The sequence below is a fragment of the Tetrao urogallus genome, assembly GCF_951394365.1.
Source record: "Tetrao urogallus genome assembly, chromosome: 4".
NCBI lineage: Eukaryota > Metazoa > Chordata > Aves > Galliformes > Phasianidae > Tetrao > Tetrao urogallus.
In genome coordinates, this window is record NC_136817.1 from 2,311,514 (window position 1) to 2,455,692 (window position 144,179).

A 144,179-nucleotide genomic window follows, 5' to 3' on the forward strand; every position below is an offset into this window, starting at 1 on the left:
TATAACATCTCCAATTCATCGCGTTACCAGCTATTGAAATGTTAGCTTTGACTCTTATCTCATTAATTTTATCCACCTTCAGAAGTGAAATACTAGACGCAATTTTGTTGCCAAGTTGTTATCAGTATTACAAAATGCTCCTGAGTGTTTTGAGCTTCTAAAATCTTAGTTGATGATGAATATTTTCATTTCAAGAGATAAATTTCTAATATCTTGCAACTCACTTGATGAGTTTTTGCATAATTCTGAAATACTGTTCTGAAATGTTTCTGAAGAAATTTTGACATGTTTTGTTCTAAGAGTTGACATTTTTTCTCTGACAGCTGAAACATGAAAGGAGGCTGAGGACATGTTGTGAAAAATACCGTGGCAAAGATGTGCTCTGTTTTTTGTTGTCGATGATGATTTTTTTTTTTCTTTTCTCAAAGCATTTGTTCTAATGGAGTTCTAATTTTGGGAGCTTGATTAACCAGGTTGAAACTGTGACGTTCTTCCAAAGAACTTAAAGAAATATCATAATTCAGAAGGTAGTAATTAGATTAAGCTAATTGGGTCACACAGTCTGGTAATTTATAGGGCCACTCTGTTTCAGATTTAAGATCATCTGATAATATAAAGTAATTGAATTCATTATAAACAGTGAGATTCTGGATATTTTCATGCTAAACTATTGACATCACAGAGGACAAAAAAACATTTTTTTTCATTGAAGATTTGTATCAGTATATTCCTCGTTATAATGCTTCATGTGTGTGAACTGTCTCATTTAAAAAACAAAAAACATTTTACCACTTCTATCCATCTTGCACTATATATACTCTCACATTTTCTTTCATAAATAAATACCTCTTCCTATGTTAATATTTATGTAGCAAAGGGTATTTTAATAGACAGATTTTAAAAAAGCTGAAATCTTTTTAAAGAGAAAACACAGACAACCATCATGGCTTCACCAAGGGCAAATCATGCCTGACCAATCTGCTGGCCTTCTGTGACAGTGACAGCTTTGATGGATGGGGGAAGGGTGATGGATGTCCAGAGGAGGGCCACTAAGATGATCAGAGGGTTGGAGCACCTCTCCCATGAAGAAAGGAACTGGGATTGTTTAGCTTGGAGAAGAGAAGGCTGCAGGGAGACCTCATTGTGGCCTTCCAGTGCTTGAAGGGAGCATACAAAATAGAAGGGGAACAACTGTTTACGAGGATGGGAAGTGATACAAGAGAAAATGGATTTAAACTGAGGCACGGGAGGGTTAGGTTAGATATTAGGAGACAGTGGTGAGGTACTGAACCAGGTTGCCCAAGGAGGCTGTGGATGCCCCATCCCTACAGGCATTCAAGGCCAAGCTGGATGTGGCTGTGGGCAGCCTGGTCTGCTGGTTAGTGACCCTGCACATAGCAGGGGGTGGAACTGGATGAGCGTTGTGGTCCTTTTCAACATATGACATTCCGTGATTCTATGATTCTATGATTTCACTCTTTACAAGTGAATCAGCTGAGGTTGAGTTGGTTGAGGTGTTCTTGAGTGTTTACTATCTTTTCCATTTAATTTCAGTTAGCTTGTAGAAGAAATCACTTGAGTTATTCACCCAATGGTTTATTTATTCAAATATGTTAGAAATTGTATGGGAACTGCTGAGTCACGGCCTGAACCTCTGATTAATCACCTGAGGCGAGCCATGAGTCAGCCAGAGGAGCACAGGTGAAGGCAATTCACCTGTGCTGCCGGAAGGGGTGGAGCCAGGCTGCACCCCTCCTAGACCTATTTAAGAGCTGGCTACCAGAGGGGAAGGATCTCTTCTGGAGATCCCCTCTCTTGGTGTCTTCTGGTGAGCTCAGCCGAAGGGTAAGCTCTTCCGCTTATTCTCTTTGTGATCATTGTCTACCTTGCTTGATTCTCTCGATTATATTGTGATTACAACATCTTGATATCTGTTGATTAAACAACTATATTGCAATTATAGCATCTTGATTATACAGAAATTATATTTAAAAAATAGTTTCAAGTTAGCTTTTAAGATGTCTTCAATTTGAGCAGTTCACTGGATGAGTAGACATCTAGAAGTTGTCTGCAAATATAATACTACAATTCCCTTCCCTTGTAGGAAGGAAAATCAGAAAAAGACTGGGATTGAGAGGTTTTGCTCTGCTTGGTAGTCGAAAACATAAGATCTGGCACAAAAGAGACTTGAAAGACCACCTACAGAAGAAAAAAAAAAAAACACAGAAGAAGAATGTTAAAAGGTTGTTCTTCTCTTTGCAAACAAAAAAACAACTGTATAAAAATAAAGTGTTTGCTGTAGAGACAGGAACATCCAGCTAGGTAATGTGATTCTAGCAGCAGCCATTTTCTAAATCAGCCTCAGAGAAGTCCTAAACATAGCTATTTAAGTGTATGTTATGTTTTATTAAACCACTTGCTCCTTCTCAGTTGTTAAGACCTCGGAGAGCTGATGGAGAATAGATTTTGTCCTACAGAAATATTGTCCTGAATTAAAAAAAGAATAAACAGAAACTCATATCTGTTAGCTTTTCTCTCTCACTCCAGATGGAAACTAAGTGCTTTCTCTTTTTCTCCATCCACAATCAGACCTTAAATTAAAAGAGCAATGGTTTAGAAGTGTGTATTATTCTGTTAACGTCAGTGTCTCAAAGCTTGCTGGGGACACAGGTGGACTTGTTCAAGTCCAGGCAAGTCCTGGGCAGGGCTTGAGAAATCCTTTCTCTGGAGAACTTTGATGGACGAGTCCCGGGCAAGGGTTGTGAGATCCTTTGTGTGGGGGACGCAGATGGACAAGGCCAGGGGCAACGAAAGAGAGATGAGCTGCAGCTAAATAGCTGTGAAGCGCTCCTTTGTGTGGCCTTACCTCAGGACGATGGCCATCTCAGGGGGTGCTCGATGACTCTTGCTCAAGGCCCATCCTTGTCACGTGGGCAGGAGAACAAGGAGGATAAAAGAGGAACCGAAAACCATGAGGAGAGCTGTTCTGGCAACAGATTCCTCATGAAGCAGAACAGAGGATTTCTCACACCAGGCTCCTCATGGAGTAAGGCCTGCATGCTGTCGAACTCTGCTGGGCTGCTGCGTGAGCGCTGCTGCTTCCTCCCGGATCGGCTCGGCGCCTGCCTCCGCTGCCTGCTTGCTGCCCAAGGCCGCCACGCTGCTGCTCCCCGCCCCCCGCTGCTTCTGCCTCGGACCTTCAAACGCCGTGCAGCGGGACGCTGCTGGATCCTGTGGTGACTCTCCCCGCTTTACGCAATTCTTACATCTTTCCCATCTTTTCTATCGCCCTCCTTCCCTTCCCCGTCTCCCTGATTAGGATTTGTAATAAACTGGTCGGACTAACGTATGAACCGTTGTTTCTTAATCTCCCGCCGGGTATACAGATGTTAAAAGAACCTCATCTCCCTCCTGTAAATTGGAGCGAGACAAAGCTATTCCAAAGCCAGTCTTTCGGTAGAATGGGATTATGATGGGATTAAGACAAACACTGGCTGCAGATGTGTATGTCTGGAAAATATAGTGCCTTGCTGTATGACATCCATGCACTGTTATTTGAAGGAGACATGCTGCAAGGCCACGGCTGGGCAGCTGTGAGAAAATCTATCACTTATGGCAGAGACTTTCAGACCTGGGTTGGCATCGCCAGCAGCTGAAATTCCTGGAGGTGTGAACACTGTTGATATTGTCTAAGGAAAAAAGCCAGGCAGCTCAGGAAGACCTGACAAATGTGTTCTTGCTCCTGCATCAGCATGCTAGGGATGGATACACACATAGCTGGTTGTTCGCTAGTAAGGTACCAATGGAAAAAAAAAGACGGTTTAAAGACAGTTAATTCTGCTTACCATTGGGGAATCATACAGGGGATTCACTAGCCTGGCCACTGGGGGAAAACAACAGGTGTTTCTACTTCCAAGGGGCTCAAACAGGTCAGTACCCACCTGCACCCTGCCTGTGGACACCCGGCACACATTGCAAATTGCATAGAGAAGAGCTGAGGTAAAATATCCTCCCTTAAATCAAGCTCATTTGTTTATATTTACTTGAACAGTGGCTCGCTTAAATTCTTGAGCAAGGAGTCGTCAGGATATGAGGAGAAGATTCTGCTTTGTGGGCTGTTGTGGAAGTTTTTTGTGTCAGTGTGGTTCTTATTTTCTAGGTGAAAGCTGTAGTTCAGGAGCAATGACTCAGGTGGTTTCTCTTGTGTCTGAGAACAGCAATTACATTCCCTGTTCAGTTACGGTTAGTCTTCAGTGTGGGGAAAAACGTATATGGGTGCTTTAGGAGGCTGGCTGTGTTCCAGAGCAGGAGACACGATAGGTTACCATTCCTACAGTAAGTGTATAAGCAAAATTGAAATCTCCATATTGTTAGCATTTATTTTCCGTAATAGCTTCAGTTATCTTAAATATAGTATTGTCTTTGAATTTATCTTCTAAGAGATAACAGTGGCTGATTATGTGAATGTTTACTTGAAGTTTCTCATTTATATGCTGTTGTGTTGGGTGTTTCTTAATTGATCTACGTAGTGAGAAAAGTAACTTACTCAGTATGTATTTCACATATTCATTTTTCTGAAGTTAAATCCTCATGAGTTTGTAACTTAGAAACATGTTGATCTTGAGAAAGGAGAACTCTTCCATAACTTCTTCTTTGGAAAACTTTTTCTGTCACTGCTTTGTTGGGAGGACAGTAAAACAATTGTTACTGGAATCTTGGATTCAGAAGTAAATGGATGCTTTAATCTCCGTACATCTTTAGCACTGTGCGTTTCCTGAGCCTCTGCTAAGAGGTGGTGATGGTGTTTCCTGAACTTCTTACAAAATTTGATGTTGTTTTTAACACTTAAAAGCTACCATGTGGAAACTTCAAAGAAAGTAACATTTTTTAACAAAGGAATCTGAAATTTTATCTTGAATGATTTCAACTTTTTTCTCAGTGCAGGGGCAGACTACAGTTTGAAATAGATGGGTGATAACCTTTCTAAATATAATTCTGTGTTATGAAGTCCGTGTATGGTTCTAGCATCCAATTCATGCGAGAGTAATTAATGTGCTTCCAATTGTTCATTCCATCTGTTTCAAAAGAATAGTGGAGGTTCTACTTAAAGCAGTGCAGAGCTGTATAAAAGCATTATTAGTGATTTAAAAACTAGGGGGAAAAAAAAGAATCCAATGACAAAAAATGAATATTTTGAAGTGTCTGGCGTAAGGGAGAAAATGCACTATTATACAGACTTGTTTCCCAGAACAGAAAATGAGTTGAGGAAAATAGCATCGAGTTAATTGAAGTTGAGCTACAGCTGAAAATTGAGTGGTTTTATAGAGCAGTTACCGAATGAAGTAGTGCATTAAAACTGCAGAGCAGCCATTTGTCTTAATGTTAGTGTGGCGTAATGAGTCTGTTCATTTGTATATCGGTGTATATCTACCTGACAGTGGTAAATATAATCAAACAGGTGCTTTGTTTGCGTTACCTTCTGAAGGCAACTTGATATATTCTGCAGGAAAGCTGTTGGCAGAGGAGTTAGCTGTGCATCTCAAAGCATTTTTACTCAGGCCTTTCAGCTGTAGCATTAGCTCCTCAGACCCGAACTACATTTCTGAGCAATGTATAAGGAGTTGCATGGTAAACAACATTGAGCAATAAAGAGATGTTTATTGTAGCACAGCTTCTTAGATTTGGAGATGTGGCTAAGCTATAACGATAACTAGTCCTTTTTCTGGTAGGCGAATCAGTAGCCGCAGCATATGACTGGTAGGAGATTGATTGGGTTGCTTCACAAATGTATTGGTAAAATACTGTTAGTGACACTGAACTTCGTTAATAACAAGGCAGTTGTTCTGTTATGTCTAGTTTAAGTGCAGTGCAAAAAGATTTCTCAAGTATTCTTTTGTGATCAGTATTTCACAGTAGTACATAGTTAAAATACCCTCAACAGCTACACAAACATGTAAGTTTTGTCGAGCTGGTATCATTCCATGGGAAAATCAGAAGAGAGAAACCAGCAGTACTAATTAGTTGATAAGTAGTCTGGATGCTGGCAAGTTCTTTTCCAGTTAATCTTCGTTTCCTGAAGGGAGAGGTTAGAGAGTGCTAGTGCTGTAGTCTGTTCTCCAAATCCCTTGGTATTAGAGCATTGGAGCGATAACAAAATATAGGTTCAGTGTGGTATGTTAAAGAACATTAGGACCTAAGGTCAAGGAGCTGCAAAATTCATTAGTCATGTTTTCTAGCAGAAAACCAAGGCTTTTTATTAAAGCACTTAATGGTACGTGAAGAAATAATTGCAGAATCCTTCTCTTGATTCACCAGGGGAAGTGTTTGCTGTTTTAAATGCGTATTCCATAAAAGACACCCCACAATTAAGTGTTTCCCCTATTCAAATTAGCGGATCAAACCCATGAAAAGGCTCTCCCCGTGCAAACAATGACAAAAGCTGCTGCATTGTGTGCGTTTATTTTCAAATGAAAAACACTGTTGTCTTCTTAGCTAATAATCTCTGCCAATTTGGCCTGATTGATTTACTGCGCATCATTTGCCATTGCTGTCCAAATAATCTGTATTCATGCCAATAAAAGGCAGTGTCAACAAGTGCAACAATAGTGCACTTGTTTTTTTCACTGCTCCAGAAAGAAAAGACATCCTGGGTTCAGAGGGATCCTGAAAGAAATGCTGTTAATGAATGGCCTTCCCAGCTGTGCATGCTATGGCGAATGAAAAGTCTCCCGACGGGTATTGCGTAACAGTGTGTCAAATGTCCCTTTCTTCCCTCCTTGTTGGGTGTTGTTGACTTCAGTGCCGTGGTGCAGGATGCAGGCAGAGAATCAGCCCCGATAGGTCTAGTGAAGCCGAAAGGTTTTATCCCTGTAGGCAAAGTGACGCTAAAGAAACGCAGGATAATTTTCATCTTTTCTCAGCTCTAGTTCATCCAATCTAATGGGAGTAAGTCGTTATGCAAACTCCAGAGAGCAAAGAGAAAATTAAGTGCTGCGACCCTTCACTGGTGCTGTCTTTTTCCAACCTGGAATAGTAACTCCCTGAAATAGTAACCATGCTCCGAGTCCTACTCAAGGGCGTTCCACATTTCAGAGAAATCTGATTTTTCTTTCCCTTTTTCCTCAGCCCTGGACCCCCCACAACAGGATCTGATTTGGCATCAGTCTCCAGTAGGCTATCCACGCCATCTGGAGAAGAGGCTTTCTGCAGAGTGAATGAAACAGCTGCAAGTGTTTTTTAGGGAGAGAAGTTAAAAATGTGGCATTAGAGGACTTGCAACCATTGGAGAGTTTCTCCAAGTATTAGGGGACTGATTTCACTCCCTCTCAAATGGAGGCAACGCCACTCATTGCACAAACATCTTCTTTATAACATGGATTATTGGAGTCACTGGACTTCTCAACTAAGTCCAGAGACTTCATCCCAGAGCTACTGTATTTCTATAGCTTTGTAACTTCTACAGAGTGTTATTTAAAACCTCCTTTGCAGTGGAGACCCTAATCAAGATCAGAGCAGTACTGAGATGCATCAGAGGTGACGTTATTTAGATTCAAGAGCATGTATTGTAAGAAGCAAAGATGAGGATGTGCCAAATGGCATGTGGATGCAGGAACATTTTCTCAGTTACTGGGAGACATTCATTTAAAAAAGGAAAAAAAGAAAAAGAATTCATTAGAAGTTTCTGGGTTTTTATTACAAAGAATCAAGAAGTAATACTTTGATGCTTAGCAAGATGAACACTAAGTTTTATTTTTTGGATGTCTTGATGTTTCAGAGAGAAAAATGTCTGTTCAGGTTGTTGTAAAGACAAAAATGGAAAACGTAGAGACAGAAATCTGAATGGATTTGCAGGTTTTATGTCTGCAGCTCAGAGGTTAGTTCAATTTGGTCGATATTAGATCATTTATTCTGCAATCTAAAGAGGGGTAACTAACTTCTGTTTGTTGGTTTGGTTGTTATATTCATTTGGGAAAGTTTATCCTTTTGTTCTTGCTTCCCATTATGTCTTTTTCTTTCAAAGACTTTACTTTCTAAAAAAAAAAAAAAAGAGGAAAAAAAACCAAAACACTTGTATATTTTCTGTTCAGAAAAATAGCATGTTGGTTGCTGTTGCTGGGTTTTATTTATTTATTTTTTAATGAATAAAATATGACTTTGGAAATTCAAATTAAGTCACTCTTATGTTTCTACTCTTTGAAGAAATTTATGTGGTATTTGAGGAATTAATGATGTTTAGAAAGTAATAGAAGTAATCAGTATAAGTGAATCACAATTAGGTAAGAAAATTAAGTCAATAAAAATTCACGGTTGATTCCGCTCTAATAGTAATCTTGATCTTGACTATGACTTTTTTTGATGATATTTGGCTTCAGTTAAAATTATCATATTAGTTATTTAGTTTGCTAGCAAGGTTTTGGTTCAGGAAGATTATCCACAGACCACTGATTGATTACATGATCATAAGCTGTTCTTAATCTGTCACAGTTTTCATCAGAAAACAAGTAGTGCAGTCCTTTGGTTCTTCATCAAAATCATTCATGCATATTGTTTTCTCATTCTGTTTCAAATGCACTATCTTATGAAGAGCTTTGAAATTTGAGAATGTTAAGTAGAGTTTATTCAAGCAGAGTTCTACCACTCACAAGAACTGGAAATCCTAAGAATACTTCAGACCCTGCTGCTATAGCAGCATGGATGGGTTTAGTAAGATAAACAAATGTAACACCTTGCGTGTAAAAGCAAAGCATTTACCTTTGATTGTTTATCTGAATGATGCATTGATCCTTTTTCAGTAATGTAGTGGAGATGAAATAAAACCTGGATGTTCCTTGTGTATTTAGACAAAGGCTAAAATTAAGTTATCTCCAAAATATTTGTTTTTTTTTTTTCTTTCTGGTCCAAAAGCTTTGTCAGTTCCCTGCCTCCCTCTTTGAGCCATCTCTTCAAAATTCTTTGTGTTTTTTTTTTTTTTCTCCTTGGCCCTTGGTTTCAGTTGCAGAAGTTTATAGTCACGTGCGTTGTACAGTCCATATCCTCCATCTGAAAATTTTACTCTAAGAGCAAATGTGCTGTGTCCTTGGATTTATATATTTGTTGTATTAAAAAAAGTTGTATAAGGCTATTCCAGCATGCGTTGTATCACAAACTTCATTTTGCACTGTGCAATTTAGCCAATGCAAAAACAGTGTGTTTTTTCTTCTCGCATAATAGAATCACTGGTACTCCCATAGCCACCTGCAACCTTACTTGCATTGCTGTCTGTGTGCAGCTCCTCTCCTCCTTGCTCTTCTTTCCTTGAAGCTAAGCAACCCTTTTGATCGTTTCTCAGAAGGATGAACTTGGGCCCTTCTCATAGCAGCAGATTACTTATTTTGCACATTGTATTCTCTGCATGTGTCTCGAAATTTGGCCTAAGCCAGGAAATGAGACCTCAGGAAGCAGTGGAATGTTGCTAATTGTTGCATGGACTCCTTGCCTTGTGCACAGCTATTTCAGCTTTTGTTTGCTAGGGCAGAAGTGATGAGATGTTTCTTGATATGGAGTATGGATGGCTACACCTCTCACTAGCACACTCTCCCATTGTCATGGGTACCTTAAGGTGCACGTGGCAGCCGTATCTGTTTCTAAAGCCATGTGTCTGATGGATTTTAAGGATGGTCTTTCAAGTCCCTTCCAACCCAAACCACTCTATAAGTAAGGGCTACTTTCTAAGACTTAACTACAAAGATTACTACAAAATGAGAGCTTCCGGTTTCTCTAAAACAAAAATCAGCAAAGTCTTCCTATGGTGCTCACAACCTTCTAATGGGATCCACAAAATATTGAGTCTTTTGTTTTTCATGTCCTGTGCAAATCTTATGGGGAGCAGCTGAGGGAACTGGGATTGTGTAGTCTGGAGAAAAGGAGGCTCTGGTAGATCTTATTGCTCTCTATGGTGACCGTGGAAGGATGTGGCAAGGTTGGGGCTGGCCTCTTCTCCCAAGCAACAGCAATAGGATGAGAGGTAGTGGCCTCAAGTTATTCCAAGGGTGGTTCTGGTTGGATAGTTGGAAAAACTTCTCTAAAACAGTGATAATGCACTAGAACAGGTGTAATGGAGTTACCATCCTTGGAGTTGTTCCAGAAAAGTGTAGATGTGGCACCTGGGGACATGGTTTGGTGGGTTATATTGGTAGTAGGTGGGCCGTTGGACTTGATGATCTTAGAGATCGTTTCCAACCTGAATGATTCTATATCGGTTTCCAATTTAACTATTATTTCTGTCTGTTTTCTGTGATGCAAGTATGGTTCTTTGCTTTCAAGGAATTTCAAAGTCTGTCCCCTTCCAGTCATCTTCAGTGATGTTGTGTTGATTCTTGCCTCTGGCCATGCTTAGTTCTGGCCTCTACCCACTTGTTATTTTCCTTCTGCACTAGAACCTTTTCTTCCACTCCTTGTACAGTAATATACTGATACATTCAGTAATTAGGTATGGAAGGAAATGTTGTATGACAAGTTGCTACCTTTACTTCTCCTGTCAAAGATCTTTGCCTAGAGGACTTAGCAAAACAGAAAGTGCTAAAACAACTGGCTACTAAAAATGGATATGTTTTTAATTTCTTCGTTCCATTCAGTTCTATCTCTGAAGCTACTCCTTTTGTTTCATATTAACAAAAATAGTTATGAGGAGAAGGATGTTTTCACTGAAGTTTTCATCTGTGGCTATGCTGTTACAATGGCATAGGTGCTTGTGCTGTTGTGCTACTGCTAATAGTAACAGTCGTATAGAAGTGAGCATAATTTCCAAAAGGCATCACATGCAAAAGCATCATCTGAGTCTCTAAAAGAGAAATGCAGTAAAGCTCTACTGGATGTGCTCTTTTATTGCATAACTTGACAAAATTCATTTTTAGCATTTTTATCCTAGCATTTGGTTAAAATTTGGGTGCTGACTTACAAAAGCTCAAAGGTTTATTTCAAGGTAATTTTCACAATTCAGTGAAAATAACTTGACATTCTTTTCTGATATTTCCTTGTTTAGAGCCACAAAAGAAACTGAAAACAATTTTAAGATTGCTTGCTTTAAAAAAAAAAAAAAAAAGTCAAGGTTTGGAGCAATGCTATTTTAGTGAAAACTGGATATTGGTCAATTCTTTCATGATATGTGGTTGAATTGTGAAGCTCGTAGTATCCTTAAACTCAGTTATATGCTGGCTGGGAGTGCAAATCTCTGAACTCTGCCTTTAAGTATAGTCTGTGGTGATTGGTTATTTTTAACTGTTACTTTCTGCCTATGTCTGTAGAGAAAACTCTCAAATATATAAGGGATAATTCAAGATCTTTTCATACGGCCCTGTGTCTACACTTTGTTCCAAGCATAAGCTTGTTAAAACAGCAGTCTTTCATTCTTCACATCCCATAAATCATTTTGTTTCCTCATTACATCGACTGTAGTGTGGCAGTCCTTCTGAGTTATGTTGTTTATATGATGCTGACAGCAGGAGCTTGTTTGAAAACAGACGACTTTTCTTTAAATAGCAACCAAACTATAAAAGGAAGGGAGCAAAGATCATTACTCTAAGAGCACTTGAAACACCAGATTTTCAGTTTTATTTGCTTTGGATTAAAAAAAAAATAAAAATCAGGTTTTCATCAACACAATGCTGTAAAATTTCCAGAAACTCATACAGGTCATCATCTGTGAAATGCTTAGCATTCAGTAGATTCAACCTGTGTTTGAATGAGGGCTCTTCAAGAAGGGGAGTCATTGCATTATTCTAATATGTCTCTGTATTCTTGGGTTGCAAGCTAAATATATGCAGTATGGGAGTGCTGCTGTGGAGGCATTCATGTGTCACAAGTGAATAGTGTAGTATGAGCCACATGTAGTTGTACGTATGTGTTACACACTGCTCCATACGTGCTAACATCCCTAGCCATAAATTTCTGTAGCCTTTACTTGTTTTGAAGGACAGATAGGAATTGTATTCTCATCTACGCTTACATTTGCATTCCACCTAAACTTCAGGGTTCTGCTAAGCGCTGGCAGAGTAATACAGAGATTCCTTGCTTCCCCTCACCACCTCCCCCCCCAGTATGTGCTCCACTGCTTCTTAGCCACCTTAATGGCATGCTTTTTCTTTCACTACTATCCAATTCACTTCCTAGTTGTTAATTTTCCCTAAGGCTATATACAGGTCTGTTTTTCTTTTTCCCAAATGGAAAAGGACATATGATTTGTTATTTAATTACTATTATTGATGTTTGAAACGAAGCTGGGCAATCTGTTACACCAGTTCTTTTAGCTCGGCTTCCCTCTATCACTCTTTTTCTTCTGTATAATAAGGACGTAAAACACAAAGCTATGAATTGGTCTCTGAAGAGCTATGTTAGAGGAAACATGGGAGAGGAAAAATAAAATGTGCCAATAAACTAAAAGCCTGGTATTTCCCATTTTGCACATCACTAAATTGTGGAGTAAATTTATCTAATAATTGTCATACGGTATATTATAAAGTATTTGGATCAATATATTTCAAGGTGATTACCAGGCTTCATTAAGAAAATATCCTGAAATTATAAGCATTACTGAGTGTCTGAATGTCAGGTTCCCTAGAATTTTGATGACTTCAAAGTTAAAAAGTTCAGTAAATAATAGAAGTTTTGATTGAACATTTATTCCAACGCTATGCTGTGAAGTTGAGTAGTCCCTTTTGAAAGGAACCGATGGGTTTGTCAGTGATGTTCCCTTTAAAATTACATCTTGCTTTTAAAACAAATTACAAAAAAAAAAAAAAAAAAAAGCAAGAGTGTTCTATATGTCTACTCTCTGGTGTTTTTCTTAAATAACAAACAGTTCAATATGTAATAGATGCCATATTACGGTGCAGGACATTGACTCTCACTACCGCAGCCAAACATAAATTGAACTTGTGTGTATTTATACACATGTGTATATATTCTGTCTGTCATGGCTGCAAATGTGCAAAAAACAAACAAACAAACAAAAAACAAACACCATCTAGGAATTAAACAGTAAAAAATTCAGGGAATGTAACACAACATTCGTTTAGTAATAACTTGCCATCTAATAGGTATTAAATGTGTGATGTCTAACTATGACTTCCAGCTACAGCTTTCTGAATAGAGTGTAAGATGGGATTCCTTTGTCTTTTTTTTTTCCCTAGAGCATTTCCAAACAAATTCCAAGTTTGAGCACATAGTTCTTGATTTAATTAACGTTTCATCTACGGCAGATCACATTCTTAATTTAATGTGATGTGTTATTCAGTCAGAATAGACCAGCCTTTTCATTTGCGTGTATTTGTGTTGAGGGACATGGTTTAGTGGGAGCTATTGGGAATAGGTGAACGGTTGGACTGGATGATCTTTTAGGTCTTTTCCAACCTTGGTGATTCTATGATTCACCCAAGTCAGTCAAATACAGTGCACAAACGAGTAAGTACAAGTGAGAAGTAAGAGTATTCTATAAATTTACGTAGAAAAGCCAACTTGTTCTTCAATTGATAACTGTAGCATATATTTATGCATGCTGTCCTGCTTTTTATTCCTGTAAGATGCAATTTCTTAGGTAAATGATTGAAGGCATAATACGTTCATGGCACAAAATCAAATAATATCAATGATGACATGCTGTTTGAATACCAAATTGTTGTTGCTAGTTCTTCAGGGTTATAAAAGTGCATTATAGTCCTTTAATCGAAGGAAAAAGGAAAGAAGATAAGAAAAACTGTTAGATATGAGATGAACAAAAACAATTTCTGTCTTTGCCGTTTCAGTCAGGGCTATTCAAACGTGTCAGGAAGACTCTTGCAGTGCATTTTGCTTTCCTACTGCAAAAGGTTTTGTATTTCATATTGAAAGTACAGTGTCTTGCCGAAATAGAAGGGTGTGGAAGTAGGCAGAGAGCTGGGTTTGAGTTCTCCCAAGCAAATGCCAAAAGCAACACTGAAATGAAACTCTTGGCTCTATTTAACAGCTTTGTGGGAGCAGAGCTCGTGGTTGAATGGGAAGATACATAGCTTAAAAATATTTTACAGCAGTAAAAACTATTTTCTTCATCCAAGGACAGGGTTGTTTAAGCCTTTTTTCCCCACAACAACTTCTCACCAACCAAATTAAAAACTCCACAAACTTTTTCTCACTGTGACACTGTGACTTGTCCCAGGGTTTTCATCTGCATTTGTTTAGTTAGAAGAGAGGCTCGTTTCTTTGTGTAAAAGAAGGACAAGATATAAAGTGCTGAATGAGTGTGTTTCAACTGGCATCCAGCTGTGGGGAGTAAGTACTTTAGAAGGCCTACTATGCATCTCATCCCGCTGTAGCTGACAGCAGTTCCTGAGACCATTTCCTCATCAAGATGGAAATCAGATAACAGTCGATCCTGTTAGTAGAAAGAGATTCATGCGAATGTCCCAAAGCTCTGGTGCCTGAACTGCTGTGGGAAGATCCAGGTCAGTATCAAATGATTTCTTCCACAAGGTGTGCAAAGATGTTACGTGGTCTTAAATGCAGAAATCTAGTGGGTGTGGATGAGGAATATTCTCACAGCACGTTGGTTTACTTACGACAACTATTTGTGCTATGAAGAGCTATTTAAAAGTATGAGTTATCACCTACGCTTTGACGCAGTATAAAACAAGAGGCTATTTCTAGCTATTTATAATAGAGCTATAAAATTTTGCTCTTAGTAGCTTCTAAATATATATTTATACATAATCCATATTAGATGGTCAACCTTGAATGGGTATTTGAAGTATTTTCAGTTTAACACTTTCAGCGTTTGCTATGCTTGATTGTATTTCCTCTTGCTGCTGATGTGGTTACTCTTGTCCTCATCACCATTGCCTTATGTCTGGACAAAACACTTGTCTATCTTGCCTGGACAAGATTTTTCTAATAACATGGACCAAGAGTGCCAGCTATGATTATCTCCCTAATCAGCTTGTCACCTCAGTACAGAATTAGGTAGGATGTCTGGAAATTGTACCTGATGGGATTTGGTGTCCACTGTAGTCTTTTATCTCATATCTGTAGTTCAAACTGTGCAGTCACCTGGGCCAGATGACACATCCTAAGCCCTGAATATTATTATTTTTATTATAGAAATACTACAGTCTTTTTACTATATTATATAAAGGATATAAATATTTGCTGTCTGGATTGGGTGGGATAAATTCCAAGTAGCTGTATTGTTTTAACTGATGATTATGTAACTTAGATGGTTTCTTAGTCAGGTTCTGCATTTTGGCCAAGAAAGGTACAGTTTTCTGAATTACTTTCTCTGATAAAATTAGGAAAGGGATTTGAGCATTATTAGGGAATCAAATTTGAGTTGGCCTGAGTATGCAGTTCTCCACCACGGTCACGGAGGTGGGAAGCTAAAAATCAGAAGCGTTTCCTTGAACGTGCATTTTTCAACGTGCTGTGAGAAACTATAAGCAGAGTCTCATCCACTTTGACTCTGACCGTATGAATCCTTTGAAATCCTGGGGACCTTTATAGGTACGAGCAAGGGCAGACTTAGCTTTGTACTATGGTCAGAAGTTCTGTTTTCATTCATCTTAATCCTACCTTCTCCTTTACCAACACTAGCCTTTGCAAGGAGCTCCAGGGCATTCACAGAGCCAACTGACTCCCTCATCAAGTATTAATCAAACCTTGTGTGCAGAGATATCCTTGAAAACCATTTTGTCCTCTGCTTAGATTCTGTACTTAACAATGAAGTACATCTTAGATCATTTTTTCATACAGATCATGTGTCTTGTGTGATGGATCATGAAATCTTCTATATTCTCCACAAAAGTAGGAGGCATGGTTTGAATTCTGTCCTGCTTTATTGTTTTTACAAAGTAGACCTGGCATTGCCATCATTGTGGTGCTTTTATTTCCTTTAGTATTTGTATAATGGTGCCACAAGTAGATTTTAGATATTACATATTAAAATATATGCTATTTATCATCTGCTTGAAGACATGAAAAGAACTGTCAAGATTTTAGTGATGACTTATGTGCCTAGCTGTGCGTGCTCTGTTTCACTTCATGTTATTGTTTATTGTCCTGTAAATTACTATTAGGTGAATAGGTGAACGGTTGGACTGGATGATCTTTTAGGTCTTTTCCAACCTTGGTGATTCTATGATTCTATTCCTTTATTTTCTGATAAATCCACTCCCTGCTCTGTCTTCCACTAAAAACTATCCAAGTTAAAGGCTTTGCATATTCTTCATGTACAAATCCACTTGTGTGACTGCCATACAGAGAGCATCCTGTCTTAACAGAGAGATATATTTCTTATTTTATTGTACCTACCAGAGTGCAAGAAGCATTAGAAGAAACAAATACATATTTTGCTCTTGTTTGTAAAGAACGTGCATATTAACTCTTTCATTCCATAGGCAGAAACCACATATCTTTAATCACTGAGAGTACTTCATGTAGAAATGTTTTTTCCTGGAGTACAGTGACACTTGTAGTGCTTTATGCTTTGATGCTCATCTAAATTATTTCTTGTAGTAGCTTGAAGTTAAAATGTTGACAGATACAAGCTGTCATTGAGACTAACATTACTGAAGTTGTTAGTGCTTATTCCAGCTGAGCCCCTGACTTATGCTTGTATCTGCCTTAACAAATTTACTTTCCTAATGAGATTTAGGGCACTACTAGGAGTCCTCTACCCAGTCTGTTTTCATACTGAGCAGAATCTGTAAGAATGAGGATGGAGAAAAACAAAACCTCTCCTTTTTCGATTCCCTTCAGTCTTCCTTTCCATTGCACTTTATTTCATTTTTCCTTCGTCTATGCACGTGCATAGTAAGTGGCTGGATGAGCTGGTGGAGTTTCCAATTTACTCTGCTACTTCTGTCAGAAAGGTGAATGACAGCTATTTTTGTACACGTTGCCAAAAACTTGCCAGAAATTTGCGGAGGGCTCAATCCACATGAAGCATGGATCAGCTCATAGGTACAGGACTGATCCCTGCCCTGTTTCCACTGCCCTCCAACACAAACCTCCAAAGCTGCAGTCTGACTCACCTCTGTTCACAAGCAAGGGTTAGTTGAGGTTGCCCTTGCATAGTTAAAAAAAAAAAAGGCTAGTCTGAAACTCATCTGGACCTGTGTGTGTTACTGCTGCTTCAAAAACCAAGGGATTGTATGCCTACCTCATTCTAAAGCTCATATGAGTAAAAATCCTTCCTCTCCACGTTATTCTGTTAGATTCAAATATTCAAAGTCATGCCTTCAGCTTTGCTTTCATAATCTAGACGAATGGAGGTTTTTCATCCTTTTGCAGAGGAAACAAATATGCTTGTGGTGAACGAAGTGAGGCTTGCTCCCTGCCTGTCAGAGCCCTGGGGACCGTATTTGGTTACAGCAGACTCCCTAGGTAGCAGACAGAGCTGTAACGAATCCCACTGGATGGGAGGAGAGGCTGAATCAGTTCAAGCTGGAAATCAAGTGTGGATTTTTGACAGTGAGGGTAATTGCCTTTGGAAGTACTTAGCAAATGATACAGGTGCTTCCAAATTGTTAATGCTTCAACAATCAGTACTTGGTGGTTTTTTATTACATTTTAATTCAACAGTAATTAAGGAAAGATCTATGGCTTAGTGTGCAGACCTAAAAGTTCCATCTGGGTTCAAAGTCTCTAACATACGAAGAGTGAACTGTTTTATTTTTTAAGTCTGTTCACATAACAGCATTTGTTTGCTCTTTTTTGCTGTTGCTCTTGAGAAGATGCACAGGAGACAGCCTAATGCCATGTAGTCACAAAGCAATTTCCCTCCTGGTGGAAGAAAACGTCTTTCTTCTCTGAAATGCAACTAGAAATACAAAGGAAAGAAAATCATTTTCTCTTGCTTAGGTTTATCTCCTTTCTTGTATTGTTAACCATTTCAAAAAGCTTCAAGCCGCTTCACTTGGCTTTCATGGAGTATTACAGGGACAGAAGCTAACAGCACGAGGCTACGGTCGTATGACTGAAAGCAGAGAACAAAATCCTGCTCTTTTATACCAAGGTGAATCCAGAGCAACTATATCAGAATCAATACGCTTTTCTGTAGGTATTTTGGAAAAGAAGCAAGAAGTGGGAAAAAGATCATTAGCATTTAAAAACAGAAACAAAACCCGTCAACCAGCCAAGTAAACAAGTTTTTTAAAAATAACATTCAGGAATGCTCTCACATGTTTTTATTTCCCAGTCTCTTCCTTCAAAACAGCCCTGAGAAGTCAATTGTAGATTTACAGAATCCTGAAATTCTTTTGTGTCATGCATCTGCTTTTGTCTTCTATCACACTGCCAGCTAACTCTGCGTGTCAAAAGAAGCCTATTACTTTGCAGTGTCACTTACAGCTCTCATTATAATTTCTTTTGTTCTTGCTCTGGCATTTAATTTCTTTATAAAAAGCTGTCAGCAATTTTGAAGTGTTGTTCTACAGACTTGAAAAACCTGCTGTAAGGAGCAGATTGTGGGGTTTCCTACTCTACATGCAGCTGAAGTGGTAACAGACTTCCTCATGGCCAATTTTGCGATGGTTTCTGTTTGTAAACTTCCATCTATTCTGGAAGTTCAGAATGCCAAAAAGTAAAGGATAAGATTATAAGGTCAGTAGTATTCTGCACCTTGGAACCTGTGAAAGCTGTATCAATCACTCTTAATTTATATAACCTCTTCCCTAATTTATATAACCTCTTCCCACTTCTTATTCAAGGATCCTAATCAAGGGAATAGACATTAGCTTCTACAAATCAGTATTAATTTGTATGAAATTTGCTTCATCATTCTTCCTTTCTTTTTTATTCCATAGTTGCTATTTAATAACAACTGGCACGAGTCTAATTATGCTGTAAATTAACATATGACGTTACCTCTTAAAAACTATATGCAAATCATAGTAAACTCTATGGTATTTTGCAGCATGTCAGCTTGACGCAGCAACTTCCGAATGCTGTTCCGTGAGCGCCTGTGGCTGAAAAAGAGAGGATGGTGAAAATGAGGCTAAAGCAATTACACTGTGTACTTCAGCACAGTAACGAGTCCAGCTGATTTAAGGGCATGCTTTGTACAACTCGTTGTACCTGCGATAATCAGGAAACTGATGTTGTAAAATCATGTGCCCTTTCTTTCCTTGGCATTTTCTTTGAAGAATTTAAACATTGCTGTGCTTTCTGACTTTTCACGTCATGCCTGAATTTTGGGCTTTTTATTTTACCCTGTAGAAGACTTCTTGCTCTCCCCAAATGATCGACTCACCATGATTCATGAAGAGAGACAGAGAGCCCTACCAGCACACCTCTATTTGTGACTGTAGGGATTTCTTGAGCTCTTTGAAGTGAATCTGGTGACGCAAACTTCTGTGACACCACTGTTTCCTCATTCCAATGTGGTGAAAGAAGCCTGCCTTGGGCAGTTCGTATTGTAATCCCATCTTCGGCAGAAAAATAGTGTCAGAAACATAGGATAGTAATTGTTTAAAGTTAAATGAGGAAAAAAAAGTGCAGTTGAGAAAAGATTTATATAAGAGCTTGACATGATGAAAGCAGTTCTCTGAGGATTAAAGGTGTGGGTGTTGTGTGGGAATAGAAAACCTTTATTTTAAAATTGGTGATGCAGCGAACTATGAAGTCTGGGATAATTTTAGATAAACTCTGAAATTTCATCCGATCTTAAAAAGCTTGCCTCCCCAGATAAATGTGTAGCAATGCCCTTTCTTTACAGCTGCTGGAAGAAATTGGGAAGTATTGATGCTTTTATGCTTGCAATACAGTGTGATCATCACTGAGAATATACTGCTATTATTTTATTATTAAGGAATTTCTTGCAAAGTTACTGTTGTGTGAAAATCTGTCTTGCATTGCCTTTTTTTCTTTTTTTTTTTCCTCCAAAATACTGAGCATACATTTGGAATGAATATGCTAAAATATGGGAAGATGGAATTTGTAATATTTGACTTCTGGTATTGAAAGGCTGCATCAGGATTTGCAGCTTGGTTACAAAGGTGCTCTTCTGTCATTATCTAGATGAAGAAACTGAAATACAGTTTTCTAATACTGTAACTAATTATTTCTAATGGCAGCATAAATGTTTCTATTTGTCAATGCTACCTCGTCCAATCAAGCTAATATTTTATGTATAGGTTGTTAAACACCATATATATTAATGATCCATGTTAGAAATTTCCTAATGAATTGAGCAAATCAGGTTTCAATTTGAATAGATTTTTCAAGATAAATTAAGAAATCCTCTGACGGCTGTCAGCCAATGCTTTTATGAGTAACTCCAGCATTTCATTTTTCTAGTAATCTATTAATGATAAGACATATGAAAATATGTTCATGGGAAATCTATTTTCCTACCAAGGGAGCAGATCAGTGGGGGAAAGGTGAATGTGGTTGGAGTTGCAAACATCACAGCTGCAGGGCAACTCAGGGGTTTGGTGTGTAACTTGGGTGTACTCCAAGTGGCAACATGCATGGACCAAAGCATACCCTTTTTGGGCTACTCTCTGATTTGACAATTAGTTGAGGTCTGCAGGTGGAGGAAGGTATCCTGACGTAGCCCTGGCATTTTTAGATTTGTATTAAAGTGGGCACCATTTGTTTCTTGACTGGTTGCCAGGATAACTTTTTTTTTTGCAGTGCAGGATGAAGGTTGATTAGAGGGAGAAAATATTCTGGAAAGGTTCCCTCAGTCCCAGCCACTTGGTTTTTTTACACAGCGTTGAAAAATGAGGACAGAATAAAGGCCTTACCCTCTTCCACCTGTAGAACCAGTGCAATAAGTACCAGGTGTGATTCTGAGGGCATAGGTCTGAGAAAGTTGCATGGTGAGATGTGATATCTGAGACTTTCTATGAAAGCAAACCCTATCAGAGCAGCAGTAGCTGGCCATTCTCTGTACTGGTTGTATGCTGAACTTTGCATCCACGTTTTTCCAACCTTAGTGATTCTGTGATACACATAATGAAAATTATTTACCTGGGGATGGGTTATTGTATTGAGGTCTACCTCTTGTTTCACCTACCACAGTTCTTTGTCGTTGTTTTATTTGCATGACTAAATCAGTTTTCACTGCATGCTTTATGAATGATTTAATCTCAGTATGGGCATAGAGAGCAGCAGAATTTGAAAAACACGTTCATCAGTTGAATAAAAATTTCCCCATCCATACTCCACATTTACATGTGTTTGTTTCCAGAGAAAACATGGCTACCACCATAGATGCTTACTTTAAAATGAAGGAAATGGAAATGCTGCTATTGCTCATTTTCTTCCGAGCTCTACTTCAAAGCTCTCTGAAATATTTCCTTAAAGACATGTTCAGCAGGAGAACACACAGAGGTTAAAATATGTAGAAAAATTTATCTGTAGAAAAATCTGTCTTAAGAGAAGAAATATTTGCATAAAAACGAAAACAGCTTAGATGTTACCAATTGATGGTGGATCACTTCATTATGCAACGTACTTTATTGGATAGATGATACCAGTAAATCAATGGTAATTTATCCCTCCTGTTTATTTCCCCCTTATAAATTTGTTGGTTGTTGGTTGCTTGGTTTTATTTGGGGGGGAGGGGGAGGAGTTGTAGCTTGTCTTTCTCATGCAGCAGACTTTTAATTTCCAAATGTGATTCTGTTGGAACATAAGTAATATTTGTAGCTTTTGTGCCTTGATGCTGCACTGAATGGAAATTATTTCACAGAATGGCTTTTATGAAAGTAAATGTATTGTTCAAATGCCATAGCTAGCTGATAGGTGATATTTTTATATTTCCCTCAATGGTTCATTTACCAGAAGTGAACAGGGTGGATGATAATAGCAAATGCCAATGCCTGCTAAAATTCCTTGAAACTTGATCTGCACTTTCAGAGGGCTTTCCCTCTTCACCAGACACTGAAGTATTGGAGCAACATTTGCAATCCCTCAGCATCCTCTTTCTGGAGAAGCACCAGCTGGAATAAAAAATGGATAATAGTTTCACAGCTGCATTTTTAAAAGTGCAAATTGTGGGCTGTTGCCCTCTGCCTTCATGAATACACTCAGTCTTTCAGCATATGGTGTAAAATAATATTTTCCTTGTTCCTTTTGTTCCCCAGTATTTTAACAAAGTTGGTCTACCTGGTGGTATGCAGGTTATCAAGAAACCTTCACTGAGCAGTTAAATTTGTGAAGCTTGCAATACTTAAAATAAAAAGCTGTAAGTAATTCTTTACAAGTAAATCTTCTGTTTGCATGGTACAGATAAACAGGCAGGTTTTCTGACTGGCTAGGAGCACACCTTCCACAAAACCCTGCATACTGAATTACCTGGTGTCCTAGGACTTACAGAATACAGAAAAACAACCCATTGCTGCCATCCAGCCCAGAGTGATCCTAGCTGCTGCCTCATGGTACTGAGATGAATGGCTATGGCAATGTGAGATGCTCAAATTACATGTAGACTCTTCTTCATCTTGCCAAAAGAGGAGCAACCCCATTCTTCAAGGACCAGCACCTGGCAATATCAGTTCTCTGCCTTGAGACTTCCAGGTTTGTAGGTGTCATTGAGAGACTACTTGCCTGCACAGTCTTCCTGAGGTTTTATCTATAGGAGAATGAAAGGAAGATTGCATTTTTCAGCTTTTATTTCTCTCTTTGTACCAGGAAAACCTAAAAATCTACTAATTCCTGCATTTCTGTGCCACAGACATCAGCCCTAGGCATAGGCCATATTTGGGTCCTTTCCATTTTCAAGCTGATGCTGCCTCATTTCCATCATCAAACTTTGAAACATGTTGCCCACCCTGAGACAGTAGGGGTACACATAAAAGACAAGTTATGTGTTTATACTATGCTGAACAACCTTTATATTTTTTGGTAGAGAAATAATACTAAAGAACTGAAAAGGGGTGTTTGGTCACTGTCAGGGAAATTTCTGCTTCAGTAGGCTTATTCAATCATCTTTATCACCAAAAGAGACAGGGGAGAGTCTTCAGCTTTCTTTATTTGAATAGAGTCCATTGGAACATACCCCTGTGGGGTCTCTGAAAGTATTGAGGGACACAGCCCCTCTCTTATCCCTGTACTCTGATGTTAGGGAGCCCTTTCCCCATTGACTGAGGTACTTAAGGTTCAGATTCTTCTCAACATGCCTGTCAGCCATCCCCCTTCCCCCCCCTTCATTTCCTTTATGTATACTTTGTAAGCTGGGTGCAGAGTTTGTTGTTCTGTCCAACTAGAACTATCTTTGTATAGTTTTTGTTCTGCCCAGCAAACAAGATCTGCATGCAGGTGCCAAGCTAGCATCTCCTGCTAGATACTTGCAAGATAAGTTTATTTAACCACATACTTGTGACTGAAACTCTTTTTCTCAGCTTTGTCTTGTTTGGCATGGACAAAATCCCCTATCCTTTGTTCTTCCCAAATTTTATTTTTCAAGGACACCTTCTCCATGTTTTTCCTTCAGTGACTGATGCAGAAGTTTCTTCATGTTTCACTGAAGGCCATGGACTTTGCATAGCACTGAAAATAGACTTACAAGATTATATACTGTAACTGTGACGATAACATCTTCTTGTCCAACTTCGCGTATTAAGGCCTATCAGACAATGTTTAGTACTGCTCAGCTGAAGTATTTCCCCACCTGTTTGTCTCAGGAACCTTTTCGATTTGGTCCCTATGCCTTTGTAAGAACTCCTGGTTTGAGGAGAGAGCCAGTGTCCTGTTCTGCAGCCAGTTGTCCAGCTCTGCAATGGGCATCTCCCAGTGCTGCCCTCTGTAGCGCCTGTCTCCTTCTCCCCTCTTCTGAACATCTCTCTGAACCTGATGATCATTCACACTCAGTGTTTATTTTGTCCCAGAAGTTCTTTAGGACTATTAATTCTTGCTGTTAAATTTAGTGCCCCTATAAAGCTTCCTCCCATTTCTACTGTCTTACACATTTTCTTCTTTCTACAGTCAATCTCCTAATGCTTGTTGCTACATATTTTTGTTTGGCCTTCTTCTGTCCCATTCACTTTCTCTCTCTCCTTTTTCACATTCAAACTGCACCATAATGGAGCTAACAACTTAATTTCTCTGCGTTCAAGCTTGGTAACATAAAACTGAAATAACAAACAGGCATTGACTTCTCTCAATGTGTATAATAAAACTTTTCATCCAGAGAGATTGAATATGGAACAAGACAAAGCCAGTATTCACTGAAACATGAAGCTGTAGTTACAGCAGCCATTACAACCCTTTTAAGCTCTGTTTAAAGAAAAATTACAGTAAATGAATATTTTAAAGAGGTGGAGTTGGATGCTTAGGAAAAGCTGTTTGTTTTTCATTGGGAAGAAAAGTCTTTCAGTTACCATAAGACTGAGGCATCCTAAAAAGACCAAGTTTTCTTTGCTCTCATCACCTGGGACCACTTGCAACCTGCTGGAGAAGGTCATCTGAACTGTTACCCATGGGAAGGTTGTTTTGAGGTAGAAACAGAATCAGGAGTGATTCAAAACATCTGTGTTTTTCTCAGCTACTGAAGACAGAAGTCTGGGGTGTAGTTATTTACCCTATTCCTAGCTACCAAATTGTGATCATGCTTGTGTTTCCCATTAAATCTGGAGTTGTGGATTAATTTGCTGCTATTCAAGCTGTTCAGCCCCCTTGATGGAATCTTTGTATGCAGTGCTTGATCTGGGGGCAAGGAAGTGCTTCCAGTGGCTCTGCAGTTCTCAGGTAGGAGGAAATGAGCAGTTCCTGTGCTAGGATGCTCCATGTTTTTGTGTTTAATAATGCATTTCCTTTATTATTATTTAAAAGCGCACCAACTGCTTTTAAAATGAATATTGCCACATTTTTATTGGGATGAAGACGTGTTGCTGGACCTTAAGAAAAAGCACACGTGCAGAACATGTTTGGCAATAAGCCTGTAAGTTCAAAATCCCAAATATAAAATCTCTTGCTTGGGTTGCTGTGGTCAACCATTTATTTATAATACTGTGATGAGGATGAAAGAGACTGCAAGGTTGAGTCACTTTATTTGCAGATGAGAAGCATAAAAACAAACATTGTTTATGGGGAAGCACAATCTTGGTTATCTAGTTGTCTCATGGAAATATTCCTTCTGAAGATTCCTCCTCTAGAAGCTGACCTATACAAATAGATGTGTAGTTGCATAAGTTATTTGTATCTTCACCTAATCTGCGTATTTATTTAGCCTATAGGGGAAAAAGAAAAAGATAAATCTGTTGTTTTTCCTCCACCTTAGTGTTCTTGCAACCTTTGCCATGGTATGAGTACTGCTGCAATGTACTTTTCTGGGCTTTAAATATGGGACTGCCAGAGAAAACTTAAGCTGTTGTATGATGTAGCTGCATGTGCACAGAGCAATAACTCTTCCTAGTAGATGATGATGGTAATTTGTCATTTGTACTGGCCTCTAACTTATTTTTGAATGTAGCAAAAAAATTTTCCCCAATTCTCATTAGTGTGGGAAAAGCGTGGCTAAAAAGGTATTTTTCAGAAAGCTTTCACAAAGCTTTGTTTTTCTCTATTTCCTTGTTTCCTTGTAGATTAGATTGAGGTTTTTATATGAATAAACAAACTCCAAATTTAAACTGAATTCAGAATTAAGCAAAAGCCATGAATTGAGAATTTATTCCATAAAGCGGTATGATAGTGTCTGATTTTGAGCTCTAGAATGTGCCCTGAGGCACTGTGCAGGGGCTTTTGCTTAAACATGATAAATTAAAGGGACTCTGATTTTTACCTTGTGTAAAAGTTTATTGGCCACTTAAGCTGATACTTTCTGAATTTACTAAATACTTTTTTTTTTCTTTTTGATTTTGCAAATGTTTCACACACATTCCACAGATACAAGTATTTGTTGATGTCAAAGGCTTTTTTTTTTTTTTGTCTAATTTCAAATTTAATCTCAGTAAGAAAAGAAATTTTGGGTGGCGCAGGCTTTGATCACTTGATGTCTCTTATAGGGACAGAAACCAAAACCCCTGATCCTTCTCTCACAAAACACGAGATTGAATATTTTAATACAGACTTAATTTAGCATAACTTTTCTCCCAAGCCAAATCCATTGTTGAGACTGCCACTGAATTAAGTGTGTTAGGACTTATTCAGCTGTGTGTGAAAGCCAGCTGAATGAGAAGGCTGCCAGCAGATCAGCACACTGTTGGGTTCTCCTAGACAAAGCCTTTGGTGATGTTAGCTCATAATTTGTACTTCCACAGCACCTTCCCAAAAGGGAATATTGAGAATGAACTCAGTGAGGAAACCTAATCCATGATAAGGAAAAATATTGTTGCTTGTTGATACTCTATGTGGAGAGAGAGTACTGTGGGGCTAAGAGAATTTTTACGTCTTTCTCCCAGGTATTTATATGTTGAGTCTGAAAGTTGGCTATGATCTAAAAGCTGTGATCTCCTTAAGCGTTCTTTAGAGTGTTGACTCGGGAGAGAGAAGATGAACAGCATAATCTGAAATGTTTTTATTGAATATATTGTCTCAAATCTGTGTGACTTTACGTGGAGTTGTCATTGAAATAATAACCCAACACATCTGTAAAAAGAAGTGGAAAAAAACATTGACATATAGCAGATCTGGAAGGAAGAATAATAGATTAAATTATGAATTTAGGAGAAGTTTAGGCAGGAAATAGCAATCTTGCAATGCTCCCAAGATGAAAAATACTAGTCATCTCCCATTCTTTTGAAATAAGAACTGGTTATAGATATTCTACTAAGAGAATGCCGTTATGCAAAGAGGAGTCAATACAATTAGAAAATAATTTAGACAAAATAGCCACCAATTGTAAATGTGATGTTTGTTCCTTATGATGGTGAATTAATCATTTCAGTACCTATTGCATGAGTTTCCCTCAGTCTAGCACAAAAGAGGTACGGATGTGGCTGGCAATTTGCATTTTGGTAGAGGTAATGTGATTTTATTTATCTGTTTGGACTCTGCATTTTGAAGTACACTTTTATCAGCTTTTTTTTTTTTTTTTTTTTTTTTAACTTTACACAGCCAAATGTTGTGGGCAAATCTGATATGGATTAGAATTCTATAAACATACTATTGGTTTTTATCCTAACGACTAAGTAAACAATAAAGTCAAGGAAAAAGCTAGGAAAGTAATAAGGCTGCTTAAACCAGAGGTTTCATTAGAGATTGTTTGTGTATAAATAATGCGTACATTTTTATACCAGCTTTGTCTAGCATACTATGGTATTTTTTTCCACTGAGGCAAAAATGAGCAAAGGTGACCTCAGAGGAGGATCAGCAAAATAAACAACAGATCAGAGAGTCGTGCTATCTTGCTTATTTTTTGACTTAGTGTTTTTGAAAGCTGCTCTGTTAGAGGAAATTCTTTCCACTCAGTTTGCTGCGTGAGGACGTTTAGTGGAGATGAAGTGGTCCGTGCAGAGTGTTAGCCCCTCTGAGGGCTCTTCAGCATCTGCTCTTCAAACAGTGTTACAATCAAATTAATTATATTGCCATATTTCTCTTCCCACAGACGGTAACAACTTGATCCCTTCCCCGTGGACCATCATGGCTATTGGGGCTATCTATCTCAGCAAGGTCCTTCCAGTGCTGTCTCCCTAACACTAACTGCAATGTGTGTACTGGGCACCATCTCCCCCAGCGTGACTCTGCTGTGGGGCCCATGTTTTAAGGCACCTGCCTGCCTCACAGCACTGCCTCTTTGGTCCTTGCAGGACAAAGATGGGGGATATGGAGGCAAATCAGATCAGAGAGGATCTCTAGGTTTTCCAGACTCTAAGGTATAATGGGTTGTCCATAAACTACCTGCCAAGTATACATTGAAAGTGAGGGCTTTACGTGAGACCCAAGCGGAGTGTAACAGCACGGAGCTGGGGAAGGGAGGTCAAACCAGAAGGATGGAAGGACGTGTGCTTATTTATAGCCAACATCTACTTGTCTGTTTTTTTCTTGGCCAGCCATCTAGTTCTGACTAATACATTCGAAAAATACGTTGCCAGACAAGAGCAGCTTGAAGATGTGCCTGAGCTGTCACAGGTTAAATTCTCTTATGGTGGCTGTTGAGAGAATATTATGAGCTTCTCCTGAATGCAATTTCTGGTCATCCAGGCATGTTATAATAGAATGTTAAGATCTCATGTTTTAATGCCAAGTTGCTAAGCTGGCTTTAATCATGTGGAAACACCAGAATCAGTATTTCACTTTCTTGCATATTTGCAACTCCATTTTCAGTCAACGTAAATACATGCCCTGCAATTTTTAAATGGAGTGTATGCAATTGCAATCAGATATTCAACTCAAAAATCTGATCATGTCTCTCTACTGGACTTTTATAAGCCCTGTCTTAGCAGAGAGAATATCCCTTATTTCACAAGTTCATGACATTCCTTTTGGCAGTCCGCACCTTTGTGAATTACTGTTTTCAAGGGTGAAACAGAAGAAAAATAAAATTTCATGCAAAATCTCTGATGAACACCTTGAGAGATCACTAAGATCTGCAGCCACTGTCATTTGAACAGGACCGATGCCTTCATTTCATAAAAACAAGGTCAGAGGTCCCACTAATTTTTATGGTTTTGTTGCTGCTCTTGTTTTTATTCTTAAAAAAAAAAACCTAAAAATTATTATTTTTTTAATCTATGTATATTAACCATACTATGTATTTTAAGAGGGCTGCTCCAAAAGTAACGTCTCCTATTTTATTAAGTTGCCTCATGACATCAGAGGCACGTGCTGGCACATGTAGCAGTAGAAGTTGAACCTTCCCACCAGTATTCAATGAAATGTTGTTGCTGTGTGACAGATGGCAGCAGAGGGGCAGTCTGACTAAGGGGTGGCTGAGATAGACGTGTGTGTGAAGTAAGGCTGCGCCGCTGACTTCCTCCACGTGGAAATAAATGGTACCCATTGATATTGCTTGACTCTTGCTGGACGTTGATGGAGATCAAACAGTGTGTGTGAGCTCAGTGTGGTGCTGGGTGGTGCGTTTCAACAGTGGAGTCAGTGATGTGGAAGACAAGCCCCGTTTCAGACAGCCAGGCAGATTTTTGAATGCAGCATGCAGAATGTCATTCGTTGTTGGCAAAAATGTGTAGCTAATGGTGTGACTGCTGAAAAATAGTAGCTGAGAATTTACTCTATCAAATAGTGTCGTTGTGCTCTTTGTAGCTGTTGTAGCTTCCATGGAAATAAATAGGAAGCGTTACTTTCAGAGCAACCTGTGTACCCTCAAAAGAAATGAAGAATGTAGTCCTCTTTCTGCGCTATCATTATGATGAAGCACAAGTGGAATATGAGGAATTTCTGGAGTTCTTAAATGGGGAGTTAAATCCATGGTCAGACACATGCATAGGCTTGAAAGACCATTTTTCAGGCCATTTGCATTACCAAATATTTTGACTTCATTTTAATCTTGCAAACATATTATTTCACTAATGACCAAAAGTTTTTTCTTTCTGACTCTGTATGCGAAATAGCTTTATTTTTTAAAAAAAGAAACAAACAAACCCCCTATTTTGTAGACTGTAAAAATTCATAAAGCCAGTGAGTTTATGGCAGAAGGCATACCAGTACAAAGTGAATGATCTGTATCTGCCAGCATAATTTGAAAACATCACAACAAGAACTTGCCAATCTCTCCCTTTCTCATTCCTTCTTGAAACAGTGACTGGACGAGAGTAATAAACACAGTGTTCTATTCATAAAAGTGATTTAACTTCATCCTGAGGTCTGAACTGCTTCACTGTTCATTAGAGGAAAAAAAAAATCAATCATTGGTTAGCCAAGCTGTGGTATTTCGGAGGCAAGTTAAATTTTGCATATCAGAGTAAGACCTTTCCAGTTATTGATCTTTCATTTTAAAAATCAGTTATTTCCTTCAAACTATAAAATATGTATTTTCTTCTTAGATTGGACGCAGACCTCAAAAGAAACTTGTTAAAGCATATTTGCTTTCATTAAAGTGTGGCCTGAGTGGGAATGGTCAGAATATACTCATTCTTGTTCCTGGAGAAGTCAGAAAGAAATATTTTGTGTCCAAGCATAAAGGCACATGAAATCTTATGAACTTAGGATTTAAGAAGAAAAATAGGGTGAAAGGTCCTTTTGAAATCAGTGGTCAAATCTTGTTAAAATAAAAGCTTGCAGCTGCTCAGATTAGTTAGCAGAGCAGTGTCTAAAACATGAGTTTTATTGAATAAAAGACTGTTTTATATTCTCCAAATAAACCTAGAAGTGGAGCAGTAGTTAAAAGAAATTTCGCTTTTCATGTCCCAGTGCAAGCAGCTATGATTGAACATGTAAGACTGCACCAAGTTTTAGCTGCAGATTGTGAGAATTAGTTTTAACCACAGTTTTACTGCTTGACAAACCATATGAGTCGTTCTGTTTTGCTCTTCCATCCTGTAAAGTGGGGATATGGGGATGTTAGTCAACTCACATTTACTGTCTGGAAATACTATGATGAATAGCGAATGTGTGAGTGGTTTGCAAACGTTACTGCTACTTAAGTGCTGTTATGTGTGATTACAGTATGATTCATTGAACCTCTAATAGGTAACTTGCTTCCCACTTGCATGCTCTGTAACCTACTAACAGGATATATCATAACCAAATGGAAATTTATACTTTTAAAGCTCTGTCTTGGGTGTTAAAACAATTTGTTGTAAAAGCATCTTGTAAGTCAGTAAATGCTTCTGGGTACCAGTTCAGCTGTAGTTCTCAAATAAAGCTTCATCCATGTCAGTGAATCAGCTGGATGAGATTTTAGTCCAAAACTGAATGAAATTAACTCAACTGTCTTAAAAACACTTGGACTTGATTTCAAACAGCTATATTTTTACCTTATATGACAGGTAGCTAAACCGTTTTTAAGGAGAGACCTCATTGATGATTATAATTTTGGTTTCCCAAAGATCCCTATCAAGCTCTGCATCATAGATAAAAATATACGAGGAGATAGCTGCAGGCATTGTTTCAGGGGATACAGAGATGAATTATAAGAAGAAAAGACTTAACTTGAGACTTGTCATTTTTTCTCCCAGTTTCTCTGAGCATCTGCATACATGGTTGGACATGAGGAAGAACTTTATCTCTCAGATGGTGGTGAGGCATGGAATGGCTGCACAGGGAGGTGGTGGAGTCGCCGTCCCTGGCAGTGTTCAAGAGGCGTCTGGATGAGGAGCTGTGAGATCTGGGTTAGTGCTTGTGATAGCAGTGGTGATGGGAGGGCGGTTGGACTGGATGATCTTGCAGGTCCTTTCCGACCTTGTGATTCTATGATTCATACACAGCAGGCTGCAGTGGCAGAAGAAAGATGCCTAGGCTCATGGCGCCCTTGAACCTCACGTGGCTTCATCTATCCTTCTCCATTTGGTGCGAGCGGGCTGTCCCAACTCAGGGTGACTTCACAGATCTGCAGAGCAATCCCTTCTTGAAAATGGGTATCCTGGTGCAGTCAGAGGGATTGTATTGTTCTGTAGGACCAAGGTTTTCAGACTTTTCAATGCCCCATCTCTAAAACAACCTATTCTCATGCCAGACCTGGAGGTTGGTGGCCCTGCCTTTGGCGTTTTGGAACTTGAGGATCCTTGTGGTGCCTTTCAACTCAAGCCATTCTATGATTCTGTTCTATTTTTGATGTGGAAATGCAAAATATGACTCTTGTTACTAGTGAGATGATGATCAGGGCTACCAGTAGATCCATTAGTGACAATAGTAATGTAACTACATTACTAACGTTTCAGGCCTTCAACTTAAAATGCAGATCTCTAACAGTGAAAAATAATTTTAAAAAAGCTTGTCAATGCAGGCTGGCATGAAATTGCTCCTTTTCACTGCTAAAAAGCATTTGCATTTCAGTGCTCACTAACTCTTTTTTTTTCTTTTCCAATGCCCTCTAGTGTTAATTGAAGATCTTGTTACTAACTATAAATATGCAGGAAATGCCTACCAGGAGCCCAGAGCTTTTGAAATGAATGAAATTTCTTCCTAACTAGTTACTGATAACATTTGGGCTGCATTAGTAAGAACAAGTCCTCCTGAAGTTAGTTGAAATTAATCCCACTTAGATGTAAAGATGACTCAGGAAGAGTGGGAGTAATTCTACATGTCAGGATTGAGAAAAAGGAACTGATGAGAGAAAACTGTGTGCTGTAGATACAAATCTGTAGGAAAGATTTTGCAAAGATATAGAAGTGAATATCAGAACCTAAATTTTTATTTATTTATTTATTTATTTTTTGGCTGGCTTTCTGCTCCTGTCATTTCTGGCAATTTTATTCACAAAATTGGCTTATTTTGTCTCTATCTATTTTTTTCAACAATATATAACATTGACATTGCATTGGGAAAAAATTAAATAAAATATCCAACTTATGCAATGTTTTGTATTGACGGTGAAGCTTTTATTACTTGAATAGCTGCTATTCAGGCTAATAGGACCTAAAAAGCACGTTAATTCCCTCTCAGAATAAGAGCACACGCATCTCACTATCATCAACAATAAATTCCTTGCATGACACGTTTTGTGGCCAAATACACGGCCTAGTTAGGAAACAAAAAAGAAATGGAGCTGATTAGGTGGTAGGTTGGACTTGATGATCTTAAAGGTCTTTTTCAACCTTTATGATGTCATCATTCTGTGATTTTCCTTTTAAAGTTCAAAACCAAGAAGTTTTTATTAAAAATGTTTCATTCAGGGTTTCAGTATCAAAACATCTCTGGAATATAGAAAAGGTACGTGGGAGAAAAATTATGGCGATACAGATCTAGAGAAATTTGTACAGGTGAAGGATAAGAGAATCACCGCTGGGATGGGAAGAGATTTGGGGGAAAGAAAGTATTCACTAAACACTTGTATGCAGTAAGACACGGAGAGCTCTGCTCTGTATTGCTGGTGGCAGTTGTGGCAGCAGAATGAGGTTGGATATTCGCTGAGTAGCACTTTGCCTTTTGCGTTATTCTCCCACATCCTCCAGCCACGCGGAGGTGCTGACAAACAAAGCTTCCCAACACCGTTCTCCTAAGTGCTGTTATCCTGGTTTTATGAAGGAGGGGAAAAAAAAAAAGGTATGAAAACTGAGATGCCTTGTGTCTATGGCAATGCTGGAAACAATTTAGGTCTCTTCCCTCCCTGCTAGCTGGGAAAAGCACAGTACTGATGTATTTCCATGTATTGACAGTTAGAAACTGGCTCTGAAATCCGTTCCTTAAGAGAAGTGGCAGAAGGCAGAAGAACAGTGGATTTCTCTTAGCTTCTTTTCACTAGTCACCAGACTGCTTTATCTGAATTGCGTCGCCATTTTTGATCAAGAAAATGAATTCTGACTGCAGGGTAGCATTCCTCATTACTGGAAAGCAAAAGACTGCACTACATCAGTGCTCCCTGTCTTACTGTTACACACGTTGGTGTGAAATTGGATTGATCAATGTGATCGTACAGATTTTCAAAGGTCATTTAAAGCTTCTGTGCTCAGCATCTTAATAATTTCTCTGCTGCTGGCACCCAATAGGCTGTGTCTGTTTCTTCTGAATTTCTTATGTTCTGTTACTTCTATGTGACTGCAGCCCGCTGTCATGAAACAGCAAATTGATTTTGCTCTTCTAAAACAAGAGTATTAAATAGTGACAGTCATCAAGTATTTACATAAAGGCTTTTCAGACTTTATTAATTTAAAATCACATTAGAGGTCTTCAGGGCAGGCTCAGTAGTTATTTTTTTTTTCAATTGTTTTTGTGTTGGTTTTTTCACTGTGCTTATTTCCACTAAAAATTCCCCAAGGGCGAGACTGTGTTCATGATGCATTTCAGACTTCGGCTCTTAAGCTCTGGTCTCCTTTCCTGTAAATATCCTGCCAGTGTCCCTGTTTGCTGTTGCTTTGCATGTAAACCAGATTGAACACAGGATATCCCCATGAAAATCATTGGCTCTTGGCATTTGAGGGTGGAGGAAACAGGCTGTGAGTGAGGAAAGAGGCTGGTATCACCTGGCCAGAGAGCTTCTACAAGTGCTTCCCTACTTGGAGCAGCATCTCTTCAATTCAGCGTGGTATTTAATCAAACTAAGTATTTGTGCATTTAGGGCCACATTTCTTGTGTGCAGCACTCAATATAAATGGTATTGTTAAAAGTAGAAGTGAAGAAAGAGACATTGGTTGCCATCCTTCAGCAGATGAATCCAGTTTTATAACGAGAAAAAAAAAAAGCAATTTAAACAGTACTGAAATTACCTAAAACATCTGAATAGATGGTGCTCAGGCTTTTTCTCCTGCTAGAAATCATCATTAGACAAATAATAGGCATGGATGTTCTGATGGAACAACTGACTATTAAAATCCCTAATTGAAAATGGAGCTGCAATTGAAACATTTCTGTCTGAAGTCCAAGTACAAGTGAAGATGACAGGGCACTGAGTAGATGATGCTGTTCATGTTCATTCAGCTTCTGAATGGAAGTGATATATCTGCATTTTCCACGTAAATCCTTTTCTTGGATCAGTAAGATGTTCTAGTGTGGCAGCTTAATAATTAGACAGAACAGCACTGATTTTGCTGTGCAGCGTTATGTAGTGGTTTGACATTTCCTTGTAACTTTTTCTCCCTTTTGATATGAATTTTATTGTGAATATACCCAGCATCTTCCTGGAAACTTTCCTGTAATGCTGAAGAGTAAAGCACAGATTCAACTTCCTTGACCGACAGGTATCATTTGCAAGGTCTGTCTGAGTGCATTCTGAAGTATGGTCAAGCTCTATAGAGTGTCTGCCTCTATACTTTGCTTATGAATTACTGTCCTTCAGAATATCATGTCTTGTAAACAGTGGAGTGCTTTGTATAGGATGATAGACAGACAAATGGATGGCTTGCTATTAATAGGCTGATCACTGAGACAGAAAAATTTACTTATGCAAATGATCAATCTTTTCCTCTCTGTGGAATTAATTATTAAGGAAGAAAACAGAGACTGAGACGTGAACTTTCAGCTAACGTGTGCCTCAAGGAGCCCTGGCGGACTCTGCCTGTCCTCCTGCAGCAGTTTCTCTCCATCCTGACTCCCCGCTGTGCACTTCTCCCCCACACCAAGTGGGGCTTCCATCATGTTTCTCACTGTTGCACCGTATCCTGAAAAGCATCCTGTGGGTTTTCTTTGAAACCAAATCCCACAGATTCCATGAAGTGAATGTTTTGGTCAGCCAAGGGGTGGTGAGGACCTGCCTGCAATGGCTAGGGAAACCTTTGAGCGCTTCGCTCCAGCTTGGCCAGCACCACACCGGAAGGTGATGAGGGAGAAGAATCCAGCAGCAATGGTTCATTTGGGGTTAAGTGAATTAAAAGTCGAGCCTTGGTTTGCTGGGCTGCTGCTAGGCAACTAGTAACTTTCTGCATTCGGAACTTCCCCACTAATTGATTCTTGACACAATTCTCGGTTGGTTTGTATAAATAGAGAGCTGTTGCTGGGAGGGGGAGGGGGAAGGTGGGAGGTGGGGTGGAAGGAGCTGAGGGTTGGAGGTACAGAGCATCCCTTCCCATCACAGGAGGGATGCAGTCCTCACAGGGGATGGCAACTACATTGATACAGGATTGACGAAGCAGTACTGATGCAGAGAAACAAAGAAATCTGCTGGAGACGCATGAGATATTGTCAGCCTTTCAATATATCCACCAAACGCACACTTCTGGCATCCATTTATTCCTCAGTTATTTGAAAGCAATCCACAGCAGGATAGGAACCATCCTTGTTACAGGACTAGTGTTTTGCTGACTGGCAGAATGCAGCACTAATGACATGCACTGTGTGAGGCACTGGCAGCATGGGGAGCGGGGAGCTGGAGCAGGGGCACGCAGGGGCTTGAGACACTGAGAGAGCCAGGCTAATGGCAAGAAAAGGGAAGCCTGTCTGAAGGAAAACAGTGAGCCCAGCAAGTGTCTGTGTCAAAACCCCCTTTTCTAGATATTTTTTAACTGAAAAAGGAGGTCTTTATTATATTGGCTTTGTCCCCAGCCCTGGTAAGATTTCAGCCTGACTACTGGCTGCAAGACTGAGATGTTTTAAGGACTGCTTCATGAATTAAACTATTGTTCCTTATAAATAAACTCTGATTTTCTTTTCCTCATAAATTATTTATTTCCTCTCTCTTTCTTCTGCTGTAGAGAAATGAAAGGCAGACGAGGAGCAGAGAAAGAGTGAAAATGGGATGTTTCAAAAATGATAGGAAATTCCTGATTATTTTTTTACAGGAGTGAAAATGTGCCTTCATGATGCAGAGGTAATTGGCAGATGTTACATGTCTGTATCTAGCATGCACTTGCATGCATCTTGTATCACTGGTACTCCCAGTAAACTTCCTTTTCAGTACATTAAAAAAAAAACCAACAGCATCTATATATATTATTTCTGAATCTTTCTACAAGCTCCTGAAGATGTTGAGAGAGATTTCTTTTTTCCTTCTTCATCATTCTCTCAAAAACGTTGTGTTGCAGTATTGTTGGCTTTGTGCTGCTGGGGTCAGGTGCTTCTCTGAGCACTTGGGGGTGTGGAAGAGAATATTTCTTTGTATAAATACATCAATTCTTGAGCATTTCAAGTGCTTTTCAAATATGCTACTGCTGCATTTTTTTTTTTTTTGTATTTATTACATCAGTTAGTAGTGGCTAAATCTCTTTAAAGAATAAATCAGACTGGATATTAGGAAAGAAATTCTAAAGAGTTTCCGATCACTGGAGACAGTGTTGAGGCTCTGGATCAGGCTGCCCAGGGAGGTGGTTAAATCACTGTCCCTGGAGGAGTTCAAGAAACATTTAGATGTTATACTGTGGGACATGGTTTAGTGGGAAATATTGGTGGTAGTTGGGTGGTTGCACTGGATGACCTTGGAGGTCTTTTCCAACCTGAGTGATCCTATGATTCTATAATTGATCCAACATTTTCATTTTTCATTAGAATTGCAGATTGTCTATGTAAGGCATAAGCCAGAAGAGATGTGACTAGCATACGTTTATTTTTAAGTAAGCGTACTGTGGTTCTCTTACTTTTTTTAAAATAGAAAAGCATTCGGGATGTACTTAGGCAAATTTAAGTCTTGAACTCTGCTGTTTGCAATTCCTTCTGGTGCAGCAAAAGTGAAATGCACTGGCCAAGAGAGTGAGATAGAGCTGAGAGAAAAATCAAAGTTATTCACCCCTTTTTCTTTTTAAATTACATCCAGCTCTCTCTTGATTACTCTTGGAAAATAGGTGTGATCCCTATACATGGTTACAAGAAAAGTAGAATAAGTTTGTTTGTTTTCAGATACAGACCCGTTTTTTATCTCAGTAATTACTTGCACACAACATACTTTACATTACCTAGGTGCTAGCAATTGGATCAGTACACAAACTAGCCTCATGCACATACCAACACTGCTAGGTTTGCTCTAAGCTCTTCATATCTTCTCAATATTTAGGATTCATTTTATATTACAGAGTTACTTTTGCAGGGATAGAGCACATGAGTGAAAGCCATGCTGACTGTTTCCCAGGAAGCCTCAGAAGCCCTTCAGGGAGGTGAATGGAAATGAACTGAGCATTTGGTAAAAACAAATTAGAACTCATACAGGATGTATATGAATACCTTGATCATGCCAGAAAATTTACACATGCTTTAAAAGGAAATTTTAATCTTGGACAAAAATAAGTTTTTGCCTAGTCAAAATAAAGAGGAGACTGCTGCAGTCGCCCATGATGTCTTTGGGGAAAAAAACACAATTGCTATATCAATTTTCTCTAATCATTCTTGTTGTTAGCAGTATCGTTAAATATCATTTCTGTTAGAGGAGCAACTATTCCCTTTATTGTTATTATTAAAGTATGTGTGCTTGGCAATGGAAAGTTAAATGATTGCTTCAATGCACCGGAGAAGTTTTACGTACACTTTTATATTAAATAGGAAATAACTATAATGATGGCATGGAGTAACTTCTGCTTAATGAAGGAATTGTGATTGTCTGCCTTTGAAACCCTTACAAGGCAATCTTGTAATAGACAATAACATCTACTGGGTTCTAACCTCCCTGTATAACATTATCTATGACTGCTGCTGGCAAAGCAGTTATTTCACTTTGCAAGCCAAATTGCAGTGAAAATTCTGGCAGCAATCAAAGAAGAGCCTCCAAAAAGATCCATGTGAAATAAATAACATTTTCTGTCTTTTAGATAGTACCAACAAGAAATAGACTTTCAAACTGTTATTTTATTAATATTTTACACTGTCACTTGTTCTTTTACATTTTGTCACTAAGGCAAAGAAATATATATGCTCCTTCTGCTTTAGGCCTGCATGGTCTAGAATAATACTTTTTAAACCCTAGAATGAAAAAAAAATTCATTGCCATTGGAGAGGCTTTTTTTAATACATAAACATAAAATCCATATCTTTGAATGTAGCTCTTCAAATATCTTTCAAATATTTTGTCTGATCTGCGTCAGAGATTTTGAAAAACAGCTAGAAAAACAAGCAGTTCAAACTATGAAGAAGTCCTCTATGGGGTTAAAAATCACCTACTAACTACATAGTGTCAATGTTTTCCAAAGCCTGTGGTGATGTGGATGCATTTTTGCCAGGCTGAGCTCTAACCACGTATCTGATCTCAGCTGCAGCTCAGCATCTTCTGGAAACTGGGCCAACAGTGTCTCAAGCTTGGGTGGTAAAGATGAGATGTCTAAAAAATGAGCACTTATTTTTAAAAGGTGGCCCAAATGTCAGGTTTTGTTCCAAGAGTGGAGTAAAAATATGATCCTAACAGATGTTACATGTTTTCCATACATCAGTGGTTTTAAAACATTGTGAGATTTTTCAGAAGGCTCTAAATCAGCAGTAAGTAGGACTATAAGCTAACCATATTTATTATATTACAGTTTTTACATTATGTTTTTCCCACTGTACAGCACAATAGAGTGAACACAGAACAGTAAAGAAACACAGAAAGTGTTGGCTGGTGTTCAATATTGCTTTAAAACTGGCAGCAACATCTCTCTTGCCATGCCACCCATGAGGAGCAGCTTTCAGAGAATTGTAGAATTGCTCAGGTTGGAAAAGACATTCAAGTCTTCATCAAGTCCAACCACAACCTGACCATGCTACCCTAACTCTAACAGCCCTCTGCTAAATCGTGTCCCTGGGCACCACCTCCAAACACGTCAGGGATGGGGACTCAACCACCTCCCTGGGCAGCCCATTCCAGTGCTTAACAACCCTTTCTGTAAGGAAGTGTTTCCTCATATCCAACCTAAACCTCTCCTGGTGCAACTTGAGGCCATTTGGCCTCATTTTTGGCCACACTTGAGGCCAAAAATGTTATCCTTACCTTTTTTTTCCTACTCCTCATGTTCCTCTTCCAATGCTGTTACGCAAGTTGTGATTGAGGTAAGACAAGGCCTACTGTTTGACTTGAAGAGAAACTCCCAGCCAGCTGCTGCCCAAAAATTAATGGAAGGGTTCTCTCTCTTGCAATTGTTCCCTTTAGGCCACTTTATTCTTTTTATCCCCATAGAACTACAGAAAGGAAACAGTATTATCATTTCTCCTAACAGAATCCCAATGCAAATACCACTGAAAACTGATACCATAGGAGGACTATTCCCAAGACAATAATTACAGCAATATTACTAGAAAATATTGCCTCCTAGTTTGGCAGGGATGCTGAATAGTATTGCCTTTGGCTGAGGATACCATGAAGACAGAAAAGGAGTGTGTTCACAGAATGGCTGACTGACTTCAGATATCCAAAGGATGGCTGAAAGGAAGTAAGAGGTAATTAATCCCTTCTCTGTCTCAAGAGAGGGTAAAAAAAAAAAAAAAAAGTAGTGCAGTAAGGGAGATTTAGATTAGACATTTAGCAAAAAACTCCAAAGGAAAATATATAATAACATCAGAACAAAGTGCCTGGGGATGTTGTAGAGTCACTGTCACTGGGGGATTAAAAGGAAGAGAGAAACAGTTGTCATGCATGACATGGGGTATAGCTGCTCTTGCTTTGGGATAAAGGGGGTGGACCTGAGGGCTTCCTGAAGGTCCAGTCATGATACGGTATTCAGTGATGCTTAAATGAAAGCAAAAAAAATGTGATGGGTTTAAAATCTATTTCAAGGTATTCGAACCGAGGTCAAATGAAGTCTGGGTTTCTTACTTCAGTTTGGACTTCAAACGTCCCTAAGTCATAAAACAAACCGTTGATGCAAACACAGCACCTCCTGTCATCTACAGAGATTTAAAACATTAAATTCAGTATCTGTTTTGGTGGATTGTGATTTTAATACAAGTTTTCTACATCTTAACAAATGAGACAAAACTTTTTAAGTTAAATACATGTGCTATACAGAGTGAATTCCTAACTATAAGTCAATAGGGCAGCTTGGTATAGTAGTTGGCAACCCTATAAGAGGGTTGAAACTAAGTGATCTTTGAGCTCCTTTTCAACGCAGACCGTTCTTTGATTCTATGATTCTATGATTCTGATTCTATGATTCTGTATCTGTCTGTGTTATAGGCACAGTAAACTGGTGTGGATATAATGATGTACAAAGACTGACCTATAAAACCTGGAGAAATCTGAAGATTGTTTTACATTCTGTCAGTTACAGTCTCTCTCCAGTTACATTCTGCCTGGTTACCCTTTAAAGCTTTCTTAATTCCTTTGCATGGGGGACAAGGTGTGGCAGCATCTCTGTGAAGAGCCAGGTCCACTTTGGGGATCTTGCTGATACCTGCAGGTATCAGGTGTGTAGGACAGCTGAGGTGTGGCAAGCAGGGCAGGTGACTCTGGAGGCTCGTGTTTGTCTGCATGTAGTCTATCAGTGACAGTCAAGTATCAGCTCACACCCCTCAAAACAAGCATGTCATCAGAGGCAGCATGTGCTTCTAGAGGTCAGTCTCCAGCTGTTAGGTAAGGTCTGAATTTTCTTCTCCGTGAGAAGAGGTGACTTCTGCACAGAGCATATTTTCTTCAAAATCCATGCAGTAAGCAGTAAATAAAATTATTTGCTAGCATTCTCTCAAACAGGAGGATGTTCACTATGTTTTTCATTTCCCTTGGTAACAAGGGAGTACATGACAGCTCTCAGCTCTCTCTCTCCTTTTTTTTTTTTTTTGAATACTCTGTGCACAAAAGCTATCTCTGACCTTTGGTGTTTTATGGTAATTACACTACAATTATTGCTTTTCCATTTACATACTCAAGAAAATTTCCTATGACCTCACCAAGACAGTCTTGGGGATAAGGAAAGGCCACAAAACTACTAGAAAACATACATGAACTGTTACAGATATCTGTTATCTGTCTCCTATCTTGGGTACACGTATAAAGAAAAATAGCTTTTTTCACGTCACTGAAAAAATATTTAGAGTCTCCCTCAGTCTCTTTCTTAACAAATATCTGAAAAAAACCTTCATAAGCAGTGCCAGACTTGATATCTTAATTACAGCAGTAGTAGAACAATTCGAAGGGTCTCTAACTGATAGAGTCTTTCTTTTGCCAAGAGGATAATGAGACAAATGGGGATTATTCAATTACGCTAACTTCATCCAAGCCTTGGCTTCTTTTTTCCTCAGTGAGGAACACTGAAAAAGAAACAAGTAGCAGAATAAATAGAAGACAGAAAGAAGGATGAAGAGAAAGAAAAAAGCAAAGAAATAAGCTGAAGGAAGGAAGGGAGGGAATGATGGAGGAAGGGAGGAAGAAAAGGAGAGAGGGAGGGAGTGAGAGAGGGAGGGAAGAATGGAGAAAGGGAGGGAGAGAAGAAAGAAGGAAGGAAGGAAGGAAGGAAGGAAAAAGAAAGAAAAGGCATGGTAGGAGAAAAGAAAGAGAAAATGCATAACAGGGAGATAAGAAGGTAGGAAGAGAAGAACAAGAAAAGAACAGGATGTAAAGGAAGGCCAAGGGAAAGACGTATAGAAGGAACTCATTTCTAGATCTTCCCTGGTGAGAAACAGAAAACATTTTTTATGCCATATATAACACAGGAGGTAAAACAGAAGCTAATTCTTGAAGGCATTCAAAGTAGCAGTAGATTCTTTCATACATGAGCAAGGAAGTGTGTGTCGTAGTATCTTTTAAGAATACTCCTGAGAGTATTTGAGTTTGTTTGAGTTTTTAGCAGCTGAAAGTTGTGCTGTCGGTGTGTAAAAGGAATGTTTTCTCAGGTGGTAAATCAGAGTATCAGCAACCATTTCAGCAAAGCTCTGCTCAGTAACATTAGCTATGTACAAGCTTTTAGTGTGTAGTAATCGTTTTTCGAGGAGGTGTGGCAGAAAAAATTTCTGCCATGACTATAAATGACTAATTTCCAGCCTCAAATCTGGTTTAGATCATTCTCACAACAGACACACACACACTAGCTCAAGGACATTTCCAGTTATACTGCATCATTGCAGAAGAGAATGAACACCAGCAAAGGGCTTCTTCAGAATAAATGCATTCCAAATATGAGACCATGAATATACATGATTTCAGAAGGAATTTTTTAGATTTGTCTAGTGCTGGAAGGTTATCTCTGGTATCTGGCACTTCCTTTGTGTCAGCTTTGCTCAAATTATTATTCCTAGCATCCATCTCCTCTGCATCATTTGAGCCTTTCCCAAACGTGTTTCTGCAAGCTGATATACTATGAAGACATCTCGATTTTACTATTTTTCTAGAAAGCTACCTCACTGAATATTTGTGGTGCATAGAATATATTGTGTTTTGGTAGATTCTAATGCTCGAGTCATTTCCAGGGTGATAGTTCCTTAGCACACAAATCTCAGAAATAATTCAAGATACCTGGTAGCACCTGAACTTTATGAAATCCTGAAGTTATTTGGATAGAAAAAGCACAGATGCTCATAAAATAACTGCAGAACAGCTTCTGTCCTGACAGTAATGCATAATGGTGAAAAAAGTCTTTTTCTCATCATATATAAAGCAAAATATTATCACTACAGGGAATACTGTTGCCGCATGCGAATTTTATGTTGTTATATGTCTGTATTTCAATGAGGATATGTTTCTAGGTCATTTATAAAAAAGGGCAGTTCTTTGTGTATGTTTATCTTTTTTACAGTAGATAAATAACAAACTTCTTTATGTTTTCGTAGTCATTAATTAGCTCAGAAATGTAGCCTTGGCTTGGAAATTAGGTAATATAACAGTGCTCATTTAAGCACTGCCAATGCTCAATGAAGCAAAACTTTCCAAGAGTCAATTGCTTTCAATGTAGCAGTTGTACTACTTTGAACATACAGTTCATTATCTTTTCAGGATGATTTCAGAAATTGTTATTGCATCAAAATAAAGTGCTGATGCTAACATTATGCTTTGATGCATGAAGCAGGCCTCAGATGACACATGAAGTTGGCCCTCAGGTTACTGTCTCCTATTGTTGTTTCAGGTAGGCAGAAACGGTATGGGAAGAACTTCCCTAAGGACTGTGAAAAAGGACTTCAGAGCCTTGGAGTGACAGGTCAAGGGTTCAGGAGCACAAGTCGTGTTATCCTCTATCCCTGCAGTTACAGGGAATGATGAGGGGCTAAACATGATGGGCTGACGGATTAATACCTGGCTCCAAGCCTGATGTGCTTAGCAGAGGTTTGGGTTTTTTGACCTTTGCTCAATTTACGTGAGACCAGGCCTGTTGGCAAAGAGTAGGAGCAGTTTATCCCACCACTGGAAAGGGGTCTTACCATGGGAGTTGGGAAAGTTCATCGATAGAGCTTTAAATTAGGTACAAAGGAGTGGGGGTGTAACTGGGGTCATTAGAACGGAGCCTGTATGTAATGTGTCAGTGCTTGTAGGAAAGGGATGTGCTAGTGAGATCCCTGTCTGGTGCCCTGGTGAAGGGGGAGGACTGCTCAACTTTTTGTAGGAAGAACACAAGGGTTGGTATGACAACAACAAACACACAGTATTAGCAAATAGCATGCTGAGATAGCAAAGTGGTCCATGTGATAGCTATAAACCCCTTTACTACCCTTCTAGTTTTTTACTCTGTGCCTGTTTCCACAGAGAGAAAGAGTTGCTAGTGTTAGTAAACAGTGATTTTATCTGTTCATTTTTGGAATTAATACAGCAGCACATTACATAACTATCTAGAAGAAAGAACTGAAAAATAAAGAAATGCATTATTCTGCTATTTTACTTTAAAATGTTGATATTTTTTCTCCTTCTATTAGCTGCAAGAGATATCTTTCAGTAATTTAGTACTGCTGTTCAGCTGGTTTTTCCATTTGCAAGGTTTTCTTATTTCAAGGTGAACATGGCACACACTGTGCTTGCTGCAGACTCAGAGCAATCCTTTCCATCTGTACACCTCCTTCCAAAACCATCCTCATCATTTTTTCACGTGGAGGAAAAGCAGAAAAGGTGATTTTGCCTGCTAGAATATAAACATCTGTTTCCTTCAGACTTCCATAAATACTGAAATTAGAGGAAAACAGCACTTTGGTGGATCAGAGAGGTAAGATCTATAAACAGACATTAGATTGAGCTGTTGGATCAATCTAGTAAAAAAATGAGGTGAGGAACCTATTAAAAGTGTCTTCAAGCAGTCAAACAAATCCACCTGAGCTCACAGTGTGATGTGAATATGAAACAGGGATCAGCTTAATTGTACAGAGAGGCTTTTTTTGATCCACAGATGTCTTCTGAGCTTCTTTTCCTGCAGGCCATAAAAGAGGAGTAAGTAGTAGCATTCTCTCTGTAAGCATTCTCTCTATGCATAGCTCCTTGGGTACCAGTGTGACAGCAGGTGTAATCTTCAGTCTAAAGAGCTGACTTGCCTCCAGCACAGCATTTGCATTATAAGAAATATTTTAGGATTAGGGGTAGGGTTAGCATTTTAGTTCAATGTTTTGCTCCCTATGAGAGATATTTCTGCAGTAATGATGGGAATACAAAATAATGTCAATGACAGTTTTTGAATTATGTTAAATTGACATGTCTAGCTATAAAATGTACCTTTTTAATTATTCCATGGCATGAATATTTTATAAAGCACAACTGGCTCTTGATAAACAGAAATATCTATTACTCAGTGGGAATACTTTAGGCTACGTGAATGGCTTCTCTGAGCTCAATTCCAACTGTTTCGATAAACATGTTTACAATATTTGAGGAATAAAATACCACTTTTGAGATAAGCTGACCCTAAAAAGGGAAAGCGCTTCACTGTCATGTTTGTGAATCATCGTATCCTGCAAGTGCACTGTTTTTTTTAATTTGTCCTCAGGCATCACTGTGGTCACTGCTGGAGACAAGATATTGGATTAGAAGGGCATTGAATCTGATTCAACATTGCCTTACGTACTTAAGACATTTTAACATCCCTCGCTTTGAAAGTCTGAAATGTAAAAAATGAAAAGAACATTTTTGAAAGAATGTAAATTGTTTTTCCATTGCTTTTGAAACTTTGTCAAGAACTTTTTTTTTTTTTAAAATTCTTGAGTATGCACATAATAAGAGATGATTATTCCCAGCTATTTTATGTCACAACTAGAATTCTTACATCTTAATGGAATATAGAAAAAAAAAATCTGTTTTATTACTTTCTCATTAAGACAAGTTACTGTAGGACGGACTGCTTGATGGATTAAGAACTGGTTGGCTGGTTGCAGCCCCAGGGCTGTGATCAATGGTTCTGTGTCAGGTGGAGGCCGGTCACAAGCGGTGTCCCTCAGGGGTCGGTCTTGGGACCGGTGCTCTTCAGCATCTTCATCAATGACAGATGATGGCATCGAGTGCAGCCTCAGCAAGTTTGCAGATGGCCCCAAGCTGAGGGGTGCAGTCGATGCATTGGAGGGAAGGGAAGCATCCAGAGGGACCTGGGCAGGATGGAGAAGTGGCCATGTGAACCTAATGAGGTTCAACGAGGCCACGTGCAGGGTGCTGCATTGGGTCGGGGCAACCCCAGGTATTGATACAGACTGGGGGAAGATCTCCTTGAGAGCAGCCCTGCGCAGAAGGACTTGGGGTCCTGGTGGACGAGAAGCTGGCCATGAGGCAGCAGTGTGCGCCTGCAGCCCGGAAGGCCGGCTGTGTTGTGGGCTGCATGAAAAAGGGGCGGCCAGCAGGAGAGGGAGGTGATCGTCCCCCTCTGCTGGGCTCTTGTGAGGCCCCATCTGCAGCGCTGCGTCCAGGCCTGGGGCCCCCAGCACAGGAAGGACGTGGAGCTCTGGGAGCGGGGCCAGAGGAGGTGAGGCACTGGCACAGGTTGCCCAAGGAGGCTGTGGATGCCCCATCCCTGCAGGCATTCAAGGCCAGGCTGGATGTGACTCTGGGCAGCCTGGGCTGCTGGTTGGTGACCTGCACACAGCAGGGGCTGGAACTGGATGAGCATTGTGGTCCTTTTTAACCCAGGCCATTCTATGATTTGTTCCTAAAATATTTCTTTATTATTTAACTCAATAATTACTCTTCTTTGAACCATTCTACATCATTGTAGTTTCACAGACTTCATTATGTCTGGTAGAAATTAGCTGAGAATAAGGCCTTCCAGTTTAGTCTCGTCTTCAGGATTAGATTAATTTATGCAGTTTGTTGGTAGATGCAGTTCTAAATAAAAAATAGACATACTATGATCTTCTTCCATAAAAATAACATTTTGCACATTCTCCCAGCTCGAAAGACGTTTTCTCCTGAAGTCCTTAGGTATCTCTTAGTGTTGAAGCCTCAGTTACCATCAAATCACAATATCGTATAAATGGAACAATTCCAATGCAAACTCCTTTTTGGCAGATGATTTCGGTGCCAGGCAAATGCAATTTTGTCCATCGCAGGGATAATGTCACTGAAGGTACTTCATGTCCAACACAATATAGTAGGAAACTTTTTACAGTTGCACTGTGACAGTAAAAACAAGTGATAATGACTTTTTAATAGAATGGAAATCCTGCTCCAAATACAGAAGCAGTGGAAAAGATTTGGGGTAAGAACACAGGGAACTGTGGGACCTGTAAGAGAAAGACAAGTTACATTTTGGGGCTGACTTATCTTTTTTTGTAGGACAGGGACACTAGTTGTTTGAACTGAGCTCATGACCTTGGGATCACCTGTTTTCATTTATGTGGGGCTGTCAATCTGCAAGGCAGAAGGGAAGCAAAGGAGGAGCAGCCTCCTGCTCCTCTTCCCCGTGCTGCTCTCCCCTGCACAGCCCTGCTCACCGGGTTGCTGGTCTGGAATTGGTTTCCCTGGCCATTGGGGTCTCATTCTGCCAGAGAAGCCCCTTTGACGGATGGGTGTTGAGATGCCAGCACCTGCAGTGGGGTGAGGAGTCAGCAAAGCAGTGGAAAAGCTTTGGGGTAAGAACAGGGTGATCTTGGTGGGGATTCCCTGGACTTGTAGGAGCAAACAGGCTCAGTTTAGGGGCTGACTTATCTTATTCTGTAGGACATGAACACCAGATGTTCAGTTTGAGCCCAGTGCCATGGGATCACTTCTTACCATTGGTATTTGGCTTCCACCTGCAAGGCAGAAGGGAAGCACAGGAGGAGCAGCCTCCTGCTCCTCTTCCCCGTGCTGCTCTCCCCTGCACAGCCCTGCTCACCGGGTTGCTGGTCTGGAATTGGTTTCCATGGCCATTGGGGTCTCATTCTGCCAGCAACATCTCGATGAGCAAGGGACTGCAATCACGTGGTGAGATGCCAGCACCTGTTGTGGAGTCAGAAGTCAGCAAAGCAGTGGAAAAGCTTGGTGTAAAAACAGGGTGATCTTGGGGGGATTCCTTGGATCTGAAGGAGCAAGACAGGTTCCATTTTGGGCCTGACTTATCTTTTTTTGTAGGACACGAACACCAGTTGTTGAATCTGATATGAGGCCCTAGGGATCACCTGTTTCCATTCATGTTGGGCTGTCCATCTGGGCATGGCAGAAGGGAAGCAAAGGAGGAGCAGGCTCCTGCTCCTCTTCCCCGTGCTGCTCCCTCCTGCTCAGCCCTGCTCACCGGGTTGCTGGTGTGGAATTGGTTTCCATGGCCATTGGGGTCTCCTTCTGCCAGAGAAGCCCCTTTGACGAATGGGTGGTGAGATGCCAGCACCTGCAGTGGGGACAGGTATCAGCAAAGCATAGGCAAAGCTTTGGGGTAGGCTTTTGGATCGTGGGGTGATTCCCTGGATCTGTATGAGCTAGATAAGATCATTTTTGGGGCTGACTTATCTTTTTTCGTAGGACACGAACACGAGTTGTTGAATTTGAGCCCAGGATCTTGGGTTCCCTTGTTGTCATTGGTATTGGGCTTCCATCTGCAAGGCAGAAGGGAAGCACAGGAGGAGCAGGCTCCTGCTCCTCTTCCCTGTGCTGCTCTCCCCTGCACAGCCCTGCTCACCGGGTTGCTGGTCTGGAATTGGTTTCCATGGCCATTGGGATCTCATTCTGCCAGCAACGCCTCCATGACCAAGGGACTGCAATCAGGTGGTGAGATGCCAGTGGGGTGAGGAGTCAGCCAAGCAGTGGAAAAGTTTTGGGGTAAGAACAGGGTGATGTTGAGGGGATTCCCTGGACCTGTAGGAGTAAACAGGCTCCATTTTGGGGCTGACTTATCTTTTTATGTAGGACAAGGACACTAGTTGTTTGAACTGAGCTCATGACCTTGGGATCACTTGTTTCCATTTATGTGGGGCTGTCCATCTGCAAGGCAGAAGGGAAGCAAAGGAGGAGCAGCCTCCTGCTCCTCTTCCCCGTGCTGCTCTCCCCTGCACAGCCCTGCTCACCGGGTTGCTGGTCTGGAATTGGTTTCCATGGCCATTGGGGTCTCATTCTGCCAGCAACAACTCATTGCCCAAGAGACTGCAATCAGGAGGTGAGATGCCAGCAGCTGCAGTGGGGTGAGGTGTTCAGCAAAGCAGTGGAAAAGTTTGGGGTAAGAACAGGAGGATCTTGGTGGGGATTCCCTGGACTTGTAGGAGCAAACAGGCTCAGTTTTGGGGCTGACTTATCTTTTTCTGTAGGACATGAACACCAGATGTTCAGTTTGAGCCCAGTGCCATGGGATCACTTCTTACCATTGGTATTTGGCTTCCACCTACAAGGCAGGAGAGAAGCACAGGAGGAGCGGAGCCTCCTGCTCCTCTTCCCTGTGCTGCTCTCCCCTGCACAGCCCTGCTCACCGGGTTGCTGGTCTGGAATTGGTTTCCATGGCCATTGGGGTCTCCTTCTGCCAGAGAAGCCCCTTTGACGAATGGGTGGTGAGATGCCAGCACCTGCAGTGGGGAGAGGTATCAGCAAAGCATAGGCAAAGCTTTGGGGTAGGCGTTTGGATCGTGGGGTGATTCCCTGGATTCTGCCAGCAACGCCTCCATGACCAAGGGACTGCAATCAGGTGGTGAGATGCCAGCACCTGCAGTGGGGTGAGGAGTCAGCAAAGCAGTGGAAAAGTTTGGGGTAAGAACAGGGTGATCTTGGGGGGATTCCTTGGACCTGAAGGAGCAAGACAGGTTCCATTTTGGGGCTGACTTATCTTTTTTTGTAGGACATGAACAACAGTTGTTGAATCTGTTATGAGGCCCTTGGGGGTCACTTGTTTCCATTCATGTTGGGCTGCCCATCTGCAAGGCAGAAGGGAAGCAAAGGGGGAGCAGGCTCCTGCTCCTCTTCCCCGTGCTGCTCTCCCCTGCACAGCCCTGCTCACCGGGTTGCTGGTCTGGAATTGGTTTCCATGGCCATTGGGGTCTCCTTCTGCCAGAGAAGCCCCTTTGACGAATGGGTGGTGAGATGCCAGCACCTGCAGTGGGGTGAGGAGTCAGCGAAGCAGTGGAAAAGCTTTGGGATAAGAACAGGGTGATCTTGAGGGGATTCCCTGGACCTGTAGGAGTAAACAGGCTCCATTTTGGGGCTGACTTATCTTTTTATGTAGGACAAGGACACTAGATGTTTGAACTGAGCTCATGACCCTGGGATCCCCTGTTTCCATTTATGTGGGGCTGTCCATCTGCAAGGCAGAGGGGAAGCAAAGTGGGAGCAGCCTCCTGCTCCTCTTCCCCGTGCTGCTCTCCCCTGCACAGCCCTGCTCACCGGGTTGCTGGTCTGGAATTGGTTTCCATGGCCATTGGGGACTCCTTCTGCCAGCAACACCTCGATGACCAAGGGACTGCGATCAAGTGGTGAGATGCCAGCACCTGCAGTGGGAACAGGTATCAGCAAAGCATAGGAAAAGCTTTGGGGTAGGCATCTGGATCGTGGGGGGATTCCCTGGATCTGTATGAGTTATAAAAGTTCATTTTTGGGGCTGACTTATCTTTTTTTGTAGGACACAAACACCAGCTGTTGAATTTGAGCCCAGGATCTTGGGTTCCTAAGTTGTCATTGGTGTTGGGCTTCCATCTGCAAGGCAGAAGGGAAGCACAGGAGGAGCAGGCTCCTGCTCCTCTTCCCGGTGCTGCTCTCCCCTTATCAGCCCTGCTCACCGGGTTGCTGGTCTGGAATTGGTTTCCATGGCCATTGGGATCTCATTCTGCCAGCAACGCCTCGATGACCAAGGGACTGCAATCAGGTGGTGAGATGCCAGCACCTGCAGTGGGGTGAGGAGTCAGCAAAGCAGTGGAAAAGTTTGGGGTAAGAACAGGGTGATCTTGGGGGGATTCCTTGGACCTGAAGGAGCAAGACAGGTTCCATTTTGGGGCTGACTTATCTTTTTTTGTAGGACACGAACACCAGTTGTTGAATCTGATATGAGGCCCTTGGGGGTCACTTGTTTCCATTCATGTTGGGCTGCCCATCTGCAAGGCAGAAGGGAAGCAAAGGGGGAGCAGCCTCCTGCTCCTCTTCCCCGTGCTGCTCTCCCCTGCACAGCCCTGCTCACCGGGTTGCTGGTCTGGAATTGGTTTCCATGGCCATTGGGGTCTCATTCTGCCAGCAACGCCTCGATGTCCAAGGGACTGGAATCAGGTGGTGAGGTGCCAGCACCTGTTGTGGAGTCAGAAGTCAGCAAAGCAGTGGAAAAGCTTGGGGTAAGAACAGGAGGATCTTGGGGGGAATTCCCTGGACTTGTAGGAGCAAACAGGCTCAGTTTTGGGACTGACTTATCTTTTTCTGTAGGGCATTAACACCAGTTGTTCAATTTGAGCCCAGTGCCATGGGATCACTTCTTACCATTGGTATTTGGCTTCCACCTGCAAGGCAGAAGGGAAGCACAGGAGGAGCGGAGCCTCCTGCTCCTCTTCCCCGTGCTGCTCTCCCCTGCACAGCCCTGCTCACCGGGTTGCTGGTCTGGAATTGGTTTCCATGGCCCTTTGGGTCTCCTTCTGCCAGAGAAGCCCCTTTGACGAATGGATGGTGAGATGCCAGCAGCTGCAGTGGGGTGAGGAGTCAGCAAAGCAGTGGAAAAGCTTTGGGGTAAGAACCGGACGATTGTGGGGGGATTCTGTGGACCTGAAGGTGCAGGACTGGCTCCATTTTGGGGCTGACTTGACTTTTTTTATAGGACACGAATACAGGTTGTTGGATACGTCCTCAGGCCCTTGCGATCACTTTTTTATATTGGTGTTGAGCTTACCATCTGCAAGGTAGAAGGGAAGCAAAGGAGGAGCAGGCTCCTGCTCCTCTTCCCCGTGCTGCTCCCTCCTGCTCAGCCCTGCTCACCGGGTTGCTGGTGTGGAATTGGTTTCCATGGCCATTGGGGTCTCCTTCTGCCAGAGAAGCCCCTTTGACGAATGGGTGGTGAGATGCCAGCACCTGCAGTGGGGACAGGTATCAGCAAAGCATAGGCAAAGCTTTGGGGTAGGCGTTTGGATCCTGGGGTGATTCCCTGGATTCTGCCAGCAACGCCTCCATGACCAAGGGACTGCAATCAGGTGGTGAGATGCCAGCACCTGCAGTGGGGTGAGGAGTCAGCAAAGCGGTGGAAAAGCTTTGGCATAAGAACAGGGTGATCTTGGGGGGATTCCTTGGACCTGAAGGAGCAAGACAGGTTCCATTTTGGGGCTGACTTATCTTTTTTTGTAGGACATGAACAACAGTTGTTGAATCTGTTATGAGGCCCTTGGGGGTCACTTGTTTCCATTCATGTTGGGCTGCCCATCTGCAAGGCAGAAGGGAAGCAAAGGGGGAGCAGGCTCCTGCTCCTCTTCCCCGTGCTGCTCTCCCCTGCACAGCCCTGCTCACCGGGTTGCTGGTCTGGAATTGGTTTCCATGGCCATTGGGGTCTCCTTCTGCCAGAGAAGCCCCTTTGACGAATGGGTGGTGAGATGCCAGCACCTGCAGTGGGGAGAGGTATCAGCAAAGCATAGGCAAAGCTTTGGGGTAGGCGTTTGGATCGTGGGGTGATTCCCTGGATCTGTATGAGCTAGAAGTGTTCATTTTTGGGGCTGACGTATCTTTTTTCATAAGACATGAACTCCAGTTGTTCGATCTGACCTCAGGCCCTTGGAATCACCTGTTTCCATTCATGTTGGGCTGCCCATCTGCAAGGCAGAAGGGAAGCAAAGGAGGAGCAGGCTCCTGCTCCTCTTCCGTGTGCTGCCCTCCCCTGATCATCCCTGCACAGCCCTGCTCACCGGGTTGCTGGTCTGGAATTGGTTTCTGTGGCCATTGGGTCTCATTCTGCCTCCAAAGCCCCTTTGTCAGAGACTGCAATCAGGTTGGTGTGGTGCCAGCACCTGCAGTGGGGTGAGGAGTCAGCAAAGCAGTGGAAAAGCTTTGGGGTAAGAACAGGGTGATGTTGAGGGGATTCCCTGGACCTGTATGAGCAAACAGGCTCCATTTTGGGGCTGACTTATCTTTTTTTGTAGAACATGAACAACAGTTGTTCGATATGAGTTGTGGCCCCTGGGATCACCTTTTTATATTGGTGTTGGGCTTTCCATCTGCAAGGCAGAAGGGAAGCAAAGGAGGAGCAGCCTCCTGCTCCTCTTCCCCGTGCTGCTCTCCCCTGCACAGCCCTGCTCACCGGGTTGCTGGTCTGGAATTGGTTTCCATGGCCTTTGGGGTCTCATTCTGCCAGCAACGCCTCGATGACCAAGGGACTGGAATCAGGTGGTGAGATGCCAGCACCTGTTGTGGAGTCAGAAGTCAGCAAAGCAGTGGAAAAGCTTGGGGTAAGAACAGGAGGATCTTGGGGGGAATTCCCTGGACTTGTAGGAGCAAACAGGCTCAGTTTTGGGACTGACTTATCTTTTTCTGTAGGGCATTAACACCAGTTGTTCAATTTGAGCCCAGTGCCATGGGATCACTTCTTACCATTGGTATTTGGCTTCCACCTGCAAGGCAGAAGGGAAGCAAAGGAGGAGCAGCCTCCTGCTCCTCTTCCCCGTGCTGCTCTCCCCTGCACAGCCCTGCTCACCGGGTTGCTGGTCTGGAATTGGTTTCCATGGCCATTGGGGTCTCATTCTGCCAGCAACGCCTCGATGACCAAGGGACTGCAATCAGGTGGTGAGATGCCAGCACCTGCAGTGGGGACAGGTATCAGCAAAGCATAGGAAATGCTTTGGGGTAGGCTTCTGGATCGTGGGGGGATTCCCTGGATCTGTATGAGTTAGAAAAGTTCCATTTTGGGGCTGACTTATCTTTTTTTGTAGGACACGAACACCAGCTGTTGAATTTGAACCCAGGATCTTGGGTTCCTAAGTTGTCATTGGTGTTGGGCTTCCATCTGCAAGGCAGAAGGGAAGCAAAGTGGGAGCAGCCTCCTGCTCCTCTTCCCTGTGCTGCTCTCCCCTGCACAGCCCTGCTCACCGGGTTGCTGGTCTGGAATTGGTTTCCATGGCCATTGGGATCTCATTCTGCCAGCAACACCTCGATGTCCAAGGGACTGCAATCAGGTGGTGAGATGCCAGCACCTGTTGTGGAGTCAGAAGTCAGCAAAGCAGTGGAAAAGTTTTGGGGTAAGAACAGGGTGATCTTGGGGGGATTCCTTGGACCTGAAGAAGCAAGACAGGTTCCATTTTGGGGCTAACTTATCTTTTTTTGTAGGACACGAACACCAGTTGTTCAATTTGAACCCAGGATCCTATGATCCCCTGTTGTCATTGGTGTTGGGCTATCCATCTGCAAGGCAGAAGGGAAGCACAGGAGGAGCAGCCTCCTGCTCCTCTTCCCCGTGCTGCTCTCCCCTGCACAGCCCTGCTCACCGGGTTGCTGGTCTGGAATTGGTTTCCATGGCCATTGGGGTCTCCTTCTGCCAGAGAAGCCCCTTTGACGAATGGGTGTTGAGATGCCAACACCTGCAGTGGGGAGAGGTATCAGCAAAGCATAGGCAAAGCTTTGGGGTAGGTGTTTGGATCGTGGGGTGATTCCCTGGATCTGTATGAGCTAGAAGTGTTCATTTTTGGGGCTGACGTATCTTTTTTCATAAGACATGAACTCCAGTTGTTCGATCTGACCTCAGGCCCTTGGAATCACCTGTTTCCATTCATGTTGGGCTGCCCATCTGCAAGGCAGAAGGGAAGCAAAGGAGGAGCAGGCTCCTGCTCCTCTTCCCTGTGCTGCCCTCCCTGATCATCCCTGCACAGCCCTGCTCACCGGGTTGCTGGTCTGGTATTGGTTTCCCTGGCCATTGGGTCTCATATCTTTTTTCATAAGACATGAACTCCAGTTGTTCGATCTGACCTGAGGCCCTTGGGATCCCCTGTTTCCATTTATGTGGGGCTGTCCATCTGCAAGGCAGAAGGGAAGCAAAGGAGGAGCAGCCTCCTGCTCCTCTTCCCCGTGCTGCTCTCCCCTGCACAGCCCTGCTCACCGGGTTGCTGGTCTGGAATTGGTTTCCATGGCCATTGGGGTCTCATTCTGCCAGCAACGCCTCCATGACCAAGGGACTGCAATCAGGTGGTGAGATGCCAGCACCTGCAGTGGGGTGAGGAGTCAGCAAAGCAATAGAAAAGTTTTGGGGTAAGAACAGGGTTGTTCTTCTTGAGGGGATTCCTTGGACCTGTAGGAGTAAACAGGCTCCATTTTGGGACCGACTTAACTTTTTTGTAGGACACGAAGACTAGGTTTTTCGATGTCATATCAGGCCCGTGGGATCACCTGTTTCTATTTGTTTTCAGCTGTCCATCTGTAAGGCAGAATGGAGGCACAGGAGGAGCAGCCTCATGCTTTTCTTCCCTGTGCTGCCCTCCCTTGCACAGCCCTGCTCACCGGGTTTCTTTTCTTAAATGTTTTCCTTCCTTGTCATGAATTGTGTCATCATTTAGTTTCCAGACTTGTTTAGTTTCATGGTGGAATGTAGTTTTCGCATGTCTTTTGTCCTGTGGAGCACTGACCTGCTGTTCGTAGCCTTCGCTCCCTTGGTTGCTGGGCACAGAACTCTGGTTTGTTCTGCCCCTGTGATCAGCATTCTGTGCTGCTATGGCAACTTGCTTACTCATTAGCCCATCCACCACCAGTACTGATCTCTTTAGACATGTCTGTTTTAGCTGCATTTTGGAGCTGCATCTCTGGAGCTGTAGGGTGCCCCTCTTAACATGGCCATGATGTAGCAGGGCTGGTTCTGGCCTGGGATGGGGCTGCTGCCTTCCACCATCCATGTAATACACAAAGCAATGAGTTGTTCTTACTTTTGTGCCCCTTGCTATTTGGGCCATGTGATCATGAAGATCACAGTCATTGCCTTTGCCATCTCCACCTGGATCCAGACAGGACGTGTTGAGAGGGAGGAAGTACAGTGCCCTATAGTACAGCAGGAGGAGGAGTTGGTAGCAAGGGGGAACACAATAGGCACCGAATTATCCATGATGAGATGACTTTGGACCTGCTCCTAAAGCTGGACACTCACAAGTCCGTGGGGCCAGATGGATTGCACCCTAGAGTGCTGAGGGAGTTGGCAGATGTGGTTGCCAAGCCACTCTCCATCATTCTTTGGCAGTTCTGGCTAGCCGGGGATGTCCCAGTGGATTGGAGACTGGCAAAAGTGATGCCCATCTTCAAAAAGGACATAACGATGGTGCTGGTGCTGGGGAAGGTTATGAAACAGATAGTCTCAGGAGCCATCATGAACAAATTAGAGGTCAACCCAGATCAGATCAGGCCCAGTCAGCATGTGTTTATGAATGGTAGATACTGTCTGACAAATCTGATTTCATTCCATGACATGGTGACTGCATGTCATAGTAATCCTTTGGAGTAACCAAAGGATCTGGGGCTGCTCAGTCTGGGGAAGGGAAGGCTGAGGGGAGACCTTATTGCTCTCTTCAAATACCTGAAAGGTGCCTCTAGCGAGAGCGGGGTTGGTCTCACTGGTGACAGGATGAGGGGAAATGGCCTGAAGTTGTGCCAGGAGAGGTTTAGATTGGATATGAGGAAACACTTCTTTACAGAAAGGGTTATTAAGCACTGAAACAGGCTCCCCAGGGAGGTGGTTGAGTCCCCATCCCTGGATGTGTTTAAGAACCGTTTGGATGTGGTGCTCAGGGCATGATTTAGCAGAGGGCTGTTAGAGTTAGGGTAGGATGGTCAGGCTGTGGTTGGACTTGATGATCTTAAATGTCTTTTCCAACCTGAGCAATTCTATGATTCTATGATATGACACACATGTTCAAGTTATTCATTGTAGGATGTCAAAATTCCTCTGTCAGTCTGGTGAGGGAGAGACTCTTAGAAGAACACCTGAGCTCATGCTGTCTATGAAGCTCAAGAAACTTGACTTTCATATTTATTTCTCAAGATATTTTGCAAGGATCTCTCCTCATGTTTAAGAGCTCAGTCTTCACGTTTCTACAACTTTAGATCCAGATATAAGCTTCTTTTGAAGTTGAGTCAGCGAGTCTTAACAACCTTACCTTATCTAATCTACAGTTGTTATTACTTAATGGTCTTGAAAGTAGTGAAATTAAAATGATAATAAACAGCATACAGAGATGTAACTGAGATACTCAATATAATGTTTTAGCAATGTCACAGTACAGAATATTCATATTCATATTCACATAATCCTTTCTGATATACAAATACCACAGCTGCATTTTGGCACTTCCAGCACATTTTAGAATAAATTGTACTTAATAATTGTACTACAATTAAGGAGCTGATGCAGAGGGATGCTGGCTGGAGTTTATAACTTACTTTGAAAGCAGGACATGGTCTGCTGGGACCTTAGCTAACACGAACTTGAATAACAGAACCATATTTTAGACACCTGTCTCTCCTTTTCCTTTACAGGGACAATCAAGCCACTATTAAGTCTGTGTGGGAATTACATGTCTCAAAGGAAAATGGCAAAACTTGCGCATAGAAGCCATGTGGAAGAAAAACTTGGCAGAAATTCATTCCAAAATCAATTGATCTTTGATTTCAATGCCCAGATCCACATTTCATAGGCACCAAGAGTACCAAATCTTTATTTTCTTTCCTGCTTTTTCTTCCCCTTCCCTTCCCTTGCTTTCTTCTCCCCCTCCCCCCTTATTTAATAATAAGGCACAGACTTACGAGGGCTTTCAGTCATTACTGCTCTCAGCACCATCTCCTCATGTGCTCTCAACAGAGAACTGAAACTTCTTCCTAATTCTAAGATGCAGAGAGCTCAGCAGAGGCTTTACAACTGCTCAGAATTCATGCAATTACTAGAGAATCAGCTTTTCACTTGGATAGATGATGACAGGACAAGGGGGAATGGTATTAAGCTTCAGGAGAGGTTTAGATTGGATGTCCAGTTTCCTAGGTCCAGTTTCTTCCAGTTGAGAGATTAATTCCTTAGCCACATTTGAGAGTAAGCAGGAGATCACTGGCAAGGTATGAAAATTATGAAAAGAACAGCAGCCATGTGATTCCCCTGTACTTTTTCAAGGTGAGGGGGGGCATAGTAAGGAAGCCTATCTTCCCAAATCAGGATATTATCCTGAGAGCTCTACAGAAAGGATGAGCTAGAGTGAGATCTTTTCCTTTTTAAAGTCTTTTTGGCTCTGACCTTCTGAAGAAGAAGTGCCTCTGTGCTTGAAATTCTAGTTAAAAGTTTATTTATGTCTGTGTTGATTTGTCTTGTGTTCTTCTGAGGAAGATAAACTGTTGCTAGAATGTGCATAGGTGTTCAGAGTGCTGGAGAGCACTGAGGGGCTGCATCTACTGCAAGACTTAAATAACTAGCCTTTGATGTGACTTATAGTAGAACCAAGCATCAGACTACACGTGGGAATCAGAGTCTTTATGGTGAACTGCCTCAGTCTTGAGACTTAAATAGGTGAACATCCTCACACCGCTTCTAATGGGCCCATGGGGTGTGAGATGTCAAGCTACCAGCTGAGTTTCTCATTCTGGGGGGTGATAGGCACATCCACAGTGGGATATTGCAAAGTGTTTGGATTAGGTGGCCTCACATGCTGAAAAACAGGTCAGAATTAAATGGTTGTATTTGTTTACGCTTAGTGCAGTTCAGTGTTCGGCTTTGACTTTTGCACTTGTCTTCTCACATACTATCTTCTAATCTTTGCGAGCTTCTCCGTTTGCCCCTGTTTTATCTTAGAACAAAAGTCATTGCAGCATCAAAGTCAGTTGCCACAATAATCTAGTAAACATCAGAAGATACAATTATGCATAATTCTCAACCCTCAGCTCTCTGTGTTAGCTATTCTTTTTAGAGCCACTTACTATAGAGAGGTCTGTATGGGTGCCTGCGTCCTGCTGCAATTTGTAACTATGGAGAGGTTTGTACTTGGCAGCCCTTGGAGGCTACCTGATGAAATCGTTCTAATTTAAAATTATTTTTCACCCACTTTCAACCCATTGTTCAGAATGCCAATTTTTGTTTGGAGCTGAGATTTCTCATAGAGCCCACGATAACCGCGCTTGGCTGTGCTGCTTTATGTACGGGTGTAAAATGGTATCCTAGCCAGGGTATTACAGTTAATCTGTCACGGTAATTATGAAATTTATTTACCTCACCATAGTATGTTTGAAACTATATTTAAAGATTCATGTGGTGTTTATTCAGTTCCAGTAGCAATTTAGCTTTCCACACAGCAGCAAGTCATACTCATAAAAATAAGACACATTTTAAACTATTGCCAGTGCACCAGATGAAGTTTATGAGCTTGGAAACGTGTTTATAGTCTGGCTGATTCTTATTTCTCTTAACCAAACAAAATGAAAAAACACTTTAACAAGTGCAGTCTGCCGTTTCAAGACCTCAAAGATGAAGGCCTTCTTCAAAACTCAGCTGTTTTAATAAGGACTGAAAGAAGTAACCAGTCTAACATTTGACACTTTTGTTTCTTTTTTTTTTGTTGTTGTTATTGTTTTGATTATCTTTGTAAGGACCAAATATTCAAAATGGGAAAGTCAAATTGCTGGCTATGATTCTATGATCATTCTATAATTCTGTCCCATTGTTAGCAGCCTCTCTACTTTTCTGCTGGAAGAAGTGATGCTTTTCAAGGCAGCAGCCTAAGAAAAGCAGGTCAGCTACAAGACCACACTAAAGTCAGTGATCACTCCTGGCAGACTTTGAGACTCATATTGAAGTTCAGTTATAGATTTGAAATGCAGAAATAAGCAGCAATCTGTCGTGTTGGTCCAAAAAGCTCCAATTTGGGATTTGACCTTTTCTGTTCTTCTGCTACAATTTTTTGGGGTGCTCAAGTCAGAAAGTAAAGATCAAGCATAACTTGCGGAAGACAGCTGCTTTCAGCCCAAGTTTATGTAATGACTAAGACATGTACCAAATGTTTTGTTCTTCTTTCCTGTATTGCTTAAATATCTAAATGGAGACAAAGGCCAAAGAGAATAACATTATATTTTTTAGCTCTGCTTCTTGCTGACTCAAAAATTCTCATTTCCCTCTTTCCTTGAAATGAAGTAGGTGAGAGCATACTCAGTACTGTTCTGAACTAATGTTCATATTTGGTACTTATTATATTACCTGTCAACCAGTCAAGAAGGAAAAAAAGCCTCTTTTTTCAGTCATGAGCCTAACCCTTGTTATATGAGAATTATATTTGATTTCAGTATCTTTCTGAAGCTACACGCAGCTTCTATTCCCCTTGTTCTCTTTCTATATCTCCAAATTCCCATGGAATCTGCTGTAATTGTGCACCAGACTTACCAAAGCTACATTAAATGTACAACGGTTCAGTTAAATATCACTCCTCTATTGGAAATGAATCTATTATATGCAATCCCTGCATAATGCATGGCTGAATCTAAATAGCTCTTTCCATGAACAGCAATAACATTTCTTGTAATTAGTTTCTGTACATAATACACAGCATTTACTATTGTATCACACCCATGCAACTGATCACATGAGCAATAAAAAGATCTCTAAACCTAAATTCTTGTAGATAACTGCTCACTGCCAGGGGTGGGCTTTTGGAAATAAGAAGAACTGGACTTTATTTCAAGTCAGCTTCTGAATTTTTTATGGTTTGAGGCAAGTCTTTAATATCTGTGCTATAATTTTCTAATATGTAAAAGGGGATAATGATGCCCGATGACCTCTGCGAAAGTGCTTTGGGCTTTTATTGTACAGAAAGTGTTGTTATTACTGTTCTTCATGAAACAGATCTGTGCCATGGATCTGAGGCAAAGCTTTAAACGACATGAAAAAGTGAGTAAATTTTTAAGAATCCCAGACAGGAGAGAAATTAAACCTACAAAGCTTTGCAACCTGGCTAGTGCTTATATACCAAGTATGAGAAGTGAAATCACAAAAGGTCTTCCCTGTGTCCCCCAGCTGCAAAAGTAAATGGGGTAAAGATCTTTCCTTACAAAGGGCTGAAAGTTGAGAGGATACTGAACCATTTCAGATGTCTGAGCACTGTTAGAGAACTTTCTTGTGGTTTGTCTGCTGTCGTTAACAGCAGGAGAGCTAAAACTGACTGCGTTTTACAGACAGCATCCACTGTGCAATTACATCTTATACAAGAGCAAATGCAATCCGGATACCCAAAGACAAAGAAAGAGAGACAAAGAAGAAAACTACATGAAATACAGAAAGATAAATCTCCTAAAATCAAGATCTGAAATTTTAAATAAAGCTGGACACAGTTCAGAGGTGCACCATACCCCTGGATTAGCAGTAGCTTATCACTCAGACTTGCAGAAAATTGGCAAAATGAGGTACTTTTAATCCAGGTAGGCTTTTAGCTTCCTTTCATTCCTTTTGTTACTTATGCCTACAAAAGATGAAAGGAAGTATAGAAGCGTGTCTGAAAATTATATTTCTTCTTACGCATTACTAGGCTTCTGAACAATAAAGGTCTATGAAATTATGGAAAAACAATGGAGTGGGAGACATTAGAAAGGAAAAACAACACAAAAAACATTGAATGAGATATTAAAAAAAAAAAGGAAAGATAATTCTGCAGATATGACTATAGTTGATTTTTGTTATCTGTAAAGAAATGATGCAGATATGCGCTGTTCCGGGCAGACATAATGGGGCAATTAATTCCAAATATAAACAAATTAGTTAAAGTAGGGTTTGGGTTTTTTTCATTTACTTTCTTTTTTTTTAACTAGTTTTTAGATTTCAAACTTTCCTGAGAAAATTGTAGATTATCCTGTCCTAATAACTACTCAATAATTTATGGAATATAATGAAGTCTTTCAGTCTTCCCACCAGCTTCTGTTCCCATTTTGAAAAACATCTGCATTACTGATATTAAAAATGCACTCTTATTAGATTTCTTCCTTCTTCTGTTTCCATATTCTTAACACTATCAAAAGCAAGGAAATAGTAGCAAATTTCTTTAGCCTTGAGTGCAGTGAACTGATAAAACAGGCTCAAATCAAAACCTTTGAGACTCTCCTCATTTATTTCGGCAGATTCTGTTTGAAGCACTGTATCCAGAAGGATCTGTGTAACTCTGAGAGACAATTTTTGCCACAACAGGGTTGCAGCAGATAACTGACTGCGATTCTTATTTGCAATGAGTCAGAGAATCAGGATTTGTCATTCTGAGTCTTGCCATCCATCTTTATAGGGAAAGAAACTAATAGGAAGGAGGCTTATCATGGATGTACAAAAAATGCATGTATTAGTACAGCTGCACAAATGAGTAGCACTATCAATTCCCTTGCATTTTCAGCACAAGCTAATCAGTCTCAATAAAATTATCTTCGTGCAGCTACATTTCAGGAAAGGGCAATTTTTCAATACTTAATTGAAATTTTATTGTTAACTGTGATGAGAAGACTCAAAAGTCGTTTCATAGAAAACAAGCTGTTTTGTAAGCAGGAGAACTAATGGAGCTGGGTTTCTAGTGGATTTGTGACTTGTTACTTTCCTCCATTTAAAAATAAATCTCTAGTTGACTTCTGATGCCTTTTGACACTTTCTCTACAATTCCTAGGAGTCTCCACTTCCTCTTACGTTGTTTATTTTTCTTTGCCCTGGCTTTGCCAGTTTTGAGTTAGAGTCATGTGTGGTGGAAATACATGCAGGTTTTAATCATCTGACTGATATCTGAATGGAAATATATGACTGTATTTTTTTCCAGTCTCTCGGTAGACCAGGAATAGTATCCTGCTGTGACTTCCATCCCCAAGTCAGATTTGGCTGCAATTAGCTAATATATTCCAAAGAAATTAGAAGAGGACAGATGTTCACATAAAATGATACAGAAAATTGCACTATTCCCCTCTCTACCCTAAAATTTGAACGCGAATGCCATAACCACAAAATGCATTGCTCTGTTAGCTCACGTAACTTAGGTCAGTGAACTGAATGCCATGCTAGCCAAATGGATTACAATGTGGTTGCAAAGCTAGTGCCCTTCAGCCAGATGAAATTTTGATTGACACGTACTATAGCTGAATACATGCTTCTGTGAATCTAAAATAAACCTGGATAAATTGGTTTTGTACCGGAAGAGGGGGAGTGTTTTTCCTTGGAACTGGAGAGTATTGACTGTATTAATTATTTTTTTAGTGTTCACCTGAGTACAGGGCTGAAGCAGAAGTTAATGTTGTCGAGTAGCTTCTGCTGCAGTATTTTCTTTGTTCTTAATCCAACAGTTGTCATGAGTAGTTCTTCCAGTTTCTAGGAATATATCAGCACACATATGCATAGATGGTACATTACAGATAAAGTATGTAGTAAATCCAAGGACTTGATGACCCTTCAGATTACAGGCATGAATTTGACAGAATTTTACCACAATAAACAAGTCTGCATTGGTAAGGGTGTGCAAAGAGTGTCATGCTTCCCAGTTTCTAGAAAACAAACGTGCACCGATGGCATTAAGCAGTCATACTTGATAACACTGAAAGTTAGAAGAGTAAATTTGCATGAAAAATTAACCACCTTTCTCCATCTCCTCTCTCTTAGGCACAGCTCTTGTAGCTCAGAGATCAGTTGCATGGTGGGAGGTGTGAGAGGTGATGCCTGCCGTGTGGCTCTGGCAGAGCTTGGCTGTGTGGAGAGCTTTGAAGCTCTGCACCTGTCAGTTCTCTTTCTCAAAGATAATTTCCTCTGAAAATACAAATTCAGGATGACCAAAATAGAGCCCAAGAAAGGAAGGAGGTGGAAAAAAAGGATGAAAATCTTTGCTGTATGAGTACTGCTCAGTTCAAGTCTTCAGCTGAGGATTGAGAATCATGACTTGTCATCAGCTGAGCAAGCCTATCTAACTTTAAATGTATGCAACTTTAAATGTGCATAACTTTAAACATATCTTTAAACTTGCTCAACAGAGACAAGCGTGCACCAGCTCTGTTCTTCACCTGCAGTGAGAGCTTTCAGCTATCACCGTTATTAGAAAGGTGTGTCTTAGAAAAAGTAGATGTTTAAATTTGTTTGCAGGGATTTCAGATATTTTTCAAGCTGTATACCCCCAACATTCTTTCTGTGGTGAAAATCATCACTGTGTTCTTGTAGGCTTACTGCTACTCACCACCTATTTGCAGACAATTTCTAGTACCACTGCCACATACGCCTCTTGACCAGAAAGAAGAAAAGACAACTCCTGCACAATGCACACTATTCATGGGGAAAAGAAATATCTGGGACAAGTTCTTACTTTTATGGAAAGTGCTCTGGGAACTTTATTGTCCAGACAGGTCTAGATTGCTGCTGCATTAAATGATCAGAAAGCCGTTACAGCACAAGATCTACTGTTTGGGTTTAAGTTCAATGCTGTGTCTTGAATGTAAGGTCAATGCTCAGTGTCTTGGGAAGAGAAATTAGGACTTTCAAAGGCGTTTGGTAAATGTGCAAATACACCGGAGAATTTCTTTCTGAAGAGACTTTTAAAACGCTGTCTGGAAGGTTCCTCTTGTTAAACACATAGGTGATGGTGTAAGATAACATGGCATGTTGGTCAGAAGTCAAGTCAGACTACAAACAATCCACTCATTACCCTCTGTACAGTTTATCCTCCTCTGTAACGTCTGAAAATTAGACTTAAACCAGCTGTGACTTGCATTCTGCCTTCTTTTTGAGTGTCTTTACGTCAAGCTTTGCTATTCAAAAACTGTCACGACCACTGTTGTTGCACTGTGTAGATGCAACATACGGAGGTTTGGACCAGTAAGAAAACTTCATCCCCTCACACTCTCCTTACTATTACATCACTTCATCAGTGAGAAATTTCACAGCCCGAAAATGTAACAGCTCACTTTCAAACCTAAAAATCACAGTAATATCACAAATAGAAAAGTGAATTGGTATTTAAGTAAATTGGTGTTTTCTTTCATAAAGAGAGCTGAAAAAAAGAACTTCCATTGCAGCTGTAAGCTTCAGAGTTGAATCGGAAGATAAAATGTGCAAGTGATATGTATATATTAAAAGTAGGAGCAGCATCTAAAACTTTTCTTGCAAAAGGAAGATGTGAAAATGCCACAGACTGATCAATTCTCTATAGTCTCTGAAGAGTGGTGAATAAAGACAGATACACTTTTAAATGTCTATCTTCCTTTCACAAGTAATCTTTAATGTTACCTCATAAAAATGATAGTCTTTAATGCCTAAGTAATTAAGGTAGGTTATGCATTGCCAGGAACCTGTTAGGAAATCTTAATTGCTTTATAGGCCACTCAGTCAGGGTTTGCAAAGCAGCCTACCAAGTTAAAACTAAAATAGCTGTAAATAATTTATATCAATAAGTCATGTATGTTTCCTGTTAAAGGTTTCATTTAAATATAGATGGAAGAACTGAAGCAGAGCATACTCACGAAGAGAAGCTATGTGTTAAGTAGTTATACAGAACAAATGAATGCCAATTTCCTCTATAGTGTTTTGTTACCTATAGTTATGACCAGCTAAGAGAGGATGGTGAGCAACAAAGGACATGGTATTATATAGCTGGATAACATTGTCAATCTTGAAGAAAAATGAAGAACTTAATTAATCATATATCTTTATATATGACTTCAGCTCCAGTATATAATAATCCACCGTTAGGAGGTTAGAAACTGAGATGGTAGCAAATACACATAACAGTGAACTGATAATCCTGAGCCTTCCGTTTTTTTTCCACAGCAAAATTCTCAATATCAAAATCCTTTCAGGTCAGTTTTGTTTCCAAGTCTGTTTTATGTACCCTAGAAAGATTTTTTAATTCTTTGTTACATCCGAGGGGGAGATGGGTTGCGCTTGCTGAACAAATGCCATACTGAATTGCTGACTTGACAGGAAAAAAAAGAGTAAGGAACATCTTTGATGTTAAGCCAGGAAGCATTTCACAGCCATTCCCTTAGCTCAGCCTCCAGCTCTATCTGTGACCCTGTCCCTGCAGCCTCTGCTAGTCCTATCGGTTGGTATGATGGGTACGCATATTTGCCGGCTTCTCTGTCCTCAGTCCTGATTTTCCTTCCCATAACCCTCGAATAGGAAAGCTTAATTATATGTCAGAGAACATAGAAAGGATTCTAGGAGGGCAGAGCCTTCTTTGCTTGGTGCTTCAAAGATACAACTCGTTATACAGCTGAATTCAGATCACTGTCAACACTGAAGGCAGCTAGGGCCACAACAAAGTGCACACATTTTTGGTTACCAAATAGGTATTACCTTGCCTTTACTACTGAAAGTAAGCACTGTTTTCTTATAATGTTACAAATTATCAGCACACTATCAAAAGTTTTACCAATAAGGCTATTTAGCATTAATTTCAAAAGCTAGGGTTGAAAAGTCAGGAATTCTAAGTTTTGTGTAGATTTTCTGAGGACCTTCTCAGGAAGTTTTACTGTTTTGGGTTTCAGCGTAGAGCCAGCATCTCGTGGATGGAAGTCAACATGTGAGTTCATAAGCTCTTTTTAGATGATTATCATAGTTAAGACAGTTGTTAGCTCACTTCATTGAATGAATCTACTGAACCTACAGATGGTCAACAGTGGGAGTGGCAAGACATTGAGTAGATACTGTTATCTCAGGCAAACAAAAGGCTTCAAAGGTTTTCTCCAATAATCAGTCATGACCATTAAAAGGAAATTTGATTCAACCTATTCAGGGATATCAAATCACCCTCCAAATGAGAGATTATTCTGGTTTGTATGTTGTTCCTACAGCACATTTTTGCTCTATGAGAGTTAATTCTCAATGCAGTGCATTTTGAGTGTTGCCTTCAGCAGAATAGGTCTATTTTTATGTACAGAAAACTAATTGAGTGTTCTCAAGCAATAAACTCAATCTTCAAAAATGCTATGATAAAAACAGTGTGCAAAAGGGAAAAAAGTACTTGGCAATGCATATCTAAGCTATCACAAAGGGCTAAAACTATTTTCCCTAGCTAAAACTTGTGCCAGGATTAAATTCTCAGAAGTTAAATTGTGCTCCTGATGAAGATATTGGGCTAATGAGCTTTTTCTTTGAGATGTTGTGGACAATATCCTATAGTATATTAATCAGCTTGGAGCTACTTTTTGGCAGAAAAACTCCTGGAAGCTGTTGAAAAAGCCAGAACAGGAATGGAGTGATAACTTCTACGCAGTAATTCCCTATTAATAATCACAATTTGAAGAATCAGGGTGTGTGCTGGCGGCATCTCTTTCTATTACTTCAGTTTTGACTCTTTTAGAAAGTGTAGCTGTTAATGTAAAACCATCTGTGATGTGTGATGGGTCACATATGTCAGGCAGCACTTATTGGTAGTTTTTATGTCACTGTCATTTATCTTAATTGCCAACTGACTGCTTGACACTGACTTTTAATGCACCGTCTAAGAAATTCAAGTATATTCTTTCACTGAATCCTCCTGCACCATTCACTTTGGATTTTTTTTCACAGGAAAACCATTTTGCAGAGATATATGGTTCTCGTGGGGAAGAATTTTCAATTGCAGGGTGCCAGCTGGTGAAATACCTGTAGGGAGTGTGGGGCACCACGGCAAATGTTCTGGCACAATTCCCTTGCAGCCTGGCATATGTTCCCATGGCTAAGCAAACTTACAGGACAGGTGTTAAATGACAACATTTTTAGCACACATAGAAAGAAAATATGTGGTTTATTCACTGGTGTTTCTCTCTTTTATCATTATCGTGGCCAAACACTTCCCTCCTATCCCATTATTCATTACCTCTGTGATTCCCCAATGGCATGCTGGGGGCTGCACCTCAGCAAGAGAAAAGACACTAGTGAGAATGTATCTCTTTCCCTTCCACACAAACATCTGCATGTATAGGTACACTTGCTATTCATTTCCAAAATGCTTAATTCAAGTTTTTAAATAATGACCTATTCTCATTTTTTTTCAGTTGTTGCAATAGAGAATTTAACCTTCTTCAAGTAGAATTCTATCAGTGAAAACACTCAGAAGGATGCAAAGACTGCTATGAGAAGATGAAGGAGCACTTGAACATTTACATTGGTTACTCTGATGACAGTAATTAGGACTGTAGCAGAAATGCTAAGTCATGGTCTGAACCAGTGATTGAGCACCTGGTGGGAAGGCAGGGCCAACCCATGGGAGCTCAGGTGCAAGAAGTGCACCTTTCTGATAGGAGGGGTGGAGACAAGACCCACCCCTTCCCAGACCTCATTTAAGGGTTGGCAGTGGAGCTAAGGCTTTCTTGCTGGAGATCCCTGCTTACCTGTGACCTTCTGAAGGTAAGCAGCTTTTCTTTTTTTCCTTTATTTCTGTGCTCAAGGTTTTTGCATTTGAGCAAGCTTTCTCTTGCTGCAGCCTAGGACTTTGGTACTGTGCTGTAATTGCTGTGCTTTCTATGGTGTTACAGTGTTACAATAGCACATTTTTCCTATTATCCTATATATACAAACACATCTCGCAGAATTCAAACTACAGCACAATGGAGAAAGATAAAGAAAGTTTTTTGGGCTTAAATAACTGTTTTCCAGTAATGGTTTCTCCTAACTGGTTAGTTCTCATTATTCGTGTGACAGTATTACATACATATTAAGTAAATTTATTTAATAGGTTCTCATTTATCACCTATGTCTTCTCAAAGATTACTGCCTTTTTGGTGAAATATGGCTTATGTTGAAGGTCCATACCCAGATCCAAATACAATGTTCACAATGATTCCCGCTGATACACCCTCCCCTGTAATATCAGTGTAGGTATTAGTTTTAGTTTTTTCCTACCTAGCTGTATTTTGCTGCAAGTATTATAGCATGGTATGAGAAATGTGAAGGATAAGTGATTTCTATGTTCGTATATCCGTGTTTCTTCTATTTGTATGCTAGAGTATATTAATATACTGGGTTACTGGGCAGCACTTGAAGAACTGGGAGATTCTCTGATAGAAAATATTATGGAACTGCCTTTAAGTAGATGTAATTTATGGCAGGAATACTGAGATTAAAGAGTTAATCTAAGCTAATCCAAGCTGAGCGGTGCAGTCGATGCATTGGAGGGAAGGGAAGCATCCAGAGGGACCTGGGCAGGATGGAGAAGTGGCCATGTGAACCTAATGAGGTTCAACGAGGCCAAGTGCAGGGTGCTGCATTGGGTCGGGGCAACCCCAGGTATGGATACAGACTGGGGGAAGATCTGCTTGAGAGCAGCCCTGTGCAGAAGGACTTGGGGTCCTGGTGGACGAGAAGCTGGCCATGAGGCAGCAGTGTGCGCCTGCAGCCCGGAAGGCCGGCTGTGTTGTGGGCTGCATGAAAAAGGGGCGGCCAGCAGGAGAGGGAGGTGATCGTCCCCCTCTGCTGGGCTCTTGTGAGGCCCCATCTGCAGCGCTGCGTCCAGGCCTGGGGCCCCCAGCACAGGAAGGACGTGGAGCTCTGGGAGCAGGGCCAGAGGAGGTGAGGCACTGGCACAGGTTGCCCAAGGAGGCTGTGGATGCCCCATCCCTGCAGGCATTCAAGGCCAGGCTGGATGTGGCTCTGGGCAGCCTGGTCTGCTGGTTGGTGACTTGCACACAGCAGGGGCTGGAACTGGATGACCACTGTGGTCCTTTTTAACCCAGGCCATTCTGTGATTATAACATTTTCCATATAAGTTTTCTCTGCAGATAAATAAAGTAAAATATATGTATCGTTGATATCAAAACACTGAAGGTATTAATTTTCTAATTTCTTCTTTAAACAGCAGAATTTCTGATATGAGAACTGGTGTGGTTTATTCATCATGAAGGTACTTCTTAGAAGAGATAAGTTAGTTGTTGTATTATGGTAAATGGAAGAAATGAAAAATGTCTTTATCCTGAACAAGTTCTCGTACGTTCCTTTCCTGGTAAAGTTCTTTTCAAGCTTAAGCTGAGATGCCAAGTGCCATCCTCTAAGAGTGTAGAACAGTCAGTGAAACCCTAAGAAGGTGCATGTAAATGCCTCCTGACTGAAGACTCATAGCAGTTGAGAGGTGGGAGGATGGCAAGTTGTTGTTTTGTTTTGTTTTTTTTGCAGTAAGAAATTATTAGGCTTGGTTGTAATGTTTGTAGACATATTGTAAGACTTTGGTTGTGTTGCATCACCTGTGATCTAAGGCCAGGGCAAAAACTTAAAAGTGATATTTGATGGAGAGGATGAATCTTCTGGTCCTGTTGGAAGAACTGCCTCTGATTTCAGGGATCCACCTGTTCATTTAAGTGTAAACATATATAAATCCACTCCGAGAAATTCAAGACTGTCTTGGTGGTTCTCTGTCTTTTCCTTGAGTTTAATCAGCATTGATGTCAAAGACCAAACAGAGAACAGAAGCAGACTCTTGTATGAGGTACTAGCACTATTAATAAGAGGAAAAAACCTGGCTGTTTTATAGCAATTGAATGCTTGCTATCTTGATTAATTACCAGCTTCAGAATAGCATATCTGACCAAGCTGTTAAAGGAAAGGAGCCTGATACCATTCTTACCATTATTAAAAAATATAGCTCATTTTTCTCACTTTTAAAACACACATGGGATTTAAAAGGGTTAAAGCGTACGATGTTCCCTCCAGGCAATAGCGTAACCATTTCGCTACAGAAAATCGCAACTATTAATGCTTCCAGTTCTTGAAATTGCTTGCAAATGCATATTGCTGCAGAGTCTGCCAAAGTGGTAAGAATTTCCATGTCTAAAGACATGGCAGGCAGGGGGAAGGTAGTTTGGTGGGACAAGGTTCTCCCAGGTAGCCTAGCAGAACGTGATGTATTACATCCTGCTCTCTTGAGCCTATTACTGGAACAGGGTTGAGTATTACTCCCCATAGGTAGCAGCCTAGTCAAAGCAATATTTTTCTTCTGAAAGGGCATATTAATACTCAGGGGACATTTGGGAGGTCTCCCAGTTTGATGTGATTTTTCTTTCTTGTTTATTGTGTGTTTGAAGCTCCTCCATCAGACATCTTGAATGCTAAAATAAACTGTGAAGAGGTGGGTTAGTGGTGAAAGAACAAACAGTAGGGAATATGTACACAAGAAAGGCAGTTAGAGATCTCTGTCACTTATCACAAAAAATAATAAGGTACAAATTGGCTTTGAAAAGTCTGCTCTTTTCAAACGTTCTCCTATTTTTGGTGTATTATGCTAAGAGCAAGATTTCGGTGAAGAAAAGAAATCTTACAAAAGGGAACATATTTTCAGTTATTTTTTTCAAGCTTTCCCTTAAACATGTTTATCCATATATAATTAATGTCAGAATTTCATGGAGAGAGTGTATGAATTGAGAGATATTCTAACGCTGCCCTAATATTTTCCAGAAATTACAAGCATGGAATCATAGGTCACAAATGATGTATGTTCTCTGTGACCCATTAGCACGAAAGAGATTTAGAGTAGTATTATTTATCAGCTCTGCCTGAGTGCAGTCCTTCACAAATTAGAAAAACAGAGAATATTACTGGCTCATTCAAGAACTTAGCTAGCTCTCTTCAGTTTCTACCAAATACAAGTAAATTAAATACAGGCTGAGTCAGTGAAACAACTTCTAATTTTGTTTGAACTCAGAAAACACATTACTTGAAGTAGTCTATGCTACTGCATGTGCATCACGGATCCAGTCTTTATCACTGGCATGTACATTTCTATCTCAGACATTCAAAATCTAATGGTGGAGAAGCTTGCAAAAAAGTGTTTGCACAGCAGGGTGGAGTGCCATGAATGTGCCTTTTGTCTGTGGGTACTGTGGTGCTTGAGGGGAATGGTGAGATTTTGACAATTTATGACTAACAAATACCTTAATTAGAAAATTAGGTAGCTAAAGGGGATCAGTGCACAAGACAAGTATTGCCATAAAAAGTTATGAGAAAGGAAAAAAAGCTGAAACCTTAACGTTGGCCTTAGTGGTGCAGTGTCAGCAAGAAAACACCACCACAAAACTTCCTTACAGAGGACACAAAAGCCATCCAATAACTGCAGTGGTTTATCACAGAATGGCCCAGGTTGGAAGGAACTTCAAGGATCATGAATCTCCAACCCCCCTGCCACAGGCTAGGGGGTTATTATCAGTAGGCTAATGATTTGGGAAATTACATATTCAGTGCCCTTATCCCCTGTATTGTCTGCAAATAAACCCCTCTGGGAGGTGATACAGGCAGAGAAGAGGAGGTGCTCTCCTCTCTCTCTTGAATTTGAAGGAATCAGCGCAGGACTGCTTGGCAGCACTGTGTTAGGTGCACTAACAGTAGATCTTATCACCATACCTGCTTGGATTTCTTTAATTCTTCCTTTGCAGGACAGGGTACAGCTTCTCTAGGCCCTCCATCACTGCATGCAAAGCCAGATAGGTGCTCTAAAACTCCACTTGCACTTCAGAGTACCTTGAACCATCACCTGTGTGCCCTCATCTCAAATAGTTCTAGAAATACTTCACAGCATTGTATGATCCAGTTCCTTGATGAGAATCGTGAAGGGAGGCACGGAATATGAAGGGATAAAAGAGAAGCTGTCTTCAGTGAGCGCACATGGCTCTCTGTCATAACAAATTACCCTGTGATGCTCGTGATTAATTGTGCTGCCTCTTGTATCACAGTGCAGTAATGCAAGCCAAATAAGCACAATGCAAGACTGTCTGCAGAGTTAGTAAGCTTTTTGCAATGCATATTTATCACTGTCTGCCAGCTGTGACAGTCTTTCAACATGTATGTGATCTTGCCTGTGGTGTCCTGAATTAAAATAGATCATGTAGAGCCTTGGTTCAGCAAAGGTCCAGTGAGCCTATGCAAGCTGACAAGCCAGAAGGTACTACAAATTAAAATGAATTTGTGCCAATCGCTCTGGAGCTAGTTGTGACTTTGTCCCACTCTGCCTTTTCTTTAAGATATTCTGTCATCAGGCTTCCCTATGTATGCGGTCATTTTTTATTCTTGGCAGACATTTTAGAACAGAATAATATAGTTCTGTTGGAAGGGACCTTCGAAGATCACCAAGCCCAATTGCTTGAGACCTTCAGAGCTGCCCAAAAGATAAAGCATGCTACTGAGGGCATTTTCCAAATGCCTCCTGAACACTGACAGGCATGAGGTATCAATCACTTCTCTAGGAAGCCTCTTCCAGTGTTTGACCATCCTCATGGCACAGAAATGTTTCCATTGGCCAGTACCTTGATTCTCTTGTAATTGAGAGACTCTCTTCTTGCTTGTACTTAAATTATGCATGTGCTTCTACGTTACTAATGTGTCACCAAGCCTGAGTTATAACAGCACAGCAGAAATCCTAATCCAAACAGGTTGCAAAGTGCTTGTTCATGTCAAAATATGAATTGCAATTTAAGGCACCAAATGAACCACAAGCTTTCTGTTACCAGGATTTGTAGAATAATCCTTCTGCTTCAGACAAAAAGCTAGTTAGATATACATTGAGGAAAGCACATAATCTGAACAAAAGTGTTCCTAAAATACCATGTTGTGACATTTATTACTAGTTTATCTTCTGGTGTTTTGATTGTGCTGCTTTTTATTATTTTTTTTTTTTTTTGAAGGCAAAAGGAAATCTGTCAAAATTTTCTGAGACTGAAATTTGGAGGCAAACTTGGAAATTACATCCCTCTCGTGGCAGATAAAATTTCTGGAGTGTTATTAGGAATTTAGATAACCTTTGAAGATTTAAACTTTAATATTTACTGAGCTTTGCCCTCCCTTGGGGTGCTACTATGGGAAGGACAATTCTGCCAAACTGAGTGCTTTAGAGAAATTCTTTTTCTCACATCAGGGAAGGCTGTAACTTTGGCTTCAGTAGTAGGGGCAAATATTATTTGATCTCCAACTCCAGATTGAAAGCATCATCAATAGAAACTGGAATCACTATGCATTTTTTTTCCCCACTTTTTGAAGAGTAGGTCAGTTTCTGAGTGGAGTAGGTATACATCAGCACTGTACGTGCTGCACTGCAGCCACTCCACCTGTTTCTCTACAATTAGTGCACAGGCTTAGTTTGTTATGAGGAATCCCTTATATTCCCATGTGACAAACCACTGGCTGCAGAATGTTTCACTAGAGTCCTTGCTGTTACCTTCAGTACAAGATTTCAGTTTGCCATGCGTTGTTCAGTAGAGGTAAGAGCTTTGATTTTCTGCTCAGCAGGGGACTATGATTCTTCTGTTGGAACAATCATACACTGAGCTACAAGTGGTCGGGACACAATGATCTGCAGAGTGATATGACAGCTAACTAGGAGCATGTTACATGAGCCAGAGGCTGTATCTAGAAGAGACAGGGCACGTAATTCAGCTTCCAGTCAAAATTAAGTGAATGTGTTTTTTCTGCTCAAGATAGTTATGCAGAAATGCAGACAGATCTTTAGAAGAATTATTACAGTTCCCCTGAGGAAAAAAAAGTGGGGTTTTTGGAAGAAAAACAGAAGCATGAAGCTCTGCTCCTGGAAAGACATGCATTACTTAGCTTGTTAATGGAGGGCGTAAAAGCAACAACTAAAGCTAGTAGAGAGGAAATTCAGGATAAATAGATGAAAAAGTGGTGACTTCAGTCCTTTTCTGTAAATTTTTTTCAATTAAATTGAGAAACCACTAGTAAAGGTACAGTAGCAACTGACATAAAGACATGCAAGGATTCATTAGGATTTTCTGATGAATTTCTTTGCTTTTTTAATACTTGAAAAGAAACTTCTCGCTTTCTGGGAACCTTAATTTTACCTCTTATTTTTTTTTTTTTCTCTGTAATGAATCTCTGAATTATTCACTGGATAGGTGTGGACTGTGATAGAGGATGTGGAAATATACCAGGGTTAACTTCAATCCATGTTATTTTTTCTGTAGCTCTGAGCAGTCAGGGGCTGGGGGGGGGGGAAAGGTGAGTTCTAGAGGCATGATAAATTTGCTGAATTAGAAGAGAATCCACTGATGCCAGTGCTCTATTAACAGGAAAATAAATAAAATGTGGTTAATAAATGGTAGCTCTTTCTTAGGCTTAAATACCTTGCTGGGTGTAGCCTTCTGTGTTTTCTCTCAGGTTGCTTTGGGCAGGAGCAGCATATCAGAATATCATGCTGCTGGCAGGATATTCATTGGATATTCATGGGCTCCAGGAACTGTACTTGTTCATTCGTCTCACCCAGTCACTGTTTGATCCTAAATACTAAAAGGGCAAAGTCTGTATGGGAGAGCCTGAAGAAGCCTGAATCCTGGCTGCACTGTGGCTATGACAAGGGGAAGACACAGCCTCATCAAAACAGAGATGCTTCTGGACAGTTAGGGAAGCAGCCTTTAAGAGCACATCACAGAATCACAAGGTTGGAAACAACCTGCAAGATCACCTAGTCCAACCACCCTCCCATTCCTATCAGTGCCACAAGCTACTAAACCATCTCTCGTAGCTCCTCATCCAGGCGCCTCTTGAGCACCACCAGGGACGGCGACTCCACCACCTCCCTGGGCAGCCATTCCAGTGCCTGACCACCCTTTGAGAGAAAAAAGTTTCTCCTAATATCCAACCTAAACCTCCTCTGGTATAACTTCTGGCCATTTCCTCGGGTCCTACTATTTGCCTGGGAGAAGAGGCCAGACCCTTTTGCACCACAACCTCCCTTCAGGGAGAGGTATTTGCTGTGTGCTGCAGGGGGAGCTGACGGAGGATTTTGTGAATAATCAATACAAGGCTCATTGGTTTTGTACCTGTATGGCATTTCTATGACTTAATCATAACCTAGTTGTGCCCTTTGTAGAAGCTGAGAGCAAGTGCAAATAGATGACATAATTTAGAAGGTGTTTTTAATCAAATTATTTCTTAGAAGCATTTATAGAGTGATGTCTTGGACGGTAGCATCCAATTACTCGCTGAAATTATCAGTGTTAGTTTACCCTTAAATATCCTTTTCCGAAGATAACTAGATCCCAATGAACACAATTATTATCCTGAAATACTGTGTGCTCTTTCACAACTCCTACACGCGCTTTGCTGGAACTGGTATGCATTACTCTTGGGCTATCTTCAAGGAGCAAACCTTGTCAACCCTGCTCGGATTTGCGACAACTCACAGCAACTAGCTGCAATAATTTCTGAGCACTTCCTCTTCTCAGCTCTTTGCCAAGTTACAAAATCACACAGTCCTTCTGCAACATAATTGACACTGACAGCAGTTAAAACCGAGAAGTTCTTCCCATAATCTTTCACTCCAGAAAGGGTAGTGACCTTGCTGAAAGGCAGTCAATACTGTCAGAATAGGAGACATCCCTCTGGTCACTCCTCTGCTGCAGTCCATCAGTCCTTCAGTGGCTCAGTTCACTAGTTTGAGTTATTAATTTCTTGCCTTGCATGTGAAAGCTAATTGCTCCATGTGACAAACTACATTCAGCTACTGCATGAAACACACGAAGGGAACACAAGATGGAGAAAAAATATGAATAGTAAAGCATAGTAGCTGTTGCCAGGCCATGTCTCGAGATCCAGTTTTTGCTGCTACTTCAGGGAAGCGTTGCAGAAGGTCCCGTTACGCAACACAGTGCCTTAGGAGATGTAAAGCAGATGTAGTAAAACCTGGCACCAAGCAAAGCACAAATATGACCCTGTCCCAAATTGATTATTAAACACTGCATTAATTTTCCCTATAGCTTTGAAGTCAGAATCAATCCAAATCCTGACCTCTCTTACCCTCATGGGACTCTACTGATTTAGCACAATTTTACACCAGCAGGTTTTTCTTTACTGTGATGTCCAGCAATGGTTTTGGTTTGTAGTGATTGTGACCAATACATCTAAATCTTTTTAGTGAAAGAGAGGGTTCTTTGGAGTTCGCAAGCACAAGGAGCTAAATGATATTTCATGCTACAACATTAAGATCCTGTATTTGGAACAACCCCTAAGATATTCATTGTATTCATTTTATTGTGCAGTCTTCTGCTTCATACCTAATCTGAAGCAACAAAAATGTCAGAGCTCATCCTTACATCTTTCTACTTCTTTACAATTATTTTCTGTCAAATTACTTGTGATTGTGTTGATTAAAGTTTTCCTTCAGTTTTGCCTGTAGCTGAGAAGCATTTCTCATTTATAGAGTTTGACTTCCTTCTGTCATTTCATAATGTCATTAAGCACATATTTAATGTTTGTTTATAGGGATGAAAGCGAATTCTATTACATCTACAGAGCTATTAAAAACTGCGTTCTCTCAGCAGCCCCTGTCATTGCTGAGTTCTGGTTCTCTGAACACAAGAGAGCTTTATTTCTGATCTTTTCTCACGTTTTCTTTTCCATGCATGAGAGTGTGCTGGAACATATATATATATTGGCTATGATTTTGAAATGTCATGCTCAAGAACTGAAAATAATCTTTGATGGGCAGCAAATGTAGAAGCTATGCATGGTTGTTGGCTTCCTTCTGGTGAGAAGTAAGTTACAAATCATTTCCTTATTTAGAGAGGGCAGGGGAAAGACAGAAAGGAAAAGAAAGAAAAGCAGCAATACTTGGTAGTCTTCACTATGAAAGCAAACCTCTGAGTGTGCATCCCATTGTGGCTGTGAGAATACAAGGTAAGAAGGAGGACAGCAAATGAAGGCTGAAAACTGGAGATAAAGCATTGATTTCTCCTTGTTTCAGGCTGACAGATCCTTAGCTACACCAAAGACAGCACGTTACCTGGTGGTGACAAGATTTTCTAGTAGATTTGCCCCTGGCAGAGCAACTGCAAAAGTTACGCCTGCTCTTGGTATCAGCAGAAGCCTTCCTTCCAGAGCCCTGTGGCCAACTCTCTGTTTTGCTGAGTAGTCGAGTCCCTTACCTTTACCTTCCATTATTTTAATTACCATTCATTCATTTAATTTTTGGCTTAAAATTAAAATATAAAAGAGTTGTGTTAGTAAACATTGGTGCGATAGGAAAATCTATGAAACTGAAGAGCTGTTACTTCCATTTGACTAAAAAACATGCTGCTCTCTGTTCCTTCTGGCTGAGGACCAAGGCACCATGGCTTGCAGTCTGTCCACTCCAAGATGTGTCGCTGCAGACTCTTCCCTCCCACCGATGCAGGGAACAGAACACGTCGCATCGATTCTGCACACACATCCTGACGATCCATCGCCTACCAGATCCTTTTTCAGGTCTCCTTATTCAATCTGTCAGTTCTTTAAAAGGCTCTGCTTGATATATTTCCCCCTGCTGTTCCAGAAGTTTTCTGCTATTGGCCAATATAACCATTAGGAAAGGTAAAAATTGGTCTTTAAAACAAACAAAAAAAAATTTGCTTTAATTCATATGTAGGGTTCAAAAGGAAAAAATGTAGAAAAAACTCAAAGATATTAGTAATGGTGTTATTGTTGCTATTTAGTCCTCCAACATCCTTTTCTGGAAATAATGAGAACAGGAAATAGAAGTGCTTAATTTCATAAATTTGCACTCGTAGCAAGTTACAATCCTTATATTAGTTTCTCTAGTTGTCCAGTTCATTATTCCAATCCTTATCTTGTTCATTCTTCCATCTTACTAACATCTTATATTCTGTACTTGAATTGTTGGGTGCATGTTTGCATCTAAATTCTGAGACATACAGAGAAAAAACCCTTGTATTTACAAAACTCAACAATTCCGGTGTTGCATTTCCAGCCATTTCATTTTCTCTTTAAGTTAGAGAAATGCAATTGGTTAATACATATTCATACGTATTTCCTATGCTGAATATCTCTAATAGCAACTAGATTTGTTGTTACTGAAAAGCAAAGGATCTGTGCTTGCTTCATAAATATTAGAAACCTTTTCTGTGTGATACCTAACACTGTCTAATTATATATAAAGCAGAATTGTGTAAGTTTAAAACATTTTTCCAGCTCCCAATGTAATTTTGTTTACTTCTAACAAGTAATCCATTCCTGCAGTTATTTTACTTTCACAGCAGATTTGTTTTTTTAGGTAAGAAATAGGGAGGGCAGTTTGCTTTTTATACAACCCATAATTTCAAGCTACTTTGTCAGTGAAAAAACTGTTGATGAAACAGTCCTGAGGAAAGGAATGCCCCTTAAGGGAGCCACAGGGAAAAGGGAAGAAAGAGCTAAACTTTCCTACAAATAGCTGAGCTTTCCTCTTAATAAATCAGGGTTTCTAGAAGGATCCCAATGTCTCCATCCTAATGATGTCACAGCTGTTGGCAAGGAGTGATCAGGGAACTATCTATGGAGACTTCCTCTGATGATCTTTTCCCATCAGCTTCCTTGAAAAAGCCCGTATCATTCCTTGAATGCTGAATTCAGAGTAGAAGTTCTGTTATTCAGTTCTGTGCTTCTTTCCCCTCTCAGAAGAGAAAGGGAGGAAGATGAAATAATGAAGTGGGAAGGTACTGAAAAAATAATGCTGAATACTGAAAACTGACAATCCACGTCAAGAAATTTGATCATGAACTTAGCTGCCATTGCCACTTAGCAGTCTGGGGATGCCTTGTCAGTTCAATTACTATTCTTGCCTCTCTAGTCCTTCTTGCGCCTAGGCGCCTTGTAATTGGGCCTGCAAGAGCTGGTTGGCATTTAAACAGCTCTTCTTCCAAGCTCAGGATCAGTGCATCCCTGTGAGCGAGAAATCAGGAAAGGGTGGCAGGAGATCTGTGTGGATGAGCAAGGAGCTCGTGCACAAACTCAAAGGGAAGAAGAAGGTCCATGAAATGTGGAAAAAGGGTCTGGCCACTTGGGAAGAGTATAGAAATGTTGTCAGGGCCTGCAGGGATGTGATGAGGAAGGCTGAAGCCCACCTGGAATTGAATCTGGCGAAAGCGATAAAGGATAATAAAAAAGGCTTTTTTAAGTATGTTAACAGTAAAAGGAAGACTAGGGAGAATGTGGCTCCCCTGCTAAGTGACGGGGGTGTGCTGGTAACGGGGGATGCTGAGAAGGCGGAGATACTGAATGCCTTCTTCGCTTCTGTCTTCAGTGAAAATCTCTCCCTCAGGAATTGATTTCAGCAAGGCATTTGATACTGTCCCTCACGACATCCTTATAACCAACCTGAGGAAGTGTGGGATGGATGAGTGGACAGTGAGGTGGGTTGAGAACTGGCTGACTGGCAGAGCGCAGAGGGTCGTTGTTGGTGGTGCAGAGTCCGGTTGGAGGCCTGTAACCAGCGGTGTTCCTCAGGGGTCTGTGCTGGGTCCGGTCTTGTTCAACATCTTCATCAATGACCTTGATGAGGGGATGGTGGCCACCCTCAGCAAGTTTGCGTATGATACGAGGTTGGGAGGATTGGCTGACACGCCTGAAGGCTGTGCTGCCATTCAGCAATGGGAATGGTGTACACAATGTGATTTTTGTGCATTGTTCAACATAGTGCTTAAAGAATTGTTAACAAAATGAGCATGCCAAGATTAGTAGTCACAAACATTGACAGTGGTGACTGCAGCCAAAGAAAGGAAGGATCTTCGAAGGGAAAGTTGAAGGTTACCAACCTCAGGAAGAAAATCAGTCTCTTAAATGTGACTTGGTAAGAGAGGAGATTCAGGTGTGCTGCTGCACTTCAGTTGAACATGTGCAAGTGTCATATTCCAACAGTTTCCATAATATTGAGAGACTTTTGCCAGTTTTGATGCTTGTACTTAATGCCACATAGCAAGAGAAGTAAGGCACATTAACACCTGATTCTGTTTCTAATAGGAACTAGTTGGTATTCATAATTGTTTTTAAATACTGTCACTAGAAATCACACAAAATATTTATACCAACATGTAAATTGGGCTATAAAAATTGTACACGCAAGTACTGATGTCAATTAGAAAAGGTAAAAAATATCTTGAACTCCTCAGATTTTTTATTTTAAATCACTCAGTCATGCTTTATGACAAAAAACTGTGCAGTCTGAACCTTCAAGCAGGTCCACTCAGCTCTGTTTACATGGGGTGCCTTTGTAGCATAACAGATTAAATTCTGAAATTATAGCTCTTGTTATAGGTTAGCAACAATTTTTAGAAATGTAACTTTTGTGTTTTCTCCTGCTAGGGTGTGCGTTGTTTTTTTTTTCTTTTCTTGTATTTTTTTTGTTGGTTTTTTCTTTTTAAAGTTTACCTTAACTTCACTGGTACTCAAAGTAACATGATGTGAGGCGGGGGATTCACTTTTAAGTTAACATACTATCTTGCCTTTAAGGGAGTCAATGAGACTTTGTTCGCCCACGATTATTTTAGGTAGATGTTATGCAAGATTTTTTTCTAAGCTCTTAGTGCCCTGGAGAAGTTCATGCCCAAAGGATGTTCTCTGTTTTAATAATGTTAGGTTGCATTTAGAAGATACCACAAGTATTGATCTTAATGAGAAGGTGATGTTCTGTATTGGTCAGGTCAGCTGTGATAGATATTACATTTTTGGCAAGGCTTGGTAATTTTTATGTTTTTATTGATCTTCCTTCTGGTCTAAATTGCTGTTCAATAGCTGAATTACCAGCCCTGTTATAATGAAATAACAAGTGACAAATAATACCGCTTTTAGATCTACAGTGCCCTGTATTAGATTTTGGGATCCTAACAGAGATTCTGCTAATGCTGGTTCAAGCCAAAGGCTATTCCTTTTTCACAAGGAATCAGTTTCTTTGGGTACAGGGTAACATGTCGCACGTATTCATAGCTTGTGGTTGGCCACAAAGGTCAAAATTCAAGTATTAGCATTCAAGGACATTATGTTAGTTTGGATGTTGCCTGGGGGATATGTCTAGCAACTTGAGACTGAAAATTATCTTCCATCTGTCTCCTGTCAAAGAATAGTAAAATACGCCCATGTGCTTTACAGTATCATCCAGGAATGTCAAGAGTGTCTCCTCTCAGCATAAATCAGGAAGAGTCACTGCTGGAAAGAAGCTGAGTGACCTTCCCCTGAGAATAAAGGTCTTTACCATGAGAAAAACGTGCAAATTTCTTGAATCTAGTCACCTATCAATATAGCTAGAAACTGGTTAGACCTCAGGTGGAGACGACTTACTTTGTCTATCTCAGTCAAGACCCTGTTGTACCACTGTTGAAAGTAGACCCTAGTGTTGGTTATTCCTAGAACGGAAAGCATTGTCAATGTACTTAATTCTTCTGATACAGTACTCAGCAAACACATACAGAACTACGTGTGATCTTGTGAACTGAGAGATCTTGATGTTTTTAATGTAAGGCGGTGAAGCTGCATGAAATACCAATGACATCTCTGGCCCCTGGTGATGTTCTGATGTTGCCAGATTGGCATTGTATGCGCTGAAGACTACAGCTGCTATTCAGAGTCTTCTCAACTCTATCAAGTAGGCAAGAACAAACAATAAAGACCATTCCTTTATCAGAATTTTAGGCGGCTGTAAAAAAATCTGTAGCTATTGAGGCCCTTAGAGACAGAAATACTTATTTTTGCCCTTTCAGTTGCTGAAGAATTGAAGTTAAGAACTGGTAAGCTCCCCTGCAATTTCTGTGCTCAGCAGAATTGTTCCTTAAGCAGCAAAGTAGACTTAGAGCTGAAAGGTATCCTGATTTTTCTGATCAAGTCTGCAACAGACAAAAAAGTCTACTTATTGTTCTTATCTTTCTGCCACCTCTAGTGCCCTAAACTTTGCATTGTTTTACTTATTTTTAACACAGTTGCATTCAGTATATCTATTTTTCGAACACTGACAGGAGAAGAATAGTTTTTTTCTGACCTACATAGATCACAGGAGACAAACTTTCTGTCCACAGATGCTATCTTTTTAACAGCCAGATTTACCACTTGCATCGCTTAAGAGGTATATATTGGTGTCACGTACTTGCACAAGGAAATCTGAGTGAAAGACACAGATGGGACCACATATGCTGGCATTTTCCTGCGTCATCATCCAATCAATCTCAGTTAAGCACGCAAAATGAAGAATCTCATTCTTAATGAGGATTATGCTGTATTAATTAACTACACGTTTACAAGAAAGGATTGATTACCTGTCAAGATCTTCAGCTCCCGTGATCTTTTTTTTTTTTTTTTTTTTTTTTTAATTTTAAAGTAAATTCAGTGCATATGATGCTAAGTATCTCATTCAGAAAACTTGGCTATTGTTTTAGTAATGTTTTGTTTGGCTGCTTATGCCTCCATGAGAACTTCAGGAAATTTTCTCTAGGTTCCATCTCCTCAGTACACATCCAACAGAATCATTCAGCCCTTTTGACATCCTAATGGTCTGAAGCTGATTTTGTAGAACAATTTTTCTCTCCACTGCAGACCATACCCAAACAACAATTTTTCTTAGCCTTTTAGGCAGGATCGCTCATAGCTTTGAGCATAATGTAGAGTTATCCAAGTAAATGCTGACCTTTCAGGAAACAGATAAAGTGATTTTGAGCTTTGGTCATTTGTGTTTTGTCTGGACCACAGCTCGTTAGAATTTATTAGCTCTACACTGCAGTTTGCCATTCGGAGGTACTTTAAGAAAGAGAGCCAATAGAGTAAGCAAATTCAATTACTTTAGGATTCAAGGAAATATTTAGACCACATCTGCCATTATCACCATATATTGGAACAGCAGTTCTGTAAGTGGCCTTCCCATAATAATACGTTTGGTGCAAGATGCAGAATCAATTACAGCAACAGAACTGAAAATCTCTATATTGATAACATTAAATTAACTAAAAGAAAACATAGCTGTGCCTACTAGAGATAACACAAAATAAGGTTAAGATTTAGTAGCAGAAATATACTATCTGAATATTGACTGTGGAAGATGATTTGGCTCCAGGGATAATTTGTCTTGATTGCTTCTGTGATGAAATTTGTGGACATTTGTGCAGTTTCACAGAAAGGAAATTACCTTTGCAGTATTTAGAGACAAGGAAAGGAATTATTCTTTCAGTTTTAATGCACGTGGGTTAACAATTGGTTTAATGTATTGATCTAATCTGAATGTCCATGTCATATGTATGTGGCTTATTAATTGCGTCAAGAAACCATTGGTAGAGATCACTATAGCCTTGCTATATAGAGAGGAAAGAGAGAGAAAGAGTCCTGTTTTTCAGTGCTAATTCCTCTCCATTTGCATTTTGTCTTTCAGTGTTTCATTAAAATAAAAATTACAGTGCTTCAGAGATTCTTTTATTTACCACATAACCAAGGCATTATTACCTAACTGATTGAGTTACCCAATGATCTCTGACCACAAGTGATTGCTAACACTTGTAGCTGTTCACGATGACAAATCATTACTTATCTGTCACTAATTATTAGTTAATGGTAAATGCCTATCAGCACAAACTCTGTACCTGTGCTCTTTCTAATTTTATGATTTCAGCCCAATTATTGTTTAGTGAAGTTTTAATATTTTGTTCCCTGAAATCTATTTACTGCTATGTTTTCTGTTAAACGTAATAGTACTTATTTAAAGTAACCAAGGTTAGAGAATCTCCCTTGTAAACTCATGATGGGGGGGAAAAAAATGGATGGGGGGAATACAAATGTCTATTATTTTTAATTAGCAGTTGTATACTAAAACTGAATTAGCAAATACTTCTATTTGGGAGAGAGTTAAATATACTTACAGTTGTTCAGGAACTGTGGCTTTCTGGAATGGCTACCAGGCTGATGTAGTGATTGTGAATTGTTGCTCTCCTTGGTCTACTACTATACGTACTGGACTCAGAGGTCAGGGCATTGTAATAAGATGTGACAATCAAAATTCCTTGTGTTTAATGTGTTGCTAATCAATATAACGTGATATGATGGTAGAGGTTTTGAGTAAGTATAGCTCTACTTTCATGGTGTGTTTCTTCTCCACTAATTAACCCATTTTGTATGTAGCTTTGGTCATTCATAAAAGAATATTTTTAAGCAGCTACTTACTATGTCTAAATGTGAAAGTGCTAAAATTAATTATACAAATTTGCTCCTAAAATATAAATGGCAGTATCCTACTTTTAATTGCTGATTAGATTTACTACTTCAGAGTTAATAAAAGCAAAGAAGTAGATAATTTAGTGGTAATGAATAATAATAATAATAAAAAAGCCCAGCCTGGATAATAGTTCACATAAATTAACAGGAGCAAAAAAGTGAATCTTTAACAGGGCTGTTGAAATTGTAGGTGTGTGGAGAATATGTGATCATGAGACCAAGGAAAAACAGGATTAGATGTTTCACTGACTTAGTTCATTTGGGAAGCTGCCCAATTTTGTAAGGAGTTGAACATGTTTCTGCTACCACTGCTATGCGACAACATGGCTGAAACTATTTTTAACCATCCACATCTTTCAAAAAGGAAGAGTAGCCAGTTTTTTTTTTCAGCTTATCAAATCTTACTGCTTATTTATGCTAATATGCAAATGTTATTAGTGATCATTGACTGGCTGGGTACAAAATAAGCATGATGCTGCAATTAGTAGTTTAGCCTCCTAATTCACACACAGGTGCTGAAAATTAGGTAAAATATTCTCTGACTGCAACTCACTTGAGAAGAAGGGATGGAAGAACATCAGTGGCCATTGATTAACGTCAGTTGTGTTCTTTAGGAGTAGAAAGGAAGGAAAGAAAAAAAAAAAAAAAAAGGAATAAAGGGACTGAATATGAACAGACATTAAAATGGAAAGAAATTACAATGAGTTGAGTTGGTCTAAAAAGCACATCAACCACAGGGCAAGAGCAATGCATTCAAAAGTGATCTTCCCATGGGATATTCTAGATGAGTAGTTCACCTATTTGTGACTGGCTCCTCAGTGCAGTCTTGCAGTATAGGAGAGACATATGGATATACTGACTGGATCCTGTTGTCCTTCTGCCACAGGATCTCCTTCTGAGTTTTAAGTTCTCACATCAAATTGCCATTTTATGAGCATTTTGCTCCTTCGCACTCAGTTACACGGCACAAACACCTGATGGAGGGTACGCCATTAAGCATTAGTGTGCTCACTGTATTTGTGTCCATACTTGAGTGTTTTTACTTAACTTGGCAATGAAAGTGCTGTGTTGTTAGGATACACATACCTCTGTGCTGTCTGAGGAAAGAGTAGAAAGGATTAATGAAAACAAAATACTGTATGATAATACAGAAACCTGCCTAGGCAACCATTTGAAAATGGAGAAAGAGATTCTGAAAGCTCTACCCTCTATGATCTTCATTATGCAGTTATTACAGTGCCTTCCAGGCGTATTTGCTGCTAAGTTGCTACTGAGGCATGAAACAACTTGCACAACAAGAAAGCTTCAACAAGAAGATGAAACTCCAGTTATTCAAAAAGTCTGAACTTGTGGAGTGTTCATCAGACTTCCCGGAATGAGTTACACCGTGCCCTTTTTGCCCTCAAAAACTGTTGCTTAAGGATTTGGCTAATAAGTTGTAAAAGGGAATATAAGCTATGGAGAAGTAGCCTGGGATTTAAAGGCGGTGTGTTCTGTCAGCTTTGATCATAAATGTGTAGTATAAACAAATCACCTCTCTGTGTATTTGATACCTTAATTGATAAGCTCATTAATCCTATTCCTCTGTCAATTTCTGAGGGGCTTTCTAACTGGTTTGGTAGTGCTATAGTCACCTATGAAGGTATGTAATAATATTTAAGGTAAGTATTAATTGTTATCAGTGCCAGTTAGAGGAGCTCTCAGGATCTCTTATTTCCTAACCTCAGGCATGATCCTGAGCCAAAAAGTTGTTGGTAGACATTCAGAAGAGCAGGATGATCTTATAGCTCTTTTTTAATGACATCCTTTTAAATGACACTACTTTCCTAAAACAACCATAAAGGCATTGTGCTTGACTGGAAGACATTCACAGTGCTTTAGAATTCTACATTAAGTGTAGTACACAGCCAGCACATGCATTGAGGGCATTCACAAGGAAAACACTGAATAAGTACATGAGAAACTTGTATAGGACTGTTATTTTGTGCCAGACATTAAAGCAGTTTCACACATAACTGAAAGAGAAGAAAAATATCTATTTAAATTTATGTTTTTAAAAGGAAACATTTTCAAATATACACTTCTCTGCAAAGAAATAGATCACTCTGTTACAAAGTAAGACAGCCATGTAAAATGAGTGTTCAAACCAGAAAGAAATGACTATGTATAAAAGAATTGCTTAGTATTTTTCTGCAGTGATCCTACTGAAAAACAGGGACAGTGAACCCATCTGTTACTGCCTCTTTGAAAATATGCTACTTTCTGTCAATATTGTTATTAACCTTCATGAATTCTCCTGGGACTTAATCTGAAAATTAAGCTCAAAGAATCCCAAAGGCATCAATGTTTGGGAACAGGACCGTATCATGTAAATTTCTCTTTAGCCTTGCAGAATTTCTCTCATTGTCATCCCAAGTAGACAGAAATTAAGGGTAAACACATCCAGCAACATATGTTATTGCAAATAAAATATGTCACAAGGTGTTCTTTTATTCTTAAAAGGAATATTGATCTCAGAGTAACATATATGCCCATGCAGAGCTTGAACCTCTCAATTTTTCTCAGCTTTTTAATTGTAAGAACTCTTTCACTATCCATCTTAGAGGGACTGATTGCATTCAGAGAAAGGTTGAAAGCATACATTCTGTTCTTAACAAAGCTTCCAGCTACAGAGAATGCACATCAGGAGTTAATCATGCACAGTGCTGAAAGCAGTTAGTAAGTAATCCCAAAACACATAGGTCCTCTGCTCTTAATTTCAAGGCTGAGATAATCACGTTTCGGTCTTTACATCAGCCTCTTTCCTTGATCTGTCAGGAAGCTCTAATTACTTGCTTTGCTGGATACCTTGCTTTCATTCTTAGCAAAACTCCCTTGGGAAGATGCACCACAGCTTTAAGAATGACATAAAATCATCAGATTTTTAGAGCTTTCCTCTCTAATTTGTTTTCTCTCTCCTACTTTTTCAGCATAAGATTGATGATCTAGGGCAGATACACTGAAACGTAGATCTGCAAAAAGTGGCCTGCCCGTGTAGTTGGGAGCAATGTGTTGTTTTCAGAAGTTTTTAATGTAGAACAGGGAAAATATGCACCAAAGGTGACTGTCATATGTCCTTCATCCTGTCATCTCCTACCCACTTGTTCTTTCATCCTCTATTCAATTTACTAAGGTATGAAGTCCTGTAGAGCGCATACTGGCTCTAGACCACTATTGAAAGATTCATTTCTGTCACCTGTGAAAAGCAGTCTGTGACAGTCTATCATGTTGACAGCTGAATATATATATCAGCTCTCTAAAGAATGTAAGACTTTACTTGTGTTGAAGTATTAGTCCTTCAAATAAGCGTTTCCAAGGCTAAGTTAGTGCTTTTAACTCTCTTCACAGATTCCTTCTATTTTCAGTTTTAAAGACTGTTTTCTATCACAGAAGATCTTTGACACAACCGCTTTTATTTTTCCAATACGATTCCAGAAGCAAAACTACTTTTGACTCTTTGGATGTCGAGAAAGCTAAATAAGAACATTGCAGAGGCTGCAGAAAATGCTGAAGGGCTGATTCCATTATATCAGATAGAATTCTCACAGACTGCCTCAGCTCCTTGTTGTGGTGCAGCGAGGTGTCATCTGTTCTTAGTTCACCCCTCTTCCTCAAAGGTAGGGAAGTACGTGTGACAAAGGTTTGTCTACGCCTGGTGCGTTAAAAATAGATGGTTGCAAAATGTAGGTCAAACTTCTAACAGGAATCCTGATTAAAAGAAAATTGTAAAAAAGAACAAATCAGAGCCAAAAAAATACTCAGTGCCATCATACTTCTTTGGCTACATCTTAATCGGTGGTAAGAAAAAACACAACACAAACACATAAGAATTCATTGTATGATGGGAAAATAAAGAGGAAATAAATCTAGAGACGCATCAAAAGGTATTTCCATAAATCAGAAAGCTAAAGGCATATAAAGCATACAAACAAAATTTTGAAAATACAGCAGGCGTTATATTCCTTTTAGAATAAAATAATCCATGTGCTTTTTTTTTTTTTTTTGTTTTGCTATCTTTGTCTACCAGGACTTGACCTACATCTGTTGAGAATAAGGATGGACAAAGCACACTGAGATAAAACAGTGGAGGATTCCATCCCCTTTAAGGTGCGTTCAGGTACGCAAGGTTCATCAGGTGTATGGATGTGGGTGGTGCTTCTGAAGTAAGCAGATAGAAAAGAATTGCAGAATAAGGACGTTTGATTACATAAAAATGTTTAGCTGGATGCAAATTCCTTCATTCAAGTCTCTGTTTTATGATGTTTGCATTTTTGAACTGTTTTTAGATTGTTGCTTTCCTTACAAATATAATCTTGGCATCAACTGAACATGTGGAACTGCTACTGAGTTTAAAAAAATGTTTATTTAGCAGACATAATCTAAGAAAAATAAGTTAATAACACGTGATTGCTGTTAAAAGAGGTATTTTAGGTAGCTGAAGCATACTGGGGGGCACATACGTGAATAAAAGTTACAATTTTCAGTGAGTGTGCATAAAAGTTTTTCCTCACTGGTTCTGTAAACTGGTTACACTGCAATCACTGAAATCTTCTCCTCAGTATTCATTTTGGCAACATAAATGATACCTGTTTTAGTATGTCTGGAGTTCACTGAATATAGTTATCCTTAGTGACAACATAGGATGCTGGTTTCCAGCTTTGTCAGCTGGTTGTCCTAGTTTGGTCTTTATCCCTGTGAACCTGTCTGTTGATGAGCAGGCTGTGTCTGAGCCTAATTACCCTTACTGCCCTGATCCTGAGCAGCAGATGGATTGAAGATCCATATCTTCACCACCACCGTGCCTGATGCCCCTGGCTGCTACTACAGGGATTCCCCACTGCACCCTACTCCTGAGGCAGCAGCTTGCCTTTGCTGTTCCCAAACACTCCCATGGCTTTCAGATACCTCCTCCATCACCTCAGATGAAGAGGCTCAAACTGCCCAGCTTGACTGACATCTATGAGAATTGTGCACTGGCCTTGTAGTTGCTGTAATGCCCATCTTCCCAGTCTTCAAGCCAGTAGGGTTGGTTTCTTCCCAACCTGACTGACAGCCAGGGAGATTGAATGGGCGATGTAGCTGAAGACAAAGTCTAGGGCTGACAGCTTTGAAATGGCTCCATGTGATAATGTAGCAACTTGGACATGTTTGACAGTAACTCTGATCGTAAGCAGAAAGGGCAGAAATTTCTCAAAGCTATCTTAGAGGAAATGTAAAAGAAATGTCCTGTTCTGAAAAGATGATTTGGTAAAAACTGGATCAGGAAAAAAACAAACAAACAAAAACAACCTGTCTCTATGCATATTTTGAATATGCTGAGTCTGGAAATAAAAATAGCTGTTTGATGCTTTGTGTTCCCATTTGCCCCGCAACAGCATCACAGCTATAAGAATGAACTAGATTTTATTCCTTATGTGCATCTTCAAGAGTTTTTTCCTGCACCTAGCTGCTTACATCAGCTGACAGGGCATGACTGCATAGCAAAGTTTGTTGCACAGCTGTCAGTGATGCTCTAATTTGGCTTCTAGTAATGATGAGGATGAACAAGATAGAAAGAAGTCAGCTTGATTCCTAGAGCTCATGCTGGGTCACTAAGGCTAAATGTTGTAAGAAGAAAATTATGCATGGCAGCTTTGATCCAATTAAGAGCTTAGCCTTATAGTTAACATTAAATATGCACAGAATTTCCTCGCCTTGTGACTTTGTATGTTTGATATATCAACTGAGAGGGAAATAAATACAATAGAGATTTTATATTTTCTCCATAGTAGGATTTCAAAAATAAATGCGCTCCTAGAAAACGCAGAGGTAAACTGATGAATCTTGTTGCCTATTTATTTGAAATTATCTTACGGGCTATACAGCAGCTTTGAAAGTTTGGCTGCATTTCCATCTCTTCTGTTTAAATGGGATGTCAAACAAGTTCAGCCTTCTAGATAAGTCTACTTTGAGGGTTTTTTTTGCCTCCAGGACAGAAAGTAGTACGTGTTTTTTCAAAACTACCTTAAAGATCATCTGCATTTTTTAATTTTCAAATCACTTATCTTAGTAGTTGAAAAATAGTAATGGTAGGGAAAAAATGCCATTAAAAAACATTTTCCCAATCGTATTACTGACTTTCAGTTACCAGTGATGCCAATTTGCCATCAATCAAATACTGGCTTGCCTGCTGACCATTTAAAGCATCTTTTTCTTCCTCCCCTGTTTTTTGTGTTTTTTTTTTTTTCTCAGCCATTGCAAAAGAAATATAAATATTCCTTAGCACCAGCCAGGAGGAAAAGGTGAGTACTGCCAAGATGCTATGGTGATAGTGCCTTGCTGAAAACTGTTCTCCCTGGGCACTCTGTAGGATATTCCAAAAGGCCAGACAGTATCAGAGTATTCTAGATTTAATGAAGTAAATGAGTCATATTCCAGAGTTATGGGGATGATGATGAAACTGATAAGATGTAATAGAAATAAACCAGTGTTGAAAGCTGCAACAGAAGATGCTATCTGTAGATGACATCTTTTAGGTAGGTGTTTTTCCTTTCTCCTGTAATCAGCTAGGACTGTAGAACAACCAAGTATCTGAACATTTTTCTCTTCCAAACAGCTGGTAGTGAATGGGAGTGATGAGTGGGATGGAATAGTGGTATTCAGAAACATGGTTCAGCATCACCTTATTTGAAGTTTACTTAGCTGATAGTCTGTGTGATGTCCCAACACTATGCAGTAATTGTTTGTAAGCCACTCCTTGTGCCCTGCCAAGAGAATCGTGTTGCCTGGGTCTAGAGCTTCACAGTACAGCAGAAAAACAGAAAGCTTTGTGTTGGAGGTGTGGGGTAGTCAGCTCTCTTAAATTTGGCTGCCCTGTTTTCAAAGCAGCTGGGACAAAACTGCAGTAATCTAGAGCATCCCCTTCAGAAGCTTGAAATCTGGGGTATCACTTCTTGCCTTTAGACACACTGTAGACAATTTCTGGTTTTCATTCAATTCTATTTAAGTTAAGATGTAAAAATTTGATTTGCTGATTATTTAAATTGTTTTCAGAAAGGCATCAGAAGTCTTATTTGGTCAGTGAGAAACAAGTTCTGTGAAAAACACGTTATCATTAGTGACAAAGAGGACACTGTGAGGAAACCTATGTCACTCAGCAAATATTCTAAATTGTTAAATTAACCTCAGAGGAAAAAACAATCCTGTTGGGAGACATTCTTACACTGTTGTTCTATGAGTTACGGTGAGCTGTTACCATTAATTGTGAGGAACATAATCATTAGCAAAGCATATAAATGATGCATATTTTTGTTGTTTAGATCAGAAGCTGACTACTCTCAAAGCTGCTGAGCAATGTACTGAAGGACTGAGGACATTCATATCGCTTATAAACTGGAGGGGAACAAAAACAACAAAAAGCAGAAACAACAACCAAAAACTGCCTTGCAAGATGTCATCTTTCCTCTGGACTCAGAGTTTGACACGTTGGTTCTGCTTAAGTTGAAGTTTCTATTTTAAGCAAATTCAAGTACATGTTCCAACTATATTCTCAAATCCTTTGACAGCCAATTGTGTGTACTAAGTATTACTAGAAACGATGGATAATTACAAACACTGGAATGTTGCAAGAATTTTTACTTCAATTCCTAGGTGTCTTTCCCAGCAAGATTCTGCTCCTCATCAGGAAGATTTGGGAGTACATGGTCAGAGTAAGTTTCTTCATGTCTTTAAGGTTTTCCCACACTGTCTACTTTGTTTTCTGTTCCATCTGTGGCTCTACAGCGGCATATGCCAGAAAGATAAAAGAATAAAGTTTCCATGGACCCATTGTTTCTAATAGGATCTTACCTCTGGTTTAGCTCTTGATTCTTCATGCTTAGCATTTTGCTAGGCACTAGAAGCCAAATTCCTTAAGTATAAATGACATCACAAGAAAACTGGTACATTATAATGCAAATTATTTTGTGCATTTAAGGAAATGTATCTATAGGCGTAGTTTGTTTTAATAGTAAATTTCCTGTAAATTCTGCTATTAAAAAAAATTATTTTAACCCTTTAAGTTATTGGAAAATAATGTTTGACATATCCTAATTAAATGCAGTTCAGAAGCTGCAAAATATGTTCTCGATAAGTGAAATCTCAAGTTCACATCCTAAGCTTCAATTAGACATTTGAGATGAAGGTAGAGTTCTTAAAATTTGAGATTCTTGCTGTGTTCACACAGAATCAGGAACTGACAATCTGTAAGAGATTTCCACTGGATTAATGTCATGAATCTGCTGCTACAGTGAAGAATCCTGGGAGTAATTACATATATATATATAATATAATAAATGTGGAGCCATTTGGCATGCCATCACTGCAAAGGAGATATGCATTTTTAACAGGTAAGACTAAAATTTTCAATTCAATAAAGCCATCTATATCGATGGGCTGGACTTTTAAACCAAACCACTCCATCTCACCAATATGATAGACTAATGTCTCTCGCAGCTTAAGTGGTATATTGACATTTTTTACTGATATTTTTATTATTTTATTATTTATATATTAACATTGATAATTTTGATGTTTTGTGCTTTGTGTTTTCCTTTTTTTCTAGTTGCAGTGTAGCAGTAAGGAGAGAGTGCTGCATACATCAGAACAGTGAAGGGCTTTGCTATATTCTCTTAAGTGCTCAGTTTCTAAAATCTGTTACATAGACACTTTTTCCTCCTTTTCTGAAGATTAAAAAAGAATTCATGTTGTTCTACATCAAAGGAGATTGAAAGTGTGAACTTGGATTTTTCTCCTCTAATTGGAAAGTATAAATGCTGCTGTCTTATTAAATAATTCATGTCTAAGACGGTGATAATCACAGTGTGAAACAACCTAATACCTGTTACTCATAGTCTTGATTACACATAGGTATTATTTTCTTATTGAAAATTTATTTATTTATTGGAGAAAACCTTTAATGTAACCTGTTTGATTTTTCTGTAATACCATTTTTGCTATCTGTTTCCTCTCTTAGAGATTTTTAGGTCTCAGTTCATGTATTTATAAATCCCATGCGAGTTCTTTGTTCGCATGAGGAAACAGTACTAAAAGTACTGGATGATTTTGGAGCACCAAAACTACCAAAGTAGAAATGACAGTAGAAACTGCCTTCTTAAGACAGATTGGACTGGATGGCTTCTATTTTCCCATTTATTTCCCTTGATTTTAGCATTTGGACAGAAGGAGCACAGATCAGATCGTATCAGTGTGGTCTTGAAGACAGAATGGCCTCTATCCATAGGAAGTGTAGTCTCAAAGAATTTTCTGATGAAAATGATCTTCAAATGCAGGTATTTGCTAATCCTTTCAAATCTTTTGTTGAAATGCAGGGGAAAAAAAAGCCATGCCAGTAGGAGCCATCATCAGAAGGGTGCACACGTAATGCCTTTATTGTGGAGCTGAAAGGTAGCTGCTGAAAACTGCTTTTACTATGTATAGAAGTTCTGGGAAATCATATAAATATGCATAGCTTTTAATCTAACATTTGCTTGCAACTGTAAAAACATGTCCAAACTTTTAGAGGAACTCATAGTCTGTAAAATACAATTTCAAAGTAATAAAAGTGCAGAAATATATAAACATCAATGTAATTAAAATAAGCTTTCCTACCCTCAGAATGATAGGAATAGAGGGAGAAGGTATTTTCAGGCAGTTACATAAATTTGAAAAGATGACTGCAATAAATACATTCACTTAACAATACCATGCAGAGAGAAAGCTTTCATGGTGCGCCTGCATAAACATGCATTAAAAGTAAAGTAAAATCTGGAGAAAATAATCATCCATGATCTGTTCATTGTAGTGCTAACAGAAGCAAAACAGCCCTTTCACGAGCGCGTTTTTAAACAGACTGCAGTGACAGAAGGTGCTCTGCAGCCCTCTCCTTCCTTTCTGAATTCATGCTAGGCTCCCATCAGCATCCTTTGCATTCAAATGACACAACTGCGGGTCTTGCTCACTCCTCACTGAACACTCAGCCTAATTTCCTTTTCCTTTCCAGCAGTCACTGCGCTGGCAGCATAAGAGAAAAACAGAAATCTGAAAGACCATTTTGTTTCTTTGCTATGCAGATTGTTGCAGTTTACTTAGCACAAGGTTCTGCAGTTCAGGTGGCTGGATAAACAGGAATGGCCCGCAGCAAGACCTACAAATAGGATCAAGATACATTTTTATGATTTCTGGGCTCATGTCATTGTCACAGTTATAGATTTGAGAGGCTGTTCTATGTGTATTTTCAACATCGATTTTTTACATTGAAGCCTTTGGAAATGCAGCTTAAGCAACCCTTGGGCATCTGTCATTGACAACCATTTAGGTGAGAGAGGGCATATTGATCTGTTAATTGAACAATCATTGCCCCATTTTTGTCACATATATCCTGCTGTCACTGCTCTTACTCTGTGACCTGAAACCCTGTTTTGGTGAACTCATAACCTTAAAAGATAATATAAAAGAAATCCTACAAGCAAAACAGCAGTAAAAAAAAAAATGAATGCTGCAGAAATGTACGAATACAGAAGCACTACACATTACACAAACTGACCTGGAAATACAGCAAAATCTACTTTAAGATTTAAATTCCAGCAAAAGAACATCAGTGATGATGAGACCTGCCTTTCTGACTTTTTCTAAAGCAGTGACTTTCATTTCAGGGCCATCGCGAATGATGTTGTGTACAGCTGCACTACATCTTGAAGACTCAGAGATTTTCAGTTCTTCCTTTAACACAAGACTTAAGCTAGACCTGGTCAACGTTTCTAATGCTGACCTATGTGTTTTGTTATTTTTCTTATAGCTCTGAGAAGTTTTTATCTCTCGACTTTGGCTTGTGGACAAGAGAATATTTGACCTTTAAATTTCACTTCTCTTACTTCTTGCTCTTCCTTCCTAATGAACATTTTCACATTGTATTTCTCTTGAAAAGGGAATGCAAGGTGATGTCTATGATCAATTACTCGCAAACTGGAAAGACTGTTATCAACCTCTGACATAACACTTCATCCCTATCTGAGGAGTCAGCAACAGATTTCGACTGTCACCTGAAGGTAACTGAAAGCTTTCTCATTCTAGAGGTGCTCTCAAAATCTTCAGGACTGAAAATTGCAACTTTTCCATAGTTCGTTCCAGTGAACTTCCATTTCAGTGAATTCTCTCATGAACTTCCAGGTTTTCTGATTTCTAAATTGCAATCCAGGGCAAATAGAAGTTTAAAATACTTTCATGCTATCTCCTTCACCTGCCTTCTTCTGCCATGTTCTACTTCTGGTTAAAATGTTAAAATGGGATGAGAGAGTTGATGCTAAAAGATAGTCACACTGAATTCAAAGCAGGCAAATAATAAAAAAAAAGAAGCTTGCATATTTGTACTACTTGAACCAAGTTTTCAGTTAGAATGAAACTTAGTTCCATAAGATTATACCAGGATGTTCAGGGTAAGTTATGCTTGTGCCCCCTGATTTTTGTTCTCCGTAAGTACAGGTAAATTATGGATTTGCACTGACTGAATAGTGTCAAAACATACACGATTTTTAAAGTGTTCCATTCAAGTTTTCTATTAAAATATTGCAGAAGTCAGCAGATTGCATCAGAAAGTAGAATCTTGCAAAAATCTTACAGTTTGTATGACAAAATAGTAGACGTAGTCTGCTATTAGTTTCAGAGGTGGGAAGATGAGTAAAGCAGCAGCTAATAAAAGTGAGGCAGTACAAACAACAGGACTATTGTTTTGTAATTGATCTTCCTCTGGAGCTAATTCGAGGCAAATGGTAGATGTGTGAGAATTGATCTTAAGTCCAGGGTGCCTGTGTGTCATTCTGAGTGCATGTTCTGGAATAGATTGCACTGATGGTTGGACTGGATGACCTTGTAGGTCTTTTCCAACCTTGGTGTTTCTGTGATTCTGTGATGTAAACCAATGGTAGTCATGTGGTTTCTATTATTTGGAGGTATTTTCAAGGCCTTAAATACCTGTTTCAGCTCGTAACGAGTACATTAGTGGTATGAGTTAAAGGAATTACTTAAAAAAATGATAAATGGAAAGTCCATTTTAGGTTTACCCAGTCTAGTCAGAAGAAAAGCTACTCCCTGTCATCAGAGGTGGGATGAAATATCTTTCTTTGCACTCACCCAGCTTGCAGTGCTGCAACTAGGAAATTGTCCCCAGGCATTAGTACTGATAATGGGGAAAACACACTGCCCCTCAGGCTGTATGTGAAGAGGCCTCTCTTTTTCCTTAGTGTTTCAGCTGAAGGCTGGGGTCCATCAGTGAAGTGCTTCAAGTTAAGCAATGTAAATACACCTTCCTCTATGTGCCGCTAACATAACAGATGACTTTCATTTTAATATTATGCATTAGCCAGTGAAAGACTCACGCTGACTTTCACGAGATTGAAGACAAAAAAATTTTTTTTTGGAAAGAAGAAGACTGCCTAAGGAAAAAGCAATTTCCATTGTCTGAACAACAAAAAGAGAAATATGCGCGAATTCGGGAAACGTTTATTAAAGCTGAGCAAATGGAGCTCACAAGAAGAGAAAAGGATGAATCTGTCAAATCTTGTAAAGGAAAGCAGACGCGAATCCTATATAATGTAAGTACATACTTATGTTATTTATGTGTGTCTACCACTCATATGTGTAGATAGTGAGACTGCCAGCCGTGCTCCAGATATGCTCTATTCTGCACAGCCATCCAGGAGCAGCAAAACCACCGGATTATTTAATGCTAAGCACTGATGGCAATCAGAAATATTTTTAACTTTTGAGAAAGAGTCATTACTTATCCCCCCCCCGAGTGATCTGGTGATTCCCTTGTAACTAAAATCTATCTTTTTCCCCAAATCAACCAGACCTTTTTCTGACAGATTCTGCTCTTTGTCATGTGCTGCTAACCTGCATGCCAAGTCAGTGTTTTATTACGTGTGGAGATTGGGGATTTCAGTGTGATTTGTGAAGAAGGATGAAGCAGTAGATTCACTCACTCTTCATTCCTTGAAAAACCCAGAACCAAGGACTGTGATGAGTGCAGTTATCCATTTTTGTTACTTCTTATACTTACAGCTCTCATGAAAGAAAATTATAGATTTATATTTGTTTTCTAAAGCTTATATTAAGACATCCTACATTCAGAAACAGAGCTTCGGACAACCCTGTTTATCTTCTAAAATACAAATGCACTGAATGAATATACTACCGTGTGTTTGGCTTTTAGGGAAAGTTGGAAATTCAGTCTTCCACAGAAGACTGCAAAAATGAGTCACTCCAGATGGAGTATATTACATTCCTAATTAAAGAGCACAACACAGTACTCCATGTATTTAGTGCTCTTAAAAAAACTCACTGGCATAAACATTATGCTGATGGGTCTATTGTGGGGAGAACCGCTTCTGATGGTGGCTGTATGTGCTTGGGTGGATGGAAACAGTTCTCCATGTTTCCAGAGAAATCCAAATCGTCTCCTAGACTTCACTTTATTCCATTGCTTAGAAGTGGAACTGAGTAATGCTTAGGGAATTTAATGGGATAAAGGCGTAACTTTTTTATTAAAATTGATATCATGCACAGAAATACACAGCCTTTCGCTCCCTCCCTATGGGATGGGAGGAGAATTGGGGGGAAAAAATGTAAAACTTGTGTGTTGAGATAAAAACTATTTACTAAAAGAGAAGGCAAAAATAGTAGTAATTATATATTTGTATGTATTTACAAAATGAGTGATGGCTCACCCCCCACCAAGGTTGCCCAGCCAGCTCCTGAGCAGCAGCTGCCCCTCTGGCTAACTCCCCTTAGTTTTATAGTGTTTTTTTTTTTTCCACATGATGTCATGTGGTATGGAATATCTTTTTGAATAAGTTTAGGTGAGCTGTCCTGGTTCCATCCCCTCTCATCTCCTTGTGCCCCTGTAGGGCCCTTGCTGGCAGGACAACACAAGAAGCTGAAAAACTGAAACCAGAACAGACATGTATAATCTAAGTTCATGTTCCATCCCTCCTACTGAATATGTTTCAGTGTATTTAAATACATCTGGAATGGGCTCCCCAGGGAAGTGGTTGAGTCACCATCCCTGCATGTGTTTAAGAACCGTTTGGATGTGGTGCCCAGGAACACGATTTCGTGGAAGGGTTGTTAGAGTTAGGGTAGCATGGTCAGGTTGTGGTTGGACTTGATGATCTTGGAGGTCTTTTCCAACCTGAGCAATTCTGTGATCTGAATTGTAGCGGGCGCTTGAGTGACATCCATCCATGAATAACCTGATAACAAGATCAACAAGGTATAAAGCCTATCTCCTTTCTTCTCTCTTGTTCAGTTAATATTTAGTATATAAAAGCTGCAAAAATTGCAATGAAAAAACAAGGAGCATCTGCCCTTCTATATCCTCGTGTACATCCCTACCCTTGATTCGGGCATGTTCACTGTGAGACCACAACAAGCTTTAGGACTAGACAAGTTCACACTTTAAAATGGACTCCCACTGCTTTGAATTTTATCTTCTTACTAGACATCACATCTCTGCTGAAATTAGACATTCACATTTCTTTTATGCACACAATGATATGCATCAGCGGTAACAAAAAGCTTGATTGGTTTGTTCGACCAGATTCATTACCCTGCATGGTGTCTGGTCTAATTTCAGTCATCATTTTCAGCTTTTGTGAAACAGTCATATGTACCTGATTTAAAGCCAAATTTTGTGAGCAACTTGAATTTAGCATCTCCTATCACACTGATGAATTCCCCAGCAGAAAACTCTTGCGTTCCCTAATTTGTAGGTAGGATTGTGTCCTTGTAAAGCACTCTGCTGTAATCAAGGACTTAAGGTCACTGTCTAAACTGAAGAATCGCTATCAGTTGAAATGGAATCTACATAACTGAGAATTTAAGTATACTACCAATTATTATGTTGTTTCAATTATGGTTAAATAGATTTATAATGAAAAAAGTGAATTCATTGTCTTAGATGGACAAAATGAAGAAAGTATCCACTAGCACTGGTAATATTTTAGTTTTCCTAAGTGCAAAACTGCTAACGTCGAATCACTTTAATCAGAAAAATATTCCACTGTTGTGGAATTCATTGTTTTGAATGCAAGAAGTGGCAATTTTTTGTGTTCTGCAGCTCTATAAAATGGCCCATGCCTGCTTCAGTTCTCCTATGTCACCATAGGAGGTTGGGCTAGGCTTAGGCACGAGGGTCTCTTGAAGCTTCTCACAGCACATCTCTTTCTTGCACGGCTCAGGGCGCTCCTTAACCTTCTTGAAGAAGTCCACGACACTTAGGCACGTCTCAGTTTATCTGCATCCCACACAGTGTTTTAGGGCCCCTTTGCCCTCTGGAAGATCCATAATCATGTTGTGTCAAACAAAGTTTTGTTCTGGGCATGGTAAATGTATTTGCCACGTATTTATTAATTTGTGTTTATATGACAGTGTGTAAATGGCCATCAGCCCATCAGAGACCACGATGAGCACATGTGATTTGACATAAAACAGCTCCTTGCCATAAAACAGTGGCTACTAGCACTGTGTCAATCATTATCTTGTAATAGCTCTCCCTATCCTACTTTGGTGCTACAAGCATATGGAATGTCTAGCAGGTGAGCAAGCGAAAAAATAGTAATAAAAGAGGGAAAGAAAGGCGACTATCCTAAAATAATTACGAAAAGGTAATGTACCACATATAATTTGAATAAATGATAGGTGGTAATCCTGTTTATTTAGAGCAGCTATTTCTGTATAATTATTGCTATATAAAGCAGGTTAATTGCTGTTATAACTTTAGAAGTCATTGGATGACTGTTGTCAAAATCCTTCAAAAAAGACTTTGAGTTAAAAATTAATTATCTACGTATTGAGTAATTTGCAAGATATTTCTGGCACAGCCATTTACTGTGATAATTACACAATACTTCTTCCAAGGTATAAATAGTTGAAAGTTTGGTCTTCTGTGATAAACTCAGACAATTTTGAACTCAGCTTTGTTCTGTGTCTTAGACGCATGCTTCTTGAGTATTTCAGCAAAAATACCAAACAGTAATGATTTTGTTCATCATTAAAACCTCAGAGAAACTTCTTTTGACATGATTTGGATGAAAGGAAAGAATTTACTGTTAGGATGGTCAGTGATAGGAAGAGCAAAGTGCTCATGGATGATACAGTACATGTTTTGTATGTGGAAAAAGAAGTGTAAGACTGGAGGAAAGAATGGTGCAGTGTCAGGGAAGAACCTAAACCAGAGCTACGGAGAATTGAAGTTGAAATATTTAGAGTAGGAGAGTAACAATTGTAGTACACGAGGCAAAAATATATAGGATGAAACCATAGGCTGGTGTTAGAGTTGAACCAACAAGGCAGGTTATAAGGAGAAGTTATAGATGAGTTGGCTACTGTTGGTATCAATTTTTCCCTCCAGAATTTAGAGCTATATCTAGGACTCCTGAGCCTTGCCATGTATTGGCCAAAACTAAATGCATGTCAAATCCATGGGCAAAACTTTTCCCTCTAGGACATATCTGTCTATTTGAATGCCAGAATTCCACAAGAGGTCTCTGACTTTTATGTGAAAATAAAGTTGTCGAGGAAGAAAAGTTAAAGGCTCAGAAGTAGAACGGCTCATGTAACCCTAATTTTGCCATTTGAACATTAATTGCAAGATCACAGCTCATTTTTTATCTATGAGACATTTTAATCAGGACAGAAAGTCGACCTGCTTATAGGACTTCTTTTCCTATTCGCAAATTCTGGAAAGAGCAAAGTAATCAAGCAGGAAGGTAAAATATCATCTCATGCTTAAGACAACAAAATTCTGTTGAACTGAATCCTAACTTCTGCCACAGGGTTTCTGTGTAAAACCAGTTTGGTAGATTATTTTTTGAAAAGTTAGATTACTATGTAGTGCTATAAGGCTCAAGGGGATTGAAATAAATTTGATTTCAAGAATTGTTTTTATTTATGTTCATAAGCCTCACTGTGAACCAGTCCCATGCACTAACTTTTTGCTCACGTGTGCCCACTGCAAAAACCCCTTTTACCATTGTAGCAAGCAACACTGGGATCCTCATAAAAGGTCATATGACATCATGTACTGGGGAAAAGAAAAATAACCTAATTAATCAGACCAGGTGTGAAGTATTATTGCTAGTCCTATCTTCTGGTCTTCAAACACTTCCAGTGTAGAACATTTGCCTTTTAAAGCGTGAGAGGCATCTGAAACTTCTTATCTAAGTATTCATTCTCTCTACAGGTCAATGCCTAGAATTGTCCAGCAGATGAAAAGATCAAGAGTTAAATCTGGCTTTGAGACAATCTTCAGGAAGCTTCTGCTGCACACATACAGATATCATACCTATGGCTTAGGGCCTGCATCAACGTAATGGAATTAAGACAATCCTGGTCCTCGTACACAAGGTGCCACGGTGAATTAACTGCTTTCTTATGTGAAGCACACCAATACTATGGTAATAAAGAAGAACACTGGAATAATCTTCAGTTCTCCCTTCAGAGAGTAATGTGCAATCAAAAAAGCATGGCACTGCATAGCATACAACATGCACAAAATAACAAATTAAGTTTGTAATGGCAGCATTTGAACTTCTTTTAAGCTGACATTGCCTACAGCGTGAATTCTGGCCTCTGCAACCTTAATGTTCTTTTAACATTATTTATCAGGGTAATGTTTTTATAAAAGTATAAAAACACTTGCCCTGTGTGCCCAGGTAGCCAAGAAGGCCAATGGCATGCTGCCTTATATCAGAAACAGAGCTACCAGCAGGAGCAGGGTGGTGAATACTTAGATTCAGCTCTATCATAAGGTTTTACTTGTGGCCTTGTCTCAATAGAACTGCAAAGACCATGCTTATGATAAAGAAAAAGAAAGGATGAAACAGCTTCTGAATATCGCACAGCAGCATTAAGATACAGGGAAAAGTAATGACTTGCAAGGATCCTGGCTGCTTCATCAACAGCTGCACTTAATTTACCCTTCTTTTAATTAGAAGTGCTTAAAAACCTATCAGCTGACACTTCTAATTGACAACATACTCTGTGATTATAAACTGATTAAGCTCTGTGATCTCATGACCCTTTGTAAATACTTCTGTCCCCTTTTCACCATAAGTTAATCAGAATTATTTCCTGTGCATTTATGTTGTGCTGTTTAGTTCAGCTAAATTTGATCTCCTAAACTCAACTGCCCATTCATTATCATTATCTAGTCACCACAGCACTTACTTCTGTTCATGTTTCTGTATTTACTAAAGCAGTAAGTCTGATTGAATTTGGCCTAAAAAAAGCAACTAGTGATAGATTTCTGCTAGTAAGCACTACCTGAAGTACAGTTCCACAGAAATACTGCCCACAGGCTTCCAGTTGCCTATCTGCTCAAATATGGATAAACTGGTACAGCTTGAAGTAGCTTAAAAGCTCTCTCTTAAAACTAGCCAAGACAGCTTCTCAGGCAACTCTTTGAATGCCAGGCTTCTTTGGGTAGCTTTCATCTTATTCAAGGAGGATTACATCTAGCCCCTTTCATGACCTTTTTACTGAGAGTATCATAGAATTGTAGAATGCTTGAGGTGGAAACAGACATCTAGAGGCTGTCCACTTCAGCAAGGTTAGTTAGAGCAAGTTGCTCAGACCTGTGTCCAGTCAGACTTTTGAGTATCTTCAAAGGTGGAGACGCCACAGTCTCTGCTTAGCCCGTTCCAGAGTTTAGCCAAGCTCAAAATGCAACAAAATATTCACGTGTTTAAGTGGAATTTCCCTTATTATGTATTGTTATGTTCATCGGAATCTGTTTCAGGTGGATTTTGGTGGATGCTGGTGGGTCTTAGTGCATTTGAGAACAAAAGAGCACCGGGCCACTTGCCTGTTACTTCAAATCAGAAAAGCACGTTGCCATATGCTTTTCTTCAAATATTTTGTTTTCACATCAGTGGAGGTTTAACAGAAGGCAGAATTTTCAAAAATCTCAATAAATGATGGCAACATCAACAAATAAAAAAATGATAATTTTTGAAAGAAACCGAGTTTCACTGAAAAAAAATATAAAGTATCAGCCTTTATATGGTGCAGTGCAACTTCTACACTCCTGTTGTAATTTCATGCAAATTAATTTAGTATGCAGCTAATCTATAGCTCTTATTAATAAATATGAATCTCCTACATTCTCAGTTCATAGAATACAGGCATTTACATTGAGGAGCCATTGTCAGAAAGAAATGCTCTTTCCTAAATACAGATTGTAGAACTTCACTTTTGTAATGCAAATCTGAGACTAAGCAGATTGAAGGTCAGGTTCTGAATATAATTACAGACACTATAATTAAGTCATGAAGAATATTGATTTGAATTCGTAGATGTTCATTTCTGATTTAGTTTTAAACTTCTCTGTAGGCCATATTCTTTAAAATTAATCTTCCCTCTCTCAGAGATAATCCACAAAAAAAATCAATTTGTAAAAAATAACAATTTTTAGAAGTTTTTTCCTTTCTCTCCCTTCTCTGTTGCTGCCATTTTATTTTTTTTTTTTTCCTTATACTGGTGTGCTTTCCCATTAAGAGAGTTTCAATTTAGGAAACAAAGTCCTACCAAGAAACATAAACAATACTTGTATAATCAAGACTTAATGGCAAATTGCAAAACACTTCAAATTTTTATAGTAAGCTTATTCTTTATAACTACAAAAAAATTTTAAGAAATGGCAAGCTATATTGCAAATCCTACTGCAGAGGAGAAGACAATGCACAATTCGTGGTATCTCTTAATGAATTTTGAATTTGCCTGTACTGCATTTGCTTTCTTTATGCAAAGCTGCTGAAAATAAAGGTTACAATTATGCAGTAAAGCAATGCTTGAAACATTTCTAGAGTGGCAAAATACTGAATATCTAGATCAAGGATTTTCAAATCCCAATCCTGTCCTTCTTTACTTTTCATCTGCCTGCCTGCCAAAAAGTCCATCCAGATTGAGATGAATGAATACTGTATGCTGCATTGTTAGGTTGTAGGGTTTACATAAAAATTGGTTTACTTGAAACACAGCAGTAGAAAAGCTTCATCAATTTAGCAAGTTTGCACTTTTGGAATATCTAATAAATGCCAAGGTTAGCTTCTTGCAGGAGCTGTAGGGATGCAGAATAAAGATTTGCAAGTAGAGTCCATAAAGACCCTAGAATCGGTGAAACCAGAAGTCCAACAAATGAAGTTTCTTGCAGAAATACTGGGTAGATTTTTTTACTTTGTATTGGATAAAAAATACAAATTTCACCATTTTTTACCCCTGGGTTTTTACCCCAGGTGCCCAGTCTTGAATACAATCACTGCACTGGAATTCCCAGTTCTCATCCGTGTTCTCTCCTGCATAGATCTGATGGGCAATAACCAAGACCTGCTCTATTTTTCCTTAATCGCATTATGAGCCACACTGGATATTTGACATTTTTTCCTGTTTTCAGAGGCAAAGTTGTCTAAATTACTCCTGTTTCTTGCCTAAATACGCTAGGACAAGAGATTAACCTTATGAGACCTTCACAGCCCACTCAGATACTAGCTGAATTTGGTCCAGACAACTGCACTTTACACACGGAGAGCAATCCACTAGTCCCCAAGCCAAGAGAAAATGTAGGAAGTTAGGCATTAAGCAGCAGATCTGAGAGACAAGTGAAGAAACAGTGAACATAAAAGGAGAAATTAGACATGTGGAGTGAGTTGACTGAAGACATTGATACAAACATTGAGTTTCTCTGTTTAGAATCATTACGTGGAAACGAAAGATTTGTATTACATGCTTTATTGATTATGGCAAGAGGTTTAGCCTTTAAAAAGTGAACTGGAATTGTAAAGGAAGGCTGATTTTAAAATCTTAAATTCGTAGTGCTAAACCAAATATGTTGATCTTAGAATAGCATGAAAAGAGAGCTCAAATTTTAGGTCTTTTTCAGGATTCTCCAGTACTTGCTGAAATAGTACTAAAAAAATTAAAATAAAAATCTGTTCTCGTATTTAATTGTTTTCAGTATCCCAGAATAGAACACAGAGGACATCTTATGCCAATTTTCTGACAGTCACTTGGCACAGCAGTGAACTCTCACTGGTTTCTGAATAAAACATGTGCCCATCCTGTAGTTCTCAAACTTCACATTGTGTGAAGTGCTAGAAATGTAATGGAGAATGTTATCTGCACTCTGTCTGCTTGCCAGGGCTTAAGCTAGTTAAGTAATTTTTAATTCATTTTTTTACAACGTATTTATTTGTATCTTTATATTACAGCTGAGGGGACTCTTTAGAAATTCCCATCTCTGAAAAACGACATTGTTGACAGCCTGTATATGGTCAAGAAAAATAGGGTGAGTGCCTTTTAATACCAGAACAGAAAAAAAGAAGGACCCAACCCTGCTTGGAAAGAAAAGGGAGAAAATGGGACAGAAACAAAAAGTTTGTGTTTTCTTTGGGCCCATAGAGACTAGGTGCAGAAGCCAAATATACAAATTCTACAATTCCTAGCTCAACTATAAAGCAAGAAGATTTCTTTATTGGGAGTAATGGCAAAAGCAGAATATCCCTTGCGGTCTCTTGATCTTTAGCAGCCCCTCAGAAATTCAGGTCTTTCAAATCAGAGCTTGACAACAGGCCTAACAAAGACCATTACCCTGTAACTGCAGCATAAGTTTTGTAAACGTTGAAACTCCTACCATCACTTTCTCTATATCCCTCTTTGCTCAACTACCAGCGTGTGGGTCAGAACTTTGTTAAGCACTTTGAATGTGTTATTGCTACTACCTCAAGGAAAGAGATGACAAAACTTCAGGTCCTCCTAGTGCTTCCTTTAATTCTTTTTCTGGTGGGATTTCCACCCACGTGACTCCTCTGACTACAGTTGCATTATTGTCTTACAGAGAAAGCCACAATTTGTACTCATGCACAAATGTCTAGACAGCTTTTCAAGGTAATACACAAAAAAATCTTATGAGCAAAAGCTAAATCCAGAATTCCCAATACCTACATACACCTACAACTTTATTCCCATCTAACGTTGAAATTTGTCCTGTCATTTAGTATTACTAATTAGTATTAGTATTACTATTAGTATTTAGTATTACTAATTAGTATTGGTATTACTTATGTACAGTTTGATTTTTGCTACATCTTCTAGAAATTAGAACATTTTTATGTCTAGAACATACAGTGTGAACACCCTAAATATAATTAAAATATTCCCAAAAATGATCAGTATGACATGTAAGTCTAATTGGAATTTTAATCTCCACAGTCTGTTTTCAGAATATGAAGAAATTTGCAGCAAAAAGCAATACACTCATCTGCAGCAGGAGCTCCAAATTACTGGGAACCACTCATGGATTACAGAAGCACACAGAGTCATAACAAGAACACATCTAACTGAGTCAAAGCATAGGGCAGACTGGATTTACAACATTTGTTTACGGACTTGTAGGTTTTTTAAAACCTTTGGACAGCAAGACCCTGATAAAGCTTTATGGAGGTGAGTAGGTTGATTTGTTAGATTGATTGGAGTGAATTCAGAAAAAGGTTGTGACACTACGTCCTCCCTGCTACACTCTAACACCTTCCTTCCCTATCAGCAATCTCCTTTGACCTGGCCTTGCAGACAAGGCCTTGCACAAGTGGACAATGGGCAACAGGACTGATAACATTCTTGCTAAGACAGATTAACAACCTCAAATCTGTCTCGAGCTTGGGGGTCTATAAGAACTGATAGCAGACATCTGGTTCAGTACCTGAAGATCAACTGAGCACGTGCCTGAAAAGCAACCTGTGACTATGAGTCAATCACCTTACCCCATAAATAGTGAGCAGCAGGTGACCCCCTTTGAGCTTCCCTGTGTAGCAGCTGGTTGTGTGGTAGCAGCTTCTCTTGAGCAGGGACACCTGTTGTAAGTACATCTCTACAGAAATCCCTTATGTCTTGATGTCAAGAAGCCTTGCCCTACAGGTCTGCAGAAAGTGACTAATTGTTTTAGGCTTTGCTAGCTTTGTTAAGATTGTACTTTTGAGTGTATGCTTTGTTGGCTTTGCTAAGATTATATCTTAAATCGATGGTGCATGTGTAATCCCTCAGATGTAAACCATTGGCAAAGTCTAGGGCCAGGAGTAGATTCAGCTCTTACTTGTGTGTTTCAAGCTGTTCAGAAAGCAAGGGGGTCTACTATGAAAGCTATGAGTCTATGGGAGGGTTTCCTATGTGTGTTTCCACTTTCTAAGCAGTAAATGATGAAGTGCATCCTTAATCTTCAATTGCTGTTAAATCTCTATGTTATATCTATATTATGTCAAGACATACATTCTTGCTTCTCTCTTAGGAGTGCAGTATAGCATAATTTGTTTCCACCTGTGAAAATAAAGTACTTGACTGATGCTATCAGTGATAGAAGGCAGAAGTTGGAAAGGTCTCTTGAAGGAAAAACAATGAAAGTGAGTCTTATACCAGTTGATGGCGGTGTTCTTTGTGTCTGTAAGCTGGAACCTCATGTAGAGCAAGAATACAAGTCATCAGGCTTTCTTACTGTCTCAGAGCAACAAGATCTGAGATCAAACAACTAGCAGTGAAGGATAAATGGCATGAAATTCAAACTTTGAATGAAGTTCAGTTTGTATGTTTTTCCCTGAAAAAATAAAGTATATGCAGTCATGTAAGGAGAGTGGAGTGGTTGGGGAATTAACTACAGAGAGGAGCTATTTACTTCTTCCTGCAAGATGAAAGGCAATTGCCAATATCACTGCCAGTTTTGGAAGTTGGTTTTGTCGCAAGACTGGCACAATCACACTTAAAGAATTTGAGAGCACTCTGGAGAATTCTTTTGTATTAATCCATTTGAATGGGCGTCTAAGGATTCAGCTTCTTCTCCAGCTCTGTATTTATGTTATGCAACATCGTCAGTTTGAGAGACTCAGAAACCCTGGACAAGGTCCCTTACATCTACATTTAAGTTAGCAAAACTATCTTTGGTATGCAAAGATAGTTTTAGATACCAAAGATAATAGAAGAGAGTCAAAACAAGGAAATAAGTGCTGCACTATTCAATGAATTAGTCAGTAATATTGCAGAGAGTGAATTAGATTGCTTAGATTAGTATGGTAAGAGAAATCTGAGAAATAATAAAGCCTATTTTAATAGTGTTCTTAAATACTGTATAGAAACACTTTGCCTCAGCTCATGTCATTTCTAGGACTTGTCAGAAGATGACACTTTCTTGTTATGGATGATATGAAGATTGAAGATATTTGCCATTTAAGCAATAAGAAGGCTTTTATTTGCACATTAGTTTTCATTTGCCTTTTCCTAAAAAGTAAATACCAAAACAGTATGCTAAATACCTATATAGATATGAGTATGGCAATGAGGCTGTCCAGAAGAGAACACAAACTGGCCATCGAAGCGCTAGCCCAAGGGGAAAAAGGTATTACTTCAGTCTGTAGCTCTGAATGCAAGAGGGAATGACAACCCTCACTATTCTGGAACAGCTGGAAGGAAAGAGATAAAGCCCTTGATACAAACAAGTTTAAAAATAGTTACATAAGGTGACAAAACAGACCTGTGCTGATGAAATGGGTGATTACTGACAATGGCTCAGATGCTAATGCTATAGACTGCATCTCTAAGGCACAGGCAAAGCAAACATTTAGGCCAAGGTAACTTCCAGCTTACTCTTATCACATCGAATTAGCAGTAAAAATTTCCTGGTGATTCTTTTGCAGAAAGTAGAGAATATGAATCTGAGGGGGATAAGTACTTTGTATTTAAAAAAAAAAAAACCAACAACAACAACAAAACTCTTGCAAGGAGGTTGTTGGATGGAATATGTGGATTGGACAAGGCTCCAAAATATTCTTACTCTTGGTGTTGCTGTTGCTTAATGTCTTGAAGAATGAGCATTCTTACATAAGGGAATATTACATTACATAAGAGAATAAAAGTCAGTCATGCTACCTTGTCCAGGAGAATTTTATGGATGGGGAAGAAGTCTGACAACTTGAGATCTTATTGCACGAGGTAATATTTCAAAGCCTGATTGAGTAGTAAAGAGCAGCAAAAGTGGAAAGAAAGAAACAATACAAGCTGCAATACACAGGAATAGTTTGTACTTATTTATTCATACTGAAATCAAGGCTATCATTCCATCAATCGGTTCTGAATCATAGAAGCTGAAGAGCTTTCCTGATCATGAGACCCAGCCAAGTCTTCAAGCTTATTGTGTTTGGGAACAATGTCTACTGGGAAATGCTGCAAGTATATGGATGATTGAAGAAAAAAAATTCTAATTCACAGTAAAGTATTATAGGTCATCTGAGCTGAACATTTTACTTGGTCTGTTTTCAAGTACTGTCACTTTTCCTTTATCTTTGTTTGCTGGCAGGAAAGAAGTTGAATATAATAGGTTTTCTTTCCAACTTCAAATACAGTTGTCCCCTGAAGTAGTGACTCACAATAGTTGATATGTTAATGCTGCTGCTTATTCATGCACCATGTCATAAAGTGATGATACTTCTCCCACCTTCAGAAAGGAAGGAGTGATTCTCCTATGAATATAGAATCTTTCATCGAAACCAGTGATCCTTAAATTCATAGTACAAAATGACATTGTCCACGTCAGTGAGATGTCATTTGTTATTTCTTATTATACTGTTAAGACAAGCACCAAAACTGCTCAATAAGTGCAATCAACTGGCTGTCCTCCCCAAGTAATTACATCACTGCAAAACTGTTAAGAATAGAAGTCTTGATGAAGATGGAAGAAAGCCCTGAATGGTTTCAGAGTTGCCAGTCTTTTACTGTCGTCGCTGCTGACACAAGAAAGGATTTGAAAGGCAAATTTTGAAACGGCGAAAATACAACTCGTAATTTTAGCACAGACTTATATAGAGATCTTGAAATTTACTTGGACAACTTACTCTAAAATTCTAGGGGAGTTTTAAAGATGGAAGACTTGACGCTTTTCCTAGACTTCAGTCACATATTTTTTCCTTTGGAAGTACACATGTGCAAGGCACCTGAATTCTAGACATTCCCAAACTACCCACAGGCAGCATAGGAAAACTCAGTTTGATGCTGAGATGAAATATTGTCCTGAGTCCTAAAAGAAAAGCTAGAGCAGTGCCATACACAAGCAGTGCACTCCACGGGTGTAACTAAGATATTTTTTGTCCTTGCTTGGCATGGCTTGTCACTTCTGACTGTGGGAGATCTGTGGTGGGTTGTCTGCCTTGGGTAGGGATATCAGGACCTTTTCATGTTGTAAAACTACAACAAGGAGTGAACTGATAACAACAAAAGTGCTGTCTTCCTCTTGTGCGTTTAGTAGATAGCATCACAGTAACATTCCTCATTTTCTATGACATTCTGAATATGGTTGTATTACATTCTAGATAACGTGGATGGAGATCAAACTCCCACTGAACATACAAGCAGGTTGGTAGGACTTACATGGCATAAAATAAGAATTAGACTTTAGATATCAGAAAGTGAACATTTTATGGAATATCTACTTTAGAAGTTTTATAAAATATATATTTCATGATGCTAATAACTTTTAGAGCTGATATATTTTCCTCTGAAGTTATAGACTCTTCTAATAACGCTCAAATGCAGCACGTAGAACCAAGATGAGGGAACAAAATAGTGCTGCAAGTTTAAATGAAATCAGATTGATTATGAAGTTTAGTTATTTGAATTAGAAGGAAAATAAAAATAAAGAAAGCACCCACACCTCCACGAGATTTATACGTATAGCACAGCATTTGCTTTTGTAGGTCTTGTCCACAGAATATTGCAATAAATAATAAATATGAAGACTTAGCATCGTGTTGTATTTCAGTCTTAAATATATAAAGATCAAAACCCACGGATGATGGTAGCAATAGAGACAGAATGTTTCTGTTTAAAGGTGAATGGCAATCAGCTGAGACTTCTTGAAATGCATAGGCATGAGTAAATCAATAGGAAAATTCTCAATCCATTATTTTTTTAAATGAAGTTTGATCTGTGCCAGTTATACTTTATGTCGGTCTATACAAGGTTATGCTATATAAATACAAACAGAATTTAATGAGCTGTTTGTTTTCCATTTATTAAGTGGAGTTTTGTGAGATACCACCTGGAAATAGTGCACTGGGAACTGTGACAATACAGACCAAGGCTCTGCTTTGGTTGTGTGCTTTAAGCAGCTGCAAAATATAGGAAAAAAAAATGAAACCATTTAAAATGAGTAGGAACAAGAATGTGAGAAGCATCTGAACTCATATTGCGTTTCAAGCAGCAGAGGAACCAGATTATTCTATAAAGAAAAAAAGAAAATCTTTCATCCCAACAAGGTCATGGTTCATTATTCCGGATGGTTCGTTTGTGTCTGAAAGAGGTGTGAGGTGCAATTTGGTGGTGCTGGCTGGTGTAGATGCTTTTAACCACTCCCTTAATTTAATACCAAAACTGTCATAAAATAACTCTCCTACTATCAGTCTTAAAGCAGAGATCAGCTTGCACGGCGTTTAAGCAGTTCTCCTAACATGGCATAAGAATCTTGTCAGTCAAACTGAGCACAACAGAAGAAACCTGTAACGCACCTCTTGTATGGCTGCAGATTTCACCATACCTCAGTTCAGAGGCCAGTACGTCTACAAGTTCACAAGCATTTAGTTCATTCTTGAAATGTTTGCAGATTGAGTGTTTTCCAATTTTTTTTTTTTTTTTCCAGTTTCAAAAAGGATGTTGTTGGTGGCCTGAGACCTTACATGCTAAGGTTCGTCTCAAAACATATTTTATGGTTGAGTTATTGCAGACCATTTAAATTAAGGATTTATAATGGAATTGCTGACACGACCTTAGTTCTAGTTTTTTGAATGACATCGTTATAATTATGAGAATTTAATGTTTTCAGCTTTAGTGGAACTGATGGAGTGTAAGCGAACAACCACCAGCAGCGAGTGAGAAGTAAGTAGTAGCAGAGCTGGGTAAATACACTGATAGGAACCTGAAGGAAATTTCAATAGGAAAACAAATAAAGAATATTTCAGACTATAAATAAATACCATCTTAACTTCCTTTTTGAGTGAAACAGAATAAAGAGTCACGATACCATTACACAGTCCTCCTCTTCCTTTATATATAAAGCATTTGAGAACATCCAGATACAGGATGTGTTTAAACCAGAGAATGACGAGTGACTCATCAATAAGATAAAAATAAATTTAAACTGAGAAACAGGAGCTGAGAGAAACGGGCTCAGCAGTGAATGGGAGACAGAAAAATTAAGAGAAAAAATAATTAAAGGAAATACAGAATCACAGAATTGTAGGGGTTGGAAGGGACGTCCAGAGATCATCGAGTCCAAATACAAAGTACTGTTACCAAACATGTATTTCCCTTCTAGCATTCCTTCCTATGCCAAATATTAGCTTGAATGTTGCAGAATGCTGTTAAATTTAAAAGTCAATACACGGTTTATCCTGTTGTGTTTTGTCTTGATTTTTGCATTTAGTTAATCAGTGGAAATGTTGAATTTCAACAGATTGCACAGTAGGACTCATCACATCTTCAATCTCTTATTTCAGTATCCGATTGATCCAACTCATTCTAGACCAGGATCTTTCAGGTTAGTCACATAATTTGAATAAGTGACCTTCTGTGACCGAGAAGGAAATGAAAAAGTGCTGCACTGAAAACACTGTCACGCAGTGTCACAGTACTGCTCTTATTGGTGCACTTGTCTTTAGTGGAACAGGTAAGTCCATATCAGGTCTACAAATAACTTCAGTGTTGTCAGTGTGAGAGAACAGCAAAACATAGAAATGAAGATACGCTGAAGAGCTGTGTAAGCTCCCTAACTAGAGCTGAAGCCAGTATACAACTACAAATGTTAATGTCTCTTGAATTTCAGCAAAGCAGAAACCAGAAAGGTTAAGCTCATAACAATATTTCAGTGACAGCTCTGGGAATCAGAAAGAGTTGGTATAAAACTTGACTTTCTTATCAGCTGAAGGAAGTAAATGATACTCATGATTGGTAGTGTTTTAAAAGAAGAGAAAACAAAATGTTGTCTGCGTTTAGGTGTTCACTATGCTGGTATTGATGTGAACACAATAAGTAAGATCAGGTTTTTGTACATTTGGTTTGCTGACTATCAATTTTCTTCTTATATTTCTAAGCAAAAATACAACAAGAAGCTTCTAATTCAAATGTATTTTTAGTATAGCACAAAAACTGCAATGAAGGGCCTCTTGGAGCCACTCTGACGTGTCTCTAGGTTACTCAGAGATACTTCAGGTACACATGGCAAAAAGATTCATACCTAGACAAGAAAAATAAATTCAGGATTATTCTGAATTTTTCAGTTTGAGATTTTCACTCCCTGGAAATTTTTACAAGTATCCAGTTTCTTGCTTCTGGTACACACTTATTACTCTGAATACAGCTAAGGAATCTACTTAGTGAATCTTGGGTACTCATGCAGAGACTTGTGTCAAAAGAAACAAAAAATGCAAGTGTTGACCAACGTATAGATTTCAATTCTTATACGCATCTTTGACCAGTACTCTCAGAAATTTGCTTCTAGTGAAAAACAAGTTACTGATGTTGTTTAATTTCATTTCAGTCACATAATTCTCCATTTTAATTGTGCAGATACCTCTTTCGTGACTTATCTGTCTGCAATTCCACACTCCCTCTTCATGCTTTCAGTTAAGCATTTAACACGTGTAATGCTTTCAAGAATTCTTCTCAAATAATAGAAAGAGTTCTTGGAGAATACAATGCATGTATTCATACTTGGTAGACCAAGTAGCTTTTTTTCCAACTTGCTGATTTTTTTTCTTTTCAATATTCTCCATAAAGTTTTACATAAGCCAGTGTATGGAGCTGCTGAGTCAGGGCCTGAACCTCTGATTGATCACCTGGGGCGAGCCATGAGTCAGCCAGAGGAGCACAGGTGAAGGCAATTCCTGGCTGCACCCCTCCTAGACCTATTTAAGACTGGCTACCAGTGGGGAAGAATCTCTTCTGGAGATCTGCTCTGCTGGAGTTCTGTAAGTGAGCCCAGGATAGGGGTAAGCTTTTTATCTATTCTCTTTTTGTTATCATAGTCTGCTTTGTCAAGCTCTCTTGTTTATTTTGTAGTTATAGCATCTTAATATTCATTGATTACACAGCCTGACAAATAAATGTGTGCAATATACCTTGCTGGTTATTTCAGCAGGTATCCCAATCTTCTTAGATCATTGGGGAATTACACTACTGATGGTTCCCCAAAGGCTTTTAGCACTTGATTTTGAACCCTTCAGACCACAGAGTTGTATCATTGATTTCGGTGATTATAGTGTCAAATCTAAGCAAAGCCTACTTCTCTTTCTTCTAAGCAAAACCTACTTGGGCAGAAAAGGCTTCACCCTAAAAATACTCATGCAAGCTGTTCCCTAACTCTGGAAATCACTGAACTCTGCGATTCTTCATCAAAGCAGTTTATATCCATAGTTTTCCTTTTTTTTTTTTTTTTGTACGTACTACAGCATCTTAGTATTGACCAGGTTGACTACAGGCATCTGTCTCATATCTAAATCTAATCAGAATCAAACATTAGATTTCTCTGCTGCCTTTGTCAGTTCTAGCCTTTATTAAAAAGGCAGTCAATATGTTTTGCTGTGGGAGATACAGGGTAATACTTAAAAGCTGTTCTCAGAACAGGCATGGAAAATAGTACTTCTTTGCCAGGTTGATTGCTTTGAACTGCCAGGCTGTAGAGGTTTCTCTTGCTCCACCTGACTGATCTGTTGTATCTTGAATTCTACCTTGCTCAGTGGATTCGATGCAACAAAAGTCAGTGACGTGTAAGTAAAAACTCGCTCATCTCTTGTCTCCTAATTGCTTAGGTTAGTTGAAACATGCATAACTGAGTTAAAACTGGATCTGGCTACAGTGATGGAGTAAAGCTAGAGCTGTGTTTTAACTGTGAGGAGTGTTCAATACTGAAGTGCTAGCTGCACTAATATCACTCAGGAACTGTACTGAGGAGAGATGAGTCAAAAGGATAAACTCACATTTAGTTGCACAAGGAGGTCTCGGACTTGTTCCACTGTAACAGTGGGACAGAATCCATTCCCCACACCCTCACCTAGAGGCTCAGACCCGGGAAGCCTGACCACTTATGAAGACTGGGGGAAAACACTCACTGAGTACGTCAGCTTTTTCCATGTCTGAGGAGGCCAGCTCTCCATTATCAGAGAGGGAACACTCTCCTTGGCCTGTCTCCTCCTGCCTGTGTACCTGTAGAACCCCTTCTTGTTATCTTTGATAATTCCTTCGCCAAATTCAACTCCATGTGTGCCTTGGCTTTCCTAATCCTGCCTCTACACATGCAGACAACAGCCCCGTATCCTCCCAGACTACACAATCCTGCTCCCACTTTCTGTATATTTCGCTCAGTTTAAGCTGCAGGTTCTTGCTCAGCCATGCTGGTTGCCTGCTTCCCCTGCTTGATTTCTGCTGGGGGATGGAGAGCCGTTGTGTTCTCAGAAGGGTGCTTTTAAAGAGCTGCCAGTCCTGTTCTGTGCCCGTGCCCCTAAGGGCAGTTTCCTAGGGAATTCCATCCAGCAATTCCAGCTGCAGTCAGAAATTTGCTATCCTGAAGCACAGGGTCCAAGGACTATAGAAGGTGATGAAAAAGCTCAATATGGTGTATAATTCACACTCCTCCTTTTGTTTCATTCTTATTTCAATGTTAAAACAGAGAGGACATTAATATTATCCCCGGTGCGTTGTTTTGAGCACGTAATTCATTTTTCATCCCCTGTTTTTTTCTGAATGCTTCTGACCCAGTGATAAGCGAGTTTAATGAACTACAAAACGAAAGCTACCAATCATTTCAGGAGGTCAGATTATGACTAACATTGCTATCTGATTTTAGCCAGATTTGTCTTTCTATTGTTTGACAGTTAGAACACATAGTGACCCTATGGGGAGTTCTAGCTGTGCTGGGGAAGTCAGCATGAAAATTATGAGTAATTATCTGGGCATGACATTTTGTGAAAATTTGCCTAGGACGCTATTCCTAATATAGTTTCCTGTATTTCTTGTAATGTCACTTGCTTGTTGTCTATATCAGTTTTTCCAGATATAAAAATGCACATACACAGATGTAGATAGGGAAACTGCAGAGACATTAGTACTTCAAATTACACTTCTGCTGAGACTGACTATAAGTATGAAAATAAAACACCTCTGAGTGCGTTTCTTTGTTACAGAAATGGTTATGTAGCCCTTTAACTCTTTAAATATTTTCTATTTCTAGTTCTATAATAATTGTCTACTGAAATAAGTCCCTGAGTACTGGTACTAATTGATGCATATTTATTGTTGAAATGATTTTTCTTCATTTTCATCATATTTGAAACAAAGTAGATGAGATTACATGTGTTGCAATAATTAGATAACATAATGAAGGCTTGCTTTCCTTTATTTTTCTTACTTATTCTTTCTTGATTAAAAAAAAAATCACTAGTTTTATCCCGTTTCTTAATGAAATTGAGTTATTCGTTTTCATAAGATTGCTATGTAGATACCATACTGTGATATACAGATTATAGAAGTATGTAAAATTGCATTACATATAATTCATATACATATACAGAGGAGTTATATATAAAATACAGTCTTTCTCAAATTTGTCTTTCTAAGACTAAAATGAATTTCTTTTTTGCCTATTCCTGTGCTAGGAAAACACTGTTAATCTACTGTAGGAGAAATTGATAGTGGCAGTAATTCAAAGCAATCGAGAGAAAAATATTACAGTAAAGAAACAAAATATAATCATTGCTTCTCAAACTGTTCAAGATATTTAAAATATTTGTATTAAAACGTTAGTATTTACAATAGTATATTAGATATCTAATTTAAATATTTATAAATACTTAATGTTTAAGGCTTAGTTAATATATTTAATATTTAATTTGAGTATTTGCTGATCAGCAGTGCTGAGCATGCAGAAATTTGCCTCATATTTTCCTGGGGTAAATACTTAATTTGATTTCTTTCCTTCCTTTCTCAGATTCTAAGGCTTCAAATGGAAAGTATGCACCCAAATTGAAATTGCAAAACCAGAAATGTACTCACTTCTTCATAAGTTTTAGGACTGTGCAGAGAAAAACATTTTCACCTACCTACCTACATTTTCACCTGAAATGCTTCTACGTAAAATTCTGCTTTAGGGCCTGGCTAGTTATTGCTCAAGTTTGAACAGATAGACTCTTCAGCTTCCTTTAACTGCATGCGGCTCAGAGTGTGAAGAAAGTCCCCAGCCCTTGCCACAAGGAGTAAGTAACGTAAGTTGCTTCGGCACTGACTGGAGCCAAGAAGGAAATGTGGTCAGACGAATGCCCTGACCACTACACCAGCGATTCTCTCTGGCCCAGCAATTTTAATTATTCTGTTGAAAGCCAAGCAGGAGGTAGAGAGAGTGCCTTGTGCCCGACTTGGCAGCACTGTGCTGTCTGCTGCACTTTGCCATCGGCCTGCTTGCAGCCTCTCGAGCACATGGATGATTGCATGCCTCCTTTTCTCAGCATCTGAGTCTCTTCTTGTAGAGAAACCTTGAGCATCTAATTCAGAATGCAGAACGGATGTACTTGCTGGACTTGCTATCCTGGAAGATAAGGTCTTCCTATCTCTACTGTTACACAACATGAGGTTTCCATGGCCTGCACAGAAGGGTCATGTAATAAACCAACACTATAGCAAGCGTGACTTTGAAGAGAAGAGAGAAAAACAGAGAACATGAAGGCGGTAGTAGTAAGGTCTCAACATTACTCAACATCAAACTAGCTATATAAACTTGCTGATATGTTTCATTATATTTTTTTTTAGCACTTGAGACTCCCATGACGGCCATCTGCTTCTGTTGCATTTCCTGAAAGCTGTTTGTTCCAAGAAACACGGCTGTGAATGACAGTTTTTACATATTTATTCAAGGAAATTAGTAGAATAAGCTTAATCAGTAGAATAAGCATAATCCATGTTCCCAAGCTTGTTGGTTGAGTGATGCCGAAGAGCAAATTTAAAACACAGGGCAGCTTACAGTTCTCTTATTACATGGTGATGAGCAAAGGCTCATTAGAATTCTCATGATGTTTCTGCTTTTCCAAAGTATGTAAACTGTAAAAATGGATGATAGACAAGCTTTACATCTTGGGTAATGTGTGATTAAATTACAGCCATTTAAACTAAAATGCGTGAAGATTATCACTTTGGGATGTTGTTTGCTAAAAACGTGGTCTTTACTTTCAGAGCTATCTATGTTTAGTCTGAAATGCGCAATACCTCTGTGTCCTTTACCCAAAGCATACAGTTCCTGCTGTGGAACACAATAACCAGGAAGATAGATCAGGCAGGTGAGGAACCACAACCAATTTACAAATAAATAGAAGCAACAGGAATGTCTTTTCCAGAGCTCAGTTCACAGCGTTCTGTCTGAAGGAGATGGTGAAAGCTGGGAGGTCAAACATGTCTCTTCCCCAAGAACTGGGATTTCAACAGAATATAAAACGTGTTTATATATTCGCCTGGAGAACCTAACAAAGAATACTGCTGGATCTTCAAGGGCCTGCTGTAACAATTATTCAAGCTAGATATTAGAGCATTGTTTTGACATCTTTTCTGCTGTGAAGCCAGATGAAGGAAGTGCTGTGTCACAATTCAAGACTAAACTGAGAAATACAGTTTACAGGATTATCCTTCCAGTTTGTTTGAAATCTGTGAGTGACATGTAAGTAGAATGTTTTAATTAAGGGTTTTACCTCAACAGTGCTATTAACAAATGCCACATAAAGCGTTTATGGAAAATCAATTTAGAGCTATTACACTCTTATCCAGAGAGCCCTCTCCTCAGCAATCTCTAATCTTTCCTCTTTTGGCATTAAATTTTACTACTGTACACCTCTGGGTCGGTAGAGAGAGAGAGAGTGAGATAATGATGCTACATTCAATTTTGGATTACAGTCTGTCCTTCCATTAGACTGTCATGTTTACAGCATTTCCTAGTTTTTATCATATTTCATTGGGGCACAAGGACAATTTCTGTTCTGACCTGGGACTTCATGCATACCTTTGAGCCTGATTGCGCACCTCCCTTCTTATTTGATCATAACAATGAAGAAAGAGCAATGCATGAAAGCATTTTATACATACACCTACACACACACACACACCTACACACACATATATACATTTTGGCTCTGTTTATGGAGATGGGATGTCGTTAATACTCAATTTGCGTTATGTTATTTGTATGCTTAAGATATGGGATGCATATTAAATTGAGCTCTCTACTACTACACAAAAAAATCAGTCTGTCTGACATCTCTAAATATCAGACTGCAGTAACATTTTATTTTCCAGCTAGACATGTGTTTAAATACAGGGAGCCTGGCTTCTTTCCAACGCTCGTTTTTTATTAAAGCCAGCTGTGAAGCAATTATTGAATACACTAAAAATGGCTCTTGAGAGTAGGACAATATGAGTTTTGTCCAATATTGATTAACACATTGAGTTTTGACTAAATACAACATTTTAAGAGCTCGCTCTGCTTTGAAGTAGAATATCTGAAAAACTTAAGGAACATAATTTCTGAGAACTGCGTGGATCTAGGTCAAGGGCTGATTGCAGCAGAAAGTACAGACATAACTGAGTATGCTTTTTCCTAAATAAATAATGTGCTTTCAAATACCAATAAAGGCAAAATAATGGAGAAAGCACAAACAAGGCAATTCAGCTCGACAATGAAAATGTGCAATGGAAAATACAGTCTATATTGCACATGCATATTATATATAAATGCTATTTATATAATGTTTAAGTCTTATTTTATGGAAGTAGAACGTCTACTTTCTTTCAGGTTTGTAACCCAGTCATTCTGACAGAGATGTTAAGTATTTCTGATGGATTTCCCACTTTCTGTACGCTTTTCAGGCACACTTGGATGTGTATTTTTTTTACCATACGAACTTCTCACGTGTTTGCACAAACACCTGAGGCATTCAGACAACATATAAATGACAAATAACTGTGTCTAGGAGGACCGTGGTCTAATTTTAACTTCCTTGTAGTTACTCATATTTTCAAACAACTAAAATTCACTGTTCTAGCAATAAGACTCTGTTCGATTTTACATTTGCATACTAATGGACAGAAGTATTTAAATTCCTACAGATATCTGTTGCTGGCTTGATGCAGCCCAGCTGCTTCCTGTTAAAAATGGTGATTAGAAATTAATATAGCTATCCCATGCATTCACAGCTTGAGATTTGTAATATGTAAAGAACAATCATTCCTAAAGGGGCCTCGCTTGTGAATGCTGTATTTAATTAATGCCCAAGGGAAAGAGCAGAAGAGAAGGAGGAAAAACACTGCAGCTGAATTTATTCTGCAATTGTAGCAACGTTAAACACTGCATGTCAGATTTAATGGCCTGTATTCATCTAGCTAGCAGAGTGCCTCACTCAGAACAAATGGTGCTGTCTGCCTTCAGGAGACGAGGATTTTCATATGAATTTAGGAGTGTGGAGTAGATCTCTATTTTATTTTCTCTACTGACTTATGCTAGGCCTGCCATCGCAAACACCCATGCTCCTCCACGCATACAGTTAGCTTTGTGCCTGGGATATAAAGACTTTTTTTCACTTGTAGCATGTCTTTAGCTTTATGATGAGGAGGCAGCCACGCAGCAGCAATCTGTTTAAGTCGTACCAGTCATTTAAGTTGAGACTGACACTTTCTTTTCGTGCCTGGCTGCTTCTAGTATGTGTGAGAAGGTGCCTGCAACAGCTACAGAAAGATCAAACGCACTAAAGTAAAAGACTGGGATCCTCATGTGCATCCTAAAGGAGTGGCTCTGCATTAAAAGCAAAGATTTGAATATTGCTGCAGGGATTAAAAATGTTAAAATTATATCTATAAATAATAAAAAAAGCAACAAAATGCTAACATACCATGTCATTTTTTTATTGGTACATTAGAAAGCACTTCCGTGCACATCAAAGATTACCCACTGAGGTAATCCCAAAACAGGCTCTGCTTGGACTGGAATTTGCAATGGGAAGAACACAAGACCACCCCAGTGAGATCAGGCCAGACCCAACCTTCCCAGATGCTCCTGCTGTTTGGTAAACCAGAAGAGAAGCTCCAGGTAAAATTGACAAGTGTTCAGAAATAACATCTTGTGTCCATTGCCTCTTGTCCTAGCACTAGACATGAGCAAAATGAGCTGGATCTGTTTTCTTTACATTCACCTTTCAGATATTTGTACGTATTGATAAGATCCTCCCTACTGTTTGTTTTTGTTGCTCATTATTTATTTATTTTTTTCAAAGCTGGTCTGCTTTTCTCTCTGCAACTGAGAGTTAAACACTAATCACAAAGGTTCTTTCAGCTGAGCAAGAGCATATTTTATTGAAATATGTTATAATTATGAGCATTCAGGCCCCAATATGTATTTCTGATCACACTGGTAGAAACTTCCCTCCGTAAAGAAGGAGAGATAATGTCCACACAGCTGTTACAGCAATAACTTTTCTATATATAAATACAGAAAGAGTAGCACATGTTAAACATCAGACTAAACTCTCGTCCTATTTAACCTTCATCTTTTAAACTATGAATAATGTATGCACACAATGGGAAAGTGCTAGGGATAAAACAACAGAGAGAGAGATCAAGACAAGGCATCTCTCCTGGCTAAGCCCAGAGCTCCCGATGCTGAGACCTTTCCTGTTTCATCACATCCAGGCCTGCTGTGGGCTTCTTGCTCCAGGCAGGAGCATTGAAGGGTATTGCCCATTGAGGGCTCTTCCCAGCTTAAATTTTTGCTGTCACCTTCATTTTCCCATATGCAAAACTGGGCAGAAGCTCTCCCCTTTGAAAGGGGCGCCCAACTGTGTGCAGGGCAGTGGAGATAGCCCAAGACTTACAGACAGTTCTGTAGCCTTCTGCCATGGTGGGGGGCAACTTCTCCCTGTGGCCTTCATCCATATTAAATGGCTAAACAGTGGGTACTCAGTGTAGCAGTGGGCTCCTCTGGAAGACTCATTTCTTGAGGCCATGTCTTTCTGCTCACAACAGAGCAGCCTCAGTGTCTAGCTTCTTGCAAGCTGCAGTGACTGAATCTTGTTTGTAGGTGTCATGCCAAAGGCTTTTGTCTTTTATGCATAATTTTAAAGCAGGTGCACATGAGTAGTATTCAGTCTGAAGCAATGCTGTGGTGTTGGTTCTTCTCCTTGTTTGTGAATGTTATGGTAAGTTTGCTTTCCATCTCAAGATGTGTTTACACACTAAATCATTCCTTTACTTGTTTCAGGGCTTCCAAGCTAGTTTCGAATTTCTCCTTCAAGTTCAATGCAAAGATAGCATGGGGTGACATTCAGCTTCAGGCAAATTATCTGAGCTCAAGATAAAATACCTGTGTGCATCCTTATCAAGGATCCTTTCCACAGAGCCTGCACTGGGCTCTGCGTTACCTCAGATTCACTTGTTGTCTTTGTGAGCTGCACTTGCATCTTGGCTGCGATATAAAAATATCCTCAATGTCAGCTTTCAGAAGCCATCTGCTTCCTGCAGTAGAGAATGAGTGTTTGGGATCCGGATTCTTGAGAGTAATTATTTTCATGCAGTGGTCATTACTTCGCTTCACTACTTATATTTGTGGGCTGCTGTAGATTTCTTGCTCTTCTGGAAAAAGCTTGATTTTATTATTATTTTTTTTCTCCTGTTTCTCATTCAACAAAACTGCTAACTCACAAGCCATGATGTGCTGTGGTGTAGCAGATGGCTCTGTGATTCTAACAGTAATGCTGACAGTCACTCAAGAAAGCAAATGGAGGAATGCTCTTTGTGCCTGAGATTCCAGGTCTTGTATCTCACAGACCTTTGAAGCTTCAGGTCTAGTTATACCACAGAGTAACTCTGATATTTTTTCATTTGCTTTTGGTTAGCTAGCATAAGCAGTTTCCATAATATATTAAAACCAAAACAATGTCCTAGCAGTGCTATAGAAGTGTCTGAAGGGAGGCTTATCACCATGAGCAAGAAAAAGAAATGTTCTGACAGTCACTTAGGAAAGAGAGCTGATAGCTATATTTAATTTCTGAAAGTCTCAGTTGTGATGTCACCCTCAAATAACCATAACACAGCAGCAATGAGATATGTGAGCTTAAAGTACAGTCAGACCATTTCTGGACTTAGATCAGTTGTGTTCTGCATTTGTCCCGTGTTAGAAATTAATAACTTTCTAGCAGCTTTTAGAGGAAGACTTTTCTGAGATATGTACCATCTTGCATAGAGATACTGCACCAGGAAATGGCAAAATCCCTCTGAAATTCTGCTTTTCCTTTTTCAGGAAACCTTAATAGTTCTGGTAGAAGAACAATAACGTAATAGAGTTTATATTCTCTGCAGGGAATGCAAAAAACAAATGAAGTGCTTTACATTTCATGGCTTTTTTTAACCTTTTTCAGTAAGACACCTGTTATATTCTACTTGTCTATTAAAATTATGATATCTGGTCTTGAAAGAGGCCATTTTCATTCCAAGAGCTCTCTTGCAATTCCTGATCCAACATCACTGACAAGGAGAAGGAAGCCAATCCAAATCTACAGAACCTCTTTTTTCTGTATTCAACCACTTTGTTCTCTAGGCTTTGAAAGAAATAAGACAGGCAACTACACCACTGAGACTGAGAACTGGACTCCCTTACTCAAAAAGTTATTAGGAAAGGTAAGCTATTGGTACTTCCTAAACATACTGGGAGGTTAGGTGATACTTGTGCAATTGCTGTTTATAGGTTGTGTACTGTACTCATCTTCTGCCATATCAGACCGTATCTCCAAAGAACTGTTTAGTAATTGTGGATCATTTGTATAGACTTGGAATGCTAGATTTACTTGCTTTTCTGTATTCTCATGTGACTTAAATGTTACTTTCCTGCTGGTTCATCAACATTCAGAGACAAAAGTGCAGGAATTTGACATGACACAATATGGCTGAGAAAACACACCTATGCTTTAAAACTCTTCCAAACAGAAACAATCTATTTTTCAGTACACAAATGTATTCTCAAAATAAAGAATATAAAAAAAAAGAAGGAAAAAGAAAGAAGGTGAACAGCTTTTAGCTTTGACCTTCTAATCAGGAGGTTCATAGAAACAGCAGATGTTGACTTAAGCTCATGTTAAGGTGATGCTGATTTAAGCTCACCTGCCATTTTTTAAGTCTTCCCAGAGGGGATATAAATATGTGCTATTGTCACTAGGTGACTGTATGAAGTTGCACCTACATGCTTAGATGCTGGTATCTTATTAATCTGCTCAAAGGAAGCGTAGCACGAGCAGCTGAGAGGAATTTCTGAGTGTTCTCGGGTGAAACAGGATCGGGAATTCTCACACTTACATAAAAAAAGCAGAGCAAGTGACATTGCTGAACTCAAAGGTTTTCTCCTGAGTGATAACTCAGGAAACAAATTGAAGGGCTGATTCTTGATTAAGATGTGCGTTCTCCTCTCTCTTCTTGTGTAGGAATGCCTACATGTTTTCCTTTTTGAAAAGGGGCAATTTGGCTGATTAAACCAGGCTGCACTTTAAATACGCAGCCGGTTACCATGGCAACAGTTTTACTTTGACACACAGCTTATCCTGTTTTAAGTGGTGCAGCCTGTTGTTATGGCAATTTGGAATGCCACTGTTTTTTCCTTCCAAAGCAGCACTATACAAGATAACAACCCGCTCCGCCCCGTTAAAATGGGTTCAGTAATTAAAAAGCTGGAGTTGATTTAAAATCGTGTGGAATGGTGTTGTTTCTCACACTTAAGAAGCTAAAATTGACTGGAACAGGAAAAAAAAAAAAGAATCAGAGTTCATGAAGAAATAAAAGTAAAGGATTCTGTTTTATACACTGAAGGCAAGGGGAAGTTCTTTACTATGGGAGCGAATGAGGTGCTGGAGCAGCTGCCCAGAGAGGCTGTGATGCCCCGTCCATCCCTGGAGGTGTTCAAGGCCAGGTTGGATGGGGCCCTGGGCAGCCTGGGCTGGTATGAAATGTGGAGGATGGTGGCCCTGCCTGTGGCAGGGGGTTGGAGATTCGTGATCCTTGAGGTCCTTCCAACCCTGGCCATTGTGTGATTCTGTATATTGTAGGTGCATTTTCTAACAGATGAATCTTCTAGTGAATTTATTAATTCACTGTGTTTTCTGCTTCATGGAAAAAACACATTACTTCCTGTTTTGCAGATCTCTTGAGGAGAAAAGTCTAAATAAGTCGTCCCCTAAAGCTCTTATTCTTACAAGCAGTATGAATATTCTTATTGAAATTTCATTAATAGTAGTAGTAAATGATCAGGCTTCTGCTCTGTAACAAATATTTTCCATAAAAAGAAAAAAGAAAGAAAAAAAAGAACATCAGCACAAAACACCATTGCTTAAGTATCCTAGTGGACCTCTTCCTGATGCCACAAACACCTTGCATTAGACACGAAGTGATCACAGACTGGCAGCTTCCCTATTTGAAATAGGAGCGAATTCCAGCCCCGCTGCCGCAGACGTGTTGAAAGAATCCCTAAACTTTGATCTGCAGAAATATTCAGTTCATGTTTAAGCAAAAGCTGCGGTGGTGCTGGGAATGGAGAGAGATCTGAGAGGCTCCCAACTATCCAAAGCCTGGGAACAAAAGAAGTGAACAAGAAACTTCAATCCAATTATCCAGCCCCAAATAAAAATAGTGGAAGAGCTCTCTGCGTGAGGCGAGCGCGGTTTCAGTGCACCTGCTGGAGCTGAAGTAATTGCCTGATTAAGTAGTTACACCATTTTGAAGGAAAAAAATGGCTTTCATTTATGAATTTCTCAAGTTGTGAAACAGATGCATATTAGTCCTTTTTCTTCTTCCTTTCTTATAGAAAATTATTCAAGACTTGCCAAGGAAAGGTGGTCACCAGAAAGACAAAGATTCCAGATACGCCTGCATCCTCCTTTCATCCTCTTCAGTTTTTACCTACACCTCCTCAACTCACAGACTCTTTACATTGCTGGTCTTCAGCAGAATCTAGGAAGGACAAATCCCTTTCTGCCATCTGCCACTGTAAGAACATCATCTTTTCTGCAAGGGTGCCATCCTGGCATTTAATTCCTGTTTGATACGCAGCATAACTTTGTTCAAACCTTTTTCAAAAGCATATTAATTTGTTTATTGATTTAACTCAGTGGTTCAACTCTTTCAGTTTTCTGTCCCCAGTAACACCAACTGCTTTTTGGTTATGTATCCTATGTGCATATGTGGGCTCATGTGCAACAGAGAGACACTGCAATAGTCTTCAGTGGGATTTCCATCTTTCTTCTCTGCCAGCTTTATTGACAGCATTCCGTGGTCTTTTATCCTCATTAAATAATTCAATTTGGATTAAAATTTCCCAGTGTCACAGACAGATTCTCAGTACTTGGGAAGATACTGACTTAAATTTCTACTGCAATTTAGAGATCTGAAAGTTGATAACAAAAAAATGTTCCTCTAGAATAAAAGACCTGATCCACTGCAAATGTATAACCTCTTGGGGATTTTGAGGTTCTCTACATATATACATCTCCTTTTAAAGTGCTTAGATCTCCCTCTATTTGTTATAAGACATCAGGAGTTAAATTTGAGAGTTCAATGTTGCCTATCTCCTTTTACAATTATAGATTTTAGCAGGTTTGGGAAATTTTACCTGAAATATCTAAGGGTTTCATTTATTAATTTATATGTTTAAATATTTTAATTAACACTATATATGCATCTTTCAGTATTGACAACAATTATTCTGGTTTTGGAAATTACTCTTTCAGTCTTTGCTATGAGAGAGATATTATTAATATATCAGAATTATCCACTTTGAAATTCCTCTTCCATTAGTTTCCTTCTGCAAATAAATAAACCTCAGATGTGATATTTTAAAAGAAGTTTATAAGAGTTTATAAGCAATGTTTTAGATAAATTAGATAGATAGAAATAATACCTGACAGATTTACTTCCCAAATAGACTTTTTGGGAAGCTAGCATGAAAAGAGGTATTTTCAGATCAAACCTGAGTGCTGTGCCTCAGACCCCTCTCTTTTTCTTTTCACTAGCATCAAAGTTGCTTTTCCAATTAGTTTCCTTAAAACACTGCTACTGTCTTGCTTTAATATGTCTTTTCCTCTCCTGCGGCTTTTTTTCCCCTCTGATAACTATCAAGAGTCATAACAACTATTATTCCAGTCTTCTCCCCTTTTTTGGTGTCTGTGAATTTAGTTTCTTTCTGAGCTTGTATCTTTGAGAGCTACATTCCTTCCAGCATTCTGCACCCTTGTTTCTGTTCTTTTTTCTCTTGGTTTTATTTTACACTCTTGCTGATGAGATGCGAGGACAAATCTTTTCTCAGATGTTCCTTTCTTTTCCTTTAAGAAAATCTCACTTGTTGCAGGGAACATGAATTCGAAAAAAGAGCAGAGGAGCCATTTTCTGTACTTCATACATCCACAGAAAGGTGAGCAACAAAGTCAGTCTGAATCAGTTTGACATAAATCTGATCTAGCTTACAGGATACAACTTATTTGGCTGCCACAGCAAAGATATTAGGGGTACCTAAATGTCTTTTGACTGCCATTTTATGGGTGACTGCAAAAGTAGTTGGGGAGAATATTTTCTATTTCCCTGAGAAATAGAAAATCTGCACAAATCTGAACTACGGAAGAATAAAACAGGGATCAGCTTGTACAAGATACCAGCTTTATGTGTTTGGTGTTTATAAGCACTGTGGCAGCGCTAGCTAATTAGGGCTATAAAGCTGAGGGTGACCATCTATTTCTGTGTCCGAGCAGACAGAAGAAACTCAGTTGTGGGGTGAGGCTTGTCCACATGTGCCTTTGCATCCATGGGCTACGAGACTTGCTCAGGACCATGGGGCAGAAGAGCAGTAGCAAAGAGTGGGACCAGCACTCAGCAGCTCCCTGGGCTCTGCTTTAGGTAATGAACCCTTCAGGTCCTGATGTCTTCAGGGTCATCACCCCAGTTCCTAACCTTTCCCTAACGGGAAAATCAACATTAAAAGTTGGTTTGAATTGCAGAGGTGTGCCACTTTCCAGTTAGCTACTCAAGCACCCTGGAGAGTGCAGTTCACATTGAACATCTAAGCAATTTACCTTATGGTAACATCACATACTGAACAGCTCCTAAATTTTCAGACAATTTGTCCAAACTGTGTGCATCAGCCTCATGCGCTCCTCACTGGAAGATTTCTGCAGTATGATTATTCTTTCTGAAATTAGATTTGCTCATTACTCTTGTCTCCAGGTTGTTGTTGTAGATGTTCTACTTTCTTTTTTACTTCTGTTCTTTTGGATCTGTGCTCTTCTCTTATGTCCCTTCTTTTCTGCATTGCTTTGCTTTTCGTTTTTCAGCAACAGATTCAGGAATTCAGCACACTGCAGATAAGATAATTAAAATGCCTTTTTAGTGTGACAATACAAGGAGATCAACAAGAGATAACAGAGGGAACATACTTCACTCACTTGTTCAACAGACATTGCTGCTAAATTCAGGAACAATCTCTAACAAGCCTGTGTATGTGTATGATTTCTGTTTACAACCACTAGCTATGGGATGAAATCAGTAGATTTTAATTTCAATCATCACAAATTCTTCTAACTTATCTTTAGCAAGGCTATCATACCATCAAATAATAGTTAAAGTATATTCTTAAGCTACAGAAGATGAAAATTAGAAGGTGTCCTGGATAAAATTTAAAAAAAACCACCAATTCTGATTCTTATTTATGCTCACATCTCTAAATCATTACAGCTGATGTAGATGATAATTACCATTATCGCATTCCCTAATGTTGTCACAAATGCTTACCTCACTAGTAAGTCTGCATGCCCCCTAGCAATTACACTGAATAAAATCCAATTGCAGAAGGAACGCTGGTGAGCATGACATAGAGCTACAGCAAATTGAAATGGCATTCCAAAATTTGCTAGATTCCTTCTATTCAGGCTAGCCCAATTACTCAGCTTGTTCTCATTACACCCTTTGATATGAGTTATTTGATGGGTTGCTGCTGTGTACGTTACCACACTGAGCTGGCAGCAGTTAGCTGTTGTTTTATGAGGGATTATTTCCATAAAGGGGGAAAAATGAAACTTGTACAAAGTACAGGCAGACACCGTAGGAGCGTAGCGTCAGATCTCACTTTTGCACTTCAGTGTCAGGGCACAGAGAAGCAAATCCAACAAAACCCAAAACGATGGGGGTTGGGGCTGGGCAGAATATTGTCAGTGTTACTGTTCCACTCTGAGTCACCAGCTAAACAACAGCACCTAATTTCAGTTTATTCCGTGAAACTCAGGATCAACCTAGATAACTGTTTTCAGTAACAGCATTACCTGTTTATTTGGCAGGATTTTTTTTAATAGCAAGATTTTTAATAACAAGATATGAAACTGTATGTGGGCCACAGCTAGCTAAGTAAGCAGGAACAGTTTTTAACTACACTAGAAACTTGCTGCATCAGCTGTACATGCTGCAGAAGTCTTTGGAACAAGAGAGCACTATGCCTGAAGCTTCAGCCATCTCTGTTCTGTACAACAGAATGATTCTCTCAGGGCACTTGCATTTTGTGTCTCTGGCACTGAGGTGATGTCTTTTCTTGTCTGTCTTTGCTTTCTGCTCACCTCCTTCCCATTAGCGTGGCACCCTAAAATCCTCCAAAGGGTACTTCTGGCTCTGCTCAGTCATTCTATTTGCCTTAAAGCTCCAGAATGTTCAGAGCGCAGTAGGAAAGACTGCAGAACTGTTTGCACAGAGAAATCTGCTCATGTTTAGAATCAAAGGGAGGTCAACACACCCCCCAAAAAATCAACAATCCTTTCTCCTGTGACATTCCGTGTTAAGAAACTCCATGACAGACAAAGAGTTGCACAGAAATAGCTTGTTACAGTACACTGTGTGGGGAAGATAAGGGAAAAATAAAAGTTGCAAGGAATTATGAAATTGCCTTTTCCCCCTTTTTTTTTTTAAGAATTTGATTTATTAATATTTAAGATTTTATAACAACAACAACAAACTAAACACCGATGACCAGCTTCATGGACACAAGGATAGAAAAAGGTATTGACTTCTCAGGCAGGCCATCCTTAAAGAAATTTGATAGGTGGCAGAGGGAAATTTGGCTGAATTGGGAGTGAAGACAATCCAAAAAATGATAAAAAGAGGACGTGGTCTTGAACTGAAGGGATGTTTCCCCTGCCACTGGCCAACATAGGCCATGTCCCTCCTGTCTCTGATCATCTGTCTTTTTTAGAGCAAACCTATGCAAAAGGTTTCTCTTTGGAGGTGCTCGGATGATTTTCTTCACTCATACCTCTTTGCTCTGCAATCCAAAGTTATTTATTAGGTGGCTTCTAATCCTTGCCTGTCTTTGGAAAGATATTTTTCACTGTCAGACTCAAAATGGAAGAGCGATATGAGAAGTTGTTGCCCTCTGTTGTGAAGTGTTGTTAATGTGTGCATTTGACTACCATTTTGAATGTTCAGAAATCTGACAGAGCTACTTGACTGGCATGGTTAGAAAGCATAAGCAATCAGAAGCCAATATTTTGTTTGCCCTGCTGCAGATTTATTCCTTTCTTTGTCAGCAAAACTTGAGAGAGGAAAGAGGCTGAAAAAATTCAACTCCATCCAGCAAGCAAGAGGAGAAAATTCACTCTGAAAGTGAGGAACACATCTGAAGCTGTGCTGAAATCTCACGTTTGCATAGAAAGAACCACAGAAGAACACGAATCCACCAAAAAAACCCCACCCACACCTCTTTCCTTACATAAATTCTTTATCATCCTGCAAAGTTTGTCAGCAACTAAAAATCATAACAACGTTGGAGATAAAATTATATAATGAAAAGAAAAAATCTTGGCGTTTCAAGACTTAAAGTGCAAGCTCCACATTAAACATTCAAGGATGTTGACATTTATTTCCTTCCTATCTGCAGTTTTTGAAAAGACATTTGTTATCTTCCTTTTCCTTTTTTTCCCTGCCTCCCTACCATATCTGCCCACAGTAGTAAAGCAGAACACCTTTTTTTTCTCACCCATGCCTGAAGCAGCTGAGAAGCACCCGGGTGCTTCATTGTGCTACACCTTGTGTGGAAACAGAAGCACTGACTACAAGAGAAAAGTGGGTGGGAATGTTTGGGAACTTCAACATTTCTGGAAGATTCATTACAGTACATCTTCCAGTGTCCTCATTTCTCATATTCTCTTGTTTCCAGTTACACATGATTAATAATAGGCTTTGTTCTAGTCACAGTCAGGTTCTTAGCACAGTTTTCACTGAACCTAATAGAAATTAAATTGCACAACAACTTCATTTGAGGACATATATAAAAATAAGATGGCCTACTGAACTACTTTTCACAAGCTACATCTTTCAGTGAATTTATTCTTTAAAGGGTGTAGTCTGGTAGCTTGTTAAAAGATAATTCTGTCATTGGGGATTGGGGCTTTCAGCGGAAGAGTTGTTTGGTTGATTTTATTATTATTTTTATTAATAATTCATTTATTTTGCTTTTTTATTTAGTTTTTGTGTTTTGGGGGTTTTTTTGTTTGGTTGGTTTTTGTTGTTGTTGTTGTTGCTGCAGGATGAATTTGCTCATTCCAAGAGTTTCAGAAAGTGTGTTCAAACAAGAGATTTCACATTTCTCTTTCATATTTGTTTCATGTTGATCATGGAATCATAGGTTTAAAATCATTTGAGTTGGAAGGGACCTGTAAAGACCATCTGGTCCAACTCCCCTGCAGTGAATAGGAGCACCTACAGCTCCATCAGGTGCTCAGAGCTCCGTCCAGCCTGCCCCTGAGTGTCTCCAGGGATGGGGCATCCACCACCCCTCTGGGCAACCTGTGCCAGTGCCTTACTACTCCTACTGTAAAAAACTTCTTCCTGATATACAGTCTAAATCTTGCCCCTTTTAGTTTGAAACAATTTCCAGTTGTCATATCACAACAGACTCTGCTAAAAAGTCTGTTCCCTTTTTGTATTACAAGTATCTAATTTATTTACAGCACTAGTAAATGAAACATTAGGACAAATATTACAGGTACTGAAGTTTCTTTGTTGCCTCATGGCTTTAAACTTTGTATATCACTGCAGACTTTGAAATAATAGGAGACAGTGACAATAAGAAAAAAATAATTACAAAAATTTCATGTTGAATTTTATGTTGATAAAAACATTTTTCATCTGAAGTTAATGTATTCGTTTAGATCAAAACAAAGCAGGAGAAATTTTTTTAGTATGTTTTTAAAATATAAAGAAATTTTCCTCAGTGCTTTCTTTCTGGCAGGTAAAGTCTCAGGTTGCAGATAGACCTGCTCACTAACTACATCCATTTTGCATGATAACAGCTTTATTAAAATTACAAGTGTCAAAATCTGAATGGAATGAGCAAGGATCCCAATCTAATATCTTTATTTTCTACTATCTTTAATTGAAACTGGATACCTTCAAAATTTAACTTGCAAGAAGATGGCCAATACTGAGCTTTTTCTTCTGAACTGTTAGCAGTGTATTCCAGCAAAGGAGAATTCAGATATTCAGTTAAATATAAAGAAAGACCTGACCATCAGAGGCTGTCAGGACAGGTTCATGTCTTGTTGTTTGACTTCGGAAGTTACAGAGATTTCTGGCAATCCACATTGTGCTGTGCAGCAAAGGGGCACTTGGAGAACCTGTCCAATGAGCATAAAGCAGTCAAATGGTTTCAAAACAGAATTCCTGTAAAAGAAAGTCCAGTGGATCTGAAATGTCGCCAACTGTATCTGCACCTAAGATATGTATCAGACAAAACTTTGAGTGGAAAGGAACATTTCCCATACTTGCACTTTTGGTGACCTGGATCAAGATTTCCCAGTTTGGAGCACAGTGTAGTTAGCCCACTGTCCTTGGGTCAGTTTTTTAATCCTCTCAGTCCATTCATCAAGTCACAGTAATTTCCCTTCTCTCACTTTTAACAGTGGGGTCAGAAGTCCCTCTCTTCTGTTTCTTTAGCTCTACCACAGTACTCTTATCTTTCCGCATGCAACTTCCCTTTTACTTCTCTTGCATCAGTCCAGAATACAGCAGACAAAATAATTCCACATCAGAAGTCCGTAATTGCCATCCACATTATAGGTGCTCCACAGCCAGAAACATCTAAATCTCCACTTCTGGCTCCTTCTATTCTTTAACTGGCTCCCATCCTGTCCTTTTATTTAGATTTCCTCTAGCCAGAGAGAAAATGCTTATTTAAAAGCCTTTTTTTTTTTCTTCAAAATCTGACAGACTGCCCTTCCTTTTTTTTTCACTAATCTCCATCACTGTGTTGGTCGTGCATTTTTTCATTTTGTTTAAAGATATGTTTAGTTCATCCTCATCTCCTTGGGAATAAGATTTACATCTTACGTGAGTGTCCAAAAGAAAACATTAAACTGAAGTGATCTGACATCACTTTTTCTCTTAGGTCAGTGTCTCATATTTTACTATTCATTATGTTGTTGAATCAGCCTTGACACACTAAATCAAGCACTATTTCATGCTAACTTGCCAAGGAAAGCATTATCAAAACACAATTTTGTTAAGACTTTTGAGGAGAGGAGACAGCAGAACGAACATGCTGCTGCAAAATTCTCTTACTGCAGAAATTTAAGATTTCCAGTACTGTGTCTAAGAAAGATGAGGAACCTAAATAGCCAAAGATACTTAGTATATTCTTTCTCCTCTCACTATAGCATTTAAGCTCTCATAACTTAAACCCACAGCTTAAACACCATGGCATAAACACTGCGAGGGGGCTTCCTTCCTCTGTCACTGATTGTATGGGAACTGCTGAGTATGGCCTGAACCTCTGATTGATCACCTGAGTCAGAGAGACACGAGTGAGCCAGAGCAGCACAGGTGAAGGCAATTCCTAGACCTATTTAAGAGCTGGCTACCAGCAGGGAAGGATCTCTTCTAGAGATCTGCTCTGCTGGTGTTTTGTGAGTGAGCCCAGGACAGGGGTAAGTTTCCTATCCCTTCTCTTTTTTTTATCGTAGTCTGCTTTGCCAAACTCTCTTGTTTGTTTTGTAGTTATAACATCTTAATATTCATTGATTATACACTGGTACATCACCCAAGTTGTGAATATTGAACTAAGCAGAAGGCCTCTAAGCAGGTTTTTCAGAGATGTTAGGACTGTGTGTAGCTAATTTTCCATTGCCTTTGCTAAAGGAAATCCTGCCTGTAATTTGTATTGATAATCTCAGTAAAACAAGTTTAATGCCTATTCAACTGTACCAAAAACCTCAAAGGTATAAATAGGAAATGGTTCTGATTTCATTCGCGTTGGTTTTATCAAAACTATGTTCTAAATTACTGCAGGTGGGGATGGAAGAAATGTTATGTCTGTCAGAGATTTCTGAGTAGAGCTGTTGTCTATGAAAGAAAATTGAAGTTAAAAGGCATTATGTAACCAACTGGCCATGACTAGTAATTCAGATTTTTATTTTTTTTTTATTTTTTTTTTTTTAGTTCTGAATAATACTGGCTTTTTGATTAGCATTGGTAGCAGAATTGAAGATGTGGGTGTACAAATAAAAACCCAGCATTTTTAATCACAGCCCCACTGCAAATAATGATTACTGCCGCGCTGCTGAGATATTCCTATTCTTCATGTATAAATTATATGCCGACTGCTCCGGGAGAGCCCAATTATTTGGCAGGGTGCTGAGTTCATGAGGTTCCTTGTTGGGAATGCAGTCAGACTAAGGAAAATAGAGTGAAATCAGATTCTCTACTGTCAAGATAAAACAGATCTGTCCAGTACGTGCAGTGTACTGACAACAAATCAATTTTGTTTTGGATTCAGAACTGTCAATTTCTAACAGCTGACAAAAGATAATATCAGTGTTTTGAAGTAATGAAGGGGGCAGCATGATGGAATGTTTATAGAGTCTTAATTTGTTAATAAAGCTTTCTGCCTCTTGAAAAATGGCATCAATCAGATAAGCTTTAGATGTAATCTATCTAAAACAACATAGCTTAAATTAATTTGTCAGAAAATAAAGAGGTATTATGTTCCTATCAAATATCCTATCAATAGCTAAGGAGGTTGTAGTTTCAGTCCCACTGTCACTCAACACACACTGACTTTTGATAGTTTACGGAGGTTATTATTTGTATAAGCGTGTTATATAACCAAAACTGAAATACTAATTTCAAAAGGCTTTTCTGGGGAAAGCAACAATTAGAAAGGTTAGAAGATCAGAGGTGCTGAGGAGCTCCTTATGGTACTTTCAGAGCAAATCAAAATCCTAAAACAAAGTTCCATGAATGCTCAGAGTTAGTTCAAATTACTCTGACAGCAGTTTAAGTACTGTTGGTACCTGAATTCCAGTGCCTATTAGCAAAAAGAATTAGCACAGTTAACTCATTTAGCATTTCAGATTTGGTCACTTATAGTCCAGATGCCTTTCTTTAGTGCTTGTAACTCAGTGACTAGATCTGGAATGTTTTTCAGTGTTTTTGTTTTGTTTTTTTTAAAAGGTTACACCTCTCAGAAACCCTTGTTTTATTACTGCTGTATTTGTATTACAGAAATGCTGTAAGGATCCCCAAAATAGTATTGCTGAAATGTCTTAAAATAAAATGCAGTCTTACTAGAACTCTTCAAAAATATTTTCTGTGTACTAAAGAACAAGCATGAGTGCCTTTAGAGAACTGATATAAGGGCATGGTGAAAATGCTATCTGAGCTTTAATTATTGCATTAGTGTAATGTCACAGTATCTGATTCCCAAAGATAAGGTGATATTCTTTACAATGAGTAAAAACATACGTGTCATGATAAGTAGAGAACAGTGCTTAGAGGGTAGTAGTTGATGGAGTGAAGTCCAGCTGGCGACCCATTACAAGTGGTGTCCTCCATGGTTCGGTGCTGGGGCCCATCTTGTTTAATATCTTTATTGATGACCTACATGAGGGCATTGAGTGCACCCTCATAAGTTTGCAGATGACACCAAGTTGGGAGGTGGTGTGGATCTGCCTGAGGGTAGGGAGGCCCTTCAGAGGGATCTGGATAAGCTGGATCGCTGGGCTCAGGTGAATGGGATGAGGTTCAACAAGGCCAACTGCCAGGTCCTGCGCTTTGGCCACTGCAACCCCATGGCCTCTTCTCCCAGGCAACGAGCAGGACACGGGGTAATGGCCGCGAGTTGTACCAGAGGAGGTTTAGGTTGGACATAAGGAAGAACTTCTTCTCTCAGATGGTGGTCAGGTGCTGGAATGGCTGCACAGGGAGGTGGTGGAGTCGCCGTCCCTGGTAGTGTTCGAGAGGCGCCTGGATGAGGAGCTGCATGATGTGGTTTAATAGCTTAGTGGTAGTAATGGTGATATGAGGATGGTTGGACTCGATCTCGTAGGTTCTTTCCAATCTTGTGATTTTATGATTCTATGATTCTGAAACACATCTTGTTTCTTCAGTTTCGAGCAGTTAAACTGGCTTGTCTGCTCTATCATACCTCCTTGGAGGAGGGCGCAATTTACAGGGATCTGAACAATTTAAACAATGTGTATTCACTATAAAGGATGGTTATGTGCAGCAGAAACACATTTTAATGTGGGTATTCAGTCTCTGCATTGTATATAATCAAATGTATTTCACAGGAAAAAGCAAAGTGGTTATGACCACTTTGGTCATATGTGGTTAGACACATCAAGCTTTTGCACACTGAGATTAAATATAGCCACTGTTGTAAGTCTAACAAATAGACTACTGAATAATCACGAGCTATGAAAGGGGAAAGAAAGAACAAGTATATTTAAATCTAACAGTTGAAAGTTATGGCTTGATATAAACCACTAATAAACTATTGTCTTTTTGTCACCTCCTCCAGAATGAATGGTACAGATTTACCAAATTTGCTTTTGTTGTTTGTGTTGTTTCTTGAGTGTATGCAGAGTCAGTATGCTGTGGGTAGCAATTTAGCCATTGCAGTGTTCTAAATCATCTTCAGTGTAAGGAATGAATAGGCAAGAACCCACCACTGCCACTACAAACCAGTCCTGAAAGCAGAACTGTAGGCTGGTATGTGCAACTTGATTCAAGTGAACAACCTCAAGTATTTGCCTGCATGTTTGAGCTTCCACTTAGTACTGATCTTTTTAGAAAGATGTTTAAATGAATGCAAGAGAAATTCTAGCCCTCTGACAGGAACCATTAGAGGAAGGCAAAATGCACTGTATCTCAGTTATTGTTCAATTGTGCTGTCATCGTCCAAATCATTCCTTTTTTCCCTACTCTGTCCTTTAGGAACAAATTTAAGATCATTGGTATCACAAACTGATGTTTAGTATCTATGTTAAATACTCAGTCTCATAATAGTCCATAACAAAATTTTGGTACAGCTACAAAAACACTTTAGAAAATAGTTCAAAGGCCACACAAGAGCTCAAGTCTTCAGAATTGGCTATCACCTATTCAACAGAAAATTACACTGTTTATGAAGATTTATCCACTATCAAAGTTCTACTTTAAATATTTTTTGGAGAGTGCAAGTATGAAATTTTTCTCAGGCTGCCCATATAGTGCTAATCATAGCCAATTCACTTAACAGTAATATGGATTTCTAATTGTATTACCTTCTTCAAGAATTCTGCCATAGTCTATCATTAACTGACACACTGTAGGAGTGTTATTTTATCATAGCTTTCCTAGTCTGGGCTGCACATTATGACACCTGCTTGGATTAGTATAGCACAGTAATCAGTAATGAATGTTACGCCTGACAGGAAGAAAACATGATTCTTCTTTCAGGTTCAGAATGTTTGGGAGGTTCCTTTGAAAAAAAAATTTGATTGTCACATAATTCACAGCTTTCAGTTATTCCACAGCTAGACTTATCTGCTAGTGCAAACTCCTGAGGATTTTTTCTCTTCCTAATTCAACCTCAGGCACTTAATATCCTCTGCAGCATTTTTCAGTCACGTCTATCTCAATCAAATGCACTTGTCACTAGATGTACTGTCAGAAGTTCAGTAACCACGCCAGAGAAAGTCCTGCAACAAAGAGCTCCTAGGTAGTTCAGCAGAGAACAAGCACACCTACAATTACAGCTACAGAGAGACCGCAGACGGGTAAGGGAGCCTTCTGCAGGTCTTGGCATAAATTCATTTATATGCACATCTTGTACAGCTCCTTTTCATTTTGTGAAATAATCAAAATAATATTCCACCCATCTTGCAAGCAGTTTTTATTTCCTAGGTTGTTCTGCTGTGGCATTACCTGGAAAATGAGTTACAAAAAATTTCCCTTCTATGTTCAGTAGCTATAATTAGTTGAAATTCTTCCTTTTAAACTCTGCTCAAAGACCATCATAAAGTGTGCCATTTTGGCACAAAATGCTTAGGGTGCAGTTGGACTTAGTGATCTTTAATGTCTTTTCCAACCTGAGCAATTCTATGATTCTAAAATAAGCAAATTTCCAGCAGAGCAGAGAGCAGGGGGCTTTTTTGGATAGGAGTCTCCTAAAGAATTCAGTTTCCTCTGAAATGAAAGATACATCCCTCTACTCATTTGAAATTCAGGCTGGACAGATTAGTCAGAACACACACTAGGAGAACAATTCTTGGCAGCGTAACAGCATCTTAAAGATAACATGGAATAAACTTGAAATATAAGAAGAGAGAAAGGGGGGGGGGGAAACAACAAAAAACCACCATCTGAACACAATCTGAGCTTGATTGCATTTGACCTCTATTCCCTGCCCTAAGTCAGCTAGAATCTCTTTTGAGAAAAAAAGATGAGAACATTGGAGGTCAACTGCTCAATGTTGTGCTGCAGACAACATCTGGGCGAGGGAATCTGCTTGATTTCTCTCTCCTTCTGAATCCCCTACCATCCCTGCTGGGAGCCAGGCTGTGGCCTGGGGCTGCAAGAGTCAGACCCTAGCTGCTCTTTTCCTGGGAGTGGAAAACATGAACTGCTTAGCTGAGAGAAATAGCAAAATCTTGCACTCTTGGTCCGGTTTGATGAATTCTTTTGTATTCAACCACTTGGATTTTAAAAGCAAGTCTTCTAATTTGTACCTGAGTTCTGAATTGTGAATTACATGCAGTGCTTGTTAGAGTGTCATGTGCTTCAAGCCATTCACTGGGTGCAATTGAACAGAAAAGTCCTGCTGAACCTTTGAAAGAAGCTACACATACTGACAGGTTTGGCAAGGACAAAGGGCCAAGAGGGTCTGCAGATGTCTCACAGGCAGAGATATACGTTCTTTCAGAATCCATTTCTAGATAAGTATGATTTAGCAGGTGCAGGAGGCAGACTCTAATGCACAGCTCTGATCTGTGAAGTCCCTGCCTGTGCCAGTACACTAAACCCAGTCCTGCTGTGCACTGTGAATCATGTCAGCTCCTGTTGGTGAAAAGTTTTATGCTGTATAGCCTTGGCAAAACCAACACAATTAAGTCTGAATGAGCTGCAGCACCGTTCCCTATCCTACACCAATAGAGGTGATTAATCTGTTTAATCATGTCAGTGCCAAATGCACTAAGGTAATTGCATCACGGACCTAACAAAAGGGCATTTCGTTTCACTTGCAGCATTTTTTATGACAAGTGAGAATGTGCAACATGGAAAGAGGCCAGGAGCTTCTAATAGGCAAGACTGAGTTTGCTGTTCTGCTTTTACAGGGAGAAAATCTGCAGTTGCAAACATTATTATTTTATGTGACAAAAGAAATGCATATTTGAAGTACATTTGGCCACACTTTGAGGGTTTTACGGTGTTGACCATGTGAAGAAAAGTGAAATTAGTGCAAATGGGATAAAAGCCTCCCAGTGAGGAGAATTCAAAAGCTAGCTATTACAGCATTCAGTGTATCCAAACCAGGTTTGAACTGCGTCCTCTTGAAATCCCAAATAGGATTAGATTATTCCCCACCAGGCCAGTCACTGGACTTTATTGATGCGAGAGGAGAGCGCTGCCCTGCACACAACTGCTCAGTGCATTGCTTCCTGTGCTTCCAAATGAAGGTAACACTCTGAAGAACAGGGACGGGTGATGCTCCAGAGCCAAATCTCTCTCTAGGCCCCAGAACCCTGACTTCCTCAGCAATGCATTCAGCATGCCAACCTAAAATTGTTCTGCCTCCATGCCAAGTTTTGCTTCTTCGTGACTACTTGCTGTGTAAAATCCCATGGCAGAGCAGTTGATACCATTATTTAGTGGGAATGGAACTCCCAGCTCTGGTAGGTTTTTTTTAGCCAGAGAATTTAACAGCACATGCAAAAATCTTCATTTTGATTTTGCTTATTCTAACCAGAACTTGTTGCCAATGCAATGAAATAGAACATTGTGTAACCGGTATGAAACCTGTCAAAGCTCAGAACAAGAAGCAGAATTAATGATATGACCACTTCAAGGTCCGGTAGAGGCATATCTGTTCTCCTGAAAGCCTTTTGAATTGTCAGATTTGACACCAAGAAAAGGAAATGCATGAAGTGTTTGGAAGTCTCTCCAACTCATACTAAGCTCTTCACTGCCATTTTAAGGTTAAAAATAGCTTAAGTCAGTAGTTCATATTAGTAATATGTTAGGTGCATTTAATTTTTCCAGGACCAGATAGCAACAACACTGTATATTTATACACAGGGTCTCATCTTTTTTTTTTTAACAACTTTTAAGCAAAAGAAAAAAATAATCTTGAGACCTCTGGTGCAATAGTCTGCTCTGGCAGAAATAAAAAATTAGCTACTTCTTAGAGTACTGACCTTGTCTATTGTAGGCAGCCAGAGAATTCAGATTCCTAAAGGTGAATGTTTCTGCTCAGCTAACATCATGGCATGATCACTAGATGTGTATGCCTCACCAGTAGCCCTGTTTTCATACCACATGTTGTGCTTCACTTTACAGTACCTGCGAGTTATGATTATTTACTGTGCTGCTATGGTAATGCTTTTGGGTGCATGCCACAGTTCCATTTTGATTACCTGTGTATTGTTTGCCAAGGGCATCTGATGCTTTGGCAGGGCATTGTTTTTACGAAGGTGTCATCAATGTACAGAAATGAAGGCTTGCTTATGTTATAGAAGGTGTAAGGTAAAGGGTAGTACAGAGAAAGAGAAACGAGAAAAAATGATGCTAATAGTGGATAGCTACAAAGCAAGAATACCCATCTGCTCCAATGGAGACTGACAAGCTGGAATGATTTTCTCCACAGGCAATAATAACTTTGTCCTTGATAAATGTAGTTTCCAAAGGCTAGCAGTAAGGTTAACCCAGCTCTACATGTAATGTCCTGAAGCACAGGTGTAACCTTCAAGAAAGCTCTTTAAAAAGAGGGGAAAAAAAAAAGCCAACTTGCCAGAAAAGGAGGTTGTACCCAAAGGACATAGAATATGCTACAGGACACAGAATGAAGGAGACAAGGAGTTGATAAACACGCACGCTCTTTTAACATCAAATTGTTGGGCACTGAATTCAACTTTCTGAGAACAGGAGAATGAAATATACGAATTCTTGCCATGAGTTGTTAGGCTCTCCAAAGAGGCCAGAGTTAGCTAACTGGTATTTTATGCTTTTGGATTTGCAGTACCTTGGCTAGAGGAGTTTTTCACTCACTTTTCTGTTACTAAATTGTACATATGTCTTATATGCTGACTGGGGAAGGAGAGGGATAATGGAACAGAAAAATGTAAATGCAAAAACATAGAAAATTGCAGTAATACTCTTTAATGGCGCTGCTATGCTTTTCTGTTGTCTTCTACATTACAAAGTTTATCATGTGTGTCTGAAATCTTTTATATGCCATTATCACTGGCAGCTTTTGAAAACTTACAGTGATTATGCTGTGTAATTTTTGGAGTGAAAATTTATATTTTTTTAGAGTTTACAGAAAAGTTTTATTTTTTTAGATTAACAATCTGCAGAATTAATCTATTTGGAATCTATTAATACACACTTTCTTATAATAAAACTACAAATATTAAATATACACTAGACAAAAGAGTTCTGTTAGAGTGGCATTGCTATCACTAAAAAGATAGAGACTACTGGAGATGTAGGCAGGAATGGAACTGATTTAAAAATTGCAGTATTCAGACATAAATACTGATGGGCTGTGCAAGTAACTAAAATAAAAGCTACAGAAGAAAGCTACACACCCACACAGAAAATCTGGATTTCAGTTCTGCCAAGGAGATTAAATTCCACAAGACAGTAGCTGTCTACTAAATCCCAGCTTCTAGTCCTGGACAGTCTTAGAGATATGAGCCTTTCAGATGAAGTTCATCTACCAGTCTAGCATACTGGACACAGGGCTTGTGCAAGAAACAGATGGTTTTGGTTCACGAGATGTTTCCAAATAGTTACTGAGGGTAAATAAAATTGTCATATTTTTAGATATGCTGAAAGCTGGTATGAGATCGCAACAGACCCTGCTAAAGTCTGATCCCTTCCTTCTTATAGCCCCGCTTTAGAATCACAGAATCATAGACCATAGAAGGGCTTGAGTTGGAGAAGACCTCAAGGATCACCAAGTTCCAAACCCCCTGCTGCAGGCAGAGCTTCCAATCTCCATATCTGATACCAGAGCAGGCTGCCCAGGGGCCCATCCAACCTGGCTTTGAACACCTCCAGGGACGGACGGGGCATCACAGCCTCTCTGGGCAGCTGTTCCAGCACCACTCTTGTTAAAGACCTTCCCCTGACATCCAGCCTAAATCTTCCCTCTTTCAACTTAAAACCATTTCCCCCTGTTTGGCCATTATCCACCTGTTCAAAGAGTTGACTCCCCTCCCGTTTATGGGCTCCCTTTAGGTACTGGAAGGCTGCAAAGAGGTCACCCCGCAGCCTTCTCTTCTCCAGGCTGAACAAGCCCAGGGCTACTCTGAGGTGTCCCCAGAAAGATATACATACCCATGGAGCCTATACAAACCCATGGAGACCAATCTACTACAACATAAAAACTATGAGCCTACAGCAGAATTATTGACCTGAAAACAGATACCACCACCCACTGTACAAAACAGTAGGAGAGGGAGGAAACTCTGAAGCTGAAAATGTGTTCAGTAATGGAGGGAGAATGATGAAACGCACAGAAGTACGTAGTCACAACTCTGAGATATCAGAGCTCCAGGCCATAGGGAAAAGGTGCAAGTAAATAAAACTTCAGAGCAGAAGCAACTCACTGTGCTACAATAAAAAACAGCTCCTCAGGAGCCAGATTAGGAATGAAGTCACAGAAGTCATTAGGCAGCCTCAGAAAGAGTTGGGATGCTAGGTCAGCTAAAGGCAATCTTCTCTGGTTGGTACAATAATTGACTTTGAATGTATCCTTTTATAGTGTTTTTCTGACACTGCAAATCTGTTTTTAAACTGCAAGTTCATATAATGCCAGCTTAGAATTGAACTCTTGATAATCTAATTCAACAAAGCCACTTACTTAAGTGTGAAGATTCTTAAAAGAGGTTATTGGAACAGCAGTATTTTTTTCCCGTGTTTCCAAATAATCCTGGTTTAAATTTCCAGGCAAATTGCAGATGCCAATTGGAAAGCTGATAGTCCAGGAAGAAGTGGGCTGTCCATACCTAGGACAGC